The 137045-nt window shown below is 45.5% G+C and overlaps 1 pseudogene across 1 annotated transcript; it reads left to right on the forward strand.

The window, feature by feature from the left end:
• Positions 1 to 31575: 31575 nt before the first annotated feature.
• LOC147440365 (glucose-6-phosphate 1-dehydrogenase, cytoplasmic isoform-like) lies at positions 31576 to 120579 on the forward strand (annotated as a pseudogene). The gene is made up of 16 exons (XR_015184349.1): positions 31576 to 32590; positions 32679 to 32764; positions 80714 to 80777; positions 80849 to 81026; positions 81708 to 81844; positions 81930 to 81998; positions 82096 to 82145; positions 82220 to 82256; positions 82354 to 82425; positions 82498 to 82606; positions 82696 to 82791; positions 82883 to 82956; positions 83052 to 83143; positions 83318 to 83363; positions 83436 to 83507; positions 119853 to 120579. The product of XR_015184349.1 is annotated as a glucose-6-phosphate 1-dehydrogenase, cytoplasmic isoform-like (transcript).
• Positions 120580 to 137045: the final 16466 nt, after the last annotated feature.

Raw genomic sequence — 137045 nt, forward strand, 5'->3', positions numbered from 1 at the left:
AGACACCGTAATCTTTCACTTGTGTTTTATAAAGTAAGGTACCTAATTGGAGTCCATTTAATAGAGCGAGAGAGAGAGAGAGAGAGAGAGAGAGAGAGAGAGAGAGAGAGAGAGAGAGAGAGAGAGAGGGAGGGGGGGGGGGGGGGGGGGAGAAGACAATTTTTTAGTGCCATATTTAATGTGTTGAACTGCAAAGTCCAACAAATGATGCAGGAGGAGAGAGGAAGAGAGAACAAAATGTTCGAGTGTAAGAACAATCTAAAGTGACTTTAAAAGTTACAAGAAAAGTCTTCAACAAAAGTGAATATATATGGGGAGGATGGAGAGAGAGAGAGAGAGAGAGAGAGAGAGAGAGAGAGAGAGAGAAAAGATCAAGAAGAAGAACATTTTTAATGCCATCAAAACAATCCCAAAAGATATATGTCACAACATGGGTGAGAATAAAGTTATTTTTGTTTCATCTTCTCTCTCTCTCTCTCTCTCTCTCTCTCTCTCTCTCTCTCCTCCCCCCCATTGGATAGATCTTTGAGATCCCATTCGATGTTCCCACAACATTTCAAATTCTCATTTTATCAAGATGTTGGAGTGTGTGTGTGTGTGTGTGTGTGTGTGTGTGTGTGTGTGTGTGTGTGTGTGTGTGTGTGTGTGTGTGCGCGCGCGCGTGAGAGAGAGAGAGAGAGAGAGAGAGAGAGAGAGAGATTCCAACACAAGGGTTCAAACTATTTCTAGGGAGCATTGTTTGCCCCTCTCTCCCACTCACAAGCCTCTCCCTAGCTGAAACTAGTGGCGGCAATGGCCTCCTCACTAGAAATTTGGCATCATGGCCATTGTGGTCGCCACCACGTGCGCCATGCCGATCTCTTCTATCAATTATTTATCACCGTTATCTTTGTCCAAATTGCCTTTGTTTTTATCTTTTTGTAAGTTCATGCTCTTGCCTTTGGCTTTGCAATCTCGAGCCAAACACAGTGACCTCAAAGTTTGGGAAGAGAGAGAGAGAGAGAGAGAGAGAATCATCGTCCTTAAACATTAGATTGACCTATGGGACCAAATACTACAGATAGCATGCTTGAAGACCATGGATATAATGGTGGTAACTAACAAATAAAATCCATGAAGTTTTTGAGAGGCAAGAAATGTAGGTCATGATCCACGTTAAAATGAAAGAAAAGAAATTTCATGTGATCAAAAGCTGATCACTCAAGTAGGGTATTATATCTATACTCTCAAATTTTCAAGGGACATAATGTGTATACGAGAAGAGGCTTTCCTACACCGCCTCAATGTCTAGTCTCACATTTAAGGTAGCAAGAGCTAAGCCAAATGGTTGGTATGATATAGATTGTGCATAAGGGAATAGGGTCAAGCATGTAAATGCTTGAATACAATCTGCTCTCTTAACAAGGAACATGCTTTTATGATTTGGGAAAAGAGGGAGATACATATCAATGACATGCATGATTTTAGGTCACGACTTCATTTTTGCACAACGTCCTTCAGTTTAACATAATGGCCAAAACTCTTGCAAAAATAAACAATTGAATGGCCTTATTTTTCTTTCATTTCTATTAAATTTTAAGGTGCAAATGAAGTGAAAGTGAACATGAACAAATAGTGTACACCTTATTGTACTAAGCTAATTATGCATTATTGTATTAAGTGATGATGTAAAACATTTCTATGCTTGTGCACAAAACATAGATAGAGATGCAAGCAAGACATCTAGAGAGAAACATAGATGGAAGGGTGAATCACAATTTTAATATTAAAAGAAATCCAACTCATCTCTTTGAAATTGGAAGCTTTCCTGGTACATTGGAAAGTATGAGCCCTAATCTTTTCATAACTCTACTCTTAGATATCAAAAGTGATGTAGCAGTTACGGGCTTTCATCTTTAAAAGCTTGCTAGCTTACCCAGTTTGTACTTCCCAACTTGGTAGCATTTTTGTCAACCCTAAGTAGTTATGATGTGCACTACTGTCATGTTTTTCTTATAAGAAGATACAGGGATAGAAGCAAGTAAGAGACTGAAGCAGACGCATTGGATCCAATTGTGTTCCTATCATTGAAACCAATTCTAGAACCTACTCCATTTCTTTTAAAAAAAAGTTTTATTATTACGTTGAATACTCTTAGCTTTCATCTCTTCACACCATGCTAACTTATCTAATCTCTATAATCCAGCTTGGTAGCATTGCTGGATCAAGGTAGACCAAAAGGAGGAATCTCTCTCTCTCTCTCTCTCTCTCTCTCTCTCTCTCTCTCTCTCTCTCTACACACACACACACACCAATAGAATTAGGGCACTCCTAAGTTTGTTGAACAAGGGCTAGCACCTCATGAAAACTAATGTCTATGAGAAGCTTCCAATCTTGGTATCAAAGAATGCTTTGCAACATCTATCATACATCACTTTTATAAATGCGATAGAGTATATGTAAGAGGAGAGTATTGATACTGTTCCACTTGGAAGAGAAGATAGCCCTATGAGAATAGAGGCATTGTTTTCTTGGCCGCAGCAACGTGCGGGTCACTTACTAAGAGTATCTATACTATATAAAATTTTCAAGGAAGGAGAGGGCATCCATGTGTCACTCTGTCCTTCATTTCAAGAACCTTAAGAAACATTTGGTTGATATGTAAAAGTGAAGGGTAAGTCAAAAGTCATTTGGTTTGAAATGTAAAAGTGAAGGGTAAGTATCAAGCCCTTGGATGGTAGAAAATGAAAAGACTTAGTTTTGACAAGGGTGATAGTAAAAATGAAAAGACTTAGTTTTGACTTCTCAGTTATGGCAAAAAGTCACAATAGACTCTCAAAAAGTCACAATACTTAGTAATATATATATATATATATATATATATATATATATATATATATATATATATATATATATATATATATAATTTAAACTCTTTAGCAAGGCCATGGAGTTTCACTCTAACCTTCAATTTTGAAGAGTGATTACTTTTGTTTTTGTAAAGTGTGGCTCTAATTCGCAGCTTGGCAAAACAACGAGCAATGAGCTATGCCACGCGTGGATAAGTTGGCACGCCTCGAATGTGCACGTGTGTGTGTGTGTGTGAGTGTGTGTGTGTGTGTGTGTGTGTGTGAGAGAGAGAGAGAGAGACGTCTTCATTATTTACTGCAGTTCTGTGTGTGTGTGTGTGTGTATGTGTGTGTGTGTGTGTGTGTGTATGTGTGTGTGTGTGTGTGTGTGTGAGAGAGAGAGAGAGAGATAGAGAGAGAGAGGGCCAATCCCATTCAGTCTTGATGAGGAGTGTGTGTGTCTACTTTTGTTCGAAAGAGAGAGAGCGTGCCATTGATTTGGCCTTGGCGCTTGACAGAGAATGCCCCCCCCCCCCCAAAAAAAAAAAAAACTCGATCTTGAACACAACCCACCACTTACTTCATGTACAACTTCTCAAATGTTGCTGCAAAACAGGCCTCATGTAGTCTCCTTTATCAACGCCCCTGGCTGCCAACAACTGATCTGCCATGAGCCCCACACCCTTATACAACCTCAATCCTCTGCTGGCCAGGATGCCAAGAGTCTGGATCCACTACATGTCCCACTTGCCACAAGTGCTTGTTGAGCCACCTACTCCTCTACCACTATGTCCTCCACCCTTGATCCCAAGGAGCTCCATTTTTGCCTAGCTGCGGCCCTCCACACCACACGAGAGAGAGAGAGAGAGAGAGAGAGAGAGAGAGAGAGAGAGAGAGAGAGTCCCACATCCGTCTCCACAGTTTGTTCGTCTTTTTTAGGCCAGTCAGCAAATGCTACAATGTTGAGAGCTCCAACGTGACCATCCAAGATTTTTAGGTTTCCCAAGTTTTCACATCTCGAACTCCTGACATAGGAAAGAAAAAAGGGGTTTTGCAAGGGGATAGGTAGCATTGACTGTTGCTACAGTGCTCACAGCAACGATCATGCAAGGTGGGTCTTCGATTCAATGTTTGGGAAAAATGTGTCTCACCTGAATATCATGCCGTTTTCAATTTCAAAAATTTCGGTTGAAGGCAAGGGGGAAAAGGAAAAATTCCGCCCCAAAATAGAGAGAAATAGTGTAAAAACCTGCAAAATAAACCTACTTTTCTAAATTTTCTCTTGGAAAATTAAAGGAAATCAATTTTGTATGTTTGAAAAATAATTTTTTCAAAACACTGATTTGATTGCATTGGAGGGTGATCATTGCCAGTTGAGGGTATTAGCCTTGGTCTTGGAGTTAGCAATCCCTTGCTCATTTGGATCCTCCTTGGTGTTGCATACCTAATGTGAGCCCTTTGCCTTCCCCTAGAAATGATGACTCCGGTCTCTTATTGTAGGGCTGACTTCATGCATGTGCCTCCATTGTAGGATTGCCTCCATGTCATTTTGCTTACATTTAGAGCCTGGTCACTTTGGAACGGCTAAATAGCCTTCCAGCTTTGTTTGCAAGTCAAGAAAACCGGTGGCTTGAAAGATAAATGCTTGATTTTACTGAGTGATGAGATAGATCTTGAGCAAGTTCCTGCTAACCGAGAGGGCCTCAAAAGTCAACCATGTGGAAGGATATGCCCGTTTCGAGGCTCTTAACTACCACGATTAGATAGGTAGAGAGAGAAGAGTCGGCTCATGATCGGGCAACATAGGTTAGCTGGCACATGCAACCAGGCTCTTCTCCTCTCACATTCTTCATTTTAATCCTACAAACTAGACATGCAGGCCTGAGAGAGAGAGAGAGAGACTTTTTCCTTCCTACTGACGTGGTTTGAGACCCGTTAATCTTGAGACCGACTAATCTCGACTCTCAGCTATTAAGTTTAGGCAAACCTTATCCAATCCAAACATTGTTGGCAACAAGTCGTCATGCTTCATAGCAAGTTAGGAGAGAGAGAGAGAGAGAGAGAGAGAGAGAGAGAGAGAGAGAGAGAGAGGAGGAGGAGGAGGAGGAGGAGGAGGAGGAGAAGAAGAAGAAGAAGAAGATCACAAGAGACCTAAAAATTTTAGCTGATGAACGTTGATTCTTGGACTCAAGGGCTTGCATGCTCACATACTTATACAAGGAGAGGGGGACATAACTTTTAATATCATAGAAACTATCACGGTGACCTCAAAGGGTAATGAGAGAGAGAGAGAGAGAGAGAGAGAGAGAGAGAGAGATCATCCTTAAAGGTCAGATTTACCTTTGGGATTGAGTACAACATGTAACATGCTTGAAGACTATGGATATAAGGGGTGGCCACTGACAAGTTGAATCCATGAGGTGGCTAGGAGAGAAAGGTATGTAGGCCATGGTATGGGCTAAAATGTGGGTCAAGCAAGTTTGGCGTGATCAGAAGCTGAGCACTCATGTAGGGTATGATGATCGCACTCTCAAAATGTTAAGGGATATAATTGCGTACAAAAAGAGACTCTCCTCCATGTAGTGCCTTAATGCTCTACCTCATATTTAAGGCAGTGGGAGCTAAGCCAAATGGCTGCTATGGTATGAAAAATATGGGTAAGGGCAATCATGTTAATGGTTAAATACAGTCTTCTCTCTCAAAGAAGAATGTGCATGTGTGCTCCATGTGTGTATGTGTGTGTATATGTATTTTGCAGCACGCCCTTTCTTTTAACATGATGCCCAAAACTCTTGCAAAGAGAAACGATTGAGTGAAATTTTTTGCTTTCATTGCCCTCACATTTTAAGGTGCCAATGGTGCCCAAATGTACACAAACAAACAATATGCGCCTTATGTTACTAACCTGCTTATGGTCAATTGCAAGAGACCTCAACATCCATGCAACAAGTCTTGGTAGATACAAGTGTACATGCTAGCTAGATTGAGTGCAATCCAACCTGTAAATTTTGAAATTTATCCACATATAGAGACAAAGTTGCTGTAGCCATGCAATCACCCCCATGTCACACACCCATCATGAATACTGCCTTTGAGAAGCAAACGACACATTGCTCACCAAATCAGTTGTGCATACCAATGGCAAAGTTTTTTCTACTACTATGTGGTGTAATGTTGGCATGTTGTGTCATGGCTGGTACATGCATCCTAAGTGCCAACAAATAGCAGTTGATGATTTAGTTGACTATGATGCCCCAAATGCAAGACCAAAACTACACGAGAGAAGCATGGGAGAGTTTCTATCATGACCAATGCCTTGGTTGGTAAGGATGGTGAAAAGGGGATGCTAATGCATCTAAAGAATTCGTTGTTCAATGCAAACACTATATCCAAGGAAGGATACCAGCTCTCTATTAGTCTATTTAGAGGGCCACTACCACTCACCAGGGTCCCATATCAATTGTGTGAGGGGGACGTCTCTAGCCTAATTGCAAATTTGTTGCCTCCTTAGAGAGTAACATAGGATGTTAAGACAAGACATCATGTGAAGGGAGCCCAGTACTTAATTCATTCCCAAGAGACCTCAAATTGACTTGATAATTCTTGAACTCAACACACACACACACACACACACACACACACACAGATAGAGACCAGGGGGGGAGGTGCGGGCATGGGGGGAGGACACACTTGCCATGATTAGGAGGAGTATATTGGAGCTTGGCATGACCAACTAGAAGGAGATTTGTCCTTGGTCCATCCACAAGAATGTGGAGAGTAACTACACTTCATTAGTTGTTCGACCTTACACTCGAAAAGGTAGACATATTGTTGATCCAAAAGATAGACTTGTGCTTGGTTGATGTGAATGTGGAGGGCACTTAGACCTTGTGTGTTGTCATACATTGTCATCTAGAAAGTAGTTATAGTGGTGGTTGATGCAGAAGTGTATTAAAGAGCTATAAAATCTCACATGAGAGTCATAGGCATTTGTCCACAGTTGCCCTCCCTATGAAGGGAAGGAGAACAATGGTTTCTATAATCGATGCATATGTAGCCGCGGCAACGCGTGGGTCACATACTAGTTGTATTATATGGACCTTGAATGTTGAAAATATGTGTTAACGAGAGCAACTTATTTTATTGAAAATGCCTAAAATTCACATTGATACATAGAGATAACTTAGAAGTAAATAAACTTGTTAGACAAAAAACTGAAGTAAAGAGGGATATGAGAGAAAAAGAAATATTATAATTAAGAACTATATTATTTCACTTTTTTGGTATATATCAATTCAAGTAGCTGATGGCTCTAGAGGAAAAACCGCTTTAACTGTAGCTCTCATAGTTGTTTCAAAATGTGGAAAATAGCGAAATCTAAAGTTGATAGCTTTATTATAAATAGATTGGATTGACTTTAGAGTAGTATATAACTATATGGTGTAGGAGCCAATTTTATCTGCAATTTGAATGAATAAGTAATAGTGGTGTTTTGTGAGCTATCATGCTAAAGAGCCAATATTCTGACAGAGATTGCTGATGGATTCCAACTTATGTAATTTGAATGCCATTCTACGACAGAAGTGTTTGGCCAAGGTATATACTTAGCACATTGTTGCATGTAGAATCATAGTATTCGCCCTTACAACTTAGGCAATAAGTAGCATTGCATTCTATACATTGCATCATGAAAAGTTGTTCATTATTCAATAAGATAATGTGTAATTGGATGGATCATCCTGCATCAAACAAATTATATTCCCTCAAACATTTTTATCATTTCTTTTAAGGGGAATCTTTGTAGATTCGCCCTTTGGGATGAAAGAAAAGGACGTCTCTCTCTCTCTCTCTCTCTCTCTCTCTCTCTCTCTCTCTCTCTCTCTCTCTCTCTCTCTCTCTCTCTCTCTCTCTCTCTCCCCTTTGATCACTGTGCAGATATTTTCTGGTCTATTGGTTGCCGTGTTACTCTGCAATGAACTAGGTAGCAAAGCTTTGAACGTAACATGCAAGTGAAGCGTCGGGGTAGGTTGAGAGGGCATTGGGGCTACATAACTCCGTCACGAGGCAGTGTCTCTCTCTCGCTCTCTCTCCTTCCTTGTTGTTGCGGGTCACAAGGCAAACGCTTTCTCCCCTGATGTCCTGCTTCAAGAAAAGTATGCAGGCATGTAGGAAGCAGCAAATTGAGAAAATTGAGAAAAGTATGCACTGCATGCTTGGATGTGGAGGTGGAAGTTTGGGGATACTAGGCAGGTGTGCATCTTGGATTGTGTGTGTGTGTGTGTGTGTGTGAGAGAGAGAGAGAGGAGGACAATAAGGTATACGATTTCCATCCATGACTGCACTCAGATGCAGCAGCCGTGTGCACAAGGCAAGCAAGAGTCATAGAGAGCGATGTGTGTGAGAATCCACTGAGACTGTCTGTGGAGATATATTTTTACCGTGCTTCGTCTCTCTAGTGGTGTTGAGTAAAGGGTTAATCAAGCTATGGTTGAGGGTCGACATGGGTGGTATCATCTGGACGATGGGGGATGGCAGGGACAGGACACACGAAGACGAAGTGGTGCAGAGTGAGGAGGAGCAGGCGAGCGAAAGAGATTGCTACACACAGATGCATAGGAATTGCCTCTAGCTCGTTTTCCTTCCAAGATCATCCAAATAAACTTATTGTTAGATTTTTTTATCGAAGACTTGAAAAGAATTAAGAAAATGTAAAGGGGGATTACATTGTGAATTGTGTCTCTATTTAATGGACAGCAAAGTGGTATTGTGAATTGTGTCTCTATTTAATGGACAACAAAGTGGTGTTGGTATCCCAATTATTTGTTGTTGGTGTCCCAATTTCATGTGACTTGGTTCACTCTATCACTCATGACAGCATAACATAAGCCAGCTCAAAAATGTTTTTGAAGACTAATAATGATTTGATATTATTGCTCTTTGAGATTTGTGGCCTATATTTGCTTAAGCAATTATAGGCAAGCACCAAAGGCAATGTTGTTCTATAATACCATTTTATGTCCAAAGAGCATTGCTGGTGTCATGTGCGGCATAGCACAAGTTTACCTCCTTTTGCACAAATCTCTATAGTTATTGTTTGCTTCTTTGGATCGATTGAGTGTTCATAATCTTGTATGATACATGTCACTCTATTTGGTAGCTCCAATGCCAAGGTCAATGTTCTTGGTTTTTGTGAGATGCAGAGCTTGAGGCTCAACCCACACACACACACACACACCTGTTGAGGCTATAACTCAATGGAGAAGGTGGGAATATCACTAGGAGGGGAATTCTAGGCTGAGACTTGACATCAACCATTGAGGATAAACCATCTCTCTCGCTCGCCTGATGGAAATGACTGATGTGAAGCTTGAGGGAAATGACTCCAATGGAGGCTAGAAGATGGCTGAAAAACAACAATAATTGAAGGGAAATCAAGGGCGGACCAAGCCCGAAAATTGCAACCTTTCCCGCCCTTCCTTTGGCTCTAGCCTTGCACATGCATGGTGACTTTTTTATAGCCCTCAACTTGACACAATAGCCCTTCCCAAGTGAAGGTGGTCTTTCACAAAACCTTCACAAGGAAGGGCTACATTCCCGGTTACCCTGCAAAGAAAATCTTATGCATTTTCAAGCAATTTTTAACATGTTTCCATCTCAAACTTAGTAGAACTGCCTAGGTAGCCTCAAGCATTTGATAGGCCACCTTACAATTAGAGTATCTACGCTTCTTGGTCAAGCTTTTCATGTGTCACACATATTCTCATTCTCTACTTAGTTGATTACTTCCCATGTCTCATCACACAAAAGATGCTCAAAAACCCTAAATCAAAACTTGGAGGTACTTCTATGACAAACATTTTCTTAGATATGTGGAAAAAACAATAAACTCCAGTATCGATGGAAATATCTAAAAAGATTGGAGGGATCTCTATCGTGTTCTTAACAGATGAATTTTCTCTATAATTAGAGCACTCTATGTATGGTTCCTTTGTTATAGGGTTGTTTGCACAATTTTGCCGCACTCAAATTGAATGGCAACAAAATTTTGACCCTTTCTTTTGAAGTGAAAATTGCATCCTAGCCTTTCCTATGGGACAGGCAGTCGTAAAAACAGCCTTCCTAAGGAAGAGTGAGGGTGCCCTGCAACTTTAGGGCTTGGGATGCTAGGAAGCCACAAGGATGGCAATGGGATGACAGTTGGAGATTTCCATGTTCAACACAAAAATGGAGCAATAAATGCATATTATGGTCCCTCCACAAACACCAGCAAATGGCTCTCCAGAAATGCCAACAGCAACAGCTACTCAATGATAGAACCCAAAGATTTGCTCTAAATGGTGAGGGTTGGGGCCTTTAAATAAGAATAGAAGTGGAATCAAGATTTTTCATGGTAACCACTTCAATTTTCCACTTAAATAAGCCAATTAATTTGGGTGCACATTTGGCCCCTAAATTTGGGATTGTAAGACACATATCTCATGACCTAGTGATCCCCGATGGACTTGGGAATTGGGCCAAACTTGGCTCCTATTTTATCATACATGCTAGTGTTTCCAGATTCCCATCTCATTGTGCAACACCCATCGATCAAACATTGTGTACATACCATTTATAGAAGAGGGTTACAGAACTGGTAAACCTAATCTATTTGACATGTCCAAGCATGCAGGTCCCATCAATGGGCTCACAAAAGTTCCAACACAAGATCCCTAGGATCTAGACCAAAAATAGACCAAGACATGTATATGATTGGCTCTAGAAGACAATTCAGCATGTCCATGTGGCACAAAAGCCAATGTGCACATGACATCTCCTCAAGGTGAGACACGAGTGTTGAGTTGCCTAGCCTCTTGGAAGGTTGCTAGCACAGCTAGGAATTTGTTGAAGAGATTTGTGTCCACCCATGTAGGTTCATATGTCCCTTGAACCTTGAATGTGAGGAAATGATGCTTTGCCATATTTTTGCTTGCCAAACTAGAATCGAAGTAATCAATTACGCTTTGGCTTGATGACTTTGACTTTAGAAATGATCTCTGGTGGATCCTTTTTTGGAATACTCCTTGGAGGCTCACGTTTGTGGCAGCAATGACTCGTCTGGTATACTTTGTAAACTACCTTTGCCTCATGTAGATGCTACAATGGTACGGTAATGTGAGGTATATGAGACATGAATTTGACCATCTTTGTTTCGAGTGCCCCGAGATCCACACAAAATCAAAATAAGTCTTGTTTCTTACAAAGAGAATTGGTAACACAAATGGTTGTACCATGAGATTTTAGGGCCTCTGAGATAACAACTCACCTGGTTAAGGCTCCTTTTTACTCGCATCATGGAAATGAGAAGAAAATTTACTTACATTTTTAGTGTCACCCACTGTGTAGGAAACAATGGCCATTGGTCTATTGGAGAGAAGTGTAGGAGAGTGATGATCCTAGAGAAGCACAAAATTGACCTCGTGAAATAGGTCACCATGCACGTTAGGAATACCCAAACTTTTTGATGTCAAACTGACGCAAATGACTACGAAATAAGGAATCCGCTATGTAGTTTCTAACTACCGTGGACATGAGAAATGAGGGAACATATGAAATACCATGGTCCCCTTGGATGATGATGGGATGGGAAACATTCTCTCTGATGTGAAGCGAGGAGGTATCCCAATCAACGTGTGGCTTGACACTCGTAGAACTTGATTGCATCAAAATTTTATTTGGGCTCATTTCAACCTTTGTTTTCACTACTCGCATTATTGTGCAAGCAATTTTTTCCTTTTGGGCAAGTTTTTTGATATTGCAACTTTTTGCAAAAAAGGTTTTTTGTAAGCTTATGTGGATTATGCTATATAGCACATATCATTTCCGTACAAGTTTTCTTTTATTTGGGTGCTTTTGCATCAGGTGCAATCACTTACCATGGTTGATAAAAATGATGTTTTTGCATGTTTTCTATTGATGACAAATTGGATGGAGATAGCTACCCATTGTGGACATACATGATATGCAACATGTTCTTGTTTGCAAAGGAAATTTTGAACATTGCGTTGGGTTTTGATGTAAGACCACGTTCAATGGATGATGGTGCAGGTTCTAGCAATGCTCCTACTGGGGTTGTTTTGCCTACTGTTGAGAAATCTTGTTGGGATGGTAGAGATGTGCATGCTTATGCCTTGATTGCGCTTTTTGTCAAATTCTCTATCACTCCTCATACTCATTTAGCAAAAACAACAAAACAATCTTGGGATATTCTAGTTGGTTTCTATCTAAGTCATAATGAGGCAAAGATTACATATTTGAATAAACTATTAGAATCAAAGTTTATGCAAGAGGAGGATGATATGGATGCATTTTTGGATGAGGTCAAAGATCTCAAGGAGCAGTTAATTATTGTTGGTGAGGTGATTAGTGACAATATACTGGTGCAAAATGTTCTTGATGCCTTGTCATACAGAATCAGACTTTTGTGTCTACTTGCAGGCTCATAGATGCTAGCAATCTAGAAGGTGCCAAGTTTGATGCTTTAGTTAGTACGCTATTGTAAAAATCTTGGTCCAAAACAAACAAGGCTAAGCATCGATCAAGCTTTATTGCTGCCCAATAGAGAAAGAGTAACAATGCATCTTTTAATGTCTCTTTTTTGGGTGGTACGTCTACAATTGCTACACCTTCTTCTAACAGTAGCAAGTCTGAGAAGGCGGTTGAAAAGAGCAAAAAGAATTTTTGTAATCATAATAATACAAAATATCAAGTCATCAAGCAATGTTCAAAGCTTAAGGCTAAAGAGGCAAACAAGAAGAAAGAGGCAAATTTAGCCATTGCAAAAGCTTCTTCTAATGTAGATTCTGGAAATGTTGCGTGGGATGCAAAATGGGCCTTTAGTGCATAATGTTTATATGAGCCCTTTGTACATGATGCATGTATTGCAAAATTTGTGGATTCAATTTGTTACTTTGACAGTGGTGCGACAAAGCATATCACTTCTCATAGAGATTTGTTCAGTTTTCTTGTGACTATCTCTTGACTATCCCTAATGAAAATACTGTTGATTGTGCCAACAATGCGCCTTACCCATTTAGGGGAGTTGAAAAAATTGTGCTCACTATTGCAAGTGGCAGCTCTTTCACACTTGTTGATGCCTTATATCATGTGCCTAGGATCAAGAAGAATCTGTTGTCTATTTCTACACTTGTAAAACTTGGTCTTGTTGTCAAGTTTGTGGATGATAGATGTATTGTGCATGATCTCACTTTTGGAGATACTATTAAGGCATTCGATACTCTTTTTCATAGGCTATATAAGGCCAATGTTCAAAAAAGTTGTGTGGAAAATTTTACATGTGCAATTTTTTACTCAAAGGCTATTTCATATGTAAAACTTTGGCATGCGTGTTTTGGTCATCTGAATTTTGTCAATTTGTTACGTCTGCAAGAATATGACATGGTTGCTTCGCTGCCTCCTCTTGAAGCACCTTTGAAAAATGTTTATGAAGGCTCTATTTGGGGCAAAATGTAATGTTCTAAGCTTTGGGGGTTCACCGTTCTAACATGCATTCACGAGGTATCAAAAAACCCCCTCTTTTAACACGTCTCAATGAATAAAATGATCCCTTATTTTAGGATTTCATTCCAAAATTGAATATAAAAACCCCTTATTTTAATGTCTCTCTAATAAATTGCTTAAAATTTTCCATTTTAAAACCCCTCCTCTCGAACTCACGCTATACATTAACATGATTGCATAGTGCACCCCCGAGGTTCTAAGTTTCCAAAGGATGGTTTCATGTGGGCTACTCACAAGTTACAGTTTGTACATAGTGATGTTGGTGGTCCTATGCAGACTTCATCTTTTGGGAACCATTTGTACTTCGTGAATTTCATTGATGAGTCTCTAGGTATGCATGGGTGTATCCTTTGAAAGAAAATTCCAAAGTGTTTTGGTGCTTTAAACTTATGACTAAAAATGTATCTAGTTGTATTGTGGGCACCCTACGTTCAGATCACGAGGGAGAGAGTATATGTAAAAAGAATTTACTGCATTTTTGGTGAGTCATGGGATAAGATACCAACATACACTGCCTTATAGTCCTCAAATTAATGGTGTTGCAGAGAGGAAAAAAATGTCACTTTTGGAGATGGCACGATGTATGGTCAGAGTCAAGCTCTACCACATGCCTTTTGGCTTGAGGTTGTCATGTGTGCTACATGTGTCTTAAGTAGGTGTCCCACTAAAGTGTTGCAATCTATCACTTCATATGAAGCTTGGTACGACAAGAAGCAATCTATGGGTCACTTGTGTGTCCTTGGTTGCTTGGCTTATGCATTGGTGCTAGTGCAACAACACTAAAATTGGATGATAAGGCTGTTAAATGCATTTTTGTTGGTTACAGTGCTAAAAGAAGGGTGCAATGTACAACAATTTACAGTTGTAAATACATGATGTGTGTAAAAATTTCTCCCTACTACCTTCCCGCGCTGATGGTGAAAAAAAAAAGGGGTACAAATGTATCATCCACAAAGTAAGATAATCTAGACTAGTCAAGATGTTGTTTTTGTGAAAGATGCAGTTCAACCATTGTTAGCATGTACCAAGGAGATATATGTTAGCTCACAAAGTGTTTATGATACAATATTGCCTTTGTTTAATGGTGGGAATACAAATGTAAGTCCTAATGAGGCACAATTATAGTCTTTGTAGTTTTCAAATGACATTATGGATCAATCTATTTTTGATGAAGATATATAAGATGTACTTGAGGAGGATAGGGCTGACAATGAGGAAGCTAGAGGTATGCCAAAATGGTTGGTGCAAACTTTTTGTGATAGTAAATTGGATGCACGTTTGTCTAGCCGCACTCGTTCAGGTTTACAGCATGCCTTTTATGCATCAAATTGTTAAGCCTTGATTGTGTCATGTATGTGTGATGCGGAAGAGCCATTGTCATTTGATGAAGCACAAAAGTCAAAAAATTGGTGGCATAGTCCATTTTTTTAGAGCTAGTCCCTAACTTTATGTGCTACAATCCTTTAACACTAACCATATCTTTTACACTTTTCGATTGAAATATTCAAAAGCCATAAAAATTTCATATGGCAATGAATAAACAACGCTAAAAATAAAATATAGTTGCATTAAGTATTATCTTTCACCATTATCTATAGATTAAAATTAAAAAATGCAAGGGATTCATTTGTTTTCAAGTGTAGCCATTAATCAAGAACTTGATGGCATATCAAAGCTACACTAAAAAGATAGCTAATAGATTTCTTATACACAGATAGAAAGAGCTATAAAAAAAATATCCTTACTTTTTTCAAAAGTTTGTAGGCAAGAGCTACAGATAGTTTTCTTTTGACTTTGATCCTTTATGCAAATGATATGCTCATCACTAGAAAGAAGAGCCTTGTAGTTGAGAGCTTTGACACAAAGGATTTGGAAGTAGAAAATCATATTCTTGGCATGCAAATTACATGGGGCAAGGCAAAGAAAATTCTTTACTTTTCACAAAATGAGTACATTTTTTTGAACAAAAGCGTTTCATGTGGTGGAGGGGAAGTCTTTATCTACTTTATTGACTCCATGTAAACTTGAGCCAAAGAGATCGTCCCAAAATGGCGCCGCACTCGTTCACGTTTGCAACATGCCTCTTATGCATTGGATAGTTAAGCCTTGGTTGTGTTGAGTATGTGTGACGAGGAACAATCATTGTCGTTCAATGAAGCACAACATTCAAAAAATTGGTGGTATAGTCCAACTTTTTAGAGCTAGTTCCTAACCTATAATCCTTTAACACTAACCATATCTTCTACACTTGTCAATTGAAATATCCAAAAGCCACAGAAATTTCATATGGCAACGAATAAACAACACTGAAGAGAAAATATAGTTGCCTTAAGTATTATCGTTCACCATTACCTATAGACTAAAATTAAAAAATGCAAGGGATTTATCTATTTTCAAGTGTAGCCATAAATCAAGAACTTGATGATACATCAAAGCTACACTAAAAAGATAGCTAATAGATTATACCTGTTAATGTTTCTTATACATAGATAGAAAGAGCTATAAAAAAAAATTCCTTACTTTTTCCAAAATTGTGTAGGCAAGAGCTACAGATAGTTTTCTTATGACTTTGATTCTTTATGAAAATGATATGCTCATCGCTAAAAAGAAGAGCCATGTAGTTGAGAGATTTGACAAAAAGGATTTGGAAGTAGAAAATCATATTCTTGGCATGCAAATTACATGGGACAGGGAAAGAAAATTCTTTACTTTTCACAAAATGAGTACATTTTTTTGTGCAAAAACGTTTCATGTGGTGGAGGGGGGAAGTCTTTATCTACTTTATTGATTCCATATGTGAGATTGAGCCAAGGAGACCATCCCAAAATGGTTGGTGCTAGTAAATTGGGTGCACCTTTTTTTAAGAATAGGGTTGCAGGAAACACACACAGCTTGCAAAAGACGAAGGAAGCTCAAGACACACAACAGAGAGTAGTATTACTTAGTGTGCAATGGAATGATAAGTTAACCCTAGAGTGATGAACGTATATATAATGCACGCAACAGAGAGTAGTATTACTTAGTGCGCAATGGAATGATAAGTTAACCCTAGAGTGATGGGCGTATATATAATGCACGGGGGGAAAAACTTCCTAGTGAGGGAAAAAATTCCCCGGCAGTTCTAAGTGTGTTCACACACGTCACTACCACATGTATATGATAACAAATCCCCCCTAGGAAGGGTGTGGTGAACGAGAGCTAGCACAAAGAGTATAAGGAAGTGCCATGTCGATCAATCCACAAAGGGGAGTAGAAGAGGTGGGTGCCGACTCCACTCAAAGTGATGGTGGAGACGAAGGAGGAATACTAATAGCAACTAATTCTTTTGCATGCAACCACTCAACCAGCTAATAATTGTTATAAGGACAACATTTGACATTGCGCTAGTGCATTTGAAACAGGGATAAGCCTCTGGGAAAGTCATTCGTGGACCTGATTTCGCAAGCTTTCTAGTTTGGTGTTTACGGTTTTAGTCAATGCTGGTCCGAAGAAAAGTCCAAGCATGTCATCAACAACATTCTCTGCAGAACCCAAAACAATCCAAGCCCTTCGTAATGTCGCCACAGACATGTGAACCGGTACCAAGTTCCCCTATAGCTGTCTGGCTATATGATGCAGCCTTGGTTGCAATCTCATTCCATTCCTGGACCGAAAATATTGAGCCCTTTTCTTGGAAGCTGCCATATTTCTCTGGTGTTCTTCATTGGTGACACTCTCGCGTAACTGATCATGCCAAGAGAGATTTTCTTCTGAAACTCAATTATTCAAGGAAAAAGACGGAGATGCTTGGAAGCCTATGATACCAAACTACCATCAAAGGACAACATGAAAGCCAAAAATTGGAGCAATATGGAAATCGCAGAATGCAGATTACATCAAATGAGTAATCACAACAGATCAAAAGCTACAGAACAGTCAAAACCAAGACTGTTGAGTGGCTGCCTGCTACTCTTTATTGGAATTTTTCTCTCCAATGAATGAGGGAGAGACCACATCAGGCAGACCACATCAACGAGAGCTCCTAGTTGTGGGCCATCCATCAACATAGAACACAATCAGAGACATTAAAATTAGGCACCAGAGAAACCTACAGACAGCTGACCTTGTCGAGAGCATGCAAGCTCTCACAAAGGGCTTGTGATGATTTAGAATAAATATGACAATAATGCCTATAGCCATCACATCTAGGTCACACAAACCTCTCATAGATGTCTAGATGCACTAAATTCATCATAAACAAAGACACCCTTTTTGGTGCATAGAAATATTTTGAATGATAACGAGATGATTGATGATTGAAATCAGATCGATGATTGAATGAGACAGTGGTGAGCGAATCAAGAGTTCTCAAGGAATGAGATGGTTACACAACGATAAAATGACTAGAACTGAATGATTGAAACACTTTGTTCAGTCTGAACTCGGTGTCTGATTGATGAATTGGAAATCTTGGAAATGATTACTCACACATGTGATTGTGTTTTAGTGCAAGATTAAAACATGGAATGATGGAATGATTGACGAAATGACTGCAACATTTCGGTCTTGAGAAATCTATAGACATGATCGCAATAAGGATTAGTTAATCCGACATCAGTGAGGTCCAGTGGGATCTAGATGCGGTTGCTAAATACGTTGCCGGGAATCATGCTCTTAGATCATAATGGAGTCTCTGTGATATGATTTGAATGTGATGTGAATGTGATGTGAATGTGATATGACTATCGTCTTTGAAGTCTGTACAAGTGCTAGATTTGTATCATCTAGTACATCGGTACTTAGAGTCAATGTGTACTGAACTAGTTTATGGCTTATGTCTGATTTTGCAGGTGCAATCGAGGGCAATTACAATTCTTTTAACAGGGGGTATGTCACAAACTGATGACTTGGTAGTCCTACAGATGACATGGATAGCATTACAAATTTTTGTGAATCGCACTGGCATGCTGACATGACACCTGTACGGACCTCCACGTTTTGCGCTTATGCCATGTGGCAGGTTGTACGTAATTCCACCATTTGTGCTGGCTTCTTTTGGGGACAGTTTTTGGACCAAATGCTTTTTGGGTTTATTGCTTTTAAACTGAATGCTTTTGGGGCTCTGCTTTTGGGGCATCCCTTGTAAGAATAAATAGACACTCTGCAGAGCATCTCGACGCAAAGTCTGAAAACAGAGGTTCCACGGGAGCTGTAACTTTGCTCGATTGTTAATATAAAAGTAAATACTGGAAGCGGCACCAGATTTTGGGGCTGCATTGTGATCTTGTTTGATTCAGGTAGTATGTGTCACAAATTGGTGACATGGCAGGTCCCTCAACAAGCAGAGAAATGTGTCGACAGGCTGACGTGGCAGTAGCCCAGCGGAAAACCCGTCGAAAATCATGATAACAGGCTGACACATGGCAAGCCCTACAGATATCCGTCTTTTGTGTTGGTCATGCTGACATGGCAGTGTATGGACATCCGTAAATTACGCTAACTAACTTTTGGTAGCTTTTGGGCATAATGCTTTTGAGTTAAAGCTTTTGAGTTTGAGTTTTTGGGGCTCTGCTTTTGGGCAACCCTTGTAACAATAAATAGGTATTTTGGGCCTCATTACTCGGAGCGTCTGGATGCAGAGTCTGAGTGTGAGTTCTCAGGGACTCGCTTGTACTTTGCACCGACACGGCGCCAGACTTTGGGGCCAAAACCTCTGGGTACAGAACTACGTCGGGATGTGTCATCTTTTGTGAACTGTTTTAAAGTGAAACTTTGTTGTGTCGCGGTAGAATCTAGACTTTGGATGTCCAAGTTTGTTAAAGTGGTATCAGAGCACGATCGATTTCTATTCTAAGTGGAAATTCGATCGTCGATACTTATGGATTCCAACAAGAAGCAGTCGACTTCTTCTACATCTGCTAATGCGGGAGGAGATCACAAAGAAGATTTTGATGATTTAACAGAGGAAGAGTACGGGCCACCTCGGCCTACTCAGTATGAGCCTCAAGAGATGGAACGTCGACAACAGGTTGACGAGTACACAAAGCAGATGATAAAATTCACGAAGGATCCTCAGTTTGCTAAATTTTTGTCTCAGCAATCCATCGCAGAAGTGCACACCCAATGGAAGAAAGCCACACAACCACCCATCAAATTGGCAATCAAGAAACCTCCTTCTGCGAGGATGTTTATAGAGCAAGAATCACAGGAGGTGGTTCAAACACAGATGAGTCGGCTTTTGGACGCGAACAATCAATCCAAAAAGTAAGTGAAAAAGCACAAAAAGGAGACTGATTACCCTAGTTATTTGGGCCGTCAATCTTCTTTTGCATCTGCAAGAAAGCAGAAGAAGCGTGTACAATTTGAAGGACTACCCATTTCTTCTTCTTCTTCTGACTCCTCGAGCGAGGACAAGCGAAGCAAAAAGCAAAGCTTCAAAAAGGGCAAGAAAAAGGCAAAGAAACCCATATTTCGCCCTGTTTCTGACAGTTCTACAGAGGAGTCATCCTCTGACAGTTCGGACTCCAATGACCATATGTTTTATGCAAAGAAGAAGTACTTTTACAGAGCCAACCAATATGACTTCCTTGAAGACAAAAGCAAGAAAGTAAAAGAATTCAAAGAAGGTGGACAGTCGATTAAATTTGAATCCTTTTCTGGGTTCCGAGATGCTCTGAGGGCTTTGGCCTTCATTTAGTAGTTTGACATAGCCTTTTGAGGAGGGCACTACTCAGAGCACTCCAAGATTAGGATGGCTACATCTTTCTTCAAAGGAAATGCTCGAACATGGTGGTCCCCCCTCTTCTTCTGAGAAAGAAAGCTCCAATTAAATGGTTGAAATTCAAAAGGCTCTTTATTTCTTCTTATTAGCACCCGTGATCTCTTAGAGCTTTCACTATCAATCTATCTATTTATATTTGCATGTGTGGTTAATATGTAGCAAGAGGGTTTGTACACACACACACACACACACACACACACACACACACACACACACACACACACACACACACACACACACACACATGATTGTGTGTGTTTAGAGCTTGAGGATTCGGTATCCGTTCTCCCCTTTCTTGAATGGTGATATCAAAGCAAAGGTATCCAAGAAATGGGGTGTGAACTTTAGTATTGTCCTAAGATATGTGAGCTAAACACACTCAAGGATAGTTATGAAAGTTGCATTGTCCTCATCCTCACCACTAAGAAGTGGCCATTGTAGTTGCTTCTTGCTCAACCATAATATGCATGAACTACTGAGCATGAAACAAAAATCACTAATGGACACTTTGGTGTCATACAGCAACCAGTCTAATCCAAGTCTAAAAAGCCATGTGAACCTAATGGCAATGATCCCTCCTTGGGAAAAAAGAAACCAAGGTACATAGTGACACTCAAATAGCAAAAGATCCCCTTCACTGGTGTAAGGACAAGGTCCTAGGCAGGAATAAGGGGTGCTACTGATAAGGGACAAGGGCTATAAGTAGGGAGGTTGGGAGGAGATCCGTATTCCACTCCACCCATGTTCTTACATTGGAATCACAACCTAGGGGGGAAGGAGGCTGTGTCAACGTACATGAAGGTGTATACAACTATGGCTTTCTAGGGCCTCCGTCTCCGAATCTTGTCGACCACCCATGCAAGCTTTGATGTAGAGTGGTGTAAGGACAAGGGTTTTGCACTGGGCTTGGGCAAGGGCACATGGATAAAGGGCCCTATTAATAAGGGCCAAGGGCTATAAGTAGGGCTTATGAGACTAAAATTTGAATAACGGACCTTGTAATGCATGCATGAATCCATAACCCAACAACTTGTTGATAGAGAGTGACAACAACATAATCTCTAGCATCATGAAGCCTGAGCTTCCAACATGTATCCATAGGAGGACAAATAGTCTTGTAGTCCTCAAGGACAAACCTATGCAACAATGTCTCAATATACCTTGATTGATGTAAAACAATACCTCCATCAACATACTTGAATTCAATGCCAAGTACTGATGCAAAAGCTTCAAATTTGACATTTCAAAAGAGGCATTCAAATCAATCTTACAATCAGCAATATGTCCCTCAATTAGTCTAGTAAGTAGCATGCCATCAACATAAAGCACAATGATAAAAATACATCATCCGGACACTTAACATAAAAAATGCTCTAAATTGGACTATTTTGAAAACCATGTGCAACCAAATAGGCATGTATCATCTCATATCATGGCCATGGAGCTTGCTTCAAACCATACAAAGCCTTCAATAGCATGCACACCTTATTTTCTTGCTCTTTTTTAATAAAACCATGAGGTTGTGATACATACACTTTCTCATGCAAATTACTATTCAAAAATGTTGCCTTTATGTCAAGATAATGATTACGAAAGCGCAATCAATGCATGTGCATCGCTAGCATCCCCACTTGCCTATTCAACATTAGGCAAAAAAACTCTATTAGGAGTACTACTAGTACTGACAACATCCACAATTGCATTTGTATTTACAAAAACTGGCCTAACATCATTACCTTGCACAGTATTCCAAGATTCCAAGCCCTCTTTGACACCAAAACATGCTCCATCATGTATGGAAAAAGTGGATAATTGTCTCCATCCAACTTGCCATTAGCGGGCATCATACAAAAAACATCATTGTTGCTATCAACCATTTTTAGTGATTGCATCCAAGGTACATAGTGCCATTCAAATAGCAAAAGATCCACTTCACTTGTGTAAGGACAAGGGTCCTAGGCAGGGCAAGGGCAAGGGCAAGGGCATATGGATTAGGGGTGCTATTGATAAGGGACAAGGGCTATAAGTAGGGAGGTTGGGAGGAGATCAGTATACCACTCCACCCATGTTCTTACATTGGAATCATAGCTTAGGGGGGAAGGAGGCTGTGTCAACCTACATGAAGGTGTATACAACTATGGTTTTCTAGGACCTCCGTCTCCTTGAATCTTATATATAATGAAAATGGAAACTGATTTATTTATTGTAGGTGATATGTTGAAAAAGCTAAAGAATATGAGAAAGGACATCACATTTATGTATATTTTATTATTCAAGTCCTCTTTATGAGCTTTGGACATTTATGTCCGACCGGCCAGTGTGTATTTACTTTGAGCATTCAAGAAATCTATAAATAAATACGTACAAAAGGAAAATGCTCACTCATGCACAAGGGGAGATTGCACCCAGTGTCTGTGTCTATTCTTCTCTCCTCTCCTCTGTTCCCTCTTGTTGTGCCGTTGTAGCACTCCGCTCTAGGAGGTGCATCCGCACATGCTCTCTTATCCTCTCTCGTTAATTGTCTCTCTCGGTTCGCGTATGATTCGCTTTTATGTTCATAGGATCCACGAGGTATGCAAATTTGTTTGTTTTATGGATGATAATAGATAGTTTTTGGTATTTTGAAGGGCCTTTCGTGCCTCTGTTTGTAGCAGTGGTATCAGAGCACAAGGCTATGCTCTTGGTAACAAACAATCAGAGAGGTTTACATCTTGGCATCCGAATCTTTACGATTCTGCACTAGAGTAAGTGCAACTACACAATTCTTTTCTATTTCATTTAATTTTATCATTTTGTCTCTCTCTTTGTTGTGGAGGCACGATCACATAGGACACTGTGAGGTAGTGATCAACAGAGGAATCGGTAAATAATGGCAGGGGTGGTCGACTCACATTGAACTTTTGGAAAATGGAAGGGTGTTAACCCAGTTGCTTAACTGTGTTGGAAAGAACCCCATTAGAAAATAAGCTTTAAAAAAAAAAAAAACTAAGATGGTACTATTGTTGGCCGTAGTGCTATTGATGACAGCACTGACTCAACACGAGACAGTTGAGAGGAGCTACTTCTTTCAATGCAATCAACCACCGACCATCGTTGACGCATCATCAACAATAGAGGGAGATTTTCAGTAGGAGAAGCGGGAGCGGTCATGCAAAGGGGTACGCATGCATGCACTAGTCTTCTTCCCTAGCATAGTGCCCACCATCCCCTGGCTTCCCATTCAACCACTTAACTTCCGACGACTCAAGAGTACACAACCATATCACAACACATGCAAAACACCCACACACCCTTCGCTTTTTTTTCTTTCCCCAAATTTCTTGCATCCATCACTAAGCCACCCTCATGCAGTGGCGTTGAAACACTCTCTCTTTCTCTCTTTTTTGCTCTCATTCTCTAGCTCAACAACCACCATGCAACCCGTCATCATCTTTGTGGTTGTGGTCGCATACTCACAAACGTGCATCAGGATCTCTCTCTCTCTCTCTCTCTCTCTCTCTCTCTCTCTCTCTCTCTCTCTCTCTCTCTCTCTCTCTCTCTCTCTCTCTCTCTCACACACACACACACACACACACACACAATCACCCACCGTACAGCTCGCTCCAAGCCACTCAACCAAATGCTTTCATGCAAATCTGTCTTGCATGCTAATCGACACAACAACTACCTCAGCCACTGATGCAACATCCCTCATCTCTCTCCCTCTATGGTCACCACAGGCCACCCTCCATCGCAACCAATATCTCTCTCTTGTTCTCTCGCTGCAACGGTCCCACGACGGTCGTGCGCCATCATATACAGCTTCCATCAACATTCTAATGTAGTTTCTCTTTCTTGATCTCCGGATGCTCCCCTCCTGTTCGTGCTCCGCCTGGCACCCTTGGTTGCAAGCAACCACATAAACATTCCCCATTAACTCAAGCAATGCAACATTATATTTTGCTAACCTTATTGCACATTCACATTTTTCACGAACCACCTAGAAGAGTAGGCCAAACTCTGGGATAATCAGACGAGGGGATCTTCTTGTTCACTCTCATAACTTTGCAAGAATACCTTTCTCGTCTGAAGAAGTCCACCATATAAGTATAGCTATCAACCAATGCGATGACCATCAATCATGATAAACCCAATCAATGTGAGCAAAGCCACAAAAGACAAAGGGACCATGACAACATTGATAAATATAGAAGGAATCAATGCCACAAGGATTGTGATAAAAGGTGCAGAACGCATGATAATTGCAAGGATATATAGACACCACGGATAAGCTTGCTGTATTTTAATAGCCATTATCATCAAGAGTAAAGGGAAACTTGATTATGTGCCTTATTGGGAATCCATACCAATTGTAAATTCATGGCATGTCTGAGGTGCTCTAGTGTGACTAAAGATTTGGAAGATCTCATATTGGGTAGCACTTCATTCATGTACTCTCCACAAAGAGGAGTAATTTTCCTATTGATGACCACATGGTTCATAGAGGCCATGGGATGCTCAACATTAAAGAGATACCATAGCCTCAATATTGTAGATATCTACATGGTACGCAATCCTCCCTCTAGGAGCCCTCTTGGATCTCATGTGGAAACCCCCATGAGACCACCACACAATTGTCAAGCCCACTGTAGTTGAATTGTAGCGAGACTTTCAGCAACATGGTCTTATCACAAGACCATAGTTCCCTTGGCATTGAACTATCCTCAAGCTAGAATACTCAACTCGGAGCCACCACCTCAACAAGCCTCTCACAAAACCTCATCTACGTCTTGCTTCTACATCGAGTGTAGACTAATAATGATATGAAAATGGCTAACATAGACAAGTTATCATTTCTCTGTATTGTCAATTGAATCACCTACCTGGTAGGCACCAAAACATCCCACAACTATAGCCAAGCCACACACCACTGACAATACCAACTTATGGATAGCTCCCACACCCATTGACCTTACATATACCTTGGTATGTCAATAGAAAACCTAATCTATAATCAATCACTGATCACACACATTGTCAATGTCGAGCACCCTTGCATCAATCAAGAGACGATCAACACAGAAGGCACTATCAAGGTTGCTTTTGGGAGCATTTTTCCTTCTGCTAGGTTCTAGGATATTAATTTCTATGATCAATAGGGATTATTTCACTTATTCATTTGTGCTCAAACATAATATTATTTTTCTTAATTGTTGTTTAATCTATATATTGAGATTGCATGATGTATGATAATGCTTTGCAACTAATTCTTTTTATTGATTACTAAGATTTGTAGTAATGTGATAGGTGGATTCAATAATATTAATAATAATAACACTTCATATTTAGCACTGCTTTTTCCTTGGTCCTTTGTTGATAGCATTTAAAATTCACCCTTTTCATTTTATTGTATCATATTTAGGACTATGGGTATCCATCCTCTTATAAAAATATAAGCATGTTAGAAAAGGAGCAAAATTCTTCTCTCCTTACGCTTTCCACAAACCATTGACCCACTGATGTACAATTATCCCTATTATTGCTAACACATTGTAATGAAATTTATTCACGTAGATAACTTTGTTATGATCGTCAACACTACCCCATATAGTATTGTAGTGGGTGATATTCCATTATTTTTTTGTTTGTGTATGACATCCTACTATTTCTAATACTCCTCTATGAATGGCTAAGATTACTCCTTACTGCTTCACTTGAAGTTATTATTTATGCTTAGTACTACTTTGACACAACAAAAAATCTCTACCCCCTTCTTTGTAAATCACTCTATAGACTTATATAGCTTTTCATTATCTGCTCATGTGTACTCAAGTTTGCCAACTTCTATTGCTAATAGAAACTAACCCCCACTTATCTCCCATTTTATCATTACAAAGTTGTAACATGCATTGTTGAATCTCTAATTGAATCTAACAAGAGACCATTGTTACACCTTTGTCGTTGAGGAAATACTTCTGCCAAATACATTAGTTAAAGTAATTGTTAATTACATCGAGCTACAGCAGTTGGGAGCTGGCTTGTACATAGTGGTATCTCGGCAGCATGCGCAGCTAGTGACCATCCTGTGGAGAGTCAGCGCCATTGTCTCTGGGATTGTCCTTTGGCACAGCAGGTTTGGCTTCGTGTCCTTCGCCTGATGCATGCTAGCCCTTTCAACGGCACGGCAGTACACTTTGGGGGCAGCTGCTTGGTCCACTTTCACGGGCCTGGCACTTCAGTTTGAGCTATCCTCCACCAGCAGGATGATAGTGATGCAGGGGGGTCGACCTACACTCCAACTTGCTCCAGAGCTTACTCCATAGGAATGGTGCAGTGAGAGAGAGGAGTGTTGGGAGCTCATCTCCGTCCTAACACTCTGGTTCATCTGGCGGGCCCACTGCTTCCGCATCTTTGAGGCCCATCATGTACCACCAGCAAAGACTGTTCGAGATCTTTGGCTAGAGCTGCTCCATACACTCAGAGGACAGTTCGAGAGACTCCAGGGCAGCTCCGATCGCATGCGGGTAGAGAGGCTCTCCTTTGACTCCCTAGGCCTTACTTTACCATGGTCCAGGGTGTACTTCAATGACACTACCATCCACCAGTGTGGTTCTTCCACCCTCCCATCTCTTGATTTAGCCTCATTGTACATATGCTTTTTTTTTTTTTCATTGGGAGAGTCTCCCCTTATGATTGTTGTAGCCCTCTCTAGTAGAGGTGGTTGTAGCCCTATGGGCAGTTTCATTAACTAATAGAAGGATCTTTTTCTCAATTTTTTTTTTGTTAATTACAATAAATCTTGTCAATATCACCGTTATCATGTTTATCACAATTTTCAGTCAATACACCTGTCTGTCTTTATTAATATTTACCCACTGCTTTAGATGACAATGTTTATTTCTTTTCCTAAATATTAAAAAAAAAACTTCTACTGACCTACAAAGAGCTATATAGAACATATTCCTGCATACTTCTCTTTTTTAGTACCATTAGGGACACGATAACTTCCAGACACAAATCCAAATTAGGTGGCTTGCTTATCAGCTTGAATATTAGCTTCTTCTTCAGAGAACCTTCAGGTACGCAAATTCTCATGTATTATATTCTAACAAAAACATTCTTTCTTCAATAATTCAATTCTTTCTATAAGCCCAGATACCATGTATAATACACCATCCTATTGCTTATTCTACTTCTTTCTTTATCTAACCATATCTAAATTTTGTACTATCTCTTACAACATCGTCTTATATGAAAATCCCCCAAGTTCAATAAATTATCTTTTTAATTAATTTCTTTTAAGTGACTCTTTTTGTAGATATTTCAACGAGGCAAACCCCAAGCAATTTTGCAACAAGCAGGAATACTACCGGACACTTTTAGGAACCAAAGCTCCTTAACTTATTTGTGTTGTGTTATAAGCTGTAAATTCAATTGTCACTAAAGTCATGGTATTGTACATACATTGATTGGAATCTCCAGCGAGATAACTTGTCATTCAACTACTTACATCAGTCCGGTTGATTTGGGATAATCGTCAACATTTGGTAGATACTTTAGCATTCCAATCTACTCCAATTTGGTATCAAATATGTAATATATGTTTTGTTTTTTGCCAAGTTCATTGGTCACGTATACACATGTACAGATTCTTCGATTTAGGGAGTGTGTAAATACTCATCCTGGTGTAGATTCACCAATTTAGGCAATACCAGATGTACGTGTAAATCCACAGATTTAGGCAGTACAAGTGTTGCGTGCAGATTCGTCGATTTAGGCAACACACCAACAAACCGTAGATTCACTATTCTAAAATACTAAATGTAGATCCACCAATTGAGGCAGTATTAGTGCAAATTCATTGATTTAGGTGGCACATCTTATTGGTGTAGATTCGTCGGTTGAGGCAACATCAATCAAAAAATCATACTGCAATGACTGGCCACCACAGTCCTTAGTCTGATTTTGTTATTCAGGTACAAAATAGAAGATATTTGAATTTGGAAGTGGAATTGATATATAATGATTTTTTGTCGCGACAGTGTTTATGAAAATGGACTTGAGATTTATGAGAATTGATTTATTGAATGATGAGTGTGACCAATGATATCTTGATTCATCAGGGTATGACATATACTGCTTATTCTCGTGGTATGGGACACTAGAATAGGTAATATGTGGATGACAGCCGGCATAAGCAATGTTGTCTAATTCTATGATTTTTTATTTTACGATATTATATTTCTGACATAGAATACTAACCATTTTTTTTTGACAAGTATGATTTGCAGATTCTTATCTTCGCAACTGAGGATAATTGCTTTCTAACGGAGAGGTATGTAATGAAAATGGAAAATGATTTATTTATTGCATGTGACAGATGGAAAAAGCTACAGAATATGCGAAAGGACGTCACATTTATATATATTTTATTATTCAAGTGCTCTTTATGAGCTATGACCATTTATGTCCGGCCGACCAATATGTATTCACTTTGAGCATTCAAGAAATCTATAAATAAATACGTGCAAGGAAAAAATGCCCACTTTTGCACCGGGGAAGATTGCACTCTATTCTTCCTCTCTTCTCTCTCACCGTGCCTTTGTAGCACTTAGATCTAGGAGGTGTATCCACATGTGCTCTCTTATCCTCTCTTGCTCTCTATTTCTCTCGATTCACGTACGATTCGCTTTATGTTCATAGGATCCACCAGGTATGCAAATTTGTTTGTTTTATGGATGGCAATATATAGTTTTTGGTATTTTGTAGGGCCTTCTGCGCCTTCGTTTGTAGCGTTATCGACCATCCCATGCAAGCTTAGATGTAGAATAGTGTAAGGACAAGGGTTCTACATAGGGCTTGGACAAGGGCACACGGATAAGGGGCCTTACTAATAAGGGTCAATATAAGTAGAGAGGTTGAGAGGAGATCATAATGCACGTTCTTACAACCCGCTTTTGATGCGTAGACCTTGGGCTATGCATAAATTTGCGTACTTATGAGACTAAAATTTGAATAGCACGCCTTGTAATGCATGCATGAATCAAGAACCCAACAACTTGCTGATAGAGAGTGAAAACAACATAATCTCTAGCATCATGAAGCTTGAGCTTCCAACTTGTATCCATAGGAGGAGAAATAGGCTTGTAGTCCTCAAGGCCAAACCTAAGCAACAATGTCTCAATATACTTTGTTTGGCGTAAAGCAATACCTCCATCAACGTGCTTGAATTCAATGCCAAGTAATGATGCAAAAGCTCCAAATTTGGCATTTCAAAAGAGGCTTTCAAATCAATCTTGCAATCACTCAATCAGTCTAGTAAATAGCATGCCATCAACATAAAGCACAATGATAAAAATACATCATCCGCACGCTTTACATAAAAAATGCTCTAAATTGGACTATTTTGAAAACCATGTGCAACCAAATAAGCACGTATCTTCTCATATCATGGCCGTGAAGCTTGCTTCAAACCATACAAAGCCTTCACTAGCCTACACACCTTATTTTATTACCCTTTTTGAACAAAACCATGAGGCTATGATACATGCACTTTCTCATGCAAATCATTGTTCAAAAATGCTGCCTTTCTGTCAAAATAATGATTACAAAAGCGCAATCAATGCATGTGCATGTGTATCGTTAGCATCCCAACGTGCCTATTCAACATTAGGTAAAAAAGACTCTAGTAGGAGCACTACTAGTACCGACAACATCCACAACTGCACTTGTATCCACAAAAACTAGTCTTACATCATTACCTTGCACAATATTCCAAGCCCTCTTTGACATCAAAACATGCTCCATCATGTATGGCCAAAGTGGATAATTGTCCCCATCCAACTTGCCATTAGCAGGCATCATACAAAAAACATCATTGTTGTTGTCAACCATTTTTAGTGACTGCATCCAATGCAAAAAGGTTCATAAAAATGAAAACCTGTACAAAAATAGTATGTGCTATAGCACAACCTACAACAAACTTTGAATCACGTGTTTTGGTAAAAATTGTAGAGCCAAAAGATCAGCACAAAAGGACAAAATAGTTTGTGCAATACTATGGATAGCGAAAACAAAGGCCAAAATGAGTCTGAATTAATTACCCTATGAATGCATACCAAATCTCACGTCGATCTAGTGACGCGAACCAAAGGGGTGCTAGCGACGCTGTTGTGGATGTCGAAGGCTACTCGGATACCAATTGTTGGAAATGCGACAACAAGAATGCATCGAAAGATGATAAAGACAAAGTAGAAGCTCTAGAGCACACAACACAAGAAGTAGTGTATATTGAGTGTGCTAACACAAAGATAAGCTGTGCCATAGAATGATGGGTGCATATACAAGTGAGGGAAAAAAACCTCCTAGAGAAGGAAAAAAGGCCATGGCAATCGAAAGTGTGTTCACACCACATCACTACCATAATATGGTAACAACTGGCCTTCCTTGCTCAAGCCGTTATCCTCATCTCAAAGTCCTTTTTTTATAATTACTATTTTACATAGTGATGAATCAGACTCTCTAAGCGTTTAATGTGTTACAAAAATCTCTCTCTCATTTTTTGATTGATATTTTCATACCTTTTTGAATTGTCTCGACACAAATTTAAGACAATTGGCTCCAAGAAAGTAACATCAGTGAAGCAACAAAAGTACTGAAGATCTTTCTTGTTTTAACAAAACAAGTTCTTTAAATTGAGTGTTCGCCAGTGTCGACATTAATTTTTCGTTCGAAAATAAAGAATCAAAACTTATAATTTCAAAGCAAAATTGAGGAATTTAGTTCTAAATCCAAATAAACACCTTGAAGTTTGGGATTGAGAAGGAGGTCGAGAGTGGTAGGTCATCGCGTGCATGGCAGGCTCCCTCTGAGCCATCGTGATAGCCATCTTGTTGGGGGGTTCTCTTCAATGCTCCAATTTTAGACAAGGTGATTACCTCCCATCAACATGGATTCATCAAAGGGAGGTCATCTATGACAACAATGATTAGCATTGAATATACAAACTTCACCAGTAAGGTTGCATCCCCTCGTCTATAAGAGTCACGGGGTGGAATCGAGGGATCAACGACTGGAGATGGATTGGCCGTTGATTGCCCCCAATTTAAATAAAAAATTAAGGGTGCCTAGCGTCGCGAGCGTCCCTCGAACCCACAACCTCCCCCTCCACAGTCCGGAGCTCTATCCACCTGCGTTGCCGCGCTGATGAAAGTTATGCATCTTTGCGCAATCAAATACCTGCCCCCCCCTTTGCGTCGATTCGATGGCCCAAATCGGCTGTTAAATTGTCCCTGCCGTAGATCCCTCCGTGTCACTTATAGACGAGGTTGCATCCTTCGCTAATTTGTGATAGAATTTCATTATGAAGGCTTTGGGCTTTGGGTCTCAAATGCGGGAATGTTTGAAGCAAGATGCCCCACTTGACTTTTGCACTTGGTCCCACTGACAAATTTTTTGCAAGTTTTTGAGCTCAAACACGCGCGTCGTGAGCAAGCAAGCTCGGCGAACTTCCTCCTCCACCGCGTCTCCCGCTATGAGGAAACGCATTTCCCATCCATCATCATCATCATCGTCTAGCCACGAGGCTCGTTTCTCTCAGTCAGGTTCACACCACGTTCGCAGAGAGCCATCCAGCCATGGAGAGTCAACCAGCCGCCACACATCGCATGCACGCTCATCAAGTGAGCAAATGTACGAGGAGGTAACTCCTCACCCTTCACCTATGTCTCCTCCTTCTGGAAGCTCTATGACCCATGAGCTAGTCAAGTCAAGCAGAGCTTCTTCAAATAAAGAATTCGTCAAGCTTCCTTGATCTCAAGGATCCGACTGGAAGGCCGCGGTTACAGTTTGTATCTCGGATTCCCTTGGGCCGGTTAAAGTCTGAAGAGGATAGGAGAAACTATCGCCAAATGCTTATGACGATCAACGTAAATGCTTATGACAAATGCTTATGCTTATGACAAATGCTTATGACAGTTTGTATCTCGGATTCCCTTGGGCCCCACCTTATATGCTTAGTTTTGCCCTCTTCTCATACCATGATACAAAAGGTGACCATGCTCTAGCTCACCGAGAAGGCATGCTATGCTATAGATTTGCTGATTTCTTTACAATATGTGGTCAAGCAATCATTTCTGTGGATGGAAGTCCTTCCTACCCTCGACTTATTGCACAGTACGCAGGCCATGGCATCATGCTTCTACTCAGCTTCTTTCCTGAAAACCAGCATAAGGATTTCACAAAAGAGCTACATCGATTGCAAAAAGGGCCAAATACAAAAGAGTCTAGTGTGTTACCTGATCAGCAGTCGCAAAAGTCAACCAAAGGTAAAGAGCACATGCAAAGTCAACAGAGGGGAGCTGAGCAGACTTCTGAGTCTGAGTGTCTTAGCATTATCATCCTTGGAGCACATGAAAGGTTCTCAAAGCAAAAATTATTTTCAGCCCTTTTCAAGCTATATGTACAGGTTAGACATCTGAATTCATCTTTTCAACGTTATTTTGTTCTGTTGGTTGTTGTGTGTTTTAAGAACTACAGAAATGAATAAATTTCAGGGCTTTTTCAAGAATATCAAAGTCCGTTTTTTTGGCTATTCAAACGAAAGGTTAAAGGATGAAGAGTATCTGAGAGGGCTACGTAGGTATGGTTTTGAGAGTTGATTGCATGCATTTAATTAACCTACATCTTTCCAATATTTGTTAGAAAGAAATTTCTTTCATAGGATAACAAAGTGATCTTGTAAAGGCTAATATATAGAACTTTTGTAGAAGCCTTTGATAATGACCGAGGTATGTCATTAAGATGTCCAAAGATTGTTGTGAAGATGCTCAGCTGTGAACTGTATGGTACAAAAGTAGGAGAAAAAGATCAATCCAAAGGACAAAAACTGATCGTCTAGTTTAGAGAATGATCTTAGCAAGTTTTAAAAGTAGATCAGACCTCAAGCATGAATGTAGTGATCATGAATTTATTGTGGAAGGCGGAGAGCTCTCACATTTGTTGCGTGGCATGCAAGGCTCTGTGGTCGTGAGCTGAGGTCCCCTTTCAACTAGCATCACCGCAAAATGTTTCATTCCAAAATGCAGAGTTTTGGTATGAATGATTTACCTCGTAGGAAAGAGGTGACTAAACGTCAGACCAAAACAGCAACCTAAAAGAATGAAGAAATACACTGCCGAAGTGTCTCAACTTTGTGAGCTGTTAAAATTTAAGGGACATTCAGTTCAGGTTTCATTTTGGGCATTTGATCACCACATAAAACATTTCAAGACAAGAGTTTTAATGTTTCACCCCTACCAAAACACATCCAAAAAGTTGATTGTCTTTTGCAAAAAATTTAAAAGATATATTGATTCAAGGTCTTATTGATTCATCTCTCGTCTCACCTACCAACTTATTCTTAGGACGACAAAATGTGAAAACAAAAAGGAAAAATGCCAATGGAATATGGGCTGAAATAACACAAAATGGTGGCAATTACTACACCTTAGGCACACAAGGGGCGCTCTGTCATGTGCATCTTATTAACATCCACGGGAGGCCGAACTCGACCCATGGGACAAAGATGACTCGTTACATTCCACTTCGGGTGTCAATAAAAGGAAAATCATAATAGTAATCAAGAGAGGGGGGTAGTGTCTTCTTTGGACTCTTATGACTCATAAGAGTTTACAGTATATTACATTGGGGTGAAACACTTTCGCTAGTGCAATCACTGTACCCTGGTGGGAGCTCTAGTGGCGGGCATTGTCCTTTGCAACTTACAAAATCTTACATGGTTTGTCTGCTCCTCTTACTGGTTACAGAAGTCCTCGCCTCACAATATCCATCTATAGTAAAAAGTTTAGTGGAGTTATTGTGGATGGAGGCTCTGGAAATTAAGGAATTAATCTTATGCTAGAGTTCACTATGCTAGCCCTTGGTCTACAACCTATTAAGCTAGCCCCATTTAGTGTCACTCTGGCAGACCAAAGAACAATTCACCCAGAAGTATTGTTGAGCATGTTCCCCTTAAAGTCCAAGAGTTCACTTTTCACTTAGACTTTGTGGTGGTCCATTGTCTGCAAGTTGAAGGTGATTTTCCTCTATTGATTGGTCGGCCTTGGCTACTTCATACTAAGGCTCTACATGATTGGGGAACAGATGCTATGTGGATTCACACTCTTGGCGTTTCTAGGCAACAAATCAAGTTGGAGGGTGCGATTGACCCTTTGGCCCCTTCGGATGGGGTACCATAAGTTGGTTAAACTTACAGGGTCATGCCATGCCATCACTTTGTAACACCCCATCTCGAAGATCCTTGTAAAGGACATAAACTTGGGAGTTCCGAAAACTCCCAATGTCGCAGACTTGGGCACCCCAAGTCGAGAATCGGGCACGACACACGAGAGAATCACTTAAAGTATTTCACAACTTTAAAATCACAGTTCAATTTGGTCGACACGGCCCGACGTAGTTTCGTGCCAAGAGAGATTGGCCCCAAAGACTGGTGCTCCTTTCGGTATTTCTTTTATATTAATATTTGAGCGAAGTATAATTCGCGAGGGGTCCTCTGCTCTCAAACTCTACGTCCAGATGCCCTGAAGAGTGAGGCCCTTGGGCCCTTTCTATTCTTACAAGGGATGCCAAAAAGCAGAGTCCCAAAAGCAGTTAAACTCAAAAGCAATGAGTTCCAAAAAGCAATTGTTTCCAAATTTGCCAGCAAAAAGCACCAGCGCAAATTGCGAAAATCCGTACAATTTTCCACGTCATCAGTCTGCGCAAAAAGCGAGATTCCGTATAGGTTGCCACGTTAGCAGTCTGTCAGCACGTTTCATGTGTGTCTGTACAGCTGCCATGTCAGCATGCCAAACTGCTGTCTGTACTGTCTAGCCGAGAAATACTGCCACGTCATCATTTTGTAACATACCTCCCTCTTGAAAGAATTGTAATCGCCCTCGATTACGCTTGCAAAACAGACAGAGGCCATAAACCAATTCAGTAGACATTGACTCTGAGTACTGACGTACTAGACAACACACATCCAATACTTGTACGAAGACGACAGTCACATCACATCAGATCACATTCACATTCACATCACATAGAATCTAGGACCGTGATTCCTGGCGACGTATTTAGCAATCACATCTAGATCCGCACTGGACCTCACTGATGTCGATTTAAGTAATCTCATATCGCAATCACGTCATAGATTCTGAGATCGAAATGCTGCAGTCATTTGGTCAATCATTCCACTCAAGCACTGTCGTGTACGAGTAATCATTTCCGGGGATCCCATGTTGATGTACTTTTTTATAAAGTCATCTAGCAGAATACTGTCAGCACATCAGTATCCCTGAAGTCCAAAGGGAAATCAGTGACTTTATTCTATCTAGGTAATCTGTGATAAAGGAGCGGAGCAACCCCCCTCGTGCAGTCCCGCCTACACTAGATTCAACCCGCTGATCTATGGGAACTCTTGGAATAGCCACAACTAGACCAAAAGCGTTGAGGTAAAGTTCCAAATCTGAGGAGTATCTGCTAGGTCTTCCTCCTCCATCCATTTTGCATTCAATGCTGATGGTTCTTAACCAAGAACCACCGTTCACTTTACCTTTCTCTTTCCTGTCTTGGAAAGCCAATATCTGTTCCGGAACGAGTATCTTCTCGCTCTTTTTCATTTCAGGTTCATCCGGGAGCTATCACTACTCCAGAGCCATTATCGTCATCTCATTCATAATTGTGTTATATGCTAACAAATAACAGGTTCTTCCATACAAAATGGGTTTCATCCACCAAAAATTCAAAATCATCTCCCAAAATAGTCATATTTCATAAATTCATACAACAAAATAATTCTAATTCAGCCACAATGTTCTATCTAAAATCTGTTCTGGTACGAGTATCTGCTCGTCCTGCTGTACTTTTAATCTGTCAGTCATCCTTATTCTTGTGCCTTATTGGGGCACTGTGCAGTGATATGTCCTTGTTCTCCACATTTCCCACCCCATTTATAGAACAAGTACTGGAAGATGTTGCAGGTCATGCCTTCTATAGTTTCATGAATAGGTTCAACAAGTACAATCATGTAGCCATACACCTAGATGACCAACACAAGACAACCTTTGTCACTCCATGGGGTACTTTCATTTTCAAGCGGATGGATTTTGGGGTTAAGAACGCCCCGCCATCTATCAACAAGGTTATTTTTATTATTTTTGGGCCACTACTCACCTTCAGGAATTTGATTTTGACATGGTGCTTAGGGCGGGTAAGAAGCATGTGATGGCAAATCATCTATCAAGAGTTGACAGGGGACCGAGCTAGTGATGGGGGTATCAAAAATGATTTGCAAGACATGTGCTTGTTCAAAATTGATACCACTCTGGAATGGTATGGTGTGTCCTCGAACTACTCTTTACAGGGAAATCTAGGCCTTTCACTCTTATTGGTGGCCAACTTCATAACTTTGGTCATGATGGTATTTTACGCAGATGTGTGTCTTCACATGAGCTGGATAACATTTTGGAAGATGCCCATGGAGGTTTAGCTGAAGGTCACTATCCAGGGCACATTACAACATTACAAGTTTTACAAGTTGGTCTTTGGTGGCCCTATGTTTTCAGAGATGCCATTAGTTATATCAAAAGTTGTGATATCTGTCAACGATGCTTTCCAAAGCCTAGCCGGCATGCAAACTTATGGATCACGGTTCCGTAACCCTCTTGCATAAATGGTTTGTACACGGTGTTTGACTGATGTTGTTACACTTTTGCGCGCATTCGGCAACACTAGCATGTAGGATAAAATAGGGGTCTAGTTGTCAAAGTCGATGATGTGGAAGCGTACACAAGTTGAGAGAATACACGAGAGAGAGAAAGAGAGAGAGACTCTGTTGAACCAACCAACCTTGGCAATGAATCGATGATTATACAATGGGGGCAAGGTGTACTTATATAGTCACCTTAGCAAATTTCCCTACCCAGACTTTCACAAATAAGTAAAATAAATACGTAATAGCCAAAATAAATATTGGGATCACATAGGGCAGTTCACTTGAGATGCCATAACTTTAACACCCTCTCTGCAACTCATAGTGGACATAAATAGTAAGATCAAGTCGATGAAGAAGCTACCATGGACACCCAACACCGGTTGGGATACTGGATACACCTCGATTATGCTACCCTCAACTTTTTACCTTTGAAAAATGCCATCTTGAGCATCGGTTGCCTTGTAGAAAATTGAACTGTAGACCGCACTACGTCCAAGAATCCCCATTTGTGAATTGTGAACACATCACGTCCAAAATACTCCAAGATAATGAACTTTGGAACACATCCTGTCCATACTCTGACCAAAACAATGGATTGGTGTAATCATCCATAGTGTTTTAGATATGTCTGATTGGTTCCTTTGCCAGCTGCATGTGCCTTGAACTCGGACCCACGGGTTCAATCATCGATAACTTTAACTTCAACGCAAGGGTACAAATCATTTATAGGGAGCACTAATTGTCCCTCTTTGCCACTCACAAGCCTCTCTCTGGCTGAAGCTAGTGGCAGCAACTGCCTCTTGACTAGAAATATGGTGTCATGACCACTGTGGTCGCCACCACGTGTGCCATGCCGATCTCCTCTGTCGAATCTTTATCACCCTTATTTCTGTTGAGCTTGCCTTTGCCTTTGTCTCTTTGTGAGTTCCTGCTTTTATCTTTGGCTTCAAGCTCCGTGCCAAACAAAGCATTGTGTCACATTTATAATAGAGGGTGTCGGACCTCGTGGATACCGAGGCAGCTAACTGAGTACTGGTACTACCATCCTTGTCAAGCTCTAGCGAACTTGTCCATTTGTTGTTGGCTTCACAATCTTGAGCGCAACAATCTGTCGGCTTCCTTGAGAATGGTGGGTGAGCATAGGCTGCTAATTGGGCGTTGATCGATACACTTTCTATAGCTTTTAGTTGGTTTTGGTTCTTGTTGATGCCGTGGCTACGCGAGAACAACCCCCTTGCTATGCTTTTGCTACCAAAAGCATGGCCTTTTGAGCCTCTTTGGACATTGCCGAAATGGGGCATCTCAAGGTGCCTTTGCCAAGAGCATAGCTGAATTCTCGCCTTGCAAGACGTTGCCTCCTAACTTTTCCAAGCCAATCAAAGCAACCCACAATTTATACCCCTTTCTTGTGCTCCAAATCACCAAGGCAAACTACCCACTTGGTTTTAAAACGCTCTGGCAAGGAGGGGAAATTGGGTCGTTGGCATGTGATGTGAGGTGTCGCCGTCAAGGAGAGAGTGGTGGGGGGGGGTTCGTTGACAAGCTGCAGGGGAGCGTTTTAAAACGCTGTCGCCCAAGGGGGAGATGTTTCCATCATGGGCTGCGGCATATCAAAACGCAAGGAGGGCGTCGTCCGGCAATCGCTACCATGTGGTGTTGCTGTTGCATATCAAAATGAAGCCGCCAATGACCCTTCTAGACACCAGCATTTGCAAAATTGTCAAAAACGCTGTGGAATGCAATGGTGCCGCATGCGTTTCAAAACGCTGAGCAACGAGAGCTTCTTCACCAATTGAGAACAACGATGCCACAAGCCTCCAAAAACGCTGGCTTTTTGAGATGCTACATGCCGATGCCCTAATGCTCCGTGAGCGCAAAGCTCTTCTCTCCAACGTTCTCCTTTCTTCTTCTCCACGTGTTGTTTCTCCCACGATCAAAGATCCACGGGCTCTGATACCATGTCAAAGTCGACGATGCGAAGCGTGCACAAGCGGGGAGAATACGAGAGAGAGAGAGAGAGAGAGAGAGAGAGAGAGAGAGAGAGAGAGAGAGAGAGAGAGAGAGAGGATCTTCTCTAGCTCCTTCTTGCTCAAGTCTCCTTGAGCAGCTGTTGTAACAAACTTGGGCACTCCAAGTCTAGGTTCTATCGCGACACAAGAGAGATTCACTTAAAACACTTCACAATTATTGAATCGACACGGCCCGGCGTAGTTCTATGCCAAGAGAGATTGGCCCCAAAGACTGGTGCCCCTTTCGATATTTCTTTTTGTATTAATCTTTGATCAAAGTACAACTCCCGCAGGTCCTCAGCTCTCAGACTCTGCATCCAAATGCTCTGAAAAGTGAGGCCCTTGGGCCCTTTTTATTCTTACAAAGGGATGCTAAAAGCAAAGCCCCAAAAGCCATAAACTCAAAAGCAGAGTATTCGAAAAGCAACTTGGTCCATAAACTGCAAGAATACAATTAGCGCAATTTATGGACATTTCGTACAGCTGTCAGCGCAAAAAGTGGAATTCCGTACTGTTCTGCCACGTCAATAGCCAGCACGCCGGTACAATCTGCCACGTCAGAAGTCAGCGCGAATCACGGGATTCGTACGACCTGCCACGTCAGCGTCCGTACAGTTTGCCTGCCACATCAGCAGTTTGCTTGCGTGTGTGCATCCGGACAGTACCGCGACGTCATCAATTTGTGACATACCCCCCTCTTGAAAGAATTGTAATCACCCTCGATTACGTATGCGAACAGACAGAGGCCATAAACCATTTCAATAGACACTAAGTACCGACGCACTAGACAAGACACATCTATCTAGCACTTGTACAAAGACGACAGTCACATCATTGCACATGACGTCAAGGACATCACATGACAAATCAATCACATAAAAATTCATTCCAAATCTCAGACCATGACTACTAGCAATGTATTTAGTAACCGCATCTAGATCCATCCCGAGCCTCACTGATGTCGGATTAATTAATCTTTATTGCGAGCGTGTCTATGGAGGATTTTAAGACCGAAATGATGCAGTCGTTTCGTCTTTCAGTTCCTTCACTCAAACAAGTCACACGAGAGAGTACAAATCATTTATGTTCAATTTTGGGAATTACATTTCATAAAATCATATAGCAGAATACTGTCAGTATAGCAGTATCTCTGAAACCCAAAGGGATATTAGTGACTCTATTCAATCCAAGTAATCTGTGACAAAGGAGCGAGTGACTCCCCTCTGGTGCAATCCCTCTGCACCAGATTACCTTGCTGATCTGCGGGATCTCTCGGAGTAGACGTAGCTAAACCGAATGCTTCAAGGTAAAACTCCAAAATCTGAGGAGTATGTGCTAGGTCCTCCTCCTCCATCCACTTCGCATCCAATGCCGGATAGTTCTTGAATTTAACTAAGAATCACCGAATCACTTTACCTTTCACTTTTCTTTCCTTGTGTGCCAAAATCTGTTCACGAACGAGTATCTCCTCGCTCTCTTCCACTTCGTGTTTCTCATTAGGCTCCCCATCAACTAGCACCTCACCTTTAAAAGGTTTCAAGAGACTCACATGGAATGCATTGTGAATCTTCCAAGTATCTGGCAGGTTGAGTCGAAAGGAGACGTCATTTATCTTTTCTTTAATCTGGAAAGGGCCATAATACCTCATGCTAAGCTTTGGAAAAAGCCGCTCCTTTTCCTTTCGTTTCCTTAGGCGTGCCTTTTCAAAACGTATCCAATCGTCTTCCTTCAATTTCAAGTCGCGTCGATGTCGATATGCTGCCTTCTTGTGCCGTACTTAAGACTTCTCTAGAGCCTCACGGACCTTGGCAAAAGCAGTGTCCAAGTCCCTCGTACTGGTCGCCTTTAAAAATCTTGTCTTTAGTGCTGAGAAAGGGTGGAACCTTCTGAGCACCTTCAATTATCTCAAATGGTGCTTTCCCACTTGAAGAGTGAATCGTGTTATTGTAGGCAAATTCCACCAAAGGCAAAAAAAATTCCCATTGAGTCTTCTGATGAGAGATCTAAGACTTCAAAAAATCCAAAACAACTGAATTTGCGATCTTGGATTCCATCTATCTTCGGGTGGAATGATGACGAAAACTGCAATCGTGTGCCAATGTTCTCCCAAATAGCCCTCCAAAACAGACTCGTGAAGTGGGGATCTTTGTCGGAGTGAGGCATGCCATGGAATCGAAATATCTGTGCAATGAACAGTCTCGCTAAATGGTCCGTCTTGACAATTTTCTTCACTGGAATAAAGTGAGCTTGCTTGCTAAATTTATCAATAACAGTCTAAATGCCATCGTGCCCACTCTGTCTCCGGGAGATCAAAGATGAAATCCATTGCATTACTTTCCCCAGGGACGGGTGGGAATGGGTAAAGGCTGTAGTAATCCTTGTGCCTTACGCCTGTCAAACTTGACCTTTTGGCATACTAAACAACTGCGAACAAAGTCGTCCACATCCTTCTTGAGTCTCGGCCAAAAGAAATAATGCTCCACCCCCTTCAAGGTGGTGTCGATGCGGCGGTGACCCATAAATGATGGACATTGGCACTTTGACAAGACCTTTTCCCTCAAAGGCTGTGTAACACACAATGTCGTTTTCTTCATCAAGTAGCCATCCCGTATGGAATATCTTGGAACTGTCTCCCCATTCTGTATCTGGATAAAAACATTGGTAAAGTTCGGATCCTTGGCGTACTGGTCAACCATATCCTCGAAGCTTTTGTGATGGATCGCGGAAATAGCCAAGACGAGGGGCTTCGAGACAATGCATCTGCCACCAAATTTTTTTGTCCCTGAACATGGACAATCTGGAAGTGAAACTCTGATAAGATGTTAGCCCACCGCATCTGCTTTTCCGAAAGCTGCTTCTATGACAAGAAGTAGCGCAGACTCTGACGATCTGTAAAAACTGTGAAATCAGCTCTGAGTAGATAATGTCGCCACTGTGTACAAGCATGGATCACTGGCAATAGCTCTTTCTCAAAAATCTGGGCTACCAATTCTGGCCTTGAAAACATTCTGCTTTCATAAGCAATCACATGGCCTTCTTGCATCAAGACCGCTCTCAGACTATGACCACAAGCGTCACAATAAACTTCGAATGGCTTTTGCAAGTCTGGCAAAGCCAACACTGGTCTAGTAATCAATTTTTCCTTAAGTGTCTGAAAAGCAGACACCTCTGTTGGTCCCCACGAGAAAGGGACTCTTTTCTCAGTCAATAAGTGCAAAGGCGAAGCTATCTCTGCAAACTTTCGAATGAACTGCTTGTAGTAAGAGCAAAAGCCCAAAAAGCTTCGAACTTCATGAACATTCTTCAAGTAAGGCCAATCGTGGATAGTCTCAATTCTGGCCGGGTCCATCTGTACCATAATCACAGGGGCGCCCATTTTTGGGCTTCTCGTCCCCACTTGCCGTCCCGGCCTCTTTTTTACACTAAAAATCCATTTGAACCCCGTCCTCCGTCCCCTCTCCTCAGGATGCGTCCCTTGTGACTATGATCTGTACTCCTACTGCTGAGACAATGTGTCCGAAGAAATGTATCTCCAACAAGAAAAACTTGCTCTTTTTGGCATTAATAAACAATCTATGATTGCGCAATGCCTGAAAGACCTGTGGCAGATGGTGTCGGTGCTCTGCTTCATTCTTGGAGGAAACTGTAATGTCATCAAAGAAAGTGCCCACAAAAGATCGATGCTCTCGGAAAATCCTATCTATCATTCGATTGAAAGTTGCTCGAATGATAGAAAGTTGCTGGAACATTTGTAAGTCCAAAAGAAATCACCAAAAATTCGTATAAACCAAAGCTAGTCCGAAAGGTTGTCTTGTAGACATCTCCCGAAGCGATTCTAATATGATGATATCCGCTTTTCGAATCATTTCTGTTGAAACAAGAGGATCTTTGAAGTCTGTCAAGAATATCATCGATTCTTGGAATTGGGAATCTGTCCCTGATGGTGATTTTATTGAGAGCTCTATAGTCATGCACAATCTCCAAGATCAGTCTTTCTTTAGTACTAGTAAAACCGGAGAACAGTAAGGTGAAGTACTAGGCTGGATGAGACCCTTTTCAAGAAGGTCTTTCACTTGGTTCATGATTTCTTCATTCTGGGCTCAGTTAACACGGTAAGGTGGCTGGTTTTGTGGTGTGGTTCCAGGGATTAGATCAATAGTGTGGTCTTAGGACGAGATGGAGGTAACTCGCCTGGTAGGCCTTCTGAGAAAGAGTTAGCATGTGTGTCTAGAAATTCTTATCGTTCTTTGTCCAATTCAGACATGTTCGTTCGTTGTTCATCATTCAATTCTTTCAAATAGATTGAGTAAAGAAAAAGACTGGATTTCATTAATTTTGATATGGCCGAAGCAGATACAATAGGGACGGACTTGCCCTTCAATTTTACATCAAGTAGAGCCCTCTCATTAGTCAAAGTTGCTTTCTTGGCCCGATAGTCGACCACGGCGTCGTTTTTATGGTACCAAGGGATTTCTGGGAGGATGTCACACTCTCCAAAGGCATGATGTAAAAGTCCTCGTGCCCTAAATACCACTGACAATGCAAATGAAGTTTGCCAATGACAGGTGTAATGGCTACATCCCATCCGGGCGCCGCTAGAACTGCCTCTGCCGGTGGCCCCATCCGGTTGGACGTAATCTCGAGTCGAGCCGCCAATTCAGGTGAAATGAAGTTGGCCTTTGCTCCTCCATCAAAGAAAATGAGGGCACCTGATCTTTTACTTTGCCCCATGCACGGCAAAGTTCCGTACTTTCATCCATCGGTCGGTCCCCATGCAATTCGGTACCGGTCCTGCTTTCATCTTGCCTTTTCTGCCACGTTCTTCCACTGCTCTAGAACTCTCAGGCCTTTCTTCAGTTTGTCCTCGTTGTGCCTTTTCGGGGCACTTTGCGGAGATGTGTCCTTGTTCCCCGCAACCAAAATACTTCCCCTCTTTGAGATAGTCGGCTCTCTGTTCCACAGTCAAACGGGGTCGTGCATCCTTCTTTTTCTTGGAGTTCCTTGTTCTTTCTTTCGTCTTTTGTCGAGATCTGTGTGGTCCTCTGAGTCAAAACTTCATCAGTGGGGTAGGTCAAGTTACCCGAATGTATCAAGAATCCCCACTAAGCATGTCCCATCAGTTGCCGTATGGACTCAGACTTTTGCTCAAGGCAGTAATCTCGGATCTCTGTAGGGAGTCTGCAGCAAAACCGCTCAATTTGTTCTTTGAAAGTCACCTTCTTAAACGAAGAGGTGGGTAGAAAAGAATCCCAAAACCTTTCACAATATGCGTCCAAAGTGTCACCCTTGGTCATCCGAAGATGGTTCCAAGTGGTTCTCACATCTCGTTCATACTCCTAGGTCAACCAAGAAGAAATAAAGAGCCGTTTGAACTTCAACCACTTGGTCGGGGCTTCTTTCTTCAGAAGAAGAGTGGCCCACCATGTTTGTGCGTTTCCCTTCAAAAACGATGTTGTCCTCGTGATCTTGGAGTGCTCTGAGTAATGTCCTTCAGAGAAGGCTATATCAAACTGTTGAATGAAAGCCAAAGCCTTTGGAGCATCTCGGAATCCAAAAAAGGATTCAAATTTCACTGATTGTCTACCCTCTTTAAATTCCTTTGTCTTTTTGTTCTTGTCTTGGAGGAAATAATACTGGTTGGCTCTATAAAAGTGTTTCTTGTTTGCATAAAACATGTGATCGTCTGAGCCCGAACTGTCAGAGGATGACTCGTCTGTAGAACTGTCAGATACTGGTCGGAATCTGATCTTCTTTGCCTTTTTCTTGTTCTTTCCAAAACTTTGTTTCTTGCTTCGCTTCTTGCCCTTTCTGTCCTCCTCGGAAGAGGAAGAGCTAGAAGAACTGTCGGAAGAAGAGGAAGAAGAACTGGGTAGTCCTTCAAAAATGCACACGCTTCTTCTGTTTTCGTACAATTGCAAAGGAAGATTGATAGCCCAAGTAACCGGGATAGTCAGCCCCTTGTTGAGCTTCTTCATTTGCTTCTTCAGTGGTTTCTTTGATGGCTTCTTCGTGTCTAGAAGCTGATTGGTTCAGGTGTTGACAATATCATGAAGTTCTTCTTCAGTGAACATCCTCAGAGTAGGAGGTTTCTTGATTGTCGGTTTGATTGTGTCTCAATGGCTTTCTGCCATTGGGTATACACTTTATCCATCGAGTGCTGGTTCAAAAATTTTGCATACTGGGGATTCTTGGCAAACTGAAGCATCTGCTTTGCGCACTCGTCAACCTGCTGTTGACGTTGCATCTCCATGAGTTCATACTGCGAGGTCCGGGGTGGCCCGTACTCATTCTCCGCTAGGTCGCTTGAATTTCCCGTACTGCCTCCCGCTTTAGGGGTGGTAGATGCGGTCGTTTGATTCTTTTCGGAATCCATAGGTGCCGTGAGAAGAAGGATTGGATTTCCTAGTAGAAGAGAAATCGGCTGTGCTCTGATACCACTGTAACAAACTTGGGCACCCCAAGTATAGGCTCTGTCGCAACACGAGAGATTCACTTAAAACACTTCACAATTATTGAGTCGACAGGGCCAGGCGTAGTTCTGTGCCAAGAGAGATTTCCCCCTAAGATTGGCGCCCCTTTCGGTATTTCTTTTTGTATTAATCTTTGAGCAAAGTACAACTCCCGCGGGTCCTCAACTCTCAGACTCTGCGTCTAGATGCTCTCACAAGTGAGGCCCTTGGGCCCTTTTTATCCTTACAAAGGGATGCTAAAAGCAGAGCCCCAAAAGCCATAAACTCAAAAGCAAAGTATTCCAAAAGCAACTTGGTCCAAAAACTGCAAGAAAAGCAGTCAACGCAATTTATGGAAATTTCATACACTTGCCAGCGAAAAAAGCGGAATTCCATAATGCTCTGCCACATCAGCAGCCAGCATGTCCGTACAGTCTGCCACGTCAACAGTCAGCACGAATAACGGGATCCGTACGACCTGCCACGTCAGCGTCCATACAGTTTGCCTGCCACATCAGCAGTCTGCCTATGTGTGTGTGCGTCCGGGCAGAACTGCCACATCATCAATTTGCGACAGCTCTTGTCACAAAGATTTATTTATGCCACCGCTATTTTTATTACAAGCATCGTTGAAATTAAGAACGTTGAAAAGCAGCATCTTAAAATAGCTTCTAAAAGCTTTAAAAATGTGTACAACATTTGATAGGCACCACGTCTATATCACTCCTTGCAAGCAGGAATTGCCAACGAATCCCAGGTTGTGGGTGTTAATTGGGCAGACATACCGCATGGGTTGAAAGAGAGGGCGCGCGCGAGTGAAGAGGAGCGTGGGGTGCGATCTGACCTGGAAGCTGCTGTAGCGTTTCGGTTGCGATCATTAGCCCTGATTCCATCGCCCCATGGAGGCCATGCTTGCAGGGTGAAGGGACTGCCCAAACAGGGCAGCCAATCCCCTCACCAAGTTTGCAACATTCTCAGCCATTTTCTTCCCTCCAATTCCCCATCTTGGAGGCCATACCCATCGTCAAATCAAGCCTGTTTCAGCCACCATTCCGGCCTACATCGGAGCCAATTCCTGGCATCTACATCAGGCCAATTCTCAGCCAGGTAGACATCTCAATTGCAGAGTCCAATTTAGCCTCGGCAATTCCCCGTCGGTGCAAATTCTTGCCCTCTCCATTGAGTCATTACCTCGGCCATACACATCAGCCCTTGGAGGTGCTCCATCTGGAGAGTTACTGGTGCAATTTTTCAATTCTCAGAGTCTCGAGAGTCTTGCATACAGGTATTTTGATGTACATGCTAATTATTGTAATAGAAAGCAAATACTACATCGGCAACGATGTGGGGGGCCCTTGGAGGGTTGGTTGGGACCCCATTGGGTGTTTATCTTCTCTCTCTCATCTCTCACAGACATACACAAATCCAGTGCACTCTCTGTAGTAACCATAAATTCTGTCATAACATCTCTCGAGTCTCCTATAAAAGGAACATAACATAACCATAAAAGGAATCAACCGATCGCACAATTAAAAAGAATTCAGGAATTTGTGAAGAGCATAAAGCTAGATCATGTCAACTATTCTATCGGCTGCGCTTGACAGTCTTCTAGAGGGTGAACTCGGGCAAGCCCCACTTTTTTCGCAAAGAATAAAATGAGAGAGAAAATGCTATATTAAACGTCTTTTAAAGGCCAAAATGACCTATGAGACTAAACTGATACAGTTCCTGGTGGTTTTGAAAGTGTCTGACAAAAATAAAATGAAGTAAAATAAAAAATCTAAAATGAATATCGGTGTCCGAGAATGTCCGGACTCTAGCGTTTTCCGAGGATGTATTGCATCGGTCGTTGAAGAGTATCATCAATGTCCGCCATGGTAAGTAGTCGTGCTGGACGTCTCCCATGTCGTGCTAGAATAGTCCTGATCTTCTGATGGAGTGTCTATCTATGTTGTGATGGACCTTGTAGATGTGGGCATCTAGCCCTTCCATGCTCAATGGCTCTGTAAGTCAATATACCTCTAGTATAGGTGGACTCTGAAGTCTACTGTAAAGCTTGCTCACTTGACTGCGGTGTCTCTGCTCTAAAGAAGTTAGTGATCTCCCGCTGTGAATGTATCCCACTGTCTAATCTTCTCAAGGGACTCTTCCCGTGTTTGCATAGCTCTAACAAAAACAACTGGAGGTATCTCTGATCCTAATATCTCATGACTCTAGCCAGTGGCCAAAAACCCTCTCTGAATAGACAGTGAAAGCGGTCTCGTATCTCACAGACAATGAAATAAGTGATGTAACTTTGTCTCCGGCTCTAAATGACACAATTGGCAAATCCTGGCCTTTGCTGATATTCTCCTAAATCTGCCAGTCTCAATTTCTAGCTGATGCGATGATGTGCGCATCTGACCAATTGCACATCATATCCCATGGGATAAATGAGTGTGCATATAGGCAAGTATGATCACATATCCATCCTCTGTTAGCTGGAGAATATGCTCTCTGTAGAAATCCGTCTTCGTGCCACGCTCTCATGTCAGCTCTGACCATGTCCTGGTGTCTAACTGAATCAAATCATGTCTGATGAGGCGGGTAATTTTGTTCCTTGTGAGGGACAAGGAGATGTTGGGGGTAAATGCCCAAGGTCACTCCCGATCTCCTCCGGACTATTTTCAGCATGTAGCTCTGCTCGAGAGCTTCACAGATATGTTTTCAGTATATTTTTAGCCCACCATTTTCGGCCTGTACAGACATCTTACTTCATTTATTGGCCTTTGGGCCACTTGGACTATTTTTAAAGATTTCACATTGTCCAAGTGGCCAAATGGCACATTTTAATAAAAGAGTCTCAAAAACCTCATCACTTGAGTTTTTTGGACTTAATAAAACTTAGGTTGCTCTCCCTTGGAGCAAGCGCTACCTCGTTCTACCTCTCTGCACTCCACCTACGCGCACACACTCTACTGCTCAAACTCACCCAACGTGGGTTTGCAAACCTCCTCTTGTAATTGGTATCAGAGCCTTGTTCAAATTCCTCCCGAGGAGTTCGTCGCGAACAGCTTAGTATTTTGGCCCTACACCCTCGAGAAGCTCTGTCTTCATTTTAGGAAGTTTTCATCTCGGGAAGTCTCCCCGGCAAGGAAATTTGCGAATAGTAGGTGTTTTTTGTCCATTTTTGGACAAATTTCAGCATTTACAGGTCAATTTCAGCAGCAAAAATTGGGCATTTTTGATGCACATAGCTGCCTCATGTATTGATTGTGGTTTGCGTCTTGAAATTGTGAAAATCTTGTAGAAGTGTAGTATACCTTTGTGGCACTTGTTTTTGCAAAAAAATTAAAAAATTCTGTAAAATCTCAGCAAATGGTCTTAACTTTGCCTATGTTGTGTGGGAAAAGCTCAAGGCTACTTTTGAAAACAGGAAGCCGGTGAACCAGGTGCACTTGATGCGTAATTTGATGCATATGCAATTGGATACTGCAAAGTCTGTGACTGAGCACATTGCTGCTTTTATAGGTGTTCTTTCCCAGTTGCAGGACTCTTGGTTTGCTCGCTTTTGATGATATTTAAAGGCCATGTTTTTGTTTATGACCTTGCTTGATTCTTTGGAGGCCTTGGTGGTCTCGTTGTCTAATAACCCAAATCTTACTTTTGATGGAGATACTTGTTATCAATGTGGCCAGAAAGGCCATAAGAAGTCAAACTGCAAGTACTTTAAGAAAGAGAAAGAAAGGAAGAAGAATACGGATAACAAGAAGAAAAAGAATGACAAGGCAGATGTATCTGATAGTCTTAAGAACAAGGAGAAAGTCACTGTAACCTCCAATGTGGTGATTGAGGAACTGTTTGACATAGATGATATTCCGTGTGCCACTATGTCTCTTATGGATGTCCATGTTTATCATGCACAGGACATGCAGATTACCAAGGGTGATTTCATTGACGGTTTTCTGTCTCTGAGTGATGGCTTGTCCTAGTCCTGGATAGTGGACTCAGGTGTCTCTTTTCATGTGACTCCATCTCAGGAGTGTTTTGCCGCTTTGATGCTGGCAGTTATGATAACTACCCAAGCAGGTAGAAAGCTGAAATGCTTGCATATAGACAATGGGGGTGAGTTCACATCTGCTGAATTTGTTAAGTTTTGCCAAGAAAATGGTATCAAGAGGGAGCTAACAGCCCCTTATAGTACCTCGTCTACTATGAGAGGATTTGATGCATGTTATCCATCGCTAACCTTCCTCAAGGTTTTTGGGGTGAGACACTTAAAACTGCAGTTTCATATTTGCAATCGTTCACCGTACTCTGCGTTGAAAGCTGGCATCCTTGAAGAGGTTTGGTATGGCAAACCCGCTTCATATGACCACTTATGTATTTTCGGTTGTGAGGCATTTGTGCATATAAGGCCCGAGTTGAGAAATCTTGATGCTAAGTCCATGAAAAAAATTTAATGGGATATGGATATGAAGGAGAAATGGGCTATAGATATAGAGTATGGCTACCTCAACTTCAAAGGGTTATATACAGGTGAGATGTTGTATTTAATGAGGCAAAGCTGAATGTTTCCTTTGATGTTGATTCTAAAAAGGTAAATTTCAGCATGTACAGCCACCTATTAGTTCTGAAATTGAGCCTTAGAAGTTAGGATGCACCACAAAGGCCTGAAACTCTCAGTGCGCCAATGGTTATTGAGCCAGAAGATGTTGGAGAGCCATTGCATTGTCAGGTGCAACGGAATTGAAATGGTGAAGATCTAGTTATACACTTCCACAAATCCTTCTACTTCTTTCCTTGCGTTAGTGATTCCTTTTAGCTTCAATGAATGTTCCTTTTACTTTCCCCTGAAGAGAGGGGCTGAGAGAATGCAATAGAGATGTGTAGAGGGAGAGAAAAAGAGAGGGAAGAGAAGAGCAACACCCGATGGGGTCCCAACCAACCCTCTCAAGGCCCCCCCACACCGTTGCCGATGTGGCATTTTCTTTAGATTGCGTAAATGGAATGTATACACAATGCAATACCTCAATGCAGACTCTACTGACTCGATGACTCCGGTTCTCCGGTTCCATAACTTTGTCTTCATCAATGATCTCTGGTTGCTCCTCGTCCGGAACGCTCCTTGGAGGGTCACCTCGAAACAATTTAAGCCAAGAAACATAGAAAACATTATGCACTGTCCAAGGAAGGTGGCAAATGTAATTGCATGGAAACATCATTTACCTTTTTGATGATCGAAAACGGACCATACATACGAGAAGAGAGTTTAGGACACCTCTTATCAACATGCTTGAGACGTCGCTTCATGATCCTTAAAAACACCCAGTCACCCTCCTTAAATGAGACATCTTGCGGATGCTTGTTAGCATGCCTAGAATAGGACTCTTGAGCCTTGCTAAGACGAAGCTTAACACTCTCGAGGACCTCCGCATATGTTTGACTAACACAATTAGCATCATTAACTTTGGAAATTGACCTAGTCAACAAAGATTGAAAAGGTCGGCCAAATGCCGCCTCATAAGGAGTACGACCAATTGCAGATGAAAATGAATCATTGAGGACAGCCTGAACTAATGGCAAATATTGCTCCCACTTAGATTGCTTATCATGCACATACGATTTGAGAACATCAAATGCCGATTGATTGTAAATTTCAGTTTGTTCATTAGACTGTGGATGAAATGCAGACGAAAAATTAAACTTAGTGCCAAAATTTTCAAATAAAGCACGCAAAAAATGGGATATGAACTTAGTATCACGATCCGACACGATAGACTTGGGTAGACCACACAACGGATACCAATGCTTGATGAACAACCGTGCAAAATCTTGTGCAGTAGCATTAGCCTTGCAAGGGATTAACATGCAAAATTAGCTAAACCTATCAAAGTTAGACATTGCATGCTCCGTGCAAACGTGAAAGGAGGCAAATTAGTGACGAAATCCATACTTATGTCCTCAAATAGTCTGTCAAGGATAGGCAACGGCATGAGTAGCCCTTGTTGCTTACCATGAGGGACTTTAACCTTTTGACACACAACACACTTAGTAACGTAATTATACAAATCCTTACGCATCTTAGGCCAATAGAAAAACCGTTCAACCTTTTCCAATGTAGCATTAATACCCCTATGATCATCCGTCAAAGCATCATGTGCGTCATGCAAAATGGGTGCTTTGTGAGAAGACAATACACAAATGGTTCTTAAAGAAAAGCTAACCATCACAAATTAGATAATTTCACGGACCTTGTGCATTCAATGCTTGTAACCAATGCTTTTCAAACTCAGAACCCTTGTAATTGTCTTTTAGATCATCAAAACTAACACCTTGAATAGAGAGAAAAGAATGAGACTCTAGAGAGAGAGAACTTAACCTTTCCTACTCAATGCATCTGCAACTGGGTTAGCTTTTCCAGGGACATACTCAATCATAAATTGTTCAAAAAATTGAGACCATCATGCTTGCCTATCACTCCAATGAGCACTAGGCAAAGACTGAAGCCATTTAAATGCTTGGTGATTTGTGCGAACGACAAACTCACGCCCATAAATGAAATGCTTCCAATGCTTTCATGCATGAATGACAGAGAGAAGTTCCTAATGATAAACATAATAGTTTTTCTCAGCACTATTTAGTTTACGAGAGAGAAATGCCACTGGATGGTTGTTTTGTTGTAACACTGCGCCAAGGGCAATGTTACTAGCGTCAGTCCACACCTCAAAAGGCTCATCCCAAGAGGCGGGGGCAAGGTATGGCGCCTCGATGACAGCTACTTTGAGCGCTTCAAAAGCACTCTTAGAGGCATTGGTCATGACAATGCGTTGACGGCGTGTCTTGACACCGTTTAACAAATCAAATAATGGTGCGGCAATATGTGCAAAGTGTTGGATGTGAGGACTATATGCTTGCCACAAACCCAAAAATGAGCGAACATCATATGCTGTCTCAAAAATAGGCCACTCTCTTACCTCATCTACCTTTGCGAGATCAAGTCGAATGCCCTCGGGAGAGGTGGTGTAGCCCAAATAGCACACAGTAGTCAGGAAAAATTTTCACTTCTTTGCCAGTGCGCCCGTTAGACCAAACGGCATAACCATGAACTCGTAGTACCCGCGTTCGGTCCCAGGCTGCATCCGTACGTACGTACGGTACCTTTTCGTACGGTACCATACGGTTCTGTACTGTCGCAAGAAAAAATATTGAGCAAAATTCAGAGTGCATCGTGGCGGACAATTAACACGAGCCTTTGGGCTTTTTGTGTGATCTGGAGAGCAAATTGAAAGGTGTGCCAAGGGTTACTTCACCTTACGATTTCCATAGAGCAAGTTTCTGCAGAGAACTTCACAGACAGTCACACAGAGACTTCTACCTGAGACTTTCTCGCATAGAAAGGTAAGCTCCACTCTCTCGTATGCTCCTTCCACTCTTTCTTCCTATGTTGTGCGTACTCTTCGCGACCCCCTCCCTTGTTTTTCAATCAAATGTGGGTTTTTTACAAATGATACGTACCTATTACGTACCTGAAAGGTGGTTGAGTACGGAAGTATGTTCCGTACGTACCAAAAACATGTCATACACTATGTACCTTTCCACCTTGGTTTGATCCGAAAGGCGGTCTTGTAGATGTCTTGCTTTACGATTCTTACCTGGTGGTAGCCACTCTTCAAATTGATCTTTGAAAATACAATCACCCCATTGAGACGCTCCAAAATGTACTCGATGCGAGGCATAGGAAACTTGTTCCTTACCCTCATCTTGTTGAGGGCCCTGTAATCCACACATAACCGCAATGAGCCATCTTTCTTACAAACAAAAAGAATTTGAAGCAGCAAAAGGACTTACACTAAGACATATAAAACCCCTATCCAACAACTCACCTAGTTGGCGCTCTAGCTCCTCTTCATTAGCCTTGTCCAAACGATATGGAAACTTACTTGCAGGTTGTGCTCTGTCCACGAGGTCGATGACATGATCCTCGAGTCGTTCGCGAGGAAGTGTTAGGGGAAGATCATCCTAGATAAACAAGTGTCCAAACTTTTAAAACAACTCACCATATCTATCAGGAATACCCAAGTTCTGTGATGTGGGGTTGACATAGATGACCGCCGCTTGGGGCCTGCGACATAGCTCCCTTTTTGCCTGGACATGAGAAATGAGAGGGAGAGAGGGAATGCCGCTCTCCCCTCGAATGAGGACTGGCTGCAACACATTGTCGTTGATGAGAAGCGTGCACTTTTCCCAATCAACAATGGGTTTAAACATGCGAAACCACTTAATGCCCAAAATAATGTCACATCCTGCAAGTTTAGAGACTACAAAACGACGAGTAAATTGAGTTTGTTGAATGAGTAATTTGACATCATTAACTTCTTGAGGGATCGATGCATCCATGCGTTCAGAAAACCCCTGCACTAGGAGGGTGGGGATGGGAGAAGTCTGAAGACGTGTATGTGTCACAAGATATTCACTGATGACATCATGAGAACTTCCAAAATGAAACAACACAATGACCTTTTGACCATTCACATGTCCATAACATTTTGTGAGTTCATCCTCTTCAAAAGGCCCCTCCTGTTTAGCTTCTGGCTCTACCCTACTCACAGTAGTCACTTGAGAGGTAGAGTCAGAAGTTGATGTAGTAGAGGCTTCCTTTTTAGATTCTTTCTTAGGAGATTCCTTTTTCATGTGACCTATGAGTGAACAATGGAAACACCTACGTTCCTTCGCATACAATGCCTGTTCTTCTCTACTTAATTGACCACCTAAAACTCCTTGAGCAATCTTTTCATTAGGTGTGAGTGGAGGTTTATCAGATTTTCCTTTGCCCTTATCCTTAGATTTATCGCGCTTAGATTGAGATTGAGATGGAGAATTAGATTGAGAAGAAGAACTGAGAGAGTTCTTTCTATGTTTACCGTTCCCATTAGAATTCTTGTCCTTAGACGAGTCATGAGAGGAAGAGGTACCATTACCTGAGGCCGTCTTGAGCTTACCCTTTTTGTGCTGCATTTCTTGGAGCTGAGCCAAGCGTATAGCATCTTGCAATATCTTTGGATCACCCGCTTCCACATGAAACTTGATCGAGTGGTCCAATGATCAATCTAAAGAGAAAAGCCTCTAACCTTTCCTCATCCGATTTCCACAATTGTCTACCTAGCCGCGATACACGGTTAGCATATGACATCACAGCTTTACCTTGTTGAGACAAAGCCCGGAAATCCTCTTTCAATCGCTTCAAGTACTGTGGAGGTAAGAAGCGAGTCTTTAGATCCTCCTCGAACTTCTCCCAACTAAGCTTGAGAGGGGGAACGAGGAGAGACTCGGAATGGGCAGCCATGTGGGCTTCTTGCTTCTTCTCCATCCACTCATCCTTCCAAGTGATGGCATCACCCGTGAGATGCATGGAAGCCAAGAGAACCTTGTTATTTTCAGACTTTTTCACAACCGCAAAATAGGATGTAAATTGATGCAACCAAGAGTAAATGACAATAGCATCCATCTTACCGTCATACTTACGTGTAGCAATGGTCGCCTCTGCAATGGTCTTGGCAAGCGTTTCATAATCGCGCTCCGAAGAAGAGGTATTGGATCGAACTGCCAAGGTGGTGATGAGATCACACCTGGTTGCCCTTTCTTGCCTACACGCCTCGGCCTCAGCAGCCAAGCGAAGTTCTTCTCGTTCCGCCGCTTCCTCGCGCTCCCGTCTACGAGCCTCGGCTTCGGCCGCCAGCCGGCTCTCCTCAAGGCTCCGCCGCTTCCACCCGCTCTAATCGACATGTCTCTTCTTGCTGCATCATCATCTCCATCATCATCCACATCATAGCATCCATGGGATTTGGTGGCGAAGGAGGAGGGGTTGGGGGAGGGCTAGGAGGATCCGTAGGTGGCACTTGCTCGCCTTCTTGATTGGTGGAGGTCTCCATACTGCTACGAGTTTTGACCATGCAAGGATTTCTCCTCTTGGTTCAAGGAAGGTCGCAGACTAATCTTTGAGAGACTATCTACCCGCATGCAACACCCGATATACAATTGATTGCTATATTCCGACGCTCAAGGCTCATGACCGCTGTTCCAAGAGTGGGAGGAGTATACACCGAAGGGCTGCCAACACAACCAAAAACACAAGAGAGAAAAAAAAACTTTTTGGGGATTAGTGGATTAGTGCAAAATCTTCAAAGCTCTGATACCACTGTCAGGTGCAACAAAATTGAAATGGTGAAGATCTAGTTTTACACTTCCACAAATCCTTCTACTTCTTTCCTTGCGTTAGTGATTGCTTTTAGCTTCACTGAATGTTCCTTTTACTTTCCCTTGAAGAGAGGGGCTGAGAGAATGCAATAGAGATGTGTAGAGGGAGAGAGAAAGATAGAGAAGAGAAGAGTGACACCGGATGGGTCCCAACCAACCCTCTCAAGGGCCCCCCACACTGTTGCCGATGTGGTATTTGCTGTAGATTGCGTAAATGGAATGTATACACAATGCAATACCTCAATGCAGACTCTACTGACTCGATGACGACAAATCACCGTGGTAACACCTCCTGGGCTGATTTGATGCACCTTGGATCCTTCTTGACGTGGGATTGCGGATGGCCGTCAAGGGGCTGATTTGCTCTCCCGAGGTGAGAGGAATGAAGGGCTGAAAAACGCAGATCTCGACTATGCCGATGATGGACAGCAATGGAGCACTCGATGCCGGCAAGGGAATGGTCGAGGGGAGGCTCGATGGGCTGCCAAAATACCTTACCGCAATGGGAAACATGCATAAGCAGTTTTTCAAGAGATTCCGTTGCGAGGACGGGCTGAAAACTGAAAACGGTGGCCTGATTTGCTAATGTGTGTCGGCGCTTAGGCTGAAAACAGAAAACGCTGCATTTCTACTGTTGTCCCAAAAATGCCAGGCCTGATCCGACCAGAAAACGCTGGCTGACCTAATCTGCAAACGCTGGCGCTGGTTGACAAATCTGAAAAACACTGGCTGCTTGCTGAAGAAAACGCTGGCTGAGCTTCTCTTCTGGCGCTTCCTTCTTCTTGCTCAAAATGCTAGCAGATGATCTCCCTTTATAGGCCCTCTCTGCATGGGATAAATCTTTTAAGGTCTAGGTAGGGCAGCTGTCCACTAGGTTTTTCAACAATAAATCATAAAAATGATTTATAAGGAAATAAGTCCAAGGGTCCAAATCTTGATGCAATTGTCGCGCATCTGCCCACCCGAGAATCTGATCGACACGGGGAATGGTTTGTTGGATTTCTTTAACCTAAAACTTCATGCTCGTCATGCCAGATGCCCACCGTAGTGTAATAACACCTGTCAAAACGTGTATACAAACCATTTATGCAAGAGGTTTCCAAAACTGGACAACCTAATCTTATGGATTTGTCCGGACATGCAGGTCCTGCGAACAGGCTCACAAAATTGCCGGTACTAATCCTCCTAGGATTCTAGACATCCCTATCTAGGAAGAAGGGGAAAACTGGCTCTGGAAGTCGATGAAGCATGTCCTCGTGGCACACAGAGACATGTGCACATGACATGCATGCACTTGAAGGTGATTTGCAACGAAGAGAACATGCTGAAAATAGGGCTGAAGATGATGCACAACAATCCATAAATAATGATGTTGTCGTCCCTTCTGATCTAGAACCTATGCCAGATAATGTAGATCATTGGATGAGGAGATCTAGCAGGGTGAGGAGACCAATTCAGAGATTTGACCCCTCTTTGCAATACATTTTGTTGATAGATGAGGGAGAGCCTCTTATATATAAAGAGGCCATGTCATGTGATTCTAAGAGCAAATGGGAGTTGGCTATGCAAGAAGAAATTAAGGCTTTGATGCCAATGATACTTGGGATTTGGTCGAGCTACCCAAAGGTAGGAAAGCCATTCCTAATAAGTGGGTATACAAAATCAAATTTGTCAATGAGAAACCCAAGTACAAAGCTAGGCTTGTTGCCAGAGGATATGCGCAGAAGGCAGACATTGATTTTCAAGAGGTGTTTTCTCCTGTACCCTTCGTGTTCTTTTTGCTCTTGTTGCTATCTTGGATTTGGGGATGGATCAGATGGATGTAAAGACAACATTCTTCCTGGTGATCTTGAAGAAGAGCTGTACATGATGCCGCTGGAAGGTTTTGTCATACCTGGCATGGAAGACCTTGTATGCATGCTGAAAAGAAAGCTTCTAGGCAATGGTATAAAAAGATTGACACTTTCATGCTAAAACATAAGTTCAACACAGCCATGCAGATCACTATTTTTACATTAGAAAAGATGCGAACAACAGCCGAGTGATTCTTGTATAGTATGTGGATGACTTGTTGTTAGTCGGGAAGAATAAGAGCACTCTTGACACTCTCAAAAACCAGCTGAATTGAGCTTTTGCAATGAAAGATTTGGGTTCAACTGAACGTATTTTGGGCATGCGCATAATGAGAGATAGGCAACAGAAACTGTCGTATTTGTCTCAAGAAAAGTACATGGAAAAAGTACTTGATAGGTTTAATATGGCTGACGCTAAGCCTTTGAGCGTGCCATTGCAGCCACATGTAAAGTTGAGTGCAAGTGATTGCCCGAAAAGTGATGATGCAACTAATGCTATGAGGGGAGTACCTTATGCTTTAGCTTGCGGCTCTCTCATGTATGCTATGGTTGCCACTAGTCCCGACATTGCTTATTCAATGGGAGTAGTGAGCAGATTTATGTCTAATTGTCACAAACTGCTGAACAGAGCCAACCTTCATATCACGGCCGAGGGGCCTAAACCCTAAGAAGAACAAGCAACAGCAGAAGAAGTCCTACCAACTTATGGGGACCCTATCCGATGGGACCGAAGTGACATTAAGGCATTAAAATAAAGCAGGACCCACATACGCACATACGCGTGGATTGGCGACGTGGCAGCTATACGGACATCCCTGAAATTCCGTTGACAGTGCTGACGTGGTAGATTTCCGCAAAACACGCTGATGTGGCAGTTGTACGGATTTTCGCAAAACGCACTAGCAGATTTTGGCGCTAGTACTTTTTGGACCAGTTGCTTTTGAGTTTGAAGCTTTTCATTGTAACTGCTTTTTAGGCCAAGGGCCTTTAAATATGAGGTTAGGGCTCATTCTTTGGCATGCTTCCTAGAGAAGGTGTAGAGTCTAGAGTACCGGCTTGTATTTTTTTTCCGAAAAAAAGATCCTTCTATTAGTTAATGAAACTGCCCATGGGGCTACAATCACCTCTACCAAAGAGGGCAACAACAATCATGATGGGGAGACTCTCCCAATGAAAAAACAGCATATGTACAATGAGGCTAAATCACAAAATGGGAGGAGGGAAGAGCCACACAGGTGAACGGTAGTGCCATCGGAGCACACCCTGGACCGTGGTGAAGAAAGGCCCAGGACACCAGAGTCGAAGGAACGCCTCTCGGCGCTCCCGCATGCGGTCGAAGCTGCCCTGAAGTCTCTCAAACTGTCCTCTGAGAGTATGGATCAACTCCAGCCAAAGATCCCGAATAGTCTCTGCTGGTGGTACAAGGCGAGCCTCGAAGATGCGGAAGCAACGGGCCCGCCAAATGAACCAGAGTGCCAGGCCGCTGATGAGCTCCCAACACTCCTCTCCCTCACTGCACACTCCTGTGGAGTAAGATCTGTAGCCAGTTGGAGAGTAGGTTGACCCCCGTGCATCACTATCATCCTGCTGGTGGAGGATAGCTCAAACTGAAGTGCCGGGCCCGTGAGAGTAGACCAAGCAGTTGCCCCCCAAGTGTATTGCCGAGCTGTGAAAAGAGCTGGCATCAGTCGAAGAAGACGAAGCCACACCTGTTGTGCCAAAGGACAGTCCCAAAGACAGTGACACTAACTCTCCACAAGATGGTCACAAGTTGCACGTGCGGCCGAGAGACCACTATGTACAAGCCAACTCCCAATTGCTGTAGCTCGGTGTGCAACCAGCCACTGGAACAAAGTGACTCGCCTCGGCTGTCTGGAGTCCCACAACCTCTCCCAAAAGGCTGCCAAGAACTCTGCTGTGAGACCCTTCTCCTGCCAATGAGGTGCTGCAGCAGGACGAGCCTCTCTCTGCGCTGCCAGTATGTGACGTCCTAGTCGAACGGTGTACTGAAAGAAGGGGACACCTGGATGGTCTGCTAAGGAGAAAGGGTCCCTCCACAGCCACTCTCCAGGATCCCACTGTACTCGTACCAGTGGACAGCTCTCCCAAACCCACAGTTTCCAGTGGCCAGTCGCAAGAGCTGCTAGGTCGGGATCTATGACACAAGCCCTCCCACAGATGCCCACTACTCGGATCCTCTGAAAACAACACTTTTCCACCTGTGGAGACTCAATTGCCACACTGTGTAAATGACCCTCACCCTGTAGCTTGAAAAACAGGGAGGGTATAGTCTCTGAGCAAGCCCAAACTGAGATGAGAACCTCCACTCGCGTGAAGGCTCCCATCCATCTGGGTGCTGTTGACTCGGGAGGTGTGAGCCACTTAGCTGGTACTGCCTCTGAGATGTCCTAACACATGCTTTGCACCCCTCTCATGCCTTGTAGCTGAAAGCCCTGAAGCTCCTTTGATAAGCCTAAAAACTGTAACCAATCACCTAAAGAGCGTGCTGGACCCTCTGCCATGGGATTCCTGGAAACATGAGGCCGACTACCAACCAAGTGGCCTCTCTGAGTGCTAACCATGGGGTTCCAAACAAGGGGCTCTCTCAGGCGCTCCTCCGTGCAAGTAGGCTGACGCTGCTCTAGGCCTCGCAGCAGTTGCTCCCAAGATCGGAGCAGACTCACATCGAAACGGTCCTCCAGTCTCCTACTCAAGCCAACTCTGCGCATCTCTATGAAAATCCATCTAGTCGAGGGTCGCCAGGGGCCTTTAGCGTGAGGCACCCTAGCACGAAGCCGCTGAAGCAAGAACTCCTTCCAGGGCTCCTCACCTGGAAGAAGTCCTCTGATGATGAACTTCCCAAGAAGGGCTCTGCTCTGCTGTGCTGGGTCTATGATACCCAACCCTCCCTGAGAACAAGGAAGAGTGATGACCTGCCATGCCACTTTGGCCCGGGCTATCTGAGTGTCACGCCTTGACCAAAGGAAGTTCTTGATCAGCCTCTCTACCTGGCTGATACAAGAACTCGAGAAGATCCAACAAGAAGTGATGTACCACATAGTAGCCAACAACACCTGGTTGGCCACTACAACTCTGCCTGCCAGAGAAAGTCGTGCGGAGCTCCAATGTAACAACTTCCTCCTGATAGACAGGAGGAGGGGAGCAATCTGCTGCTCGGGAAACAAGTCCAAACCAACCTGACAGCCCAAGTATCGAACTGCAGTCCCCTGGGGGAATCCACCTGAAACCCTTACCTGGCATCCACTCCGGCATAGGAGCACTACAAACCGAGAAAGCCACTGTCTTTCTCGAGTTGATCAATGCGCCAGATGCACAACAGAAAGTCTCAAGACCCTGCTCACACCTGTGAAGGTTGGCCTCCTGGCCATCCAAGTACAAGGCTGAGTCGTCTACAAACTCAACGTCCAGTAGCTCATCTTTCTGAATAGGGAGCGCTAAGCCACGTAAACCAACCTGCTGCGAAACCAAAAACCTGCTCATCGCCTCAGCATAGAACAGAAAGAGGAAGGGGACAAGAGGGCAGCCCTGTCTGACCGAACGTGTAAGCTTGAAACGATCACCTTTACCTCCTGACAAAAGTACCTGACTGTGTGCCTGTCTGTACAAAGCTGACACCCCTCTGACCCAAGCATCTGAGAAGCCCATCCTGCGTAGAGTGCCCTCCAATGTCAACTTTGTCGTATGCCTTCTCAAATTCGAGAAGAAGAATCACCAGATCCTCACCACACGGAGCCGCGCGAGGGCAAAAGCCTCCCAAAAGGTAAAGATGTTGTCAAGGATACTACGCTCCTTGATAAAACCTGTCTTGAGTCCCATGTATAATGCTCTCTAGAAGTGACTGAATCCTCAAACTCAGAGCCTTGGCAAGAATTTTGTAGGCTGAGTTGAGGATGGTGATGGGACGCCAGTGTCGAATCTCATCCAAGGAGCCACCCTCCTTGGGAATGAGGTAAATCAGGCCCTCACTCAAGGTGCCAGGCATCTCTCCTATGTGTAGGATGTACTGAAAAGCACTGCAGAGATCTGAGCCAAGCAAGTCCTAGTACTCCAAGAAAAAGCTGGGAGTCAAGCCATCCTCACCTAGACAGCTACCACGGGGGAGTGCGCTAAGAGCCGTGTGTAGCTCCTCTAGCTGAAGAGGCAGCTCAAGCCTCTGTCGCATCTCCTCAGTCACAAGACAAGGCATGTGTGCCCTCACCTGCTCTCTATATGCATCCTGACGCTCTGACTGAGGCTGTGCAGACAGTAGATCACGATAGAAATCAGTGGCAACTGCACGCATGTCCTCTGGCTCTGAAGCAATTGACCCGTTGGGCCTCCTCAAATGACTGACCTTGGCATGCGTATGCTGAGGTCCCACTGCCTCAAAGAAAGGGCCTGTCACTGTGTCACCCACCTGGGTCCATTGAGATGCTTGTCGACGGAAAGCAAACTCATGGCGCCTCTCCTCTGTGCTGACGAGCTCCTGGCGAGCCTGCTGTAACTGCTCCTCCAACCAAGGACTGTCTGGATGCTGCTCCTGCATCCTTTGCAAGGAAGCAACGCCCCGTCGGAGACGCTGCTCCTCCTCTCTCGTTGCAGCCAGGCGAGCCGAAGACTCCTGAAGAAAGAGTCGGCTAAGCTGAGCAAGTCCCGAGGCCACTCTGTTAGCAGGAGAATCTTGCATGTCTAAGATCTCTGTCAAAGAGCCTCCACTCGCTCTCTAAGCGTTGAGTCCAGCAAGACCCGCTCTGGGATGCGAAGCATCGTGCTCCCCCTCCTCTGTCTATCAGTCACTGTAGGGATCACTGGAGCATGGTCCGAAAACGAAGTCCCTGCCAGGATGCCAATTGTCCCACCCAAGTCACAGAAGTGGTCACTGGTGTAGAAGCGATCTATCCAAGATAGATTCACGCCTCCCACTCTCCGGTCCGAACGAGAGAAGGCCGGGCTGTCTGGGGGCCTCACAAAACTGGAGTGCTGCCACACATCTATAACCCGCAGTCATACAAAACCTCTCCCAAGTTGCCAGCTCAACTCCATGCATAGTAGTATGGCTACCACCAATCCTGTCAAAGGGTTCCTCCAACATGTTGAAGTCACCCCCTATGCACCATTGCTCTGCCTGCGGCAGAGACTCAACAATCTGAGATCAAAACTCTGCACGTGCACTCGCCACATTGGGGGCATAGATGTTCAAGAAGCCCACGAGACAACCCTGAACCTGCATAGTGATCCACTGAGCCCTGCCTGTCACAATAATCCCTCTGCCCACAATGGATTGCTGCAAAGAATCCGCAATAGTCGTACATACCCCGCCCTGGATGCCTCCAGGTCCAAATGCAGCTGACCAAAAAGTCTCATACCGTACACGCAAAAGCTAACCACAACGTCTAATGCGGCTCTCACACAGATGATATGCTCCTGTAGCATAAGAAGGTCAATCTCTCCTCCCACGAGGCAACGTTGAAGCTCCTGACGCAGTCGGCTCCTCTGGCGCTGAAACTGGGGCCCACCTAGTCCCTGTACGTTCCATGAGACGATCCTCATGGGGAGCGAGAGAGAGAACCGATGCTGCCGCAACAGCTAACCTTGCTATCTTCGAGGCAGGCTTGGATGGGGAGTAATCCGCATCCAAGCGTCCTCGAGATAGGCGTGACTGCAAAGAGTGTCTAGCCCAAGCCCAAGTAGACCGAGCCGTGCGTAAAGCAACCTCCTCTGTCCAGGAGTCCTCATGTATGTGTACATAGCATGGCGGGCTTTGCGTGTCAGCAAAGAAGTGAACCACAATGTGTCTACATCCTGCTGCGTCTGGAGGTGTCACAACAAACTTGGCCAATGGCCAAAGAGTCTGAAGCAAGTCTGTAACTCCTAGGTCTCCCATGTGATGAGAGAACTCTAGGGCCTGTGTCTGCAATAACTCCAACACTGAGTCTATAGTCCACTCAGCCTGGTCCCTACCGCAAAGGGGGGAAGAGAAGCCAGCTGCTGAGTCCAAGGCCTCTATCCCCCTAGCTGCAAGAAACAGTACATGAACTCTGAAGCAGGCTGCCTCAAGGTCTGGTGAGGGGTCGCTGAGAAACCGTGTAAAGTCATAGGTAAAGAAATCCCAACAATGACGAATGTCGAAGCTCGTCAGACCACGAGGAATTGTTGCAAAAGGAGACGTCTGCACCAGAAGAGGAGGTCGCAAGAAAGGCTGTCCCTCTCTCGCCAAACGGCTCGAGGCAAAGGCGCTGCCAAGAGATCTCCTAGCAGCTGAAGAAGGCCTTGCCCCTTGGGACGGCTGTGGGATTGGAGTGGAAGGAGGTGAGGGAGCAGGGGGAGAGGGATGGCGAGGGGGATCGGCAGAGGAAGGAGGGCGAGGAGGAAAGGCAGAGGGAGAAGGGGGGGGAGGGGGAACTCGGAGGGAGGAGGGGGGGGGGGGGGGGGGGGGGGGGCTGTCGAGGGTGAGGCTAAGGTGGCCCTTGCCGATGTCGACCATGAACCTGCTGCTAGCCCTCCTCTGCTTGAGCCTCATGCTCGGAGAGTGGCTCTGCCTGTGTACTCTGACTCTTCCTGTTGCTGCTGGCCAGCCCTTGAGGGCTAGGGCTGGGTCTGTGGTTGAGTACCGGCTTGTATTGTGTCGATGCAATATAAAGAAATACTGAAAGGGGTGCCAAGGTTTGGGGCCAATACTCTCTAGGGTGGAATTCCGCCACTTCGTGTCGCGTGTGCTCTCTTTCAGTTTCAATTTTTATTGAAGTGCTAAAAGTTTGCTCACTCTATTCTTTTCTATTGGCACGTGGTGCCCGTCTTTTGACAGTGGTATCATAGCATCAAGCGTGTGCTTTTCTGAAAGCATACCGGTCCTACCAAAGAGCAGATAGAACAAGATCGCACTTCCAAAATTCATTGGAAATTTTAGCTTCGTGCTCCGACCCCGGACTTACTAGCCACTCCCACCCTTACTTCATCGCGCATCGGGTGCACTCCCATCTTCACCGCTCATGTCTTACAGGGCATAAGCCAAAAAGATCACTTGTAAGAGAAGGATCCAATATTTTTTTCGAGTCACTGTTTTTCTTAGAGGCAGTGCCATGCCATGCAGATGTTAATTTCTATAGCTACCAAGCCGCACACTCCAAGGACTTGGCAAGCTTTCAAGAAAATTTTTGCCCAAAGTTATACGGTTTTTGACATCTCCCTTCGGAGTGCAACTTCTGGCAGAATGGGATCCCAAAATGCTTGCCATGGAAACGCTAGAAGATTATAACTTGAAATTTTTCGACATTTCTCAGTAGGTGTCTCTTTTCGAGCTAAAAACCTTGGAGGTCCGGTGTGATTGCTATGTCTTGGGACTACCGTCGCCAAAGGAAGATTGTGTGTCCAAGAGCTGATAGACCATGTTGTGGTCGGCTACGACCTTATGGAAGGAACCTAACCCTAATTTTTTGTGCAGGTTTCAGGATAGAAAGTCAGTCGACTTTTTGAGCTCGACTGATGTCGAGATTGCTTTTTAAGTTTAAGTTTTGTTTGAGAAAGTATTGTTTGAAATGGATGATATCTGTTTTAAACTTGTCTTGGTGTTGATTTGAATTGTTTGACTCTGGTTTTAATACTGGTTTCAATGACTGGTGATTTTACTCCCAGGTGGAGTACTGAGAAATGATGTTTGAGAATGCTTGCTCATACTCATGGCCAAGACCCTTGTGGTTATTTGCGGGGGGAGTATTGAAATGTTTGAAAAGAGTCGTTGAACAGCTCATAGCCCGGACCTTGATGGTTATTTGCCGGGGGGGGGGGGGGGGGGGGGGGGGTGTTCATCGGCAACTTTATGTTTCTATGTCTTGTAACATGCATATGTGAGCATTTGTGTTGCATTGTGATGTGCCAACCCACTAAATATCCCTAATTGGATGAGATTGCCTGGGTATGTAATTTTAGTGCATCAAGATGTCCGTGGAAGATCAGTGCGTTCTGGGTGTGATGGCTAATTTTACTACGCCGAAATATTAAGAGTTCCGATCTGGACGAAAGGAGAAGCCAACTCCTTAACAAAAGTAATGATAAAATTGATTGTTCCTCGGAAATTTTTGAGCTAACTTGAGTTGTTTTGCAGATATACTGTAATCGCGGACGATTACTTTCTCTCAAGAAGGGGGGATGTCACAAACTGCTGACGTCAAGTCACTAAGGAACAGAGTCAACCTTCAGATCATGGCCGAGGGGCCTAAACCCTAAGAAGAACAAGCAACAGCAGAAGAAGAAGTTCTACCAACTTATGGGGACTCCGTCCGATGGGCCCAACTGAGATAAAGACATTAAAATAAAGCAAGACCACACACACACGCGCGTGCGTGGATTGATGACGTGGTAGTTGTACGGATAGCCCTGAAATTCCGCTGGCAGTGTTGACGTGGCAGATTTTCGCAAAACGCGTTGACAGTGCCAACGTGGCAGTTGCACAAATTTCCGTTAAATGCACTGGCAGATTTTGGCGCTAGTACTTTTTGGACCAGTTGCTTTTGAGTTTGAAGCTTTTCACTGTAACTGCTTTTCAAGCCAAGGGCCTTCAAATATGAGGTTAGGGCTCATTCTCTGGCATGCTTCCTGGAGAAGCTACAGAGTCTGGAGTATCGGCTTGTATTGTGTTGATGCAATATAAAGAAATATTGAATGGGGTGCCAAGGTTTGGGGCCAATACTCTCGTGGTGGAATTCCGCCATTACGTGTTGCGTGTGTTATCTCTCTTTCAGTCTCAATTGTTATTGAAGTGCTAAAAGTTTGCTCAGTCTGTTCTTTTCTATTGGTACGTGGTGCCCTCTTGTGACACTAATCTTGGCAGAGCACATTGGGATGTTGTGAAGTCCATAACGAGGTACTTGAAAGGGACCAAAAGCAAATGCTTGTGTTATGGAGGGCTAGACCTCAGAGGATAGTTGCACTCTCTACTATTGAGGTTGAATACATTTCAATCTGTGAGGCTTCCAAAGAACTGGTTTGTGGCTTATGTTTGATTTTACAGGCGTAATCGAGGGCGATTACAATTCTTTCAAGAGGGGGTATGTCACAAACTGATGACGTGGCATGACCAAGGATATTATAAGTTGTTCCAACTTAGAGCCATTAGCAAGGCGGGGCCTAGGGACATAAAGGGATTAAATTCAGCGGACTGTCCAGCTGTACGGACGCCGCAAATTGCGTTGGGCTGTTGACGGGAAAACGTACGGATTTTCGTAAATTGCATTGACAACGCTGACGTGGCTCAGCTGTGTGGATTTCCGCGAACATCGCTGGCTGCTTTTGAGTTGGAAGCTTTTTGTGTAACTGCTTTGGGGATCTGCTTTTGGCATCCCTTTGTAAGAATAAAACGAAACGAAGTGCCTCACTCTACAAAGATCTGGACGCAGAGTCTGAGAGGTGAGGACCCGTGGGAGCTGTACTTTGCTCAAAGTGTAATACCGAAGAAATAACTAAAGGGGCGGCAATCTTTTGGGGCCAATCTCTCTTGGCACAGAACTACACCGGGTCGTGTCGACTCAGTTTAACTGTGATTTGATTTTGTGAAGTGTTTTAAGTGAATCTCTCTCTCGTGTCGCGAAAGATTCTAGACTTGGGTGCCCAAGTTTGTTACAGTGATATCAAAGCTCAGAGGATTTCTCTTCTACCGGGAAATCCAATCCTTCTTCTCGTGGCACACATAGATTCCAGAAAGAATCAGACTTTACCTGCCACTTTTGGAGCGGGAGTCAGTACAAAAAATTTAAGTGGATTAGCAGAGAATGAGTACGGGCCACCTCCGCCTACGCGGTATCAGCTCATGGAGATGCAACCTCAACAACAAGTTGATGACTACGCAAAGCAGATGCTTCAGTTTGCGAAGGACCCACAGTATGCCAAATTTTTGACCCGACACCCGATGGATGACGTGCATACTCATTGGCAGAAAGCCATTGAGTCACCAATAAAACATGCAATCAAGAAACCTCCCACTCCAAGGATATTCACTGAAGAAGAACTTAATGACGTTGTCGAAAAGCGATTCAATCAACTTCTAGACGCGAAGAAACTATCGGAGAAACAATTGAAGAAGCGCAACAAGGGGACTAACTACCTCGGTTACTTAGGCCATTAATCTTTCTTTGCAAATGCATGCAAACAAAAGAAGCATGTACGTTTTGAAGGACTACCCAATTCCTCTTCTTCTTCTTAAAAATTCTCTAGCTCTTTCTCTTCCGATTCCAGCGAGGAGGACAGAAAGCGCAAGAAGCAAAGTTTTGGAAAGAACAAGAAAAAGGCAAAGAAGATCAGATTCTGACCCGTTTCTGAGAGTTCTATTGAGGAGTCATCCTCTGACAGTTTGGATTCTAAGGATTACATGTTTTATGCAAAGAAGAAGCACTTTTACAGAGCCAACCAGTATGATTTGTTCGAAGATAAGAGCAAAAAGACTAAGGAATTTAAAGAGGGTGGGCTGTCAATGAAATTTGAATCCTTTTCTCGATTTCGAGATGCTCCCAAGGCTTTAGCCTTCATTCAACAGTTTGATATAGCATTCTGTGGAGGGCACTATTCAGAGCACTCCAAGATCAGGAGGGCAACATTGTTTTTGAAGGGAAATGCACGAACATGGTGGTCCACTCTTCTTCTGAGGAAAGATGCCTCGACCAAGTGGTTGAAGTTCAAACGGCTCTTTATTTCTTCTTGGTTGACTCAGGAGTACGAATGAGATGTGAGAACCGCTTGGAACCATCTTCGGATGACCAAGGGTGACACTTTGGATGCATATTGTGAAAGATTTTGGGATTCTTTTCTACCAATCTCTTCGTTTAAGGTCACTTTTAAAGAGCAGATTGAGCGGTTTTGCTGCGGACTCCCCAAAGAGATCCGAGATTACTGCCTTGAGCAGAAGTCTGAGTCCATAGACACAAGGGACCGGACAGAACTCGACAAATAACAATAGAAAGAAGAAGTTTCAGAAAAAGAAGGATGCACGACCCCGATTTACTGAGGAGCGAAGAGCCAACTATTTCAAAGAGGGGAAGTGTTTTGGCTACGGGGAACAAGGACACATCTCTGCGAAGTGCTCCAAGAATGCAAAGCGAGGACTATCAAAAGAAAGGCCAGAGAGTTCTAGAGCAACAGAAGAACGTGGTAGAAAAGGCAAGATGAAAGCAGGAGTGGTACCGGATTGCATGGGGACCGACCCGAGTTAGATGGACGAAAGTACAGAACTTTGCCGCGCATGGGGCAAGTAAAAGATCAAGAAGCCCTCATTTTCTTTGATGGAGGAGCCAAGGCAAACTTCATTTCACCTGAATTGGCGGCTCGACTTGAGATTACGCCCGACAAGATGGGGCCACCGGCAGAGGCAGTCCAAGCGGCTCCCGCACGGGATGTTGCCATTATACCTATCATTGGCAAACTTTGTTTGCATTGTCAAGGGTATTTGGGACACGAGGACTTTTACATCATGCCTTTGGAAGGGTGTGACGTCCTCCTAGGAATCCGTTAGTACCATAAGAACAACACCGTGGTCGACTATCGGGCCAAGAAAGCGACTTTGACCAATGAGAAGGGCAGGAAAATTGTACTTGATGTAAAATTGAAGGGCGAGTCCGTCCCTATTGTATCGGCTTTGGCCATTTTAAAATTAATGAAATCTAGTCTTTTTGTTTACTTGATCTACTTGAAAGAATTGAATGATGAACAACGAACTAACATGTTTGAATTGGATAAAGAACGACAAGAATTTTTGCACACACATGCTGACTATTTCTCAGAATGCCTACCAGGCGAGTTACCTCCCATCTCGTCTTGAGGACCATACTATTGATCTGATTCTTGGAAACACACCACCAAACCGGCCACCTTACCGTGTTAGCCGAACCCAGAATGAAGAAATCATGAATCAATTGAAAGACCACCTTGAAAAGGGTCTCATCCAGCATAGTACTTCACCCTATTGTTCTCCGGTTGGATTGGTACTAAAGAAAGATGGATCTTGGAGGATGTGTATTGATTATAGAGCTCTCAATAAAATCACTATCAAGAATAGATTCCCGACTCAAGATCGATGATATTCTTGACAGTCTTCAGGGATCCTCTTGTTTCAACAGGATTGATTTGAAAAGCGGATATCATCAGATCAAAATCGCTTCGGGAGATGTCTACAATATAGCCTTTCGGACAAGCTTTGGTTTATAGAATTTTTGGTGATGCCTTTTGGACTTATCAATGCTCTAGCGACTTTCAACCGAATGATGGATAGGATTTTGCAAGAGCATCGATCTTTTGTGAGTACTTTCTTTGATGATATTATAGTTTTCTCCAAGGATGAAGCAAAGCATTGACACCATCTGCTACAGGTCTTTCAGGCATTGCGTGATCACAGATTGGTTATCAATGGCAAAAAGAGCGAGTTTTTCTTGCCGGAGATGCACTTCTTGGGACACATCGTCTTAGCAGCAGGAGTACAGATGGACCCGGCCAAAATTGAGACTATCCGCGATTGGCCTAACTTAAAGAACGTTCATGAAGCTCGAAGCTTTTTGCGCCTGTGCTCTTAGTATCGGCGGCTCATTCGGAAGTTTGCAGAGATAGCTTTACCTTTGTAGTTATTGACTCAGAAAGGAGTCCCTTTCTCGTGGGGACCGACATAGGTGATTGCTTTTGAGACAATTAAAGAAAAATTGACTACTGGACCAGTGTTGGCTTTGCCAGATTTGCAAAAGCCGTTCGAAGTTTATTGTGATGCTTGTGGTCGTAGTCCGGGAGGGGGTCTTGATGCAAGAATGCCATGTGATTGCTTATGAAAGCAGAATGTTTTCAAGGCCAGAATTAGTAGCACAGATCTATGAGAAAGTGCTATTGGCAGTGATCCATGCTCTTATACAATGGCGACACTATCTACTCGGAGCGGATTTCACAATTTATAGATCATCAGAGTCTACGCTACTTCTTGTCATAGAAGCAGCTCTCGGAAAAGCAAATGTGGTGGGCTAACATCTTGTCACAGTTTCAGTGTCTTGGAAGCCCCTAGTCTTAGCTATTTCAACGATTCATCACAGAATCTTCGAGGATATGGTTGACCACTACACCACAAATCCTGACTTTGCGGACATTTTTACTCGGATACAGAATGGGGAAACAGTTCCACGGTATTCCATACGGGATGCTACTTGATGAAGAAAACAATGTTGTGCTACACAGCCTTTGAGGGAAAAGGTCTTGACAGAGTGCCATTGTCCACCTTTTACGGCTCACCGCGGCATCGATACCATCTTGAAGGGTGTGGAGCATTACTTCTATTGGCCGAGACTCAAAAAAGATGTGGACGACTTTGTTCGCAGTTGTTTAATATGCCAAAAGGTCAAGTTTGACATGCATAAGGCACAGAGATTACTACAGCCTTTGCCCATTCCCACCCACCCCTAGGAAAGCATTGCAATGGATTTCATCTTTGATCTCCCGAAGACACAAAGTGGGCATGATGGCATTTGGACTGTCATTGACAGATTTAGCAAGCAAGCTCACTTCACTTCCGTAAAGAAAACAGTCAAGCCGGACCATTTAGCGAGACTGTTCATTGCTCAGATATTTCGGTTACATGGCATGCTTGAGACCATAGTCTCCAATAGAGATCCTCGATTCACAAGTTTGTTTTGGAAGGCTATTTGGGAGAACATTGGCACGCGGTTGCAGTTCTCGGTATTATTCCACCCGCAGACAGATGGGCAATCTGAGATAGCCAATTCACTGGTTTTGGATTTATTGAAGTCTTACATCTTTGATCAGAAGACTCAATGGGAAAAATATTTGTCTTTAGTGGAATTTTCGTACAATAACACGGTTCACTCTTCAACGGGGAAGGTACCATTTGAGGTAATCAAAGGTGCTAAGAAGGTCCCTCCCTTTCTAAGCACTAAAGACAAGATTTTTGAAGCCGATTAGTATACGAGGGATTTGGACACTACTTTTGCCAAGGTTCGCGAGGCTCTAGAGAAGTCTCAAGCACGGCAGAAGAAGGCAACGGATCGACATCGACGCGACTTGAAGTTGAAAGAAGATGATTGGGTACTCTTACGTTTTGAAAAGGCACGCCTAAGGAAACAGAAGGGAGAGGAGTGGCTTTTTCCAAAGCTTAGCATGAGATATTATGGCCCTTTCTAGGTTAAAGAAAAGATAAATGATGTATCCTTCCAACTCAAGCTGCCAGATACTTGGAAGATTCACGATGCATTTCATGTGAGTCTATTGAAACCCTTTAAAGGTGAGGTGCCAGTTGATGGGGAGCCTGATGAGCAACCCGAAGTGGAAGAGAGCGAGGAGGTACTCGTTCGAGAACAGATTTTGGCACATAAGGAAAGAAAAGTGAAAGGTAAAGTGATTCGGCGGTTCTTAGTGACATTTAACAACTATCCGGTATTGGATGCGAAGTGGATGGAGGGGGAGGACCTAGCAGATACTCCTCAGGTTTTGGAACTTTACTTTTGAAACAACATTGCAGAAAAAATGAAGAAAACTGTCTCTTGCGGTTCTTGAATGAAAAACCTCTGAACTAAAAAGTTGTTCGTCTTGCAGTTCCCAATAAATCCAACGGACCCTTTTTCCAAAATCGCCTTCTTTTTTGAGTTATTGCAAAAATACTCACCTTAGGTCTTGACAAAGCAGTTTTCTATTTTTAGAGCTACTCCTCTCACCTTCTCTTTTAGATGGGAGGCTTGTGGACCACATCCCTTATCTCCACATAGCTTTAGGTTGGCAAGTGTGAATAATAACACCTTGGTTATCCTTCTCTCTTTTTGAGGTTTTCAGGATCCGTTCTGGACTCTTTTGGACTTGATAATATCCCAACTTTGTCTCAGAAGATCCCGATTGAATCCTTATCAAATTTCGTTGGCACTTCTGAAGAATGGATTCAAAATTTGGGATCTCTTTAGTTCACGAACACATTCCTGTTGGGGTAGTAAAGCCCAATGTGCCGCGCCTAAGTGTTGGGCGGCTGGAGACTACCGGGAACTAACACCGACCATTCATTCTACATAAAAGAATAAGGACTCATAACCCTAACACTATTGTGTTTGGAGTCCACCCAAACCTGTGTCTCCTCTCTTCTCCATTGCTGCACACACACACACGCTCTCGCACGCGCTCTTCAATTCCTCTGTTCATTGTATATAATTGGTGCTTCTACTATTTGTATTTTCTCTTACTAGAATGACCAATTCTAGAGAGAAAAAATCTATTTAAGTAGACCAAAAACAAAATTTGGTGACATTACTCCACCCTTGAAATCATAGTCGTCCTCGACTATGATTCTATTCAAGAAAGGTATCTTTGATCCATTGGCGTTTTGCTCAAGATCCACTTTTAGTACATTTGACATAGTCCCAAAGTAGATGACCAATCTACTTGGCACTTCGGAGAAAATCTGTCGCAAGAATGCTACTCTATTAGCACTATCACCTTTCCGTAATAGATTGCAAGTCTACTCGATACTTGGGAGAAACTCTACCGCGAGTGGAACATTTGGTATGCATACAAATTGCATTTAAACATTAATGAAGAACTTGAGAAAACAAAGTTAAAAAATGAGAATCATGTTTTTGTTCAATTCATTTTTATTGAATACATCGATGTAAAAATATTAGGTCTTTGCATGCAATTCATTGTAGGTAGCTACAAGTGACATACTATGCTTCAATTGTGGCTCTTGCATCCATTTAGCATCTTCAAAAGGGTAGTTTTTAAATTTAATGAGATACTTACTTAGTACTTTACCATTGGATAGCACCTTGTCTTCGTGGCGGATGATATGCTCGGGTTGCAATATCTCTTTAGGCCCTTCAAATTTTGGAGGATCTTTTGCTATTGGGTCCTGTGGGTGGATCACCCTTGTAGCCCTTTAGTAGACTTACATGGAATGCATTATGGATTGGCCAATGAGAGAGTAGCTTAAGTAGACTTACATGGAATGCATTATGGATTGGCCAATGAGGGTAGCTTTAGTAGATTTACATGGAATGCATTATGGATTAGCCAATGAGAGGGTAACTCAAGTTGATAAGCCGTGTGCTAATTTTGCATAGTACTTTTTATGACCTTGAGTTCTCCGTGCCAACTTTAGTCTGTAGTGTACCTTAAGATCAAAGAAGCTATTTCTATTGCACAACAAAAGCACAAGGCTAGTGCTGACAAGGATAGAAGAACTCTACAGTTCAAAGAGAATGATTGGGCTCCCTCAAAGTTTCCCAAAGCTTGCTTAAGGCACACTACGGGCAAAAGTTTGCACGAAGAACTTACAAATCATCAAAAGTACTATGCAAAATTAGCATGCAAGATTTGTGGACCATTCCAGATTCTACAACTAATCAATGAAATGGCTTATCAACTTAAGCTACCCTCTCATTGGCCAATCCATAATGCATTCCATGTAAGTCTACGAAAGGGCTACAAGGGTGATCCACCACAAGAGCTTTTAGCAAAAGATCCTCCAGAATTTGAAGGGGCTAAAGCGATATTTCAACCCGCGCATATCATCCGCCACGAAGACAAGGTGCTACACAATGGTAAAGTACTACGTAAGTATCTCATTAAATTTAAAAAGTACTACGTACGTATCTCATTAAATTTAAAAACTATCCTTTTGAAGATGCTAAATGGATGCAAGAGCCACAATTGAAGGATAGTATGTCACTTGTAGCTACCTACAATAATTGCATGCAAAGTCCTAATGTTTTTACATGGATGTATTCAATGAAAATGCAATGAAGAAAAACATGATTCTCACTTCGAACTTTGTTTCCTCAAGTTTTTCATTGTATGTATACCAAACGTTGCACATTCCTGGCAGAGTTTCTGTCGAGTACCGAGTAGACTTGCAATCTATTGCGGAAAGGTGCTAGTGCTAATAGGGTAGACATTCTTGTGACAGATTTTCTCCCAAGTACCAAGTAGATTGGTCATCTACTTTGGAACGATGTCAAATGTGATTACAGTGGATCCTGAACAAAAAGCCAATGGACCAAAGATATCTCTCTTGAATAGAAGCATAGTCGAGGACGACTATGATTTCAAGGGTGCAGTAATATCACCAAATTTTATTTTTGGTCTACTTAAATGGATTTTCTCTCTCAAGAAATAGCCATTCTAGTAAGAGAAAATAAAAATAGCAGAAGCGCCAATTATATATAATGGACAGAGGAATGTGTTTGTGAACTACAGAGGTTCAAAATTTGAATGCATTCTTCACAAGTGCCAATGGAATTCAATAAGGATTCAATCGCGATCTAACCAAAAGGTGGGAATGGGAGCCAAGGTGTTATTATCCACACTTGCCAACCTAAAGCTATTTGGAGATAAGGGATTTTGTGCACAGGCCTCCCATGCAAAAGAGAAGGTGAGAGGACTAGCTCTAAAAATAGAAAACTACTTATTTAAGACATAGGGTCAGTATTTTTGGAATAACTAAAAAAGAAAGCGTTTTTATTAAAAAGGCTCAACGGGCTTATCAAAAAGAGCAAGATGAAAAACTTTGTAGCTCAGAGTTTTTTCATTTGAGGACCGAGTCTTCTTCGTTTTTCTGCAAGGTTGCACTAGAGAGAGCCGGAAAAATTTTTCTTTCCTGTCTCATGAAGCTCCATGTAATCCTCAGCCAAAAAGAAGCTCTCCGTGCTCTTCTCAAGGCTCATCATCTCTCTCTCTCTCTCTCTCTCTCTCTCTCTCTCTCTCTCTCTCTCTCTCTGACACAGAGACACACACACACACGTCTTTATAGCTATGGCTGCTCAAGCTTATACATAATTAACTATGCAGGTTACTTCTTCTTAATGCTTACATATCTTCTTTCCAACCTGATTCTTGCTTAATCTTCGCAGATCCTATCACCTGCAAGGTGTTTAGGGCTTTGGGATTGAGTTCAATGAGGCGTTTTAAGTATAAAGTCTAATTGCAAACTCTGCCGATTTTTAGAGATTTCATCTCTTCAATTAGAAGAAGAATTTATTAATACAAAATCCTTTCAGAGGGGGCTCGGCTACAAAAAGTTCGGCCCTCAACTGGTATCGAATTCTTCTCTCTTTCTTGCAGTTTCGGTACATGTATGTGATGTGTGATAGAATCTAAGTTCATACATGCTTTGCAATTGTCATGCTCGAATATGCTCAATGTTACACAATTGATTGATTACTCTAGTTAATCTATAAATTTTGTTGCACTTCAATCCCAATTCTATAAAATTTGGTATCAAACTTCGCCCTTCTGTTTGAGGATGATAGATTGAGGAGAAATTGAGCTTTATTCCAAGATTCTCAACGAGTCCCTTCCATAAATTACTGGTCATTCTAGGAGCTCTATCGGAAACAATAGTTGTTGGCAAACCATGATACTTAAATATTTGAGAGATAAATAGTGTGTGCCATATGTGGAGCCTTAATAGTATTTTTGATAGGTATAAATGAGCTTGCTTGCTAAACCTGTCTACTATTGTCCATATCTATGTATTCCCATGGATAGACTTTGGTAAGCCAAAGATAAAATCCATAGCGATCCTCTCCCTTGGAGAATCAGGAATTGGGAGTGGCTGGAGCAAACCAGGTTACTTCCCATGGCCATACTTGCATAGTCACAGGGGACGCCCATTTTTGGCCTTCCCGTCCCCACTTTTCCGTCCTCATTTGCCGTCCCCTTTTTTACACAAAATCCATTTGAGCCCCGTCCCCCGTCCCCACTTCTTGGGACGCGTCCCTTGTGACTGTGCATGCTTGATCTTTTGGCAAGTAATGCATGCGTTACATATTCTTGTATGTCCTTTTTCATTATAGGCCAAAAGAATTTTGTCTCAATTGCATTCATTGTTGTCTGAATCACTCTATCTCCAACATATGGTGGAGCATGCAATTCATACATGACCTTATCTCTTAAACTTTTAGTAACACACCGAGAGCCATAGAGAAAATAGCCATCTTGAACCATGTATAGTTCTTGCATCCTCCCTAGTGCTATGGCAAACATAACATCTCAAAAGTTTGGTTCAGTAGCATACTCATGTACCATAGAGGTTAGATCATTGTGAGAGGCTATTGATATAGCATTGCATCGAGGTCCTTGTGAGAGTGCGTCGGCTACTTGATTGTGCTTGCCAGGAATGTGAGTAATGTGAAAATGAAATTGCGAAAGAAAAGTTTTCCACCTCAGTTGTTTGTCGGAAAGCTTGGTTTGCGTCAATCAGTACTCGAGACTCTGGTGATCCTTTCGAATGATAAAGAGCGTCCCAGGTAAGTGATGCTTCCACGTGTATCCAAGGCATGTAAGACAGGTAGAAGCTCTTTTGCATAGATGCCAAGAATCATCTCATCAGAGTGCAATCGACAACTCTCATATGCTATAGCATGCCCTTCTTGAAGTAGTACCGCTCCAAGGCAATCATCATTTGCATCACAATGGACCTCAAATGGCTTTGAGAGGTCTGCCAGCACAAGGTAGGTTGAGACGTGAGTCTCTCTCTAAGCTTAGTGAAGGCTTTTCTCTACTTTTCAATCCATACATACATGACGTTCTTCTTGGTCAAATCATGTAGTGGTCCTGCTATGGCCGAGAATTTTGCAATGAATCTTCTATAGTATGAGCACATTCCAATAAAACTTCTTAACTCATGTGGATTCCTTGGTTTAGGCCATCCAGTTATCACCTTAATCTTTTGTGAATCCATACGGATACCATCCTTCAAAATAATATGACCTAAATATTGAATCTCTTCACTCTTTTTGAGATTAATGAATGAAAAAGACTCCAGTGTAAGGCTTATGTACACAAAATATTCTTCTCATCATTCCATTGAATTTGGCTGGAGCATTTGTCAGCCCAAAAGGCATGACAAGATATTTGTATAAGCCAAAGGTAGTCCTAAAGGTTGTCTTGTAAATATCTTCCGGTATAATTTGTATTTGATGATAGCCACTTTTGAGGTCTATTCTACTAAAGTAGGTAGATCCTTGTAGCTTATCAAACAAATCCTTCATCCTTGGCACTGAAAATCTGTTCTTTACTGTTATTTTGTTTGATGCACGATAGTCTACACACATTCTGTATGTACCATCCTTTTTGTGCACTAATAAGACATAACAAAATGGTGAAGAGCTAGGTTTTACCATTCCTTTTTGCACAAGTTCATTAACTTGTGATATAATCTCCTCTTGTTTAACTGGTGAGACTCGATAAGGAGGCTCGTTAGGAGGAGAGCTTCCTGGTATGAGTTCAATCCTATGGTCGTCATCCCCCCTACTAGGAGGTAACTCTCTTGGGATATCATTGATAAAAAGATCAACATGTTCATTTAGAAATGAATGGAAATCACTTTCTACTTTTAATAAACCATTCGAAGAGTCAACATTGTTTTTAGGAACATCCTTGGTAAATATCATGTAAGCAGAAATGGAACTCTTTATTGATTTGTTAAAAAAGTCATGAGATACAATGGGCTACTCCTCTCACTTTCTCTTTTGCATGGGAGGTTTGTGGACCACATCCCTTATCTTCACATAGCTTTAGGTTGGCAATTGTGGATGATAACACCTTGACTCTCATTTCCACCTTTTGGTTATTCTTTTCACTTTTGGAGGCTTTTGGGATCCGTCTTAAACTCTTTTGGACTTGTTAATATCCCGACTTCGCCCCATAAGATCCCGATTGAATACTTATTAAATTTCGTTGGCACTTTTGAAGAATGCATTCAAATTTTGGATCTCTTTAGTTCACGAACACATTCCTCTCCCCATTGTACATAATTGGTGCTTCTACTATTTGTATTTTCTCTTACTAGAATGACCAATTCTAGAGAGAGAAAATTCATTTAAGTAGACCAAAAATGAAATTTGGTGATAGGTCGACACCTCTGAGGAGAGAGAGAGAGAGAGAGAGAGAGAGAGAGAGCTTTATCAACGTCTTCTATAGGCCGAACTCTGCCTATCAGACAAAACCGTATACATGCGTGTATCCTCTGGATATCCAAAAAGGGATAAAAGAACTGAACTAAAGTGATACAAGACTGCTAGAGGTAAGGTGGTACAAGGTTGCAGTAATCTAATAAGAGGTGGGGTAATACATGGCAAGTATGATGAGGGGATGGAGCTCTATTTCTAGTAGATGTGAACCTATATGCTCAAGAGGTACAATCATGAGATGCAAACTGGTTCCATCCGGTAGAAAACTGGGGGTGTAGGATATCATGCATGGGAGGGTAAGGTGTGAAGAGCCTTGTAGTATAGCAACAGGGTCGGAGAAGACTCGCTGTATCTTTGCCTGGTCTGCTCATGCTGTGTTGTTAGATCTTCCTCTAATGTGCTTGTCGAGCACGATATTCCACTGCTTTGGGCCATCTCCTAGCTCTAACCACATCTGCCTACTGAAGAGTGACCCCACTCCGTGTGGTGGTGATAGGTGGTGGTGGAGTCGCTCGGTGAAAAAAAATTGTAAGCTGAGAGAGAGAGAGAGAGAGAGAGAGAGAGAGAGAGAGAGAGAGAGAGAGAGCCTTAGTGCCCGTACTAGTGTTGCATACATGACAGCAAGAGTGACTAATGTGTTGAAGAGCCTTCCCTTGGTGTGGGACTCTTGAAGATGACAGAACTGAAATATCTGCTACTCTAGAGGAACCGATGTAAATTTGACTCTCTCTATCTCATGCTGGTGGAATGGTGGTCAACTGGCTTATCACACTTCAAAGGCTGTGAAAGATGAGCATCCATGTAGCTAGGCCATATAATGAAACTATCCTTTGTGATATGGAGAAAGTAATCTCTGCAGAAATCCATTTTCTTCCTGAGCTCCCTTTCAGACATCGTCTATGTCCTTCTCATACCGAGCTGGGTAAGATCCTGCCTGATAATCTTGTTGATATCTAATCGTGCCATAGTGAGTGATGGTGCATCCAGAGAGTACTAAAAAGGTGGGATTTTATCCTTATTGAAACCACAAAACGAAAGCGATTGGACATCTCTGTCTATACCAGCATGAAGCGTCTCCTCTGACAAGCTCCCTGGATGACTCTAGTGAGGCATAGGGATGTGGTGAGAGTTGCTGTAAGCATAGTAACAAGGGGCCCATTTTTGGGCTTCCTGTCCCAACTATCGTGCCGCCCCCCCGCCCCAACACTGTCCCAGGCCATCCCCCTTGTTTCAAACCCCTCTTGTGGAAACAAGGTTTCCTTCTGAGCTGGTCCCCCATTCCCGTCATGGCTGTCCTGAATGCGTTCCCTTGTTACTATGGCTGTAAGCCATGTATGTAAGATACTGATCTAGTAAGTGCCTCAACCACAACCGGCGTGGCTCCAAACTCTGCTCTGACAATCTCTTGCGGGATGGTGGCCTTACATCTGATCATTTGGGAGATCATCCTAACTAGCAGTTCCATATAACTTGCGATAGTCTTAGCTAGGACCGGTCCCATACAATAATGTAGAGGTCATGAGTTTGTCAGAAAGCCATAGCTTGGTACGGGGATCTTGGACGTGCACTATGAGTACAGCTGCACGTTCTCGAGTCAATCTCACTGTTGTTGCCTCACTCATGTAGAAAAGATAACCTGTGAATCGCACTCCCAAGTATGTGTGAGGCTGAGACTAGTCCAATTCTTCCCGACCATACATAAGATTTATGGTGTTGAAGCTCTCACTCACTGCTATGTAGTGTTAAATATCATTATCTTGGTCTTGCCAAGGCTCACAAATAAGTCTGTATTTTCTGCATACGCCATAATGCATCTAGCTGCCTATGCAATCCCTATGGTGAGTGTATGAGCACAATGTTATCTGCATAAAGCAGTAGAGTATCCTGAAGGCTCCTCTTGATCTCATTCTTTCTGGTTGGAACAAGCAATTGAGGTTGCATGTTGTCAAGTTTAAAGATTGTGTTTAATTTGGTTGTTTATTGCTTTTTTTCAGGTCGAAGTTGGAAGGTAGAAATTAAGTCTTTGTGTCGTCTTGTCTTTGTTGTGAATGCCTTTAGAGTTGAGTTATGGTTTAATTTATGTAAGCTTCTCTATCATTTTTCCCATCTCTTTGTCTAAGTGAGTTTAACGTAATTGTTGCTATGTTTCCATCAATTTACTTATTTTAAGCAATGTTCTACCATTTTTTAGTATCCCAAGCATAAGCTGGGCTGCTTGCAAATGGCAATTGTTGTGCCATAAAAGCATTCATATTATGCTGTCATAAGATCTTATATAAAGCTAGATGTATGGCCTTGTATTTCCTCTTGTTAAACAAGTAACGAAAGGGTCTGATTTCACATGTGCATTGTGTTGTAACAGGTGCTTGGAGCGAGGAAAGGCAGTTTCAAGCCAAGAAATCGTAGTGGAGCTGTTCTTGAGATCGGTTGGTGTTTGTCTTGGCTCTGTCGGTGATATCAGTTCTATCAACTCATTCTAATTACTGCTGTTTGGTAGGTTTCTTATATCCCTGGCAGATATGATGATGAGAGCAGCTTCAGGATTCTTGAAAACAAGGTAGCTGCACATGAAGACAACACAAATTGTCAGAGAGGAAGGCTTTTTTATTTTGCATTAGAGCCAGATTTCTATGCAGCTGTGGGAAAACTCATCAAGGAGAATTGCATGAGCACAGGTAAGTTTTAGTCTTGGTTCAGTCTCATTGCGGTGTTTTATTTCTTTTATTCTTCTAGCCAGAGAAGCAAGAAGCTTACCACTCTTCTGAATTTCAGATTCAATTTTGAAGCACAGAGGTTGGTTGGTTGTTGGTATAGACGTGGCAGTGGGAGGGAGCGCTCTGGGCTGCAGGACAGCGCGCTGCAGGTCAGCATGCTCCGTAGCACAGGGGAGGGGGGGAGATTTTGACGCGGCAGTGGGAGGGGGCACGCTGGGCTGCAGGTCAGCATGCTGCGTAGCACAGGGGAGGTAGTGGGAGGAGGCACGCTGGGCTGCAGGGCAGCGCATTGCAGGTCAGCACGCTGCGTAGCACGGGGGGGGGGGGTGTGTGTGTGTGTTCAGCAGCAGCGAGCTGTCAGTATTCGTTGACACGAATCATTCTTATCAGTCAGGGGGCACGCTGGGCTGCAGGTCAGCACGCTGTGTAGCACGGGGGGGGGGGGGGGGGGGGGGGGGGGGGGGGGGGGGGGGGGGGCGGGCGCGGGGGCGGGCGCGGGGGCTGTTCAGCAGCAGCAGCGAACTGTCGGTATCCGTTGACACGAATCATTCTTATCAGTCATTTACCACCTTGTCCCATGACAGGTTTTTGGTTGAAAAGTTGGGCCTCATAAATTCTGTTGTTTTGATTTTCTGTTTTAAGGTGGATGGAACCGTGTAATCATTGAAAATCCTTTCGAGAAAGATTGTGAAGCTTGTGAAGAACTAGGTCATTGGTTCACCCAAGAGGAAATTTATCGGGTGGACTATTACCTAGGGAAGGAGGTGGTTCAAGACTTGGTGGGTTTAACTTTGTTGGCAAGCGGCTTTTGTGTCAATACGAAATATGAGAAGAGTCATTGAGTCTATCGTTTTGGTTATGTAGTTATTTATGCGCTTCACCAATCGTTTATTCTTGCCAATATGGAATCGGGATCATATCAAACAAATTAAGGTTGGTTTAGAAAGCAAAACATTTTTAAGATAAAGGATTTTCAAGAGTACCATACTTAAATCACATTTATGGTTGGATTTACAAATGTCCTATGCAGATAGTTGTAAAGGAAGAGTTTGGAACTGAGGGCTCCTTTAATGAAAAGAGGTGAGGTTTGATCACGAGTTTTCATTTGGATTCATTGGTTTTCTAACTTTGACACAAAGTTTTTCTATTGTCAGCATCATTCGGAATATAATCCAAGGCCATCTCCTACAGGTAATAAAAAAATGTGGTATCATGCTTGTGTATAGGCTGTTCAACAGGTGATCACACTTCAATTGTGAAGACGTTGATAGAGAGACAAACCTTCCAGGTGCTATGCTTCTTAGCGATGGAGAGACCAGTCTCTTTGAAGGAAGATGATATAAGGGACGAGAAAATGAAGGTGTGAAGCTACACTCGTGTGATCAATTCTTTTATTTTGAATATTTCATCCACATCTTACCTTATCGTGCAGATCTTAAAATCAATTTGACCAATTAAATGTGATGATGTCCTCCGTCATCAACAAGTTGGTCTACGATCATTTGAAATAGTTTTGCAAATAGGCAATGGACGGTGGGAGGGTAAACTTGCTTTTCATCCTATGTATAATTTTAATCTGGTTTTATTTTGTTAAAAGCAGAACTCATACCTTCAACATTTTTCTTGTTAGGAGTTCCATTCAAATTGAAAGTTGTCAGGAGCTCAAATAATCAAAAAGAGGAAATTCGGGTGCAGTTTAAGGATGTTCCCAACGACATCTATGAAGGTACAACCGTCAATTATTTAAATGCATACTATCTATCTTTTGCATGTACTTTGTAATTAGTTACTGTAATGTTTTGTTGATGGAAATCCAGGCCAGAAAGAAGGACAGAATGAGTTGATTGTAAGCTTGAAGCCATCAGCAGCAGCAATGAAACTAAAGCTTACGGTTTGTTTTTCTTAAGGCATTATAAATCCATATATGCTATATAACTTTCAGCTTCTAAAACTAAACCTTTCCTTGTCTTTGAATAATCATAACAGCATAAAAAAATGGGAAAGCAAAGAGCATTGGACTTCTCTTATGAAGAGGGCCAGGAAGATGTTGACGTTTACGCAAGACTCTTGCTTTTCATGTAAGATATTCTATTTTAGCTCATTAATCAAAGAACGATCACCAAATTTCTTCGGTTTCTCTATTTGCCTCGTAAATTCGATTGGTTGGTTGGGAATCTTGCGGCCTAAAACTCCTTAACATTGTTTTAATTTAAACTTTTGACTTCTACAAAGTGGTTTGTTTGATGAACCAGGATTCGTGGCGATCAGAGTCATTTCATCCGAGAGGATGAAGTGCGGGTGAGTGTAGTTTTGACTTTAACAATAGCCTTCCTTAACCTTAACCTGATTTTGATACGTGAATGTTTTCAGGCTGCACGGAAAATATTCTCGCCGCTTCTACATGTAAGTGATGCGTTCTCATTGGGAAAACTAAACTAAAAGGTGTTATTCAAATCTCTTCCAGGTTGTGTTTACATTTTTCATATTTGAGGAAACACAGAGTAGTTGTGAACAATGTATGCCTGTCCTTTTTTTCGTGAAGTGGTATGTCCGCAGTCTCAGCCGCAGACACCAGGCAGAGTGCTTTGATGATATTTATATCTCTTTATCAAGACCAAGCGCTACCAACCCTTGTGCAATTTTCTGAATCTAAATATCCAGAAAATTCAATGTGTTTCTTGGCCTTTAACTAGACTTTGGTAGATACAAAATTTTCACTGCATTGGAAAGCGATAGTAGATGTTTTTTTTCTCTCTGTAGAACTTGGTCCAGCCATTTGACCAGAGAGTTTGACAGGACTAAACCTGGCTTGTTCCACTGGGACAAACAAGGATCTCCTTAAGTAGCGTAGCAAGGATTTTCTTGTTATATTTTGAGGAAGGATCTCCTTAAGTAGTGTAGCTGAAGAAATAATTTCACTTGACTGTCATATTTGGAGTCCGTTACATTTAGGAAGGATCTCTAAAATGAGATTTTATAAGTAAATCATCAAATGGCAGGCTTGAAATGGAAAAAGTTACCAATATTAACAATTAACCTGCACGCCTCTACGTTTTTTCCCTTGATACTTAAGGAGACTCTACTATTAATTTCAAAGAAACCGCCCAATCAATTACATTCCCCTATCATGTGGGAAAACTACAGAAAGAGGGGAGACTTTTCCAAATGAGTGACAACAAGCATGCAATGGCTACATCACAGAATGGGAGGGGGGAAGCCAAACATGAGGCCTATATTGCAGGTGAAGACCATGCTTCATTGTGCAGAAGGGTTCTGATTGCCATAGACTAAGGAATGCTTGGCGCCATCCCTCAATGTTGTTGGAATTGCCGTAGATGCGGTTAAACAGTCCTCTGGGCATGTGGATCAGCTTAACCCAGAAGGCTCATGCCATCATTGCAGATGGCTCGGGCTGCCCTTCAAAGACACAAAAACATCGAGTCCTCTATATGAACCAGAGGCCAAGAGCACTATTGAGGTTACCCTATTTGAAGCCTAATAGCCATGCTGTTTTGCTGTGTCCCATAGCCAAGTGCTGGGCCAAAAAGAAAAAAGCTTTATTAACGTTGGTGCAGCCAAAGTTAGTCTAAGCTAGGAAATGGTCTATGCCAAGCAGAGGTTGGAGCCAGGCGCAGTGCAGAAGGCTAGGACAAGTACCAAAGTCCCGGGCAGCCAAAGGATAGCAGAAAAGTATGTCTGAAGCAGTTTTTTAGGCTAAAAAATCTCCAAGTTGGCTCAACTGGGATAGCAGATGAAGGTGTCCGAAATGCCAAGTCAGTGCTCTGGAATGTAGTATTCAGTGTGCTCTAGAAGCCGGTCCAGACGGCTCGTCAAACAGTGCCCCGGTGTGCAAGATACTGAAGTTTAAAGGTAGAGTGTGTTGCAGATCCCTGATGGACGGCAGTTGGGGTCAGGTGGCCCAGGCTGATGTTAGTGGGTGCACGTGTAGAGCTCGAGTTACGGAACATGCCTGTCTTCTCGGATTGCGAATCGGAGCCCGAAATAGCAAGTTATGATCAATTGAAATTTTTACGGGGGCCGGGTCTGAGCCCATTTGCCCGCTTTGAAAAATGCGTCATCTGGTGTTTTCTGGAGCTCGCCAGGTATCTCGGTGATGGTGTGCACTATGTGGAGTTAGTCAAAATCGACCGCGTGTGATTCTGAGTTCCGAGCATCGAGTTACGGCGTGGAGAAAAAGGGAGCAGATGCGTGGGAGTGGATGCAGATGATTTTCTCAGTTTTAATGGTCTTGGATAGCGAGCCCAGAGGAGCCAGAATATGGTGAGGTTTGCATGGCCAGGCGCTGACTCGATGAGGATCTAGCACGGCTTGGCGGTTCGAGATTCCCACTATCTGGCAAAATATGGAAGCCAGGAGGAGGAGGTAAAAAAGGGAGGTTTAAACATATATTTTTAAAGGTTTTTTTTTGTGCTTGAGGGGCCATGGGGCAAGTGACTGCCACGTGGCATCACTTGGTCCCACATGCCCAAGGCCTGCTGGAAAAGGGGTCTATAAGACCTGGAAGTGGCACCCCTTATGAGTATCCAAAGGGGATGAGCCCCTCTCGTGGCGGTGGCTATGGAGATCAGCGCCGTGGCCGCTTGCGGCTCTGCGCGGTGCCGCACGGGGAGATTTTGGACGGCAGAGGCTGTGCGCGACGATAGCCGGCGGCCAGGCGGAGGAGCAGAGCGGCTCGCTGGTGGCGGTGACTGATGACGTGGCGTGGCCGGGTCACGCACCCATTTTTTGAAGAGGAGGGGGACCCCCATTAGCGACCTCGCTAATGCGAAGGGGGGGTGTCCCACGAGTGAAGGGCAGTCCTGTAGAGGTGAAGAAGGGCCGGGGTGGCCGAGAGATTAGGTGGCAAGGGGAGATCCCGCAGTGTGCAAGAGAGAGAGAAAGAGCCTGAAGGCTGCCGGGTGTACAAAGCAAGGATAAGTGGGCCACTCCACGGCCAAGACCAAAGAGCAAAGGCCGGGCATTGCGCAACCAAAATGAGTAGGAAAGAGAGAGAGCTCGAGGACGGCCAGGAGGGCCAAGTGCAAGGTGACCAAGAGGGAGGTCGAGTGTAAAGGGTGAGCCCACTTCAAGGCAAGGCTGGGCAAAGCCGGACCAAATGAAGAGAGAGAAATAGAGAAAGAGGCCTAGTGGAGCCGGGCAGAGATGGTCAAAGGGTGAAAAAGAGGAGCAGTGCAAGCCAAATCCCCCTAAGGGATAAAAATGAAGGAGAAAAATAAAAAAAATAATAAGCCTAGGGGTAATAGCGATGTCGCTATTGCGTCCCCCCTCCCCCAAGTGCAAGTGCAAAGAGAGGAAAAATTGAGCAGATGAAGCAAGACGGTGCCCCCTTCCCAAAGGTACCAAATTAGGGTACCAAATGGACCAATAAGAGGACAATTTCCAAAATGAAACCCCCCCCTATAAAAGTAAACATTGAATCAAATTAGGGGTTTTTTTCCGGACTTTTTGGGGCCGTTTGAAGCCTACAAAGTGGAGCTTTTTGACAGAGGGGTGTGCCTGTCAAAGCCCTTTGTATCTTTCTTGTGAAAATGGCCATGGTGATGGCAATGTAAGCCTGTGTATATATTTTTGTGAAGTGCAATCAACCCACTGTTACCCGGCTTTGTTGTTGTTTCCTCTTCCCCCCTTCTCTTTCTCCTGCTCTGGTGTTTTCCCTTGGTGCCGGCAGTGTGGAAGTGTGTGTCCCCCCGGACCGACGGTGTTTTGTGTGAGAGAGTGAGATTGAGCGGCTGTGAGCGCGTGTAAGGGTGGAGACAGACTGTGGCAGCAAGTGTGCGTCGTGTGGTGGATTTGTGGAGTGTGAGAGCAGTGGAAATTGAGCAGGCAGTGGTCTGCGAGTGTAAAGTGTGTTTTTGAAGGTGTTTTCCGAGAGGACAGGGGTGTTGTGGATACCCTGAGCTATAGAGAGGCCCTTGTGTTTGTGCTGGGCGTGTTCCCCCATTCCCCCTCTCCATATTTTGGTGTCCCCCACTGAGGAGTATGCTAATGCTCCTAGTTGATGTCAAAGTGGTGATTTTGGTGATGCCAAAGGTGCGGCCTTTGAAGAGCAGGTACTGCTAGTGATGGCTTGGACGGGATTTCCCATTTTCACTGGGGTTGAAGATGCGGAAGCCTGGCTTCAAGACGTTGTTCGTGCTGGAAAGCGGTTTATCGAAAGAAGATGGTGCGGTACAAGTGTTCTCGCTCCTGGTTGGTGGTAAAGCGAGGCTATGGTTCGATAGCCTTGGTGAAGAAGAAAAGGCAGATTATGAAGCCCTGGAGGCAGCTTTTCGAAGCAGATATGTTGCGGATGCGCAGCTGGATGAAGTAAAGCGAAAGTTGGACGGGTTGAAGCAAAGCTTAGAGGGTGATTTTCAAGCGTTCGAGTGGGAGTTCGAAGCCCTTTGGGGGAAATTGATCAAGGTAACTGCTGCAGAAAATGCCAATTTTTTGAAGCTGAATAAATTCATGGATTGCCTGCATGAGGAAGTGCGAGATAAGGTGGAGATAGATGGCCCGATGTCGTAGGAAGAGGCAGTAGCTCTAGCGAGAGGGCGTACCAAAAAGATTTTGAAGAAGCGCGAAGCTAGGCAGGGTTTGCCAAACGCAGCGATGCCAAAGCAGTGTGATGCGGTGGTAGCCAAGCCGAAGGTGGTACAAAGAGAAGCGCAAGTGCAAGAAGAACCAAGGGTTCTTGGCTACAGAGAGACAGGGTGGTTCCTATGCCGAAGATGCCGGCTAGAGTGGTTCCTATTGTGGAGGAAGTGCAGGTGGTTCCAAAGTGGACAAAGAATGTGGTGCCAAGTTCGAGTGCGGCTGTTGAAGCTCCATTGGAGTGCAATGAAAAGCAAAGAGTGCGGTTTGCAGACGAGGTCGAAGCGGTGAAGCTAGAGGAGATGCCTGAGCTTGAAACGGAAGAGGAGACTAAGTCGAGTGACAGTAGCTCTATGGACGCAGATACGAGTTGGGAGACTGAGTCCTCCCAATCCAGGTATGATGAGTTTGACCTCTTACATGTGAGTGGAGAGGCAGTGAATATGTGCAAAGAGCAGCATGAAGTGCAAGCCGAGGTGCATAGTGAAGGCCAAATGGAGCAGTCTAGGCCTACATGTGGTGAAGAGCAGATAAAGCTAGTGTGCGATGCCATGCTAGTGGCCATGTTGATGAAGGTAGCGATGGAGTATGTCATAGTGGTGCAGCAGGTGCAAAGTTTTGCCAAAAAGCATGAATCAGTCGTGCCTATGGAAGAGGACGAGGGTGAGGTGATAGAGAACGCATTTCTCTCTTCCTTGGCAGAGCTTGATGATGCAGCGGTAGAAGAGCAGGTAGTTGAAGTTGACAAGCAGGTGGTGCTTATCGACCTTGAAGGGCCAGTTGAAGAGGAGGAGCTCGACGATGCTGGAATTGAGTGCATGGCAGGTGAGAAGGGCAGTGCGGAGTCAAAGTTAGAGGTGCTTCCTATGCAATTGGTGCCCTCTATGACAGGTGATGCGGACTCCAAGGCGGTGGCCAAGATTTCTAAGGAGGTTTGTGAGTGGTGGTTGAAGGGAATGCTAATAAAGACAACTGTGCAATATGATGTTGAGCAGGTACAGGATCTGCTAGACGAGGATCTAGCTTTACATGAATGGGAGCATAGTTTTTTTCTCACGCGCATGGTTGGCCAACCATGCTTCAGGATGCGTGCGAACCCGATTGGAGCATGATTGGGGATTCCATATGTTGGGTAGCGATTTAAAAAATTGGCCGGTTTCTGGGCGTTTTTGAACCGGATGGGCATTTTGCCCATGTGCGAAGCCTTTGCCCTATATTGCTAATACAATATACCAGGGAGCGTACAATTTTTGGGGATTCAGCATGCGTACGATTTTTAAAGCCCGCTGCCCAACTTAAAAGAACAGAGAACAGTCACCTGAGAGAAACCAGAGACCAGAGAAGTGACAGGTCCATACACTGCTTTGTGACTCGCACTCAAAGCTCAGAGCTCTCGCGTGCTAAACAACTATGACCGTTTGAATTCAGCAGAGAATCGAGATGGGCCGAGCCAAGCGTCCCGAGTGGCAATATGTGCAAAAGGTAAAGCCTCAGGCAAAAGGACAATGGACTTGAAAATGTATCTATTGCGGGCATGCTTGGGACGGGGGTCCTTACCGTATTCGGGTGTAGCGCGGATAATGTGTCGTGCTCTCTACAGTGTGGGTGTCCCCAGTGCAATGTGCGTGACAATCTCACTCAAACAAATGAAAACTCTCTCAAACAGAATGAAACACAGAAACAACGGATAACAACACAGAAACAATGGATAACAACAGAGACACAACAGTGGACCAGAACATGTGGACTCGACTAGCTCCAAGAACCTTGTACAGACTCTGGCGTGGCAGCACACTCCGCTCCAGCCCAGAACTCACAGGTACAAATGGGTGTCGAGGCTCAGATGTGCAGGGATGGTGAAGCAGTGCTCTGTGTAAGACTCTCTAGACGACTACGTGCAAGATAAGCTGGAACTATCCCAAAACGACTACTGATATGTACAACCATAGGAGCCACCAACGGCCCATAAATGTCCAGCCAGCTAAGTCCATCTCCAAACTGAGTGGTGGTGGTGACCTGTCCACGACGTCCACTAGACCACCGTAGGTACCCTGCCACGTATCACTCCCAGCCAAAGGGTCCGTCCAGTGTGAACCAGACCAACTGTAGCTAACTGTCCAACTGCCTGTCCTGTGAAGTGACACTGTAGCAGGCTACAGGTTGCCCGCCACAAGATTGGTCATCGTCTCGGTGAGCCAAAACTGAATGAAACTGCAAAAGTAACTATATGTACCATGAAAGATGAGGTAAGAGCACAGTCCTGTCACCCAAGGGAAAGGGTCGTCCCCACTGCTGCTCCAGAAGTTTCCGGATCGGGAGGAGCCATCAGATCAATAGTGTAACCATGCGGTTGCTATCCTGTGCTTTGCATACCTTCATTTCCTGTGGTTGTACCAGCCATCTGCTGCACAGCGGATGGGAGTACCTGCCCTGAAGTGAACTCCGGACGCCTAGTAACACAACCATGGCGATGTGCACCAGTAGCACCATCACAGCAAGGAACACTCTGGCTCTGCATGTGTGGCATCTGGATCTGAGACTCTTGTTGAGTGAAGTACTGGACCTGGGGCTGTGGGTAGTGTCCCATGAACTGCTGAGAGGGCTGAGAGGGACCTGCTGAGTAGTGTCCCATGAACTGCTGAGATGGCTGAGAGGGACCTGCTGGGTAGTGTCCCATGAACTGCTGAGAGGGCTGAGAGGGACCTGCTGGCGCTGCAAAGGTGGCTGGACTCTGGACCTGTATCCCTGGCCTAGTCCATCCATATCCCACAGTAGCCTGGGTAGGCCTGTTATCATACATAAGCATTTCTTGAAATCCTTGCACCTGTGCTTTGAGGTCATCAATGATTCTCGACTTTATCTTCAATGCCTGTTGTAGTGCAAAAATCGTTGCATCTCGATCTGCGATGGCACTCTCGGCAACTCGCAGGGATCCCTCCATAGCTGCGTATGTGGCGGAGTGATGCTGGTGGGTTGCAGCTAGCTGCTCCACGCCTAGCTCGATGGTGGCAATAGCAGCTCTGGAGTCCTGAAACAACTTCTCTGAAAGTTGAAACAGAGAAGTGGAGTCGGTCCTACCTGAAGATCCCTCAGATGGATGTGATGCTGGAGGGCGCACATGAGGCATTGCGGGCGAGCTAAAAGTAGGTGCAGATGGTGGCACAACCGGCGAGCTAGAAGTAGGGACACTCGGTGTAGAAGGTGCTTCAGAGATTGTTGTTGTAGGTGCAGCGAGTGATATGTTGACCGGTGTATGAGTGAAGATGGGAGAAGAAGGAAGAGGATCCTGTATGGGTGAAGTGACTATCCTCTCTTGAGGAGCGGCAGTAGACATTGGTGTCGGCTCGGCACAGCAGAACCAGGTGTAGTAGTGGACGTATGATGTTGAAGATGTACCCTAGTCTGCTGTCTCTCAGAAACTGGCAAGGAGAGTAGAGACTTCACTGTATCCTTCATCACTTTCGCCTTGATCTTCTTTTTCTTGGTGACTGTGGGGTCTACTTGCATGCTCATGGGTTTCCTTTTCCCTTTCGAGGTTCCCTGTTCCTCATCCACTTCATTTATGTTGATAGGTATGTTTATGATCCATGCCAAGAGAGGCGCCGCAAAACATCTAAAAGTTAACTGCACAGACTGCACTTGGGCCCGAAATCTTTTAGCCCTAGACTGCAGAGAGCTGAAGAGAATTTGGTGGAATCCACATGGGATAGTGTGGATTAAACAGTATAGCCCGTCGCAGTGGGAGAATGTAGTGAGAATATCTGTTTGTACCTTGTCTTCTTTGGCATCCCGAGCCAGAAAGTAATACCTGAAGATTGCGAGAAGCCGTCTGTTTCGCTCATAATTTGGGTGATCCGAGCTCAATAGCTCTTTACATGCTTGAATTGTCGCGTCCTTGGGCAACAAAGAGAAAGTGCGAGTAGTAGACTTCACAGCTGGAAAGTTGGTCATACCCATGGCATGGCCAAGCCTTGTAGCTGTTAGCTTGTGGCCCCGAACCTTTGGAAAGTTTTTCAGCAGTTGATGTATCAGTTCTGCTGGAATAGTATCAGGTAGATTTGCATCAGCCAATTCTGTGAGACCCAGAGTCCGTAGCTGAGCAGTCGAAAGCACCTCACTGAGAGATGGTCGAGGTTGCTGCATATGAAAATGTAATGAAAATGCTGTGCGATTTTTTGAAGAAGCAGGCCTCTTGATCTCATGAGTGATAATTTGCGGCTTTTCTTTTTTCTGAGCCACCTTTGATTGTTCCTCTGGATCACTGGAAGCACGTGACTCTGAATTTACATCTGAATCCTCAGATGCTGCTGAGTCTGCTTTGTAGCTTTCATCACTTGGGTCACTGGAGGTAAAGTCATCTATGTCATGGCTGCTGCCGCTTGCAGATACTTCATCTGCTTCGCTCTCTGATTGTTCAACCCGAGCTTTTCTCCTCGTCATCTCTACCTTTTTCTTGCTACCCCTGCCAAGGTGAGGTCTGATGACAAACAGAGGATGACAAACAAAGACGCTGAGTAGCCAATGGAAAAGTAGTAGGATGCAGACAATTTAGATTTCTCCGGCTAACTCGTTAGGCTGGGCGAGTAATTTAAGGTAGGGTAAATTCGAACCAGGCGAAAGAGGGCGGTTAGGGCGAGAGGGTGCTGGGAGAGGGTAGGGGGCGAGAGGGGAGGAGAGGAGAGGGTAGGGGGGCGAGGGGTGAGGATAAGGACGAGAGGGGGGATAGGGGCGAGAGAAGTGCGGGAGAGGGTATGGGCGAGATGTTTGGATAGGGGCGAGAGGGAAGGATAGGAGAGGGTAGGGGGCGAAGGGTGAGGATAGGGACGAGAGGGGTGTGGGAGAGGGTAGGGGTCGAGTTTTAGGATAGTGGCGAGAGGGGGTGTAGGAGAGGGTAGGGGGCGAGTGTTAGGATAGGGGCGAGAGGGGAGGATAGGAGAGGGTAGGGGGCGAGAGGTGAAGGTAGGGGCGAGAGAGGGGGGATAGGGGCGAGAGGGGGTGCATGAGAGGGTAGGGGGCGAGTTTTAGGATAGGGGCGAGAGGAGAGGGTAGGGAGCGAGGTTATAGGGTAGGGGCGAGAGGGGAAGCTGGGAGAGGGTAGGGGCTAGAGGGGTTTAAGTAAGGGTAGGAGGCAGTAGGTAGGGGCGAGGGGTTGGGAGACTAGGGTTTATTAAGGTCTAATGGGAGTTAGCACAACAGTAGCAAAGTGCTAGCAGATACAAAGATAGGATAATTTTGAGCAGGTACGAAGAGAGGACTCAGATAAAGAAGGGTATTAAGGCTTGCACTGATCATTAGTAGCCAGCTTTGGAGCACCAAAGAGTACTTTCCCCCTTTCTTTCTTTCTGCAGCAAAGCTGAAAGTTTATTTGCACCAAAGGTTTTTTTTTTTCGGCAATTGGAATCAAAAGTTCTTTGCCAAAACTTTGCCATATTCTCTATATAGACAGCCTCAATCGTCGTCTAAGCAGTCGTCTAATCAGAATGCCCAAGTAGATTCCACTTTTTTCAACTGAACAAAAAAACACTCTGACTAGAAGCTTGACTGATAGCAGCAGTTTGGAAGGACCTTAATATTTGACTGCAAATAACACTTAGGATAGAAACAATTAGAGGAGCGACTGAACTGTTGAAGTTCCGATAATACCCAATTACCAGGAGGACTGAGTGGAGAAAAGATATCTTAGAGGAGAGGTGGAAACTTACAAACATAGCAAAAACTGAGACGTAACAGAACATCTATTCTGGTGGAAAGCTAGAGGGGAGGAGAGAAATGGGCCATCGAACCTACAGATGGCGGAAAGTTGCATACCCTTTACTCAGAGGAGTAATAGCACTTGATTCTGGAGCCATTTACCAGTGGCAAAGAGACGCCTTCCAAAGTGACTAACTGGACAGCCCCCTGTGGCAAAACCTCCTGTACTCTAAAGGGCCCTTGCCAAGCTGGAACCAGCTTCTTTGCTTTTTTCAAATATTTTGCCTGATAGAGTAGCACCAATGTGCCTTGCGTTATTTTTGGCTTTCTGAGGTGGCGATCATGCCACGCTTTGCGACGAAGTTGTTCCGCTTGCAGAGCACGAGAAGCTAAAAGGCGGCTTTCATCCAATAAGGTGAGACGGGAGATAGAGGCAGATTCCATGCCCCCACTTGCACGCAGACTGCCCACCCTAGGGGAACCGGAGTTGAACTCAAATGGAGCTATGGCTTCCAAACCGAAAGCGAGTTGAAAAGGCGTTTGATTCGTTGTTGCTTTGAAAGATGTGCGGTACGCCCAAAGAGTGCCGTGCACAGCCTGAGCCCACGATGCTGGATGGAGATGACATGCTTTCCTCAGTAGAGCTATCGAACGACCGGATCCATACCTCCTTCGAGAACCAAGTGGACCGGTCTCTGGTGCCCATCCTTCAGAGGGTCCCTTGATGGAAACCGTCGGCCTGGGTGAGCCTATAACCCACCATAGAAGGGGAAAAAAGTCTCCCTTGCAAGAGTTGGCCAACACCCCAGCTCCCTCCTTAGCCTCTACTCCATCTGACTCTCCACCCATGCCGGAGCACTTTGAGGTATCTGAGGATTTACCATTTGCAGAGCTTCCATCAGGTTGGTTGCAGGAAGAGTATGCTGATTTCAACATTGATCAGACGCCAGCTCATAATGTCCAAAGGCTAACAGAGGCGGCACAATCTTCTCCACCTGACGCAGCCTCGACCACTGCACCGCCTGACCCAGTCAGAGAGGTCAACCTAGGAGGCCCTGACAGCCATCAGCCCATCTTATTAGCCACTTGGTTATGGGATCACCCCTCTCTACTCGACCTGGTAATCTCCTTCGTGCGCTCTTTCAAAGATGTGTTCAAAGCTCTACTGAGAAGTTGCTTCAGGACTCCAGAGCTGCTATTGCCACCATCGAGCTAGGCGTGGAGCAGCTAGCTGCAACCCACCAGCATCACTCCGCCACATACGCAGCTATGGAGGGATCCCTGCGAGTTGCCGAGAGTGCCATCGCAGATCGAGATGCAACGATTTTTGCACTACAACAGGCATTGAAGATAAAGTCGAGAATCATTGATGACCTCAAAGCACAGGTGCAAGGATTTCAAGAAATGCTTATGTATGATAACAGGCCTACCCAGGCTACTGTGGGATATGGATGGACTAGGCCAGGGATACAGGTCCAGAGTCCAGCCACCTTTGCAGCGCCAGCAGGTCCCTCTCAGCCCTCTCAGCAGTTCATGGGACACTACCCAGCAGGTCCCTCTCAGCCATCTCGGATTAACTACCACAAAATCCAAGTTAAAAGTGAAATCTTGTACCTTCAGAGGCACCTTGTCGACTATGCCCACTGGGTAGACTGTTCTCTGATCAGCCAATGTAACAGTGAAAGGAGCAGGTCGGGTAGGCTTTAGACCTAAGGCCATCATAGTGAATTTGGGCATCAAATTGATTCCAGATCCTCCATCAACGATGATGCCGGATAGCTGGTGCCCAAGAATAGATACAGTGAGGCGAGGACTTTTATAATCGGTGAGGGGAGCAGATGGATAGGAAATCAAATAGGACTCTGAGGGCTGTACAGGGAGGTGCCCGCCACTAGGCCCAGCCCCCGGGTACAGAGACTGAATGACTAACAAGGTGTCACTTCTAAGTGTTGCATCAAGCCTTAGCATGTCGTATAGTGACACCTGCTGAAAAGTATTTTTCAAGATGGCTTCTGCTGTGGGCTTGGCGCCTTCGAACTGGGCTCCTTTTGTGACCTTAATCTGTTCCAAATCAGCCACTGCTTCTAAGAAGGCTCCATCAATGTCAGATAACAAGGAAGTTGGTTTGCTCTGAGCAATTGGGAAGGACTTGTCCTTTGGGTCAGGTAGACCAGAGTGAGGAAGTGGAGACTGGCGAGGTGGACCTGTGGGTAGACTGAGACCAAGAGCTGCTCTTTGTGCCCGAGTAAGGACACCAGCAGGCTCCTCCACTTGCAGAGGCTTAACCACATGAGTAGTAGGTGAAGGTTGAGGCACGGTGTTCACAGTAATCAAATTTATCTTCGGAAAGGTGAATTCGGGCTGGTTCTGAGTCGAGCCTGAAGACGTGGATGCCCTTTGCTTGGGACAATCTTTACTGTAGTGATCCTTCGAATCAGGGCAATGACGACAAGGAGGGGACCCCTCGGGTAAAGGACACTTGCTCTGATAATGCCCATATTCTCCGCATCTGTAGCAGAGTATGGGCCGATTGGATGGCCGTAGGGTGAGACCATGTTGGATGCAGGTGCTAACCCTTGTTGGAGAGAAGGACCAAGATTTTGTTGTATTTGACGCAATCCCTTGAGGTAGTAACAATCTTTATCCTCATGTCCAGCTTTTTCACATAAGTGGCAGTAAAACCGAAGGGGGCATTCCTGTGGTGGGTGCCCTGGAGAGCGGCATGAGCTACACCAAACCATAGCCTTAGTCTCTTGCTGACACTTGAGCTCTTCTAACTCGCGCTTAATCTGTTCCAATGCCTCATTATGTGTAGGCTTCTCTTGTCTAAGAGAGAAGGACCTCTCCTCTTGAAGAGCTCGTTGTAGCTTTAGGGCTTCCAGTTCTCTACGTAAAGAAGTTAAAGGATCAGTAGGACTACCTTCCGAGAACACAGAGGAAGTATCTATTTGAAGAGAGTTGTTGAAGAGCTTCCTAGCTCCCTCTATTCTAGTAGCAGCTGCGATGAACTCGTCGAGAGTGGCGTCGGGTCGGAGACTCTCTCGGAGTTTTTGCTGAGAAGTTTTGGGAAGCACCTTCTCCACCCACTTTTTAATCATGAATTCACCGGGTTGTTGGGGAAGCTTGGCCACCAGCGACTTAGTTTTCGTCATAAGCTCCGCAAAAGTCTCCTCAGGTTTGAGCACCATGTTGGCCAACTCATCCAACACCTTCTCCTGGTAGTCACCTGGCCTGAAAGCTGCACAGAACTGCTGTCTTAAGGCTGCCCAAGTTGCAAAATGGTTCTCTGCAAATTGGCTGTACCATTTATCTGCTAGGCCATCCAGGGTGGATGGAAATAGTACCAAGTAAGCATCTTCTCTGTTCAGCCCACGTCCCCTACAGAGAGATACAAATCTTCTTGTATGGTCGTCAGCATCTTCTGAAGACAGCCCTTTGAATGTAGGGAACTTGATGTTCACCTTGGCCAAAACACTAGCTAGTGGCTCCATGATTCCTTGCTGAGTCTGTTGCACAGTAGCTTGTTGTAGAAGAATAGGAGAGAGCTTTTCCGGAGAAGGTGATCGCGAAGATGGGGAACCTGATGAAGGAATGGGTGATGTGATATGTGGAGGTATAGGTGATGAGGTTGAAGGATTTCTACAAGGTGTCAAAGGTCGTCTTCTGTGATAGTACTTCAGAGGGCTCAGTAGTGGGCTTTGACGCTCAACTGACCTCCTTGTATGTGTCATACAGTGACCTCCAAACCAACCAAGCTTTGGGCAAGAAACCTTGAACTGGCTGAAGACTGGTCTAGACTCTACTAGACCATACTAGACCAGACGAGTGTCTAGACCAGCTGGACCAGGGACGAGGAGGACTAGACCAGGGTCTAGACCAGACAAGTGACTAGACCAGCTAGACCAGGGTCGAGGGGTCTAGACCAGAGACGAGGGCAAGCTGGACCAGGGCGGGAGGGGACCAGACCAGCAAGGCGAGAGACTTAGACTGCACAGGCGAAGCGAAGAACCCAGCTACTCAACAGAGTGAGACTTCAGTTGAGGTCCCATCGTGATCGCCAAAATGAGAGCACCTGTAGCGCGGATAATGTGTCGTGCTCTCTACAGTGTGGGTGTCCCCAGTGCAATGTGCATGACAATCTCACTCAAACAAATGAAAACTCTCTCAAACAGAATGAAACACAGAAACAACGGATAACAACACAGAAACAATGGATAACAACAGAGACACAACAGTGGACCAGAACATGTGGACTCGACTAGCTCCAAGAACCTTGTACAGACTCTGGCGTGGCAGCACACTCCGCTCCAGTCCAGGACTCACAGGTACAAATGGGTGTCGAGGCTCAGATGTGCAGGGATGGTGAAGCAGTGCTCTGTGTAAGACTCTCTAGACGACTACGTGCAAGATAAGCTGGAACTATCCCAAAACGACTACTGATATGTACAACCATAGGAGCCACCAACGGCCCATAAATGTCCAGCCAGCTAAGTCTATCTCCAAACTGAGTGGTGGTGGTGACCTGGCCACGACGTCCACTAGACCACCGTAGGTACCCTGCCACGTGTCACTCCCAGCCAAAGGGTCCGTCCAGTGTGAACCAGACCAACTGTAGCTAACTGTCCAACTGCCTGTCCTGTGAAGTGACACTGTAGCAGGCTACATCGGGCACATTTGTTGGCCATCACGGGTTGTGGTGTCGGCCCATGCGATAAAGTTCCTGAGGAAGTTAAAGTGGTTGTCAGAAGGTTGCATGCAGATGTATTGGGTGATGGACAGGACCCAAATGCATTTGTGGATACTTTGGTGGATGATTTGGGGGGTGATGCCTCTCAATCTCATGCAAGTGGATCGCATGCATCTGCAACTGGCACTTCAAAACCCACTGTGGGATCCTCAAGCAAGAAGAGGAAGGTTGCACAAGTAGATTTGGCAAGTGCATTTGGCGTGCAGGCACGCTAGAAAGCAGATCAAGCCTTGCGCAGGTTTTTTTATGCAGAGGATATTCCTGAATGGAAAGTGAGGAGTCCTTTCTTCTTGGATATGGTGAAAGCTATTGGGAAAGTGGGCCCGTCTTATGTGCCACCCTCCTATAATGCTTTGCGCACCACAGAGCTTAATGATGAGGTCAAATGCATGGGTCATGAGATCATGGGTGTGCGCGAGAAGTGGAAGAAGCATGGATGCACAATTGTATGTGATGGATGGTTTGACACTAGACGCATGCCTATCATCAATTTTCTTGCATGCTCTATACATGGCTCTGTGTTCTTGAAATCAGTGGATACTTATGGGGAGACAAAGACGTCAGAGTTCATTTTCAAGCAGCTTAAGGAGGTGATTCTTGGGATTGGACCCTCTAATGTTGTGCAAGTATGCATGGATAATGCAACTAATTGTGTTGGGGCTGGGAAAATGGTTGAAGCGGAGTGGAAACATATTTTTTTCACCAGATGTGCATGCCATTGCTTAGACTTGTTGTTTGAGGACATTGGGAAGCTCCCTTGGATTGCAAAGATCCTTGAGGATGGCACAAAGGTGGTTACATTTGTCACAAGGAAGTCCACTGTCTTGGCATTGTTTCGGACACTTAGCAAGAAAGATTTGGTGAAGCCCGCTGCCACTCGTTTTGCCTACTACTACATCATGCTTGCTAGTCTCGTGCATGACAGATGTATGCAAGGTGTGCGCAGGCTTATGATTGATCCAAAATTTGTGAGGATGAAGACCTCCAAAACTGTAAAGGCCACAGTGGTCTCTGACATTGTATTTAATGCATCCTTTTGGCAAGAGGCCAAGTTGATTTTGAAGATTTGTGCCCCCATCTTAAAGATCCTTCGTTTGGCTGATAGGGAAGGAGCCACCATGGGGCTTGTGTATGAGCTTACAGATCGCATGGTTGAGCAAGTTCAAAACATGCAAGGTGTTGATGCGGCAAGGATGCAAGAGATCAAGGACTTGTGTGTCGACGGATGGAATATGATGCACACACCGCTGCATGCTGTGGGATACTTGTTACACCCTGTTTGGCAGGGAAGAGGACAGTACAATGATAGTGAGGTTCATGATGGGTGGATGACATTCTTGAACAAGTACACCAAGGGAGATTTAACCATGCAAGGTACCCTCATTGATGAGTTGGACACTTTTATGAATGAAGGAAAGACATTTGCTCATCCTATTGCGAAGGATCCAAAGAGAATGCAAGAGGGTGTGAAATGGTGGGAGACTTTTGGGGCTTGCACGCCCACATTGCAGACTCTTGCACTAAGGGTGCTTTCTCAAGGGACATGTGCCTCTCCTTGTGAAAGAAATTGGAGCACCTTCTCTCTCATTCACACTAAGAGAAGAAATCGGCTACTCCCTGCTCATACCGAGAAGCTTGTCTACATACACACCAACTTGAGGCTCTTGTGCAAGATCAAAGAGCGCGGCTATGAGAGGATTGAGGTCACTTTGGAGATGCTTAACAAGGAGAAGGATGAGGAGCGTTTGCTTTAGTTGCAGGAGATTCAGGAGGCTATTGCACAGAGTACAGAGGATGTTGTGGAGTCTCCTCTTCCGATTGCCATGCCTAGCGATATTGGGACGTCATGCTCCATCGAGGAGGTCCATGAGGATGAGGATGACGATGATGATGATGATGATGATGATGATGATGATGATGATGAGGATGAGGATGTGGCCTACGATGAGTGTTAGAGCTCATCATGTTTTGCTCTAGCCTCGGTTCTCTACTTATGTTTTGGTTTCAGTATCTAGTAGACGCTCCCCACTTATGTTTTGGTTTTGGTATCTAGTAGCTTGACGGCTCTACAGTCTAGACTCTACTATCTAGTAGTCTACTGTCCAGTGTCTACTTATGTTTTGTCATTCGGAGTCTACACTCTGTGACTCTTGTAGGTTTTGGTCCTTGGAGGCTCCATATTTTGTCGTCTCCAGACTCCTGCTTTTCTCTAGTATGATTCTAAATTCTAATTTCTACTGATCTTATCGTCCGAAGTTCGAACGGCGAAGTCTATGATGTTTAAAATTTAAAGTTTTAATGTATTCTGTGGTTTTAACTTTTGTGTTGCTCCAATGCTCTCTCAGTCTCTAGTGTTTAAAACTTGCATTCTGTGGTTTTTGTGCTACTCTCTAGTGTTTTCTAGGGTGCCGTATGGTATCCCACGTATGCAATCTTCAGGGGGTGTGAACCGGGCTTGTGGCGGGCTTCCATATCCGCCCGCGTATGCCGCATGGTTGACGTTAGAAAAAACTATGAATGGGAGGATGGGTCAGGTAGGTCATGAGTGTTGATTGAACAGGATGGTGAACACGAGGGTGCTCTATTTGATGTTCTTGGAGGTGCTTTGTTGCGAGTGGGCAGTTTGCCAAGGAGTGCTTGGAGTAGTGGAGGTATGATACTGGCAGTTTGGCTATGCAGTTGGATATGTGCCTCGGTGTGGCACTGTGCAAGGGTGTTACAGGTGGACGGAGGAGGCCAATGCAAGGTGTTTGACCCAGGCGGTTGATGACAGGTATAGCAGAGGGTTGGGCAACCCGCATAAACAAAGACAGCGGGTTACAGGTGCCAGTTTTGTACATATGGTGGGTGTTTCGCAGTATACAGAGAGTTTTTTTTTGTGTGTTTTTTTAGTGCAATAAGCCCATATGTGGTTGAACATAAATGTTCAACAAGGGGGTGGGCAATGATGGTGCAGCCAAAGTTGGTCTAAGCTAGGAAATGGTCTATACGAAGGAGAGGTTGCAGCCAAGCGCAGTGCAGAAGGCTAGGACAGGTACCAAAGTCCCGGGCAGCAAAAGGATAGCGGAAAAGTATGTCTGAAGAAATTTTTTAGGCTAAAAAAGCTCCAAGTTGCCTCAACTGGGATAGCAGATGAAGGTGTCCGAAATGCCAAGTCAGTGCTCTGGAATGTAGTATTCAGTGTGCTCTAGAAGCCGGTCCAAGCGGCTCGTCAAACGGAGCCTCGGTGTGCAAGATACTGAAGTTTAAAGGTAGTGTGTTGCAGATCCCCGACGGACAGGGCAGCTGGGGTCAGGTGGCCCAGGTTGATGTTAGTGCGTGCACGTATAGAGCTCGAGTTACAGAACATGCGTGTCTTCTCGGATTGCGAATCGGAGCCCGGAATAGCAAGTTATGATCAATTGAAATTTTTACGGGAGCCGGGTCTGAGCCCATTTGCCCGCATTGAAAAATGCGCCATCTGGTGTTTTCTGGAGCTCGCCAGGTATCTCGGTGATGGTGTGCACTATGTGGAGTTAGTCGAAATCGACCACGTGTGATTCTGAGTAGCGAGCTCAGAGGAGCCAGAATATGGTGAGGTTTGCATGGCCAGGCACCGACTCGATGAGGATCCAGCACGGCTTGGCGGTTGGAGATTCCCACTATCTGGCAAAATATGGGAGCCGGGAGAAGGAGGTAAAAAAAGGGAGGTTTAAACATAGATTTTTAAAGGGTTTTTTTTTAGCTTGACGGGCCATGGGGCTAGTGACTGCCATGTGGCATCACTTGGTTCCACATGCCCAAGGCCTGCTGGAAAAGGGGGTCTATAAGACCTGGAAGTGGCACCCCTTATGACTGTCTAAAGGGGGATGAGGTCCTCTCGTGGCGGTGGCTATGGAGATCAGCGCTGTGGCCGCTTGCGGCTTTGCGCGGTGGCGCACGGGGAGATTTTGGACGGCGGAGGCTATGCACGACGATAGCCGGCGGCCAGGCGGAGGAGCAGAGCGGCTCGCTGGTGGCGGTGACTGATGACGTGGCGGGGCGGGTCACGCACCCATTTTTTGAAGAGGAGAGGGACCCCCATTAGCGACCTCGCTAATGCGAAGAGGGGGTGTCCCACGAGTGAAGGACACTCCTGCAGAGGTGAAGAAAGGATCTGGGTGGCCGAGAGATTAGGTGGCAAGGGGAGATCCCGCAGTGTGCAAGAGAGAAAGAAGGAGCCCGAGGGCTGCCGGGTGTACAAAGCAAGGATAAGTGGGCCACTCCACGGCCAAGACCAAAGAGCAAAGGCCGGGCATTGTGCAACCAAAATGAGTAGGAAAGAGAGAGAGCTCGAGGATGGCCAGGAGGGCCAAGTGCAAGGTGACGAAGAGGGAGGTCGAGTGTAAAGGGTGAGCCCACTTCAAGGCAAGGCCGGGCAAAGCCGGACCAAATGAAGAGAAAGAAATAGAGAAAGAGACCTAGTGGAGCCGGGCAGAGATGGTCAAAGGGTGAAAAAGAGGAGCAGTGCAAGCCAAATCCCCCTAAGGGGTAAAAATGAAGAAGAAAAATAAAAAAAATAATAAGCCTAGGGGTAATAGCGATGTCGCTATTGCGCCCCCCCTCCCCCTAGTGCAAGTGCAAAGAGAGGAAAAATTGAGCAGATGAAGCAAGGTGGTGGCCCCTTCCCAAAGGTACCAAATTAGGGTACCAAATGAACCAATAAGAGGACAGTTTCCAAATTGAACCCCCCCCCCCCCCCCCCCCCCCCCCCCCCCCCCTCTATAAAAGTAAAAACTGAATCAAATTAGGGACTTTTTTCCGGACTTTCTAGGGCCGTTTGAAGCCTGCAAAGTGGAGCTCTCGACAGAGGGGTGTGCGTGTCAAAGCCCTTTGTATCTTTCTTGTGAAAATAGCCATGGTAATGGCAGTGTAAGCATGTGTACATATTTTTGTGAAGTGCAATCAAGCCACTGTTGCCCGGCTTTGTTGTTGTTTCCTCTTCCCCCCTTCTCTTTCTCCTGCTCTGGTGTTTTCCCTTGGTGCCAGCAGTGTGGAAGTGTCTGCCCCCCGGACCGACGATGTTTTGTGTGAGAGAGTGAGATTGAGCGGCTGTGAGTGCGTGTAAGGGTGGAGACAGACTGTGGCAGCAGGTGTGCGTCGTGTGGTGGAGTGCGTGAGCAGTGGAAATTGAGAAGGCGGTGGTCTGCTAGTGTAAAGTGTGTTTTCGAAGGTGTTTTCCGAGAGGACAAGGGTGCTGTGGATTCCCTGAGCTATAGAGAGGCTCTTGTGTTTGTGCCGGGCGTGTTCCTCCATTCCCCCTCTCCAACGTCTACTAGAGGCAAAAGCCGGTCTTTGAGACAAGTGTATCCTCTGGGTATCAAGGAAAAAAAGGATGAAAGTGCTGAAAATACTAAAAGTAAAGTGATACAAATCTTCTAGAGGTAAGGTGATACAAAACTGCAACAATCTCATCAGAGGTGGGGTAAGCACATGTGCATGTAGAATGAGGGGATGGAGCTCTATCTCTAATGGATGTGAAACTATATGCTCAGGAAATACAACCATGATATGCAAACTAGCTTAATCAGGTACCAAACTGGGGGTGTAGGATATCATGCATAGGTGGGAAAGGTGTGAAGAGCCCTTGTAGTATAGTAGCAGGGTCGGAGAAGACTCTCTCTCTCTCTCTCTCTCTCTCTCTCTCTCTCTCTCTCTCTCTCTCTCACACACACACACACACACACACACACACACACACACACACATACCACAGCAGAGCTCGTCGCCTCACACCAGAGGCACACTGATCGACCGAGCGACCGAGCTGGGGAGATCCAGACGCCCACGACTGCGGAGGACTACACAGCATCGACGGAGGCTGCATGAAAGAATTCGGATCACTTTGGCCCGACATGCACGACGCCCGATCAGACTACTGACCATGGAGGAGATTGATGAGATCCGCCAGCAACCGATGTTGGATCTCTTGTGATCTAGCTATCCTAGCTAGCTGCTTAGTTCACATCTAGCAGTTTAGGATTCCATAGTATAGTATTTTATTTTGTCATTCCGTCATTTTGTCATCTTGTTACTTTGACTTTGTATCAGATCCACCACATTGTAACTTTCTGGTCTCATAGGTCACTTTGGCCTTTTGAAGACGTTAATATAACATTTCATTTCATCTCTCTCTCTCTCTCTCTCTCTCTCTCTCTCTCTCTCTCTCTCTCTCTCTCTCTCTCTCTCTCATAACAGGTCGTGAGTTCAACTCTCCTCGTTGGATAGATCTTTAAGGTCTCTTGGGATAGTTTCCTATGACGTTAAAACTCTCTTCTTCTTCTTCTCCTCTGTGTGTGGCCTTTGGATGCTTTGTTGAAATTTGGTAGATCTCTGTTTGGTGTCTTGTCGAGCACGGTATCGCACTGCTCTGGGTCGTCTCCAGGACCTAATCTCATCTGCCTATTGTAGAGAGACTCCCCTCTGTGTGGTGGTGACAGGTGGTGCTGGAGTCACTGAATGGAGAAAGTCTGTAAGCTGAGATTGTCTATCACCACTAGATGATTGTAGTATCAAATCTCTGTCTTTGAAACTCAAGGAGAAAGCTCCCCAATTGTCTCTTATCTCTTGACTTCATGAGCTCTCAGAGTGTGGGTTGTCCTATAAATAAGGCAGTGTAGTGACTCCGTATGTCATGGTAAGCTCGGCAACTACAAACATAATGCTCCTCACTATCCACCCCTAGTGTACACACTCTCCATAGATCCTCTACTTTGTGGGGGTATGGGATGCTTGTCCTACCTCAAATCTCCAATTTGTGTGATGAAACTTGACATGTAAACATCCATGTATCTTGGTGTTTGAATGAAGCCGTCCTCTAAGATGGTCATGAGATGCTGTCTGAGAACCCGATTCCTCTCCTCATGGGAGAGGCGGATGAGTGGTGAGTAGGTGTCGTATTGAAAGGGTGGTAATTGCTTGATATCTAGGCCGTGTTTGCTGGACTACTGCGATATCTAGGCCGTGTCATGTGTGCGTACCATGATTTGCTCTCTTCAAGCTCCACTAGTTGTCAAGATTCCTCAAGTGTTCTGTATGATAGTCCGTTTGGGAGGGAGCTCTCACTCTGGATAATACAAACTGTCTGAAAAAGGGCCTCCACTAGCATGGGAGGATAGAGGTCAACACATGAGGAATTGTGACCCAAGCTTGTTGTGCTTACATGCAATCCACAAACAGTCACCCCAACAAACTGAGCGGTGTCCACTATAGTCTAGCTAGACTCCTTTGTGCAGCCAACCATTGAAAAATAGATTTGTTTTGGGTCCGGGGATTATCTAGCTCGATTTTTTTTGTAGCGAACATCTTTCGGCTGGGATGGCTCACTATTTCATGAAAGCCCACGAGTCCACACAGGATGAGCCTCAATACTCATTTCACGGGGTCATAAAGACCCCGTGGCAATGCGATCAATGGTAGAGAAGTTTGTGCACAAATCTCGAGGCGGATGGGGGGTTTCAGAAAGTCGGCATGGCAACGCGATTTGAATCTAGAATCCCCCTTGTGAGAGGCACGTGTCCTATCCATCCACTTGCGCGATGTTGGTTGATGTGGGAGGCATAGCAAAAATATATGTGCTAAACTCACACAGACAAAAGTAAATTCGGATAAGAAATAGTAAACTCAGACGGTCCTGTGTGTTTCGAATGTCGCTCCCCAGTTCTCGTCCATCAATCCCATCGTTGGGGCTTCATTGAAGACCCTGTGGGATATAGTGTTAGGCACGACAAGTCCGCTAACAGTGAAACACCTACCCTTCAGAGGGGGCTATAAAGATGTGAAGTGACAAGGGGAAGGGGGGGGGGGCAATCCACCACCCCATGAGGCTTAGTCTTCAGAGAAGGTATATGAAGATTTGACAAGAAAACGGCTCATCCATGTAGCGGGGCCCAAAAATCACAACAATGGCAAGCCACCCATCGACGAGGCTGTTGACGTTGCCATGCCCACCCAGTAGAGGAAACCATATCGAATGAGTGGCTCGGAGACACTGGTAGCACATAAGGAGCAGGAAGTCATCTTCTTGCAGGCCCCAGGTGACGGCCCCAATGTAAGAGAAGATCGTGGATTGGTTAGCAAGCAGTGAGAACATGCAGATCAACAAGGCCCAGAATACGCCAAAGCAAGCAATGGTGGCAATAGCAGCTATCCAAAACGAGCTGTTTTGAGTCGATAATGAGCGACTAAGCTGACGAAGAGCATCGGTACACTAAGGTGTGGAACTCGCTACAATATCTACTCTAAAATCAGTCAGAATTTACACATCAAGGTGAAGAAAGAAGGTGACGAGCTAGTCTTGCAGGGCTGGATGACGGCCCCAACGTTGTGAAAAAATCCCAAGGCATGGATCACGCCCAAATGTTGATTGAGCCGACTGACGGGAGACAACAAGAAACGGTAGATGTAGCGGGTGGAAGCGCGCTGAGTGTGGGTGTATAGGTCCTTGTGGCAAGGACCATGACTCACCGTGACAAGCTGAGTCAATCTACGTGATAGGTGAAACGAAGATACTATACACCCAAGTTAAGGCCATGAAGAGTTGTTTCAAGACCCACATGGCACTAGTGAACAGTGAAAAGACCCTACTTTTATGATAATCCTGTATGGCCCATGTCAAGGCCATGATTGTTTAGAAGTAGTAAATACTTGCACGGCCCAGGTTAAGGCCATGAACAAGTTTCAACAACCCACAAGGCTCAGGTGAAAGCCCCTCAAAATGATGAAACCCGCATGACCCAGGTTACGGCCAGGATTTTACATTAATCCAACAATTCTTTTCAAGAGGCCAAATGAACCGCTGACAAATCTGATAAAGACGCAGGAAGGAAGAAGGCCAGCAACCGAAGGGGCAGCCACTAAGAATGCCGAGGACTGACCTCAAGATAATTTGACACTCACCTGTCAGATGGGATCAATGGCTCCTATGAATGGGGGACGGCGGGATTGGTTTTACGTCGTCCAATGCAAGATTAATTTCCAAGTGATTGCCATGTGATGCTAATTAAAGTGAACTCCAAGAATATTCAATGTAAACACAAGTGATCCCCATGTGAATTCTAGCTTGAATGTAATCACCTTGTGAATCCATTGATTCCAAAGTAATCACCCTGTGAATGAAGGTGTGAAGCAGTTCATTTGGCCTCTTGAAAAGAATTGTTGGATTACTAAATGTCCTTCAAGTTGGAAATTGGTATGGTTTACTTGCCCCAAAATAGCAAGTTTAAACCTTTCCCTTTGTTACCATTTAATTTAAAATCCTGGCCGTAACCTGGGTCATGCGGGTTTCATCATTCGGAGGGGTTTTCACCCGAGCCTTGTGGGTCTTTGAAACTTGTTCATGGCCTTAACCTGGGCCGTGCAAGTATTTACTACTTTTGATTCTTGAACAATCATGGCCTTGACATGGGACGTGCAGGATTATCATAAAAGTAGGGGCTTCTTAGTGTTCACTAGAGCCATGTGGGTCTTGAAACAGTTCTTCATGGCCGTAACCTGGGTGTGTAGTATCTTCGTTTCACCTGTTGGGGCCCTCACCCGCACGTAGATTGACTCAGCTTGTCACGGCGAGTCATGGTCCTTGCCACAAGGACCTATACACCGATCCTTGTTTCTTTAGCTAGGCACACTCAGCCCACTACCGTTTCTTGTTGTCTCCTGTTAGTCGGCTCAATCTACATTTGTACGTGATCCGTGCCTTGGGATCTTTTCACAATGTTGGGGCCGTCACCTGGCCTTGCAAGACCAGCTCATCACCTTCTTTCTTCACCTTGATGTGTAAATTCTGGCTGACTTAAGAGTAGATACTGTAGCGAGTTCCACACCCCACCATGTTTTGAGTACCGACGCTCTTCGTCAGAAGGGCAAAAGTATAAAGAATGAAAAACAACTGAAGACTCTCATGGTTTAGCGACTTCGAACCGAAAACTTGATTGAATGAGGTACCTTATCAAACTGAAGACGTGCCATAAAAAACTGAAGTTGGTGTCAATTAAAGTGGAGAAGTCTATGTCCAAAGAAGATAAGTTACTTGCACTCGCAGTGCTGTATTGTGGTTGAATCCGACTTATACAAGAGTATCTGCGTATATTCAATGCAACAAGTGGCATAATCCAAAAATAAACCATTTCGTAATGCATTTGGATAGTCGCAGTTAGTCACTTTTGCACAATAAACATCCCCTTTTAAGTTCCAATGGCTTTTGCATTAGCTATCACTTTTACTTTGCTCACTTAAATTCGACGGCAAGTCAAATTTCATCAAGTGGGAGTGTGTAAAAGAGTGTAGATCTGCCCGAAGGACCAACGAGCGAGGACCCCCACGTTGACACACTAGTCCCACTTCACGCATGGTGTGGGACGCACAATACTGCCATTCACCCAAAGGGTTGCACAAGGGACGCTATGCCCTACTAACAGGGGAGCTTGGGACTATGTATGGCTAGGGACTTGACGGTAGATTGGCGACCCATGGGATGGTGGTTCACATGATGATGGAATGGGAAGTGGATGGTGAGACTCAAACCGACCCCGTTGACCAAGCCGATTGCCTTGGATGAGAGCCCTAGCCAGTGAGAGAGTCGAGTCGGAAGGCATGGCCCCACGGCACGAGGAGTCCACTATGTAAAAATTGCATACAGCACATGCAAATAAGAGGTATTTAAATAATCCCTTACCTGTATATTTTCAAGTATTATATTATATGTACCCCTTATGTATGAAAATTTTCACTTTTTGAATTAAAAAACCCTTTACGTTATAAATCCTTTATTTTTTTCACACATTCTATCTTACATACATCTAAGCGGACTCCCCGGGCCCCACGGGTCCACCTTGCTGGAGTCTTGGGAGTGATATGGGACATTTCATGGCACTCTGCATGCAACTCACGCCTTGATCCTCGGGCATGATGCTGAGTCCCAATCACAAAATTGGATGATGTGGCATTATATATTCTTGGCCATTCAATAAATAAAGAGAGAGGTTAAACCTGCTGACACGGCATTTTGTACTGGAATGTGGCTGATGCCACCACTTTTTGGAACTGCTTTTTGTATGTGTGCTTGACAAATAAAGCAAATTCCTTTGGGCCTGCATGCCTCTTTTGGGCATCAGTATGTGGACGAGTCCATGTACATCAGAGCCCGTGTGTGCCTTGAGTGTCTAGCCTCTGGGAATTGTGACTTTTGCAGATTAAAGATAAAGAAATACCCTATGGGGGCACTCGGAGCTCCGCCTTCCTTGCGTCTCATGTTGGTAACTAGTGCAAGTCCCTTTCAGTTTTCAGTCGTGTTTGCAGTGTTTGTTTCAGTTTCACCACCTCGTCACGTGGCAATCCGGTTTTAACGGTATCAGAGCTCAGCACCTTTCTTGTCCTATCAAGAGAGGCGATCACATCTGCAAACATGGCCTCTAATCCTCCTCCTGCTAGACCCTCTGAAGTGCAACCTCAGCTTCTACATTCGCCAGACGATTCTACTACTGTGGAACAGCAGTATCCTTTGGACCTTGTCAAGGAGTTGGAGTCGTCAATCACATCAGAACAGTACCCCAAGTACGTGGAAGGTGAAGCTTTTTAGAGTTTGTCTGATGTCTTGTCCTGTGTGCTTCCCAAAGTTCCAGTCGATCCTCCTGTTTCAACTGTGCCTACCACTTCTCAAGAGTTGGTGATTCCAGTTTCTTTTTTTTTTTCCCGAGAAAAAGATCCTTAGCCCATAGCCTCCAGTGTCCAGTCTCAAGAGCTGTTGGGTCAGGGTCTATGGCGCAAGTCCTCCCACAAATACCCACTACTCGGATCCTCTGGAAACAACACTCTGCTACCTGCGAGGCCTCTACTGCAACTCGCTGTAGTCGTCCCCCACCCTGAAGCTCGAAGAACAGGGCTGGGACAGTCTCTGAGTAGGCCCTGACTGAGATGAGAACCTCCAGTCGTGTGAAGGCTCCCATCCACCGGGGTGCTACCGGCTCGAGAGGTGTGAGCCACTCAGCTAGAACTGACTCTGAGATGTCCTGACACATGCTCTGCACCCCTCTCATGCCCTGTAGCTGGAAACCCTGCACCTCCTCTAACAAACTTGTGAACTCTAGCCAGTCACCTAGAGAGCGCGCTGGACCTGCTACCATGGGACCCCAGGAAACATGAGGCCGACTACCAACCAAGTGGCCTCTCTGAGTGCTAACCATGGGGTTCCAGACGAGGGGCTGCCGTAGGCGCTCCTCCGTGCACGTCGGTTGTCTCTGCTCCAGGCCACGCCGTAAGAACTCCCAAGATCGAAGCAAACTCACAGCGAAGCGGTCCTCCAGTCTCCTGCTCAAACCAACTCTGCGCATCTCTGTAAAGATCCATCTGATCGAAGGTTGCCAAGGGCCTCCTGACTGAGGCACCCTGGCACAAAGCCTCTGCAGCAAGAACTCCTTCCAGGGCTCCTCACCTGGAAGAAGTCCTCTGACTATGAACTTCCCAAGAAGGGCTCTGCTCTGCTGTGCTGGATCAATGATCCCAAGCCCTCCCTGAGAATAAGGAAGCGTGATGACCTGCCAAGCCACCTTGGCTCGGGCTATCTGAGTGTCGCGTCCTGACCAAAGGAAGTTCCTGATCAGCCTCTCTACCTGGCTGATACAAGAACTCGAGAAGATCCAGTAGGAAGTGATGTACCACATAGTCGCCAACAACACCTGGTTGGCAACTACTACTCTGCCAGCCAGAGAAAGTCGTGCTGAGCTCCAATGTAACAACTTTCTCCTGATAGATAGGAGAAGGGGAGCAATCTGCTGCTTGGGAGACAAGTCCAAACCAACCTGACAACCCAAGTACCGAACTGCAGTCTTTGGGGGAATCCACCTGAAACCCTCTCCTGGCATCCAATCTGGCATAGGAGCACTACCAACCGAGAAAGCCACTGTCTTTCTCGAGTTGATCAGTGCGCACGATGCATAACAGAAGGTCTCCAAAGCCTGCTCACATCTGTGAAGATTGGCCTCCTAGCCATTTAAGTACAAGGTTGAGTCATCGGCAAACTCAGCGTCCAGTAGCTCATCTCCCCGAATAGGGAGTGCTAAGCCTCGTAGACCAACTTGCTGTGACACCAAAAATCTGCTCATTGCCTCTGCATAGAACAGAAAGAGAAAGGGGGCAAGAGGACAGCCCTGTCTGACCGAGCGTGTAAGCATGAAGCGATCACCTCTACCTCCTGCCAAAAGCACCTGACTATGAGCCTGTCTGTACAAGGCTGACACCCCTCTGATCCAAGCATCTGAGAAGCCCATCCTGCGTAGAGTGCCCTCTAGAAAGTCCCAGTCAACTCTGTCGTATGCCTTCTCAAAATCAGAAGAAGAATCACGAGGTCCTCACCACGGAGCCGTGCCAGGGCAGAAGCCTCCCAGAAAGTAAAGATGTTGTCAAGGATACTGCGTTCCTTGACAAGACCTGTCTGAGTCCCATGTATAAGGCTCTCTAAAAGTGGTTTAATCCTCAAACTTAGCCTTGGCAAGAATTTTGTAGGCCGAGTTGAGGATGGTGATGGGGTGCCATTGTCGAATCTCATCCAAGGAGCCACCCTCCTTGGGAATGAGGTAGATCAGGCCCTCACTCATGCTGTCAGGCATCACTCCTGTGTGCAAAATGTCTTTAAAAGCACTACAGAGATCTGGGCCAAGCAGGTCCCAGTACTCCAAGAAAAAGCTGGGAGTCAACCCATCCTCACTTGGACAGCTACCACGGGGGAGGGCCCTAAGAGCCGTGTGCAGCTCCTTAAGCTGAAGTGGCATCTCTAGCCTCTGGTGCATCTCCTCAGTCACAAGACGTAGCATTTGTGCCCAAACATGCTCCCTGCATGCATCCTACCGCTCTGATTGGGGCTCAGCAGACAGTAACTCACGGTAGAAGTCAGTAGCAACTGCACGCATATCCTCGGGCTCACAAGCAACTGACCCATCGGGCCTCCTCAACTGACTGACCTTGGCATGCGAGTGTCGAGGTCCCACTGTCTCAAAAAAAGCACCAGTCACTCTGTCACCCGCCTGAGTCCATTGAGATGCCTGTCGGTGGAAAGAAAACTCATGACGCCTCTCCTCTGTGCTAGCAAGCTCCTGTCGAGCCTGTTGTAACTGCTCCTCCAACCATGGACTGTCTGGATGTTGCTCTTGCATCCTCTGAATGAAGCAATGCCCCGTCTGAGACGCTGCTCCGTCTCTCTCGCTGCAGCCCGGCTAGCCAGAGACTCCTGAAGAAAAAAATGGCTAATCTGAGCTAGGCCTGAGGCCACTCTGTCTGCAAGAGAATCCTGTCTGTCCATGCCCTCTGTCCAGAGAGCCTCTACCCTCTCTCTGAGTGCTGAGTCCAACAAGACCCTCTCTGGGATGCGGAGCATCGTGCTCCCACTTCTCTGCCTGTCTGCCACTGTGAGGATCACTGGTGCATGGTCCGAGAAGGAGGTCCTTGCCAGGATGCCCACTGATCCTCCCAAGTCACTGAAGTGGTCACTAGTGTAGAAGCGATCTATCCGCGATAGATTCACTCCTCCCACTCTGCGGTCCGATCTAGAGAAGGCAAGATTGTTTGGAGGCCTCACAAAACCAGAGTGCTGCCATGTATCTGAGACCCTCAAAGTCATACACAACCTCTCCCAAGCTGCCAACTCAACTCCATGCACAGTAGCATGGCTGCCACCAATCCTGTCAGAAGGGTCCTCCAACATGTTGAAGTCCCCTCCTATGCACCAATGATTTGCTTGCGGCAAGGACTCAACAATCTGTGACCAAAACTCTGCACAAGCACTCGCCACATTGGGCGCATAGATGTTCAAGAAACCCACAAGGCCACCCTGAACCTGCATAGTAATCCACTGAGCCCTGCCTGGCACAATAATTCCTCTGCCCACAATGGCCTGCTGCAATGAGTCCGCAATAGTCATACATACCCCACCCTAGATGCCTCCAGGTCCAAAAGCAGCTGACCAAAAGGTATCATATTGTCCACGAAAAATCTGACCACATCGCCGAATGCGGGCTCTCACACAGATGGTGCTCCTGAAGCATAAGGAGATCAATCTCTCCTCCCACAAGGCAACGCTGAAGCTCCTGACGCAATCGGCCCCGCTGACGCTGAAACTGGGGCCCACCTAGTCCCTGCACGTTCCATGAGACGATCCTCATGGGGAGCGAGAGAGAACAGATGCTGCCGCAGCAGCTAGACGGGCTATCTTCGAGGCTGGCTTGGATGGGGAGTAATCCGCATCCGAGCGTCCTCTAGATAGGCGTGACTGCAATGAGTGCCTAGCCCAAGCCCAAGCAGAGGGAGCCGTGCGTAAAGCAACCTCCTTTGTCGAGGAGTCCTCATGAATGTATACATAGCATGGCAAACACTGCGTATCAGCACAGAAGTACACCACAATGTGCCTACATCCTGCTCAGTCTGGGAGTGTCACCGCAAACTTGGCCAATGGCCACAAAGTCTGCAGCATGTCTGTAACTCCAAGTTCTCCCATGTGGTGAGAGAACTCTAGGACCTGTGTATGCAACCATCCCAACACTGAGTCGAGGGTCCACTTTGTCTCAGTCCTGCCACAGAGGGGGAAGGAGAAACCAATTGTTGAGTCCAAGGCCTCTGTCCCCCTAGCGGCAAGGAACAAAGCATGGACCTTGAAGCAAGCTGCCTCATGGTCTGCTGAGGGATCTCCGAGAAAACGAGTGAAGCCGTAGTCGAAGAAGTCCCAGCGGCGCCGGATGTCAATGCTCGTCAGACCACGAGGGATAGTTGCAAGGGAAGATGTCTGTATCTGCAGAGGGGGCCGTAAGAAAGGCTAACCCTCTCTCGCTAGGCGACTCGTGGCAAAGGCGCTGCCAAGAGATCTCCTAGCCGTCGGAGAAGGCCCTGCCCCTTGGGTCGACTGTGGAACTGGAGTAGGAGGGGGGGGAGAAGGAGCTGGGGGTAGCGGTGGAGAAGAGGGGCGGGATGGGGCAACAAAGGTAGAAGGGTGAGGTGGAGAAGCGACGGGAGCAGAAGGCGGGGGGGAGGATGAGGAAGAGGGGGGGAACTCTGGGGGGGGGGGGGGGGGAGAGGCTGTCGAGGGTGGAGCGGAGGTGGGGACTCGAGCAGGGATCTCCTCCTGCTCAAGAGGACCAAAACGGTTCCCCGTGGGAACCCATTGTTGCTGAGTAGGCGCCTGAGGGCCACTCTGAATGCCAGGCTGACGCTGTGGCCCCTGTCGTCGTCTACCACGGGCCTGCTGCCACCCCTCCTCCACTGGAGCCCCAGGCTCGGAGGGTGGCTCTGCATGTGTACGCTGTGTCGCTGACTGTGGCTGTGGGCCAGCCCTGGCAGGCTGGGGTTGAGGCTGTGGTGCAGGTCGCGGCCTCCTTCGTGGACAGGCCTTCGCTAGATGGCCCATCTGTCGACAAATGAAGCACTGGTTTGGGAGGCCCGAGTACTCCACACTGTCTAAACCAACCCCCACTCACCCGAGGCAAAAGGATAACCTTCGGGAGCGTGTGGGTGTCTCTCACCAAAACTCGAACTGAGGGAATGCCAGCCGCCTTGGCAGCTACTGATGCTGCCGTACGAGGTGTCTCCAGGACAGTCCCAATGGCTGAGCCGATCCTGGATAGAAGTGGTAAGTGCTCCCTCCGTAAACCCGGAAAGCAGAACGAGATGGGGATGTCTGCCTCCTCTACTAGAAGCCGGGTCAAAACCATGTCTCCACTGTCGAAAGTGGGCACATGATGCTCGGATGGCCAGTGGACTCATAGCTATGACCTTGGACGCCATCTCGGAGGTCTCAAACTCGATCTGATAGTAACCCCGTCGGAGAATCTGTACATCCAAGATCTTACCCACCTCTACGAGAAGGCGGGCCTGGAGAAGGTCTCGCAGCTCTCCTCTGCTAGGTCGGGTGCCAAGAATCTTGCAGATGACCGAAGTCGCCTGCAATCGCTCTACCTCTGCAGCAAGGCTCGCTCTCTCTATCGGCGAGAGAGAAAGTCGAATGGTGGGCTCAGCAGGGTCGGGCGAGGGGGCTTCGGGTGAGTCCCTCTATGGCGAAGCTGGAGCCTCCATCTGTGTCTATTGTTGTGGCGTAAGAAGAGGGCGACGGGAGGACGCTGCAAATAGGCGCGCAGAGCACTGCCCCAAGGGAGACTCAGTGCTGAAGGAGCCGATTTGCAGGGAGCTGTCGGGATGAAAAAAAAACAAAGGCAGGCGGGCCGGGGGGGGTGGGGGGGGGGGGGGGGGGGACGGCGGGGGTGGCAGTGGTGAGCAGGCAACGGGGGCAGGCAAGGCAGCAAGGGGGGGGGGGGGGGGGGGGGGGGGGGGGGGGGGGGGGGGGGGGGGGGGGGGGGGGGGGGGGGGGGGGGGGGGGGGGGGGGGGGGGGGGGGGGGGGGGGGGGGGGGGGGGGGGGGGGGGGGGGGGGGGGGGGGGGGGGGGGGGGGGGGGGGGGGGGGGGGGGGGGGGGGGGGGGGGGGGGGGGGGGGGGGGGGGGGGGTGGGGGGGGGGGGGGGGGGGGGGGGGGGGGGGGGGGGGGGGGGGGGGGGGGGGGGGGGGGGGGGGGGGGGGGGGGGGGGGGGGGGGGGGGGGGGGGGGGGGGGGGGGGGGGGGGGGGGGGGGGGGGGGGGGGGGGGGGGGGGGGGGGGGGGGGGGGGGGGGGGGGGGGGGGGGGGGGGGGGGGGGGGGGGGGGGGGGGGGGGGGGGGGGGGGGGGGGGGGGGGGGGGGGGGGGGGGGGGGGGGGGGGGGGGGGGGGGGGGGGGGGGGGGGGGGGGGGGGGGGGGGGGGGGGGGGGGGGGGGGGGGGGGGGGGGGGGGGGGGGGGGGGGGGGGGGGGGGGGGGGGGGGGGGGGGGGGGGGGGGGGGGGGGGGGGGGGGGGGGGGGGGGGGGGGGGGGGGGGGGGGGGGGGGGGGGGGGGGGGGGGGGGGGGGGGGGGGGGGGGGGGGGGGGGGGGGGGGGGGGGGGGGGGGGGGGGGGGGGGGGGGGGGGGGGGGGGGGGGGGGGGGGGGGGGGGGGGGGGGGGGGGGGGGGGGGGGGGGGGGGGGGGGGGGGGGGGGGGGGGGGGGGGGGGGGGGGGGGGGGGGGGGGGGGGGGGGGGGGGGGGGGGGGGGGGGGGGGGGGGGGGGGGGGGGGGGGGGGGGGGGGGGGGGGGGGGGGGGGGGGGGGGGGGGGTGGGGGGGGGGGGGGGGGGGGGGGGGGGGGGGGGGGGGGGGGGGGGGGGGGGGGGGGGGGGGGGGGGGGGGGGGGGGGGGGGGGGGGGTGGGGGGGGGGGGGGGGGGGGGGGGGGGGGGGGGGGGGGGGGGGGGGGGGGGGGGGGGGGGGGGGGGGGGGGGGGGGGGGGGGGGGGGGGGGGGGGGGGGGGGGGGGGGGGGGGGGGGGGGGGGGGGGGGGGGGGGGGGGGGGGGGGGGGGGGGGGGGGGGGGGGGGGGGGGGGGGGGGGGGGGGGGGGGGGGGGGGGGGGGGGGGGGGGGGGGGGGGGGGGGGGGGGGGGGGGGGGGGGGGGGGGGGGGGGGGGGGGGGGGGGGGGGGGGGGGGGGGGGGGGGGGGGGGGGGGGGGGGGGGGGGGGGGGGGGGGGGGGGGGGGGGGGGGGGGGGGGGGGGGGGGGGGGGGGGGGGGGGGGGGGGGGGGGGGGGGGGGGGGGGGGGGGGGGGGGGGGGGGGGGGGGGGGGGGGGGGGGGGGGGGGGGGGGGGGGGGGGGGGGGGGGGGGGGGGGGGGGGGGGGGGGGGGGGGGGGGGGGGGGGGGGGGGGGGGGGGGGGGGGGGGGGGGGGGGGGGGGGGGGGGGGGGAATCGGGAACGGTCTATTGGGATTCACGCTCTAGGTACAAACGGAAACGGAATTGAGAGCTCATCTCTCGAGAATTTCCCGCACGGGAAGGAATTAACCATCGAGTCTAATGATTTAGAACGAAGGGGTCACTCTGGTTCTTGCGCTTGTAAAAAAGTTCTTCCTAATAAAGATTCTCTTTAAGGGGGGGGACCAGCCCATCTTTTGGTCCCAAATATTGTGTTGATCTTCTCCCTCATCTCCTTTGAGTTGAAAGTTTATTCATTTTCAGATTGTTGATTATTCGTGTGCGCTCCGGTTTGTGACACCTGTAGTCAGTCAATGCACATTCTCCAAGATCCATCTTTCTTTAAACTAACAAAACTAGCGAACAAAATGGTGATATACTGGTTGAATCAATCCTTTTTCCAACAATTCTTTCACTTGATTCATAATCTCTTCATTTTGGGCTCTGCTTACTCTGTAAGGTGGCTGTTTAGGTGGCGTACTGCCCAGAATCAAATCAATCGATCTTCAGAACGTTGAGAAGGTAACTCTCCGGGTAAGCCTTCTGAGAAGCAGTCAGCCTAAGCTTGCAAAAAAAATCCGTCGTTTCTTCTCAAGGTCGGACAAATTTGACATTTTCTTGTCATCTATCTCATTTAAGAAGATCCAGTCAACAAAAAGACTGGATTTCATTAATTTGGAAATGGCCGAAGCGATACAAGTGAGATTGACTGCCCTTCAATTTTACATAAAGTACTATCTCTCTACCCTATTCATTCTTCAAAGTTGCTTTTCTCGCCCTGTAGTCGACCACCACATTGTTCTTATGGAACCAAGGGATTCCCAAAAGGACATCATACCCCTCCAAAGGCACGATATAGAAGTCCTCGTGCCCCAAATACCCTTGAGAATGCAAGCAAAGTTTGCCTATGATAGGTTAATGGCAATATCCTGTCCGGGTGCCACTAGAACTGCCTCAACCGGCGGTCCCATTTCGTCTGACATAATTCCAAGTTGAGCCGCGAATTCAGTCGAAATGAAGTTGGCCTTGGCTCCTCCATCAAAGAAGATGAGGGTTTCTAGATCTCGTACTTTGCCCCACACTCTGCAGAGCCCGTACTTCAATCCATTTGCTCAGGGTCGGTCCCCATAAAATCTGCTACCAGTCAAGCTTTTGTCTTTCCTCATGCGGACCGATGTACAAGTGTCATGCCTGAAGATCAAGGCGTAAGTTGCATGCGTTGTAGAGTGGTGCCTCCAACTGGGTGTGCCTCAAAAAAGGTCACATATTGCTCTCCGGGACTTAAAGGCGGGCGGGGCCAAGGGGCCATGCTGACTTGGCTCGGTCACGGCGAGGCACCACCTTGGCATTATTTGACACTCACATTTTCAGGTGGGATCGATGGTCCACAATCTTCGAATGATGTGGACTGTCCGTTTTTTCTCAAGAAAAAAAAACATCTTGTCCGGTTGTGCCCGAGATTTGAACCCACCTTCTGATCCGGAGGCTATGACCTTACCAATTGAATTGGGATCACATGGCAGTCTCTCGGAGATTAATGTAGCATCGGACGACGTAAAACCAACCCCACCACCCCCAATAACTAGGGGCCATTATCCTGACCTGACATGTGAGTATCAAATAATCTCGAGCCTCGTGTCCTTATGCAAGTTGCAATGGGGACTGTTCGAGTCTCGCCGTCCACTTGTGGGTTCATCGTCATGTGCTCTGTCAAGTCATCGTCCATTCTCCCATGGGTGGCCAACCGACCGTCAAGTCGCTCGTTTCATGTAGTCCCAAGCTCCCCGTCAGGAGGGCGTAGCGTCCCCTACTGAACCGTTAGGGTGAACGCCATGGTGCACCATGCGTAGTAGTGTGTCTAGGTGGGGCGCTAGTTTAGGTGGCGCCCGTCGGTCGGTCGAGTGTATCTTCTCCCTTATGCATGGGCTTAGGTTTCAATGGTCCCTAGAGGAAGGCGAAGCTAAGCTCTCCATCATTATCTGCTACTGTGAAGTGATGGGCGAAGTGAGTAATCTCTAGGTCGAAGGAGTGGGAGACTGAACCTGGCCAAGCCCTGCCTACAGCCAACTGTCGAGGAGAGGGGGTGGTTGGGAGGAGGCAGGTGCTGGTGGGAGTGGGAGGCTTTGTGCAAAGATCCAGCGGCAAAGGAGGTAACAGCCATTGGAGGCGAGTGCATGGGGGCACCAAGGAGCGGGGGGCGTGCATAGCAGCAGCAGCGACCAAGTCTTGTTACCCTAGCTAATTTCCCTTGGTCACGTTTTGTGCATCGCCTGTAACCATTTTCCTTCCACCACCATCAAAAGGTTTGAATGACTGTTAGAGAATCGGGAGCCAGCTTCTGAGTGTGCTTCACTAATCGCCCTTGTGAAAATTTGACAGGATTCATATCAGTTTTAGTTTCAGCAAAAGTTTGATTATTGCTCATTACTTCCACTTGACTTGTTTTCCTACCCTTTCCGCATGCTGTCTAATTTTTAAGCAAGACACCGCTCACCCAAGTACACCTCCCGGCTTGGCTGAGAAAATTTGTAGCCCTGTAAACTCTTCTTCTCTGCCTGGTGCATGCAAAGCCAGAAGCATAAATTAAGTGAAGGCACACGGTTTATTTCCATCATGCTTCAACAAATCAACTGCTTGTGTTTAGATTTCTATACTTCAACAAATCAACTGTTTGTGTTTGTGAGTTCAGACTAATCTGAACTTATGAAGGTATACGTGTTTAGATTTCTATATATGCCTACCTGGTCTGGGAGTTTGAGGCAGTGCAGTGGTCGAGTATCTTGGATCGAGCAAATTACATGGTTGCTTGTTTGCCAACCACCTTAAGTTTGGATCTCTTTTCATGTGTTTATGGTGGTTGATTCTTATATTTCATGCTTTATGCTGCACCTGTTATTTCTTCTGTCGTATGAGTATTCCCGTAGAAGGATTATTGAAGCATACACGGGCGGTGCTTTGTATTTTCCAGTGAGCTAGAAGAACGTGAGCTGCTGATTGAATTTTGCTGATAGAGAGGACATCTTGCTAGAACTTTGCTTCAGCCTGCTGCAAGCTCCAGTCATATATGAGGAAATGATCTCGAAGGGCAAATGGCTTGCCAGTTTGTATGCTCAACTCACTTCTTTTGTGGTGCTTCAGCTGCTTTGGAAAAAAGTGAGCTTGCCAGCTATCAAAGTTCAAGGACACACAACGATGATGTACACCAAGCAACACTTTTGTTTTCAGCTTAATGCTCTTGAGCTGCTTTTAGAGTTAGTGTTCTTGTCCGACTCTTTAAGATGCAAGAGAACTGCTTCAGTTTAGATGATTGAAGGAGACATACCTACCTTTACCTCACCTTGCTTTGCAAATTTGATGAGGGTTTACGGTATCGGATTTGTTGTAAGAAAACTCTTCACATGAAGGGCAGGCACATACCTCTTACCTCTTTTTGAAAGAGACCTAATGCTTTCTTTGTTTGAAATAAGTAACAAGCCTTGAGGTGTCACTCGAATACTTGAGCTGGAAGTTCAACATCCGGCATGGATTGCAACAACCCTAGAGTCTGTTTCTGGAATCAACCAGTTTAACTTCCATGAAGTATAGTAGTGTGTGTTTGTTAGCCGTGCTGGCTGGAACGAAATTTGATTATTTCGTTTCGTGAATTATTAGAATAACAAGAAGATTTGTTATATTATCGTCATCCACAGTCTTGCCCTTTTTGTTCCTTTTTGGAAAAGGACATTATAGAGGTACTCAAAAACTAAGCGACTACATCAAAATGAGAATTGGTACTTTCTTCTCAATCTACACATTGCATGCACCATACATGCTCATTATGGACCGACTAAAGCAAGCTATATTATTAGCAAACAGCTTTAACATCAATTGCTTGCAGAGAGATATCTATAAATTTATGTGAAGCAATCAAAACATCATAGATGAGGATGCATACCAACACATTTTGCATTTTGAAACTCCATCAAGCATAAGTGGCTCTCCATCATAACATCATCCAATTTAAAAGACTTAATCATGATGGTGAATGAGTGGGGACTACCAGAGTTCTTTTTGACATTTATAGCAAACAAAGTTTCTTCCACTAGGTGGCTGAAGATTCAAAAAAGCTAGAGAGTATTGCACAACACTTCAATAAGGACTACACATTGGCTTCTTACCTAGTCTAGTGTACTGCTATATTTCACAAAAGGCTTCAAAATTTATGGGTAACCTAATTCTCTTTGACGATGGTATATGTGAAAGAACACTTCATTATGTCATTCGATACGAGATCCAATGCAGGGGGTCCTTGCATGCCCATATTGTACTATGGACCCAAAAAGGAAGATCTACAATTCACCACTAATAAAATCTTATCATACGTCTCGATTAAAGATCCATCTAACCCAAAGACAACCCTTCTAAGAAACCTTGTCATAAAAAAGAAGTACGTGTTCTCCAAAAAAGATTCATCCTAGCAATTGTGGATAGGCTTTCCCTTTGAAATGCAAAACAATCCAAGCCTAGCGTTATGCCCAAAAACACATAGGTGGTTGTATTATCGATCAATGAGCGATCACATAAATGTCATCCCTTACCATTGATAGCCAATTTTCGGAAATCAAGAAAAAAAAAAGATTAGGTTTATCTTTCCTCTACCCGAAGCACGACAACACCACCAGAAGGCTCAACAAATCCCCAGTCAATCGGTGAGGCACAAATTCTCTCTTTTTTCCTTGCCCCCGCCATGGCCCATGCGGCCCAGCTCTGGCGGCACCCCTAGCCATAGCGTGTTACTATCCATCATTAGCCCTAGCTTTTGGAGCTGCAGCTGCAAGAACCAACCCCAAGTAGGGGAGAGCACATTACCAAGAAAAACGATAAAAAGTAGTTTTTTTAACATTGACCACCCCCTCTATGCTTAACCACCGGCGGGCCGCCCCCAATTTGGCCACACTTCCCTCCATTATCACCAGAAGACAGAGGCCTCTCTCTCTCTTGCTCGGCTCCGCCAATCCACTACCATCTCACTGACCCTGCCTCTGCATCACCTGGCCCATGTGGGCACATGAAACAGGGTGCCACTGTCTATATTCCATCGGCGGGCCGCCATGCTTTTGCAAATTCTCCCTCTCTCTTTCATTATTCACAAAGCTCTCTCTCTCTCTCTCTCTCTCTCTCTCTCTCTCTCTCACCCCTCCTCGCTCGTCCATACCCCTGCCCAGCAAGCTGCCATACCTCACACCTCCCTCTTCCCTCTTGTCCACAGTCCCTAGACCTCACTCTCCCCTCTTGTTTTCTTCCCACCGGCGGGCCGCCGTCATTCTCCCTCTCTTCCTCTCTCTCTTTCCCCAGTCTCTCTCTCTTCTTCACTATCTCTCTCTCTCTCACTATCTTTCCCTCCCTCGATTTGCTCGCACTCTCTCTCTCTCTCTGAGTAAGCGGCCCCGCCATGCATGAAGTAGAATATCTCTCTTTCTCTCTCTTAATTCACCCCCACATACCCTCTCTCTCTTCCCCCCCCCCCCCTCTCTCTCTCTCTCTCTCTCTCTCTCTCTCTCTTCCCCTTGGTGTAGGAACCTGCCATGCAGCATAATTCTCTCTCTCTCTCTCTCCTCTCTCTCTCTCTCTCTCTCTCATTCTTCAACCCCCCCCCCCCCCCCCCCCATTTCCACGGGCGGGCCACCCAGGCCATGTCATACCCTCTTATCTCTCTCGCGCGCGCTTTCGTCATCCCGCAGGCCGTGCAAGGCACCGAGCATGCTCTCTCTCTCTCTCTCTCTCTCTCTCTCTCTCTCTCTCCTCTCTCTCTCTCTCTCTCTCTCTCAATCCACACAACACACACACACACCCTCACACTCCCTGCATCTCTCTCTCTCTCTCTCTCTCTCTCTCTCTCTCAATCCACACACACACACAACCCTCACACTCTCTCTCTCTCTCTCTCTCTCTCTCTCTCTCTCTCTCTCTCTCTCTCTCTCTTCGGCATGTGCAGGTGCCGCATCAGAGCATAGTTCTCTCTCTCTCTCTCTCTTTTATTCACACACACAACACACTCACACACACCCTCACTGCATCACTCTCTCTCTGACTCTCGCCATCTCACCTCCCCGCCCTGTCTCTCCCTCCCTCTTTGAGTCGGTCCGAAGGCGCAACAGGAAAGCATTGAGCACTCTCTCTCTCTCCAATTACACACACACACACCCACTACACACGCACACACCCTCCCCTCCCCCCATACAGCACCCGCTCCCTCTCTCTCTCCCATTCTCGTCCTCCCTCTCTGCGCAGCAGGCAACCGAAAAAATAATAAAAAAAAATATATAGCTTATACCCCCGTTCCCACGCACACCCTTGCCGAGTACACCCACACACTTATACACAAACACACACACCTATAAACACGTAAACACATACATACACTACCCCACACATGCACGCACATATTCGGAAAAAAACACAACACGCATATACGCACACACCGAAAAAAATAAAAAAAACCAAATAATCAACGTCATCAACGCCAAAGAGAAGAAAGACGGTCAAGTCGCGCGCCGCCGACACCGAAACAAGCAAAGACGCCGAAGGCATGCCCCGACCGACCCCGAAAATGACGAAGGCGCTACATCGATGCACCAGCTAAGGCCGCCATTTATTGGCATCGCATCCACGACGCCCTCTTCAATGAAATCCGTAGGTTGTCATCATTTTTCCCAGTTTTCAAACCAAATCTTGTAAAAATCCCATTTTGTAAATTATCACCTCTCTCTAGGTGATGGCCACAAAGGCCCACCTAGGAGTTTTCCTTTATAATATTCCTCAAGACAAAGCAAGGGTCAACCATCCAGGACCCACCGTCTTGCTTTGTCTCCCTTGATTAGAACCCTTAATCTAATCAGATTACCCTAACCTAAAGCAGTTAGCACTTATAAAAGGGCACTAAGTGGTCACCATCAGGGGGATTGATTTGGGAGATTGACAAGAGATTATAAGAGATTGGGGGGGGGGGGGGGGGGGGGGCAATTTTATTAGAGGTCAGCACTTGGTAGTATTTTGGTGGGAGGGATTGGCAACACTTGCATCACGAGAGAGGGGACTTAGTGTAGCAATTTTCTTTGGGAATTTGCACTATGTAAAGAAGCTATGCTCTACATCTTGAATCCAATGGTCACTACACACACACTCACGCTAGCAAAGTCCCCGTGTCTGCGAGTCAATTCTAGAGAACGCACTATTAGGCTCACTATCTCTCCCTCTATCTCTCTATCACTATGATTGCCACCTCGCCAAAAATAAGGTTGCTGTAAATATTGCAAGAAAATAGTTTTCCCTCACACCTCGAGGGTTTTCATCACCTGCGTTGTTCTCTCTCTCTCTCTCTCTCTCTCTCTCTCTCTCTCTCTCTCTCTCTCTCTCTCTTTCTCTCAGTGTGTAGAGTTTGTGATATCTCCAATCACCGTTGTCTGCGTCCTAGCCGCTCAAAGCTAGGTGGTGCCCCCTGTTCGCTTCACCGTGGCTAGCTTGCGACGTGCGTCGGCTCCCAGCGTTTCGAGGCCGTCGGGATTCGTGTCGTGCTTTGCGCTCGTCATTTGGTGTCCCCATTGAGGAGGGCTTCTCAGAAACCTCCAATTTACAATACTAAAAACAACGCACATCATCAATCATGGATGAATGGCTGAAAGAATTCTCTAACTGGAGAACGGAGGAGGAGGAGACTGGAGAAGCACTGACCGCCTTCATTGAAGTGTTGCTCCCAGGATACACCGTCATAAACATCCAAGAGGTAAGCTCCCCATCTCATGTTGCTCGTTCTAACCGCAAATTGAAGTGCCATCACTGTTGTCAACCAAAGCATTCTGTCAATGAGTGCCGATAGAGGAAGTGAAGAAGGAACGATGAGTTTCGCTTTTGAGAATCGCAACACTCTCACGACGGTCAGATTTTTTGTAGCACCAAGTGTTTTCTCTCTAATGGTCCGAGAAGAGTCGTCAACTACATCAACCACGAAGTCTAAGTCCAAAAGCCTAAAGCATTTGGTGGACGCAAGTGGGCCTACACTCTCTCTAGGCCTGGAGAGTTCAAATGAAGTTCGACCACCCAAGCACCGTCGCTGCATGCACAATGGAAAGCCGATTGAGGTAGACTCTTCTCGCCTAGTCTGTTTTGAACCAAATGTGGAGGATTGTACGGACTTCTACAAGAGGTAGAAGCATGTGGTGAAGGTGTCACCTCGTCAACACCTGAGGTACGCAGCCCTAGTGGTCAAATCCTTGCCCTACACCCGACATGGATAATAACAATAGTCCATAAGTCTTTCCTTTCCGTTTCTTGTAACACATGCATGTAAACGTATATATTGATATGAAGATATTCTACCAGCAAAAGATTGTTTTTCTATTCAGAGCAGAAATGCTTGATGAAATCCTCAGATCCCCTCGTCCCATCATCTTGCTCCTTTTGGATTACTATCACTCTTTTGATGTAAGCATCTTTATTCTGTTCTAGCTTTGCGATCCATTTTTATCATGTTTTAAACCTATCCACCCAACTCTGAAAAAAGCCGCTATGAGCCGCTAATGTCATTATTGTTATTATAAAAAAAAGAACAAAAAAGTTTATAATTTCCTAAGTTACTACCATGGCAAGTGTCTGTTTTCCCACATTCAATGGAAAGAAGGGAGAAGACATCACCATCGACTTTCTGGATGACTTCGATATCGCTTGTGTGGTTTCCAACAAGGATGACAACGCTTCACGGCTACGAATTACTGCCAACATCCGAGAAGGCAGAAAACTTCAATAGAGGAGGAAGACAGAATCAGATTTCTCCACCAAGGGCAAGACCACCGCCGCCCAGGCAACCAATCTCACCTGTTCAAATCCCACCACCAGCGGTGTAACCACAGCTAGTTCCACCAGTTCAAGTCCTACAGCCATCGATGCAACCACCGCCACAATCACCACTTACACTCATCCTACGCCCACCACCAGTTGGTACCCGCACACCAAGTTTCATTGGTCTTGCAAAAGAGGTCAAGATGAAGATAACAGAAGAAGGATTAAGCGAGAAGTCTGTTCAAAGGACTAAAGCAATGGAACAAGAGGTTAAAGAATCAAAATATGCTACCCCAGTGAAGGAGGTAAGTGAAGAAAATCATGTTACAAATGCTAGTACATCTCTAACCTTGGGTGAAATAGGCACCAAGGCGATCAATTGACAGCATTGGGCAGTAAGGGTAAGAAGGTGTAAAGTGTTGATCAGGCCTCGTCAGTGTAAGAGGAATGCAAAGAGCATGAAAGATACAAGAGAAGAGGAAAACCAGCCTGCTAGCAAGGCTTTGCAGAAGATGGACAACATATCAAGCAAAGGGGAGGGCTTTGAAAACAGAAGCCTGTGCACCAGCATGGATCTAGAACAGTGTAGCAAGCTGAAATCATCTTGCATCAAGTAAGTTTCACTAGAGGACCATAACGAAGAGGTAAGTATGAATGAAGGTTTGGAGCTGGATATTGTTCCAAAGGCTTGGCAGCCGAGTAAAACTTTATGGTGTAGTGTCATAGACTTGGAGATGGGTAATGCCTCTAGTCTACTGAAAGGTGTTATAAATTTGGAGATGGGTAATGCTTCCAGTTTATGTGAGGGTGTTCAGAGTAAGTTTGATGATCAACATGTTGCCAACCTTTTAAGGATGTCCCAGACTCCTCCACAACATAGCATTGTGTTTGCATGGGATGCATCAAACCTATGGTTATGATTAACCACTAGAACATATAGAGGTAAGATCAGCATGGAGATAAAAGTTAAGGAGGCATGGATAGACAAAAGGCTGATAGGGTGCAAGAACGAAGGCCTCATTCCCAATTTGGTGTAATTCTTTACAAATAGTGCATCCTCTCTTTGGAGAGAGGTAAGTGGATTACGCTTGTATTTAAGCCGCAAGGTAGGTGGCTTACTATCAACATCAAAAAAAACAGCTGACATGTTTGAGCACACCCAAGAGAAGCATGATATGCTTGCAAGTTTTTCCATTCGCGGCAGTAAGATAGATTTTGAAGACAATCGGAGCTCACCACACCAACAAGGCGTCCATATATGGTGGATTCTTGGCACACTCTTGGGAATCATAATTTTCAGTTCTACCTTTGCAGGAGTCAAGACGCTCATTTCTCCTCTCGCTACTAGTGGTTACAAATTTGGTCCTATTTGGCATGTAAATTTTATTGTTCAGACACTGCGGATAATGATCTTATTCTTCACTTGGGATCTAGGAGGACATTGGCACAAAGTTCTAGAAGCCACGAGCTTCCCATTTAATCACTTCACACTATTCCAAGGAACAAGCTATCACCCGGATCTGTTGCAAATTCATGAATATCCCAGAAATCTCACCAATAGCCAAATGGAATGGCTAGTTCAGAAGGCAATTCGATATCAGCTCCTACAGATCAGTTGAAGAAGAATCAAAGTCAGGGCTAGAGACATGAATGCCTCTAGCCAAAAGGGGAGGGGTAATGATAGCCGATTTTCAAAAATCAAGAAAAAAAAAGGTTTATATTTCCTCTGCCCGAAGCACGACAACACCGCCAGAAGGCTCAACAAATCTTCGGTCAGTCGGTGAGGCACAAATTCTCTCTCTTTTTTCCCTGCCCCCACCACGGCCCATGTGGCCCAGCTCTGGCGGCACCCCTAGCCATAGCGCGTCACTATCCATCATTAGCCCCGGCTTTTCGAGCCGCGGTCGCACGAACCAACCCCAAGTAGGGGAGAGCACATTACCAAGAAAAACGATAAAAAGTAGTTTTTTTAACATTCACCACCCCCTCTATGCTTAACCACCGGCGGGCCGCCCCCAATTTGGTCAGACTTCCCTCCATTATCACCAGAAGACAGAGGCCTCTCTCTCTCCTGCTCGGCTCCGCCAATCCACCACCATCTCACTTACCCTGCCTCTGCATCGCCTAGCCCATGTGGGCGCATGAAACACGGTGCCACTGTCTATATTCCACCGGCGGGCCGCCACGCTTTTGCAAATTCTGCCTCTCTCTCTTTCATTATTCACAAAGCTCTCTCTCTCTCTCTCTCTCTCTCTCTCTCTCTCTCTCTCTCTCTCTTACCAAACTCCTCGCTCGTCCATTCCCCTGCCCATCGGGTCGCCATACCTCACCCCTCCCTCTTCCCTCTCGTCCACACTCCCTCGACCTCACTCTCCCCTCCCTATCTCCCCTCTTGTTTTCTTCCCACCAGCGGGCCGCCGTCATTCTCCCTCTCTTCCTTTCTCTCTTTCCTTATTCTCTCTCTTCTTCACTATCTCTCTCTCACTATCTTTCCCTCCCTCCATTTGCTCACTCTCTCTCTCTCTCTCTGAGTAAGCGGCCCTGCCATGCATGAAGTAGAATATCTCTCTCTTTCTCTCTCTTAATTCACCCCCACATACCTTCTCTCTCTTCACCCCCCCCCCCCTCTCTCTCTCTCTCTCTCTCTCTCTCTCTCTCTCTCTCTCTCTCTCTCTCTTCCCCTCAGTGTAGGAACCCGCCATGCAGCATAATTCTCTCTCTCTCATTCTTCACTCCCCCCCACACCCACACACCAACCTCACCCCCCCTCTGGCGGGCCGTCACCCTTGCTTAAATGGTTGACCTCACACCTCCCTCACCCCCCCCCCCCCCCCCCTCGTTTCCATAGGCGGGCCACCCAGGCCATGTCATACCCTCTATCTCTCTCTCGCTCGCTCTCTTCAGCCCGCAGGCCGCACAAGGCACCGAGCACGCTCTCTCTCTCTCTCTCTCTCTCTCTCTCTCTCTCTCTCTCTCTCTCTCTCTCTCTCTCTCTCTCTCTCTCTCTCTCTCTCAATCCACACACACACACACACACTCACACTCCCGCTGCATCACTCTCTCCCTCTCTCGTCGGCATGTGCAGGCGCCCCATCAGAGCATAGTTCTCTCTCTCTCTCTCTCTCTCTCTCTCTCTCTCTCTCTCTCTCTCTCTCTCTCTCTCTCTCTCTCTCTTATTCACACACACAACACACTCATACACACCCTCACTGCATCACTCTCTCTCTGACTCTTGCCATCTCACCTCCCCGCCCTGTCTCTCCCTCGCTCTTTGAGTCGGTCCGAAGGCGCAACAAGAAAGCACGGAGCACTCTCTCTCTCTCTCTCCACTTACACACACACTACACACGCACACACCCTCCCCTCCTCCCATACAACACCCGCTTCCTCTCTCTCTCCCATTCTCGTCCTCCCTCTCTCTGCACAGCAGGCAACCGAATATATATATATATATAAATAGCTTATACCCCCGTTCCCACGCACACCCTTGCCGAATACACCCACACACTTATACACACACACACCCCTATAAACACATAAACACATACATACACTATCCCACACATGCACGCACATATTCGGAAAAAAACACAGCACGCATATACGCACACACCAAAAAATTAAAGAAAACAAATAATCAATGTCATCGACGCCAAAGAGAAGAAAGACGGCCAAGTCGCGCGCCACCGACATTGAAACAAGCAAAGACGTCGAAGGCATGCCCCGGCCGACCCTGGAAATGACGAAGGCGCTACATCGATGCACCAACTAAGGCCGCCGTTCACCGGCATCGCATCCATGATTGTGTCAAGTTCCTCTACCCAAGGTGTGTAACGTTGAGGCATCCCAAAAGGTCAATTTTCAGTGTGTACTTTAGCAAGAAACAGATGAATGGATTACTTGTTGCATTTTCATGTGGGCACTTGGACCCCATGCAAGAAACATTGCAAGATGGTGACGAGCACAAAGCGCGACACAGACCCCCACGGCCTTGAAACGCCCGAAGCAAATGCACGTTGCAAGTCGGCCACGGTGAAGAGAACAGGGGGCACCACCTAGCTTTGAGCGGCTAGGACGCAGACAACGGTGATTGGAGATATCACAAACTCTACACACACACACACACACACACACACACACACACACACACACACACACACACACACACACACACACACAGAATACAACGCAGGTAATGAAAACCCTCGGGGTGTTTTCTTGCAATATTTACAACAACCTTATTTCCCAGGAGGTGGCAATCAAGCTTACTCTCAAAGCCTATGTCTACTTTAGAGGCTACTTTAAAGTGTTTATAAATACTTTTCATCACACGGAGTGATATAGTGAACTACATATACTCTTCACCACCACCACTGCATCAACAATTGACATCAGGAGCCGAGAATATTGTCTTGCACCCAATTGATCTTTGTGTTGAAAGTCCTTCAACTATGGAGAACACAATATTCACTGATTATCATAAACATTATCAAAAAGCGCAATCATAGAATGATATACTTCAACAATAGTTGGCATAGACATGTATGGTAATCGTATCCAAAGCCACAATAAGCTCATAAGGTTCATCGATTATGATCCTGTTAAGTATGGAGCGTAATTCACCCCTTTAATTTTTATTCTCAAAAAAGCACATTTGTAAGGCCCCCGTTATGAGGAGAATCCATCGTGCATCAAAACAATCACTCACTGGATAACCAATAATTCAAACCCGATCTCGAGAAAAGCTTGAGACCAAGCTCGCCAAAATATTCCTTTTTGTCAAAATATTGTGTTCAGACGACGGTCCTAAACTGACTAGAAAATAGCCAATTGGTGGTTGTGGCCAGTGGTCAATGGCCGCTTGGTCAGTGGTAGGAAGTTTATGGCCGGTAACCGAATTCAATGGTATTGGGGCTAGCATTTAACAGCCATTGGTTGATTCTAGGCAGCCTTGTCTAACAAAGGGTGGCTACACATAGGCACATGGGGGAGTTCTACTTGGATGTCTACACAAGGGTGCCTACACACACGACTGTCTCACATGAGAGAGGGCAGCCCATAAAGGCTCCTTTTGGCCTATAAAAGGAGACCTCTTCTACATACAAAATGGTTGTAAGATGTGGTGAAATGGAGCTGTGTGTGAGGTGGTGTAAGAGAGAGAGCCAAGTCATGAGTTCCATTAAAGCCTTGCTAATCCCTTGGTAGCCTACTTTAAGAATGAAGTGCAAAGCCATTAAGTGATTTCTTGTCCATGGACGTAGCCCACACTTGGGTGATGAACCACGTAAATCTCTCTCTCTCTCTCTCTCTCTCTCTCTCTCTCTCTCTCTCTCTCTCTCTCGTGCGCGCGCGCGTGTGTGTGAAAATTATCTCTCTCCATTAAGTAAACCACTTTAATCTCTACTTATTCTCAAACGGCTTGTCATTTGGACATTTGGTTGTGGATTGCCCTTGATTTTGAGAATTTGATCCGTCATAAGCTGGCCAAAAATTCGACTTGTACTAAACCTTTTCAAACTTGACATGCTTGAATCTCTTGCTTTGTTGATCCGTTGTTTGCTTTCAAAACTTGATTCTGGCTCTCTTGGTTAATTTTATTAATTTTTTTATTCTTATTAGCTAAAAGTTGAAGAAAAATACTAAAAATTATTATTATTTGGAAAAAAATTAGCCAAAATTATTTTGCCCTCTCATATATACACACTCTCACTCTAGACATCATAATTGTCAAAAATCTATCACTACAACTCATTATCATGCCTGATAAGAGGTAAAAATAGATAAAAAGCAATTAAAAAGAAAAAAATTGAGCGAGAAAATACACTTTATACACTATACACGTGAGTTCTCATCATCTTGTAACTCATTATCTTGCAATAGGCTCCTATTCCCCCCTTCCCATTCTGAGTCATTCCGGATGAAGATTTGTGCAATGTGGTTGGGCGCGAACACCGTGTGTATGCAAGGCCATGTAATACGGCCTTATTATGCCAATGAAAGAGAAGCATGGGGTATCAATATGATGTGTAAGATGTGGGTACTAAAGAGATTGTGTAGTGGATTTTACTGGCAAGGCTCTATCTGTAGCAGGCTACAGTGTCACTTTCATAGGACACACAATTAGTATAGCTGGTTTGGTCTGGTTCACACTGGACGAACTCTTTGGGCTGGACAGTGACACGAGGTAGGGATACAGACAGTGGTCTAGTGGACATCGTGGCCAGGTCACCACCACTCAGTTTGGGAATAGACTTAGATGGCTGACATTTATGAGCCGTTGTTGTTGCAGTGGTTGGAAGCTACCACATCGATGCCATGCTATGTGGTCTCTATTCAAACCTCACCTATGGCGGTAACACACTCTCTCCCAGCTCCTCAGGCGGACACCAGTGTCCCAAGCACTACAACAAAAAGTGTGCCCGTCGAAGAAGTAAGTGTGTTAGTCCCTCATGCCCATGATTCAAGTGTTCCTCTGATGGAAGCCGTCGGCCTTGGTGAACCTATAACACATCACCAAAGGGGGAAGAAATCTCCTTTGCATGAGCTTGCCAATGATCCCCCCTTCCTCTAACATCTCCCAGGTCATCCCCCCTATCTAGCCCTCGCCCCTATCTAGCGCTTGCCCCCCCTACCCACCCCTTGCCCCTTTCTAGCCCTCGCCCCCCCTACCCACCCCTCGCCCCTATCTAGCCCTCGCCCCCCCTATCTACCTCTCGGCCCTACTATCCACCCCTCGCCCTCTACTATAAACCCTATCTACCCCTCGCACCCTGCCCAACCCTAGACCCTGCCCGAGCCTATCTAACCTCTCGCACAAATACCTATACTCAAACTGCTCAACGCTCTTCCATCAGCCCCTACCCACCTTCATCTTGCCCTCTTGCCTATCTAAGCACGACTCAATTTTGTCACTTCCTCAAGACTAGAACCTCGGCCTGCTCTCGGATTTTCAAGTAGCAGCAAAGACTAGGATTATGCTTTTTGAGGCAACTGATATGCTGATGCTTTTTGAGGCACCTGATGTGCTAATGGATGTATGATCTGAGGATGTTGTCTATGTATGATCTTGTGGGTCTAACAGAATCTACTCTACAGTAACTCATTGCTTTCAGCCTTTGTATTTGTGACAAATACTATTACAGTGTTAAGATAGTCATCAATCAGTGGATATGGCAAGAGGCAAAAAATTGTTGCCGAGGAAAAGGACTCAACCACAAAAGCAGGTTAATTATGAAACTGAAGCAGAATTAGAACCTAGCAACCATGGGGTAACGGATATGATGTTTAGTGCTCCATCTGACGAAAGTTACAAAGCATCGGCATCAGATGTAGATTCTAGCTCCGGCTCAAACAATGGTAGCGGCTCAGACAGTGGTAGTTCAAGTGCACAAGAGAAAGATACAACAGGGGGGAAAAAATTCATGAGTCACATGATCAGTCATGAAGTTGCAAGGCCTGAAAAAAATAAACACAAAACAAAGTTTTCACTCAATTTTCACATGCAGCAGCCCAAGCCATCTCTCAGAGATGTTCTCTCACAGGACCAATTGGACAACTTGGGTGTCACATCGCTAGCTGAAGCTATCCTTCCTGATGACATACCTGTGGGCATGGTTCATGATATGTTGAAATTTTTTCCAAAGGTCAGAGGACACACTTTGACAGCTGCACGTCTAGGACATGCAATGGGAATGACCAAATTTCCCTCCTTGCAGCCGAGTACTAGGTCTTACTCAAAGCTCTCCAAAGCTGATACCATACAGGCATTCCAGGCATTGTTCAAACCTGATCATCCAAACCTGCAGCATCACAAAGCTCTCTTAGCAGTATTCAGATATTACTTTTTAGTGAGAGATTCTCAAGGACCAAAGGGGAAATGCGAAGTATCTACCACGTTCCAACAATGTGATGATCTTTACTGCTTAATAAAGAACATACCTTGTGGGTTTCATCAGATTCTCTTTGCATCATTGCAGGCCAGGGCGAAAAGGTTCAGAGCACAAGTGCAGTCACCTCAGTCTAGCTTCCAATGTTTTGTTACACCACTGTTGGCGTGGGTGATAAACATCCGCATCAATCCTCTTGAAGTGAATGAGGATGCAGCATTGCCACCGCAAGCAAAAAGAAAGTCTCTTGGCACAGATGATCACAAGAAGACAACGAAAGAAAAGAGTCAAAGTGGTCAAAGATACGACAGAGACACTACGATCTCTGCCATTTTCAGAGAGCCAGACTTGGGTGACGCATCCTCTGCGACGTCCTTCTTCTACCTTCGTGCCCGTCTCTACAGTGTCAGGGACCGTCGGGAGCTCCGTTGTTCTTGGTACGCCCACTCTTGTTACTGAGGCGGTCTCTCTTCCACAGGTACCTCTCCCTACTGCCCCCGTCTATACTACTGCCAATATTACCACACCTTTCTCAGCACCAGTGGTACCCTCTTCATTCTCTCCCATCTCCAACTCACCCAATGAACTTGCTACCACTGTCACCCCGACAACCACTGCAGTGCTTCTTGGACACCCTACTACTATTGTCACCCCAACAACCACTGCAGTGCCTCTTGGGCACCTTACTACTACTATCACCCCGAAATCAACTGCAGTGCCTCTTGGGCACTCTACACCTCTAGGTGCTACTACTGCTTCTTCCAGTGGAAGTGACTCTACTTCGTTATTTAAAATCTTTGAAGAGAACCTGCAGGAGTCAAGAAATGTTATCACAATGATTGAACTTGGTGCCGAGAAATTAGCAGCTACCCACCAGAAGCACTCAGCCACATATGCGGCCATGGAAGGCTCCTTGCGAGTTGCAGAGAGTGCCATTGCTGATAGAGATGCTACCATTTTCGCCCTGCGTCAAGTGCTGCATGTAAAGTCATAGATAATTGATGACCTCAAAGCTCAAATGCAAGGATTTCGGGACATGCTAGTCCAAGGGGACATGGGGTTTCAGCAGCAGCCTCAAGCTACCATGGGATATGGGTGGGTTTGTCGCACTTGATTAGTACAGACGCCCATGGGGTATGGAGAGTACAGTCATCGACAGTTTGGAGGAGGTGCTCCATCACAGCAACAGTTTGACTACTACCCTCAGGGATTTCAGCAGCCTCGCACCTTTGGCTCCTTACCACACATGTCATCCTCACATACTACTCCTTGTGACGACTTCGCAGGCACACATCGACATGGGTGTGCTAGTCGGCGGCCTCAGTACACTTCAGGCCAGGTACTCCCATCTGCCGAGCAGCAGGTGGCTGCTCCTTTCACTGAGAGTCGGCTTGTAGAGAGTACTTATAGAGTCCAGAGTTTTCCCATCGATCTGATGGCTCCACCTCCAGATTTTGATACTTCGGGTGCAGCAGTAGCCACAACTCTATCTCTTGGATCACAGATTCAACACAAAATTGTATATATGCAGTACCTAGTGGTTTTCTTTCACTAGTTTTTCGGTATTCCTCTCACCGAGAAGGTGAGCGGTCTTGTGGTGGGCAACTTATAGCAGGCCACAGTGTCACTTTCACAGGACACACAGTTAGTACAATTGGTCTGGTCTGGTTCACACTGGACGGACTCTCTGGGCTGGACAATGACACGTGGCAAGGATACAGACGGTGGTCTAGTGGACATCATGGCCAGGTCACCACCACTCAGTTTGGGGATAGACTTGGATGGCTGACATTTATGAGCCGTTGGTGGCTCTTTATGGTTGTACATATGAGTAGCGGTTGGGTTATGATTATCATCTTCTTCATATATGTGGTCTAGTGTCATTGCCTAGGGTAGCAAGTCGATACACACAGCACGTCTTCACCATCCCTGCACATCTGAGCCTCGACACCCCATTGTACCTGTGGTCCTAGGGTGGAGCTGAGTGTGCTGCCACGCCAGAGTTTGTATCAATTCTTTGATATAGTCAAGTCATATGTTCTGGTCTGCTGTTGTGTCTCTGTGAGCTTAGTCGTTATCTATTGTTCCTTTGTTTTCAGTGTGTTTCGAGTGAGATTGTCACGCACATTGCACTGAGGAGCACCCACTGTAGAGAGCACAACACACTATCCGCGCTACACTATCTATACTACATGGTTCGAAAAAAAGCATTTGAAGATGGCGCACTCTTTCTTTGATTGTTGGTTTGTCGAGTACCATTGTAGTGATCTCCATGGTTTGTGGCTGCTTCAGTACCCACTTGTACCTTGTTTGTGGAGACAATTGATCTGGTTGTCGAGTTGGTTGTTTTGGTATCCATAGATAGGGGTTTGGTTGAGTTGTTTGCGCTTCAGAATCCATTGATACTTGGGTTGAACTATTGGAGGTTTTTTATGTTGTTTAGGAAGACGCTTCCAGGTGTAACCATGCCGAGGTTTTTGACATTTGAATGGTGGTTTTTGTCTCTCTATTTTTGGTTGGCACTTGTTGATTTTTTGGATTGGGTATCCATATTAGTTGAGGTTTGCTAGCCCTATTGGACTTCTTCACCCATACTTGCTTGGCAGTTTGTCCTTTGAATGGTTGTGCAGGCTTATTTCTCATCACTGGTTGCAGTTCCGTAACAATGGGTTGTACTTCCTAGATGTGATCTCTTTGTGACAAAGGAGTGACATAAGAGGTGATGTTAAGTTTGAACTCTAAAGTATCCTCTTGCCAATCCACGATTGCCTTGTAAGTTTGCATCCATGACACACCTACAATAACTGCTTCGTTAAGATGCGTGTCCACCATGACATGCAATTGATCTGGCCATTGATGGTCGACGATGTTGATTGTCAAATTTCCTTGACCTAAATTGACCATCTTGACTTGGTTTGCATCTTTTTGATCGGTTGCTAATAGTACATCTGATGACATCTTGATGTATGTGGAGTACTTCATGGAATTGGCTCTAGCTCCAGTGTCTACAAATGCTCTCTCTGTCGATCCAATTGGGATCTGTATTTTGATACGTACATCGATACCTCCAAACCAATTTGACGTTGTCTAAACTGCTTCTATTTGAGGAGATATTGTTGCAGGTTGTTGAAATTGTACGTTGTTTTCTCGTTCCTTGCACTTTAAAATACTCAACTTTGCTTCCTCCTGAGGCTGTGCTTGATTAGCTTTGACTTCGTACCTCCTTTCTACTACATTGTGTATCTTTTCTTGTATTTTTGTGGTTAGTGGTAGACGATCTTTCTTCAACCTGTAGCCACTAATCTAGTTGGACATCTCTTCTCCCTCTAATGTTGCAAGTTTTATGGTGACGAGCGCAAAGCGCGACACGAACCCCGACGGCCTCAAAAACGCCAAGAGCCGATGCACGCCGCAAGCTGGTCACAGTGAAGCGAACAAGGGGCACCACCTAGCTTTGAGCG

This window comes from Adiantum capillus-veneris, chromosome 15 (genome assembly GCF_014529385.1).
Source record: "Adiantum capillus-veneris isolate H3 chromosome 15, ASM1452938v2, whole genome shotgun sequence".
NCBI classification, from domain to species: domain Eukaryota; kingdom Viridiplantae; phylum Streptophyta; class Polypodiopsida; order Polypodiales; family Pteridaceae; genus Adiantum; species Adiantum capillus-veneris.